The 144179-nt window shown below is 36.8% G+C and overlaps 3 protein-coding genes and 1 long non-coding RNA gene across 4 annotated transcripts; all 4 read right to left on the bottom strand.

The window, feature by feature from the left end:
• Positions 1-340: 340 nt before the first annotated feature.
• Positions 341-48587, bottom strand: LOC140143625 (diacylglycerol kinase beta-like). The gene is made up of 23 exons (XM_072165441.1): positions 48435-48587; positions 47991-48138; positions 47640-47815; positions 47207-47287; positions 44895-45111; positions 43859-43897; positions 40278-40409; positions 33993-34094; positions 33304-33483; positions 31385-31500; positions 29748-29862; positions 28437-28528; positions 22273-22389; positions 17988-18086; positions 14633-14740; positions 13813-13961; positions 12501-12586; positions 10611-10700; positions 9586-9746; positions 4621-4680; positions 3459-3660; positions 2618-2775; positions 341-2433 (listed from the first exon to the last, which is right to left on the bottom strand). Exons 1-23 carry the CDS (start codon positions 48570-48572, stop codon positions 2368-2370), a joined length of 2832 nt encoding a protein of 943 aa, XP_072021542.1. The 5' UTR covers positions 48573-48587; the 3' UTR covers positions 341-2367.
• A 1037-nt stretch (positions 48588-49624) lies between these two features.
• LOC140143594 (probable serine/threonine-protein kinase pats1) lies at positions 49625-58594 on the bottom strand. Its single transcript, XM_072165407.1, has 9 exons — positions 58577-58594; positions 58206-58277; positions 57818-57889; positions 57316-57429; positions 55356-55445; positions 54869-55021; positions 51326-51454; positions 50518-50670; positions 49625-49849 (listed from the first exon to the last, which is right to left on the bottom strand). The coding sequence occupies exons 1-9, from the start codon at positions 58592-58594 to the stop codon at positions 49625-49627; spliced, it is 1026 nt and encodes a 341-aa protein (XP_072021508.1).
• An 862-nt stretch (positions 58595-59456) lies between these two features.
• On the bottom strand, positions 59457-85431 carry LOC140143596 (uncharacterized). Its single transcript, XM_072165408.1, has 12 exons — positions 85413-85431; positions 84607-84797; positions 84023-84037; positions 83254-83383; positions 81733-81901; positions 78115-78221; positions 64441-64526; positions 63401-63464; positions 62325-62401; positions 60376-60466; positions 59989-60038; positions 59457-59555 (listed from the first exon to the last, which is right to left on the bottom strand). Exons 1-12 carry the CDS (start codon positions 85429-85431, stop codon positions 59457-59459), a joined length of 1098 nt encoding a protein of 365 aa, XP_072021509.1.
• A 31904-nt stretch (positions 85432-117335) lies between these two features.
• Positions 117336-132290, bottom strand: LOC140143624 (uncharacterized). Its single transcript, XR_011857779.1, has 4 exons — positions 132054-132290; positions 128585-128743; positions 122531-122624; positions 117336-120291 (listed from the first exon to the last, which is right to left on the bottom strand). It is a non-coding gene; the product is annotated as an uncharacterized lncRNA (long non-coding RNA).
• Between the last annotated feature and the right edge of the window lie 11889 nt (positions 132291-144179).

The raw sequence follows: 144179 nt of genomic DNA on the forward strand, positions 1-144179 counted from the left end.
GTTTTTGACAGGCTGCATCAGAAACCTGGAATTGTCAGAATTCTAGAATTTTGACAATTCCAATATTCTGATGCAGCAACACATAATCATGAAATCCTCACATACAATTCTAAATGTGTTATGTGGTGTCAAAGTAAAATTATGTTATTGTAAAACCATATTGCAGGGCTGTCGACTTTTTGGAATTGCTTGGCGTGAGACACTGTCGAACAGAGGCGTACCGGGATTTGCTGTCCACAATGTTCATTTTGACTCATGATTATTTGAGCCACAGCGCCGAGAATCTGAAAAACGGGGTGGGCATGGTGGGGGGGTAGGGACAACAAATTATTTTGACGATGCGTGAGATTTTACTCATTTGCCAGCTTTATGCGTGAGATGTACTACCTAGGCGTGAGATTATACTACCTTGGCGTGAGACCGTGAGAAAGTGACCCAATCCGTGAGACTCGCTCCCAATGCGTGAGAGTTGACAGCCCTGCATATTGGGGTGCGACAAATACCGGTAAATGAATACCATTTAAAATGATAATTTACGGTGAAATGAACAATATTTTGTGCTTTCTTCTAATTATAAATTTATTAAAACATCAGAAAGAGTAAAAAATCAGACAAATTCACACATAACATTTGTTAAAGATTAAATTATTTCACACATTTTACGAACATCACAAACAATACAAGCATGCCTGCAGTTTATGGCTAGACTATAGGGTCCTGTGGTCATTTTCGTGTACTAGTATATGCAATTTCTTGCGATTTTGTGATTGCTTGTTCTTAAATTCGAGATTTTCCGTTTTTGTACATAGACCTATGTGTAAAAGAAAATATTCACACATTTTTATTATCAGCTGTGTTGAGGGCGAAAAGCGCAAAATTTAAGTAACAGAAACAAATTTGCTGAAAATTTTGATGAAATTGAAGGGTGTAAAAATTGTGTTGAAATTCCCACTATACAGGTATAGAAATTCAAAATTTTATTTCTCAAACGTCCTGGGAGAAATTGGCTTGTTTATGTCACCTTTTAGATCCTCATAAGGGTCTTTGGTCCTGTTTAGGATCAATTGTGGCACCCCATGTACAAACAGAGGAACACAACCAAGATCCAACAACTCTCCTCTGAGAAGACTGTAGTCTGGGAAGGAAAAATCTGTGGAATCCTGTATATTTTTATAGTCCTTACTTTGTAAAACATCATGCTTAAACAACAAATTGTACATTATATTGAAATTGAGCAGCCATAATAATAACATGCATACTTAGCCAAGAGTTGGAACTTGTTGTTCATTACACTGTCAAAAACATTGAGTAGTTTAAACAACTATGGGTATTATGTAAGAACACTCATAAATTGGAACAAAAATCATTTTTTTTCAAACTTTAAAACCAAAAACACACCCTTATTTTGACAGGAAAACACTTTTTCCAGCTGTATATCACATAGCTCAATTATTAACCAAAAATTTTGCAGCAATTTTAATTTCTATTTACAAACTTGATGAAATTGACAAAAATTACATTTGATTTCAGTAAAAATATAAAAATACCAAGTGAGAAATTTTACACAAGTTTAGAAAGAATATGTGTATGCTGGGTGTGTATCTGTTAGTTTGTGATTCATGATACCCACATTAGGTTAAAATTTTAACTATGAGTTTTGTTTGTATTGTGTAGATCCCTGATTTCCTATAAAGGCCCCATGTTCGACTCTTGCATTGGATAATGTAATAATTATGTTTTATTTAGGTGAAGAAATCCAAGCTGACAACATTATACAAAAGTTATCATGTCATGTTATACAAAGTTCAAATTTATGGCTCATATATTGTGATGAATTATTCTGTCGGTCAGAGTGACCTCCCTGTGACAATGGAGTGAAAGATTGCTGTTGTGGTTAATGAAAAAGCAACAGAATTTAAAACAGCAACCTAATCTTTTCATGAAAAGTTTCAACAAGTTTGTAACATATTGTCCAGTTTGACATTCTCTGCTCAAGGAAATAAACTCAACCCAGAAAGTATCGAAACGATTATAGATGGTCAGATATATCGGGAACTGAAATGTTTGTTTATTCCATGGCCTGGCCAAGAAGGCACTTGTATAACATTACATTCCAATAGTTGAAACCAACAACAAAATCGCATCATCAGATGTACACCACTGGATATTACATACAAGCACTTTCAAACCCCCTCTTTTATGTTACTATATTGGTGCTCCCACATCCAGCAGGCTGTTACTATAGTTGCTCTTACACCCTCTTTCCAACCATTACCATGCATCACCACAGATATGTAAACTTGAACTGATGACACAGTATATACTATGACAGATCACTAGGCTCATCATCCAATAAGTCTTTTCTACTCATGAAGAACTTTTGGAGGCTGGACCCATCAACATAGGGGCACTGTTTTTGTGTGTGATGGCAATCTGGGTGTAGATAAAAATGCAAAAAAGATAAGTATGTTAATAACAATTTCCCATTTCCATGACAATAGGATAAAAGTAGTTGGGCTTCAGTTCCCAAATGCCCAATCATATTTATCAAAATGCATCCCAAAAATGCAGTGAAGACTTGATAATAAGTTAAGGTAAAAATATAAAGAATTCTTACTGTGCACGGAGGCTGCACCCATGGTTCACCGTCAATCTGCATTGGAAATCGTTTGTGTGTTCTGATGATCACATTAGAGCATTGTGCTAATCGTTGACCTGATGCTCGGATGCCAGCCTTGACTTGACTGATCACCTCGATCATTTTGTCTCCAATTGCTGAAAAGGCAAGAGTGGTGTCATTTAAATGCTTTGTTTTATTTTGTCTTTCAAGTGAAACTGAAACCTCTTTAAACAAAATTCCCCCTGCTTGGTTATGTCACTCTATGGGACTGAGTGGACTTTCAAATCCTTGAAAGTACTTATTAAAACTTATTAAAAAGAGGTTTATTTAATCAATAATTGACAGTTGAACTATGATAATCCCTATTCAATCTTGTGTAAGGCAGGAAACTAACGAGTACATTTCTCAGACTAACAATTTGGAAAAAACATCAAGGTATCATTTACTAAATTATCCATATCTTGTATTGTATGATGTTAGTATGAAGTATTGATGCTATGTATATCATTTTGGTATCATTTTGAAGCTTATTGTCCCGTGCTTACATTTGTAATTCAAATCATGAAATGTCAAAAATGCAACTTGTTCCTGGTTTTGTCGGAACGGGTCACATATATTAAATTGAATTATTCCAGACATGCACCATCTATGGAAGACATGACCTTAATCTCCACACAGGGAGTGTGAATTTCAAATGGTGTTACTTGATGGGTGACGCCATTTGAAATCCATACCCCCTGTTGGGGAGATTAAGGTTGTATCTTCCATAGTGGGTATATGGATTCAAACTGGAATGGGCCATTGATTAGGCCCATAAGTTCTCTAGTTTTGTACTTACATTGCTTAGCAAATATTAGGTCTATATTGGACTGTGTATTGCCAACAATGTCATGAGGCCCTTCACTTTCTCTTCTTCTCTGTGATTCCTTTAGTAAGGCTCGTAAGGCTGGTGTATCTCCCCACAGACTACTGGGGATGTTGTGTATTGAGATACCTTCTAGTGTGGGACCGTTGGCTAGATCTAAGGACACTCCATCACACTAAAGTAGAAAGAGAATAAATTGATATTGAATATGCAGTAATCTTGGTTACTTATTTGACATGAGCAGGTCCACTTTTTCCATCAGGAGCTTTGTTTTGGAAAAGCTATTAATGACAGTGCTATGAATACGAATATGACTGATTACAATTTCCTATTTTCTTTCCTCTTGGCAAGTAACTGAAGAGTCAGTCACCACATTGAGGAAGCTATTTCTTGCCTGTGTCTTTGCGGCACATTTAAACATGTCCAATGGACAATGGACATTGTCCATACAAACGCCAACACCTTGAGTTGTTAACACTTATGATTTGATGCTGCATCCAAAGAAATGCACACTGACGTCACCGACTCGCCAAGAGGAAAATAATACATGTGACCAGTGGTGCATCTAGGCTTTCATAATTGAAGGGAGCAAATTCTATGGGAAAAAAATCAGGTGGTGGCAGATGCTATATCGCCATTTTTAATGCCGCCATTGGTTTAACACGAAATCATGAAACCTTCACAAACAATTCTAAATGTGTTGGTGTCAAAGCTATGTTATTCTAAAACCGTTGGGTTTTGACAAAGTACCCCACTGTAAGTATGTTGTTTTTCAATTTATAACTGCGAACAGTCTATTTTGAATGGAGCTGTCAGCCTTGTATTTTCGCCATCCTCGTACGTCATGTATCGTGTGACCTATACCACCTGGAAAATCTACACCTTGGGACCCATATAACCAGCCAGTTCCTTTGGGGGTTCATAAGGGGGAACAAGATTCCTGACTACCCCTCCACCCTCACCACCACTATACATTGGTTTGCTTCAAGTTTAGATGTGACATCAATGCTTTTTTACATGTTGCACCATGTGCCAACAAACCACCCTTGTAATTGAGGTGAACCAAATTATAGTTATGATTGAGTCACACAAGAAAAAGGAAATGGATGGAAGCAGACAAGTATTGTATACATACCATGATATCAACATCTTCATGTAGGTTTTTGCATGCAGCTGATGTTCCGAGTGAGGTATTCTAAAAAACAAAAAAGATATAAGAACATGAAATGGTTCTTTCATCTAAAGTTAGAACTTTATTCACACAATTTTAGTTTATTCTACATACCATGGAGGCATGATGGCCATCAATCCTGGGGATGGGGGACATATCCCCACCACTTTTTGGCAAAATGAGCCACTTTGTGGTAATTTAGGCCAAATTCCCCCTCCCCACACTTTTCAAGACAAATTGATCCCACTGTGTATGTAGTATTCAGCACAAACACTTACATATATATTATTCAGCTAGCTGCTGTGGCCACACATTTTTTTCTCCAAAATTATCAGGATCAGTCACACACATAGAATCGTTATTAAATTTAGAACCAGTTCAATATTACTCAAATAAGTATATTAATAAACAACAACTCATTTATCAGCAAAATAGAAAACAAGGAAGTAGCATACTTGTTATGGCCTTTTATATCTTATCAGTTTGTTTCCCAATAATAACTCAATATTCTTACAATCTGTGCATATTTTATGTCATTTTGGTGCTTTGAAACAATCAGTCAATCTATACTGTGCACAAAAAGTATCCAACACTTAAAACAAAAGCCATTTCCTAAAGACACTAAATCTAAATTCATAACCTCATAAATATATGTGAAGCCGCCAATCAAAAGACATTGATAGCCTGACCGCGCACTAATTGCATGGTCAATAAAAACTCATGACTTCCGTGTCTGACAGAGTTCGCACGACATTGACTTTCGCGTCTGACGTAGCAATCAAAACCTAGGTTGATCGGGGCCCCAAACATGGATAACAATCCGGAATTTTCACAGTGTCCAATTCAAAATGGCAACTACCTTCAAATTTCAAAATAAAAAGCAAACAAAAGCATCACTTCCAAGCATGTAAACTAATGTTCACACATTTTAAACAAAACATGGTCCCTGTAATAACACTAGCCACTATAAGTAAGTATATTTCATAAATGAAGTGCACTAGCTGTCCACACTCGCAAGATCTCTCGGTAATCATCTGTACTGACGACACTGCTGCAGTTCATCAAGCTGATGACCTGCATGCTATATACTGTAACAGGTAAAGATTACATTCCTGACGAGGAATTTGATCAAATTCCTCGAATCTCGGTGCATGAATTCAGAATTGTAAGTAACAGCGGCGATCCCCCGACACAGCTAGCTACAGACTATGACAGTATAAAACCCAAGAAACGTAACACCGTTTTGCTTCCGTCTGTGTCTGAGGCAGAATTGAACCAGAGATACATTATGTATATCCTTGATTCTTAAAAACTTGAGAACATTCCTGCAATCTTACCCTGGACCAAATAAAGCACATTAGAAATGTACTTTATCTGTACTTTAAGGGTACTTTAACTGTACTTTAAGGGTACTTTAACTGTACTTTCTGTTAATTAGTACATATAAAGTGTACTTTAAATGTGCTTATTTTTCATATCCTGAAAAACTGTGTACTTTAAAAGGTACTTTAAATGTGCTTTATATGACTTTAATTATACTTTATGAATATTTTGATAAATATGGGAAATTTTTTGTGCTTTAACTATACTTTATTTGGACTTAGTTTTTTCCCAGTGTCAGTGAGTATACTTTAATTGTGCTTATTTTGGACTTAACCAAATTTTGAACATCAGTGTGTACTTTAAATATACTTTATCAGTACTTTATGTATACTTTACCTGGATTGGTTTTCCCTGGTATTGTCAGCAATGTAAGAGTACTTAAAATGTGCTTTTCAGTGTACTTTAAATGTACTTTAATGTGGTCATCATGGTCATGTGATGTTTACATAATTTATACAAGTCACATGTCTACATTCTTCTAGATTTGAAAAATACCAACGGCCATCTTGTGCTAAGGTTGCATATTGCAATGGATGTATAAAACTGTTCATATTTATATAAAATGAAGGACTTAATGGACTTACAAATACAGGCTTGATTACAGGAGATAGTTACTGGTAATGTATGCTTGCATGTGAACATACTTGTGTTACCAATACTTTGATAAGCTCCATATGTGGTAAGCTTAGAATTATAAGCTTACTGGTATATGGTATGGAACCTTGTTAAGCACATACTTTAAATATGCTTTTTTCAGTATGCTTTAAATGTACTTTTCTAGTCATTGTGCTTTATTTGTACTTTAAAGGTACTTTATTGTCGTTCCAAATGTCGCACATCGGAATGTTGTTTAGAAAGCATATTTAAAGCACAGTGCTTTAAATATACTTGTTTTGGTATAAAGTATAATTAAAGCACAGTACTTTAAATATGCTTGTTTGGTATAAAGTACAATTAAAGTACAGTACTTTAAATGTGCTTTTTTTTAGTGTGCTTTAAATGTACTTTTCTAGTCATTGTGCTTTATTTGTACTTTAAAGGTACTTTATACCAAACAAGCATATTTAAAGCACAGTGCTTTAAATATACTTGTTTTGGTATAAAGTATAATTAAAGCACAGTACTTTAAATATGCTTGTTTGGTATAAAGTACAATTAAAGTACAGTACTTTAAATGTGCTTTTTTCAGTATGCTTTAAATGTACTTTTCTGGTCATTGTGCTTTATTTGTACTATAAAGGTACTTTATCGTCGTTCCAAATGTCGCACATTGGAATGTTGTTTAGAAAGCATATTTAAAGCACAGTGCTTTAAATATACTTGTTTTGGTATAAAGTATATTAAAGCACAGTACTTTAAATATGCTTGTTTGGTATAAAGTACAATTAAAGTACAGTACTTTAAATGTGCTTTTTTTCAGTGTGCTTTAAATGTACTTTTCTGGTCATTGTGCTTTATTTGTACTTTTAAAGGTACTTTATCATCGCTCCAAATGTCACACATTGGAATGTTGTTTAGAAAGCATATTTAAAGTACAGTGCTTTAAATATGCTTGTTTTGGTCCAGGGTATTGGTTCTTACCCAGCTTTACCCGTGTAATATGACACGATATCACACGGGTCAGCGCGTGTGCGTTGACGCAATATGCCGCTCGCTATTTGGACCAATCGGAGGCGCACAGCAACAACGGGACTGATCGATTTTAAGCACTAGGTAATTCCTTGCAAAATTTAGGATTTAATTTGATTAAAACTTGTATAATATTTTTATTTGAATTGAAGTGTTTAAGAATGAGAATAAAGGTATTGTTTTTAGCAGCTGTCGTGCATCTATTGTCTCATATAACACGGGCGACATCATTATTTTTGGCGTAAAACAACTCGGCTTCGCCTCGTTGTTTTACTTAAAATAATGATGTCGCCCGTGTTATATGAGACGATAGATGCACTCCATGGGGCTAAAAACAATACCTTTATTCTCTAATTGAACACCGTACCCCTGTAACACATATACATCCACATGACTCGTGTAAACAAATACAATTGGAGAATCCCCATCAGAAATAAACAAAACAAACAAAAAGAAAAGAAGAAAAAAACAACAACAACAACTCCAATTTCACAAAATGACCTCAAAAAAGATGGTGCAGTTATTATTGTCCAATTACAAAATAAAGTGGGCGATTGATGGACAATTTTATTCTGCATATATTTTGATACCTCATTCTGCACTATACATCTTTATTTCCATCCCTTATAGCAATTTAAATAAAACAGGAAGAATCACTTTGAAGGAGGAAATATCAAAATTTATCCCTTTTGATACTCTACCTTTTGTCATTCAAATGCATAAAGCTTTGGAATAAAGTTGCATCGTGCCAAATGAGGTACATGTACCAAAGTACACAGAACAAACTTCTCCATCTATTGACCACTTTATTTTGTAATTCAGTCTTAGTGTCTTTAAGAAATGGCTTTTGTTTTAAGTGTATGGATACTTATTGTGCGCAGTATATATATGTCAATACTCTAACAACAGTTTTTGAATGTAGTTTTTGAATGTCAAATCTTCCAATGTTGGCCACCTAATATAATTACAATTGAATACCATATAGACTTACCACTCCAATTGAGAAATAGTTGTTGATGTGATATGGTACAGGATCTCCTTGTTCCTCTGTGCTAGTGGTACTAAATTATAAAACTACCATATCGACTTACCACTCCAATTGAGAAATAGTATACAAATACTTTTTTATGCTCATGAGGGATCGGGTGGAATCTATTAGTCCCAAGTTACAACTGGAGACCGTGAGCCTACTATACAAATAATTGTTTTATATTCTTTATTAATATATATTCTTTGTTCATTGATTGGTTAAAATATTAGAAACGCAAGGCCTTTATCATAGACGTAGGCCTAGTAGTACACATATAGGCTAGGTCTAGTCAAGGCTAGGCTAGCCTTGCTTTGTTTTGATTGAATGCACATGCACGCAGCCCACACACAGTTGAGTGGATCAAGCTTGCTGTGAAAATGTTGTAAACCTCAGCTATACCGTGGTGAAACGAGTAACCATGTTCTCTGTTATTTCACCGTCAATATTAAGATACTGATCCCGATGAAACTCGGATTATGCCCGATGAAACCGCCATAATTTAGCTGCAGTATGTGCTGCGTGCGTGCTTTGCAAGAACATGACTTGCTACACATTAATACCCCGGAACCGGTACTGAAATCCCGCGTATGTGGCGAGTTGCACCGGCCACTAGGAACTGCGACACGGCAATGAGGTCATAGGGAAATAGTAGTACTATTTCCAGTGGAAATAGTACTTCCAATAGTACCTCATTCCTTCATCAATCGGCTTTTCTGCTTTGCAAAATAGTAAAAACTATTTTTGGTCACATGATACTTGTTTAACCAATTAATGAACGAGAATATGTTAATGAAGGATATAATTGTTGATAATGTTGTATGGTACAGGATCTCCTTGTTCCTATGTGTTAGTGGTACTAAATTCTATTAATTACCATATCGACTTACCACTCCAATTGAGAAATAGTTGTTGATAGTGTTGTATGGTACAGTGTCTCCTTGTTCCTCCATGCTAGTGGCACTAATTTCTATGTGCCACCTGTCCAGTTGTAAGATTTCAGCATGCTCTATGCCGTTGAAGATCTTGGTCAGTACGCCTCCGTCATAGCCTACAGGATACAATCAGTACAGATGTGAGAATGTACATGTATAAATGTATAATGTTGACGTAGATTTATAACATTTATGACTGCACAATATTCCACAATGTTTCATATTTGCAAGACTCTCACTCTCCTTCTTATCTCTTCCAACTTTCTCATTATTATTTCTTTCATATTTTTCAGATCTCTTCCTCTTCTTGTTTCCTTTTTCTATCATCTCTATCACCCCACTCAAATTTCACTTTGCAAAAACTTTGTATTTTACTTCCTAACATCTTTCTACATCACTTCCCAACATCTTTCTCATTTGCCCCCTCTCATCTTCCCCTGCTAATTCTCAGTTTTGTTCTCTCAAGATCCCTGTTTGTCTCTTCATATTCTGCCTATATCTCATTCTCTCTCAACCCCTCACCTCTTTCCCTATGCTGTTAACATCACATCTCTCTTAAGCCTCTCTCTCTACCCTTCTCCCTTTGTTATGTTGTTTTGTTCTCACTCCCTTCTAGTTCTGCCTCTCCATTTGCTGTGTGTTTTACATCTCTCTTTACTCTCCGTTTCCTTCCCCCCATTCCCCTCTCTTTCTCTCTCTCTCACCATGAATCTGTTTAAGGGGGACTTCCCCCGCTATTAATGGGTTTTTTTATGAGACGCCCTATACCCATATGATATTTTGGGGTACAACTTCGATAACAACCCCCTAATTTATTTAATAGAGTATGTTTCAGGCTATTTAATGAAACCCTTAAATTGAGGTCTTCACAATGTTCCCACTTCACATTTTGGTCCCCCACTTATATGATAAAAATCCTGTAATTGACATGAATGTAGTGTTGCTAATCTGCTTCATTACAGAGTAGTTGGTAAGCTTACCTCCTCCCCAGTTAAGACACTTTGCCAGGTCATTGTCTGATCCTAGAGGTAGTATGGCCATTGGTGGTTTGGGATCAAATTGCAGTTTATCTATACAGAGAAAAAAAAAAAAAAAACATATCAAAGTTTTTTTTAAAAATTTGTAGACAGAAAGTTGACGAAACACACATACTTTAACTGGATCTCTAAAGATGCACTCCTGTGAAATATATAACATAAAATAAAACAAACGAAGACGGGAAACAGTTGTACATTAGCAGCAAATTTTCGGTACTAGAGGCGATTTTCAGGCTTTATTACAAAATGACACAAGAAAACAATCTAAAAACAAGCAAGAAAATAGATCCCAAGACTGATAATGGCTGCAAACCTTGTCAGAAACCACGATGCAAAAACTGCGCCTTTATGCAAGTCACCAGCACTTTCAGTAACAAAAATCGGAGCAAATGCTATACTGTAAGACAAGAAGTTACTTGCAGTACCAATAATGTTGTTTATCTCATTGAATGCGCCAAATGCAACATTCAGTATGTGGGTGAAACTGGTAATAATATAAGAGAAAGAATGCGTAACCACAGATGTACCATCAAGCACCACGCCAAACACGTAGACAAGCCAGTTGCCGTGCACTTTTCTCTTCCAGATCATAGCATCGATGATGTCAAAGTCACGGTCATTGAATCACTTGGTCGCCAATCCAAATTTAGACGTCAGCAGCGCGAGAAATTCTGGATCAACAAACTTCATTCCCTTCAACCCAAAGGCCTTAATCTTATTGAATAGGTCCCCCACTTTTTCACGCCAGCGCTTTATAGATGCGCCTTCACACTGCGTTGTTTTTTTTACGCTGCTACGCATTAATTTTCTTGCTTGGTTTTAGATTGTTTTCTTGTGTCATTTTATAATAAAGCCTGAAGAAGGTACGCCTAGTACCGAAAATTTGCTGCTAATGTACAACTGTTTCCCGTCTTCGTTTGTTTTATTTTAAAGTTTTTTTTATTAATGAGTAAACAGAAATGACATAAGTAAATAGAGATGAATAGGTTTGCTTGAAATCATATTTGTTCATCCATGAAGTTAAACGGCTCTTTAAAGCCAAAATATATGGTTTTTGTCAAGTTTTAAACTATCAGGAAGGTTTTCTGGTTATTTTAAAGCCAAAATAATGAGGTAAATTGAAAGAAACCATTTTACTATCTTGGTGCTCTTGAATGTAGATAAATGCCTCAATAAAAACGTTATTTCAAAATTGTTGTTGTCCTGCAAACTTAACAAATTTGGCCAATTCCAATTAAGTGTAAGTTGGGAAATGTGTAAATATCATTGCAAAAATGCCAAAAAAGCAAGTTTGATAAATATAACCAAATTCATTTAAAAAATTGTACATTATGGCTTTAAGTTTACTTCTAAACACACAGTAAGTTTTCAAATGGGTTGCCAAGTTACGGTCTACACTGCACTGTTGCCTGTTTCTGACCACAAATCAACTTGACTCTTAACTTATACATGCAGGACGAATATCCATAATGAGAGACACTTTCTCAACAGAAGAGAAGAATACGTTTGTTGAAGATTAAGACAGGGTGACAGAAAAAAGGGGGAGAATTGTAAAAAATGATGAAAAATTGTGAATTAAATTGAATTATACATTAAAATTTTGTGTTTTTATGTTGGTACCACCTATTATCCTTCTTTTTTTTTGCTCTTCACTTTTTCAAAAAATTCAAAAATTTGTGGGTCAACAAATCACAACTTCCGTCGGCAAAAAATATTTCCGTCGGTACATTTACAATTAAGTTGTGCCCCGGTTCCAAAATCCTGGCTATGCCACTGAAGAGGAGAATATGTTTATTGAAGATTAAGACAGAAGTGTGTTAAAAATATCCTTACCTATACAATCTAAGACCCATCCTACTGTACCGTCTCCTCCACAACACAACACTCGGAAATTTGGCACATCTTTGAAAAATTCCAAACTAGAAGACACCATCAAATTTGCAAAGGAAGAAAAAATGTTCAGTAAAATATAAAAATGTTTATTCTTGATTATTTGTAGAACTATATACATTTGTACAAAAGGATAAACTATTGCCGTACTGAGTCGAGTATAGTCCCACCCCGTTTTTAGGTGAACATTTTTCAAAATTGGGGGTAGGACTATACTCAAATTTCAAAATTTTTTTTTTTTTAAATTTCTGAAATTTTTAGAAAACTTGGGAGTAGGACTTTACTCGAGGGTGGGACTATACTCGCGTCAGTACGGGGGTCCACAACTTATAAGTTCCCCCTAATACTTTTTAAAATAAGTCGAAAAATATTTTACAAAATGTAAAAGTGTAAAAAGATATGTATAGCCCTATTTGTTTCACCCCTGTAGTCCAATTTATAGCATCACACATCATTGTGTTCAGTCACAATGGCTAATTGTTTAGAAAAGAGGCAGTTTTAAAAGTTGTACCTTACTGTATTGTTTGAGAGTTGACTCCTATGGACTCAGATGCAACTTTTTAAAATGGTCTATTTTTTTTTACAAAATGAACCATTGTAACTTAACGCAATGACGTGTGACGCTATAATTTAATTGGTCCATATGTGTAAAACAAATAAAGGCTACACATATTTTTTTACACGTTTGCATTTCGTCAAATATTTTTCGACTTATTTTAAAAAGCATTTGGGGGAAACTTACAAGTTGTGGACCCTATATATGTGACATGAGCTGACCCCCTCAGACCAATGTCAGAAATTTTGAAAATGTTGTTATTACCATTACTAACTTGCTCAGTACCAAAGCGTACTGATGTTGAAATCCCAAAGTTATGAACTTTTAATTACTGTTTCTTGCTCCTTATTTTTGCCTCTACCTCAAGGTCATTATTGCCTCGACTAAACATATGGACATAAATATAATACTTTACATAAAATTTTGTTTCAACAAGTTTTCAAGCCAAAAAAAATTGCACACTTTTTGGATTCAAGCATATCCTAAACAGCTTCAACATGCTTGAAAAAGTAAATGGCCATTTTCCATGAACTGAAATCAGATTACGTCAGCCCCAAAAATACACAATATGTGACCGTTACTTGTCTGGTGCCAAAAAATACTTTTTCATTTGTGTGTATTATGTGTAATGAGTAGGCCCCCTATACTTCTTGAGTAGGTAGGTATGCCTTAATGTCTACATTTGTGAGACTGACTTACCCAGGCATAGGTCCTCCTTTGCTAAGGTCGAACACTTGTATAGGATTGAGAAGGTATTGGAATTTTCTCATGATTTTCTCCCCTTGTTGACTGCCGCTGTTGGGATTTACAAAGACTGCTAAGGGATGGGTACCGGGAAGTGGAGTGATCTAGAATTAGGAAAAAAAAATGGAATGAGAAATGGTTACCATCACTGGGCGGGAAAAACCTCATATGTACTTTTTGCCCTTGAACATGGATGAAGCAAACCATTCAATATAAAGTCTACACCTACAAGGTTTTTTCCATTTTCAAGGGCCAAAAGTAAATATGAGGTGTTTCCTGCATGAACTTTTGGCCCTTGAATATGGATGAAGCAACCTCTTCAATATAAAGTCTACACCTACAAGGCTTTATCCATGTTCAAGGGCCAAAGGTACATATGAGGTTTTCCAGCCCAGTGACGTTATATGTTGTTGCAATTTCTGTTGATTCAATCAGAATCTTATTAAATATGATACATATTTCTGAATTAATTAAATAATTAATTTAAGAGACAGGCCTACCTGTTTTGCAGTATCCATATGACCTGCAATGAATTAAAAGTTGTTGCAAACACTTTTTCATGAACTTTTAATACCGGAAACATGTGTTTCTCTACCAGGCGTCAGTTTGGGCTAAAATTCCTTCCCACAAGGTAATACACACATTGCATATTACACAGCTTGTAGGTTAATTCATCTCATTATTGCAATACCCAATTTGTAGGCATCAATTTTGGTCAAACTGATTTCCGGAGGACAAACCCAGCATTCACCTATTGACAATGCACACCACATACCTGTAGACCTTGGCCCTCGACTGACATGAAATCTGTTCTGGCAACTTGCTTTCTACCAGACTCTTCATCGGATGTATTGCTATCCTTGGGTGTTAATGTACTTCTTTCCTGTGATGAAAGCAGTGCAAACGAGATGGTACAAAATCTGACAGACGAAGATTTAATTTGGTCGTGGTGGATTAGCGAATCAAATTCTGCATCAAAATTTTATTTTACTTACGGATTTTCTTTCTTTTATTTTTCAATTATGATTAATGAGCACAAAATATAGACACATTTTCTTCAAAGTGAATTACTATAAAGCTTCCTCACTTCCAAACATAAAAGTATACTGTTAACAGTGAATATCTACTACCCAATGATTGATAGTGTTGAACTGATGATGATTTGACTATCATCACACCCAGGAGGATGAATTTTTGTTAGATGAATCAAACACTTGTTTTTAAAACTCTGAAATTCACACTATAGTGGATTCATTTTGGTACCAGATGCTTAAATATCTAAAACCATATTGAAAACATGTTTTACGTCTTTGTGCATGAAAACTGTGATTGGATTATCAAAATAATCAAAATATGATGATAATGATGTAACATTCGTGTGGAGGACATAACTGAATTGATTATGAAGGTGGTAACAACAATATAATTGTGACATCTGTAAGTTTAAGCAATTTACATTCTTAAGGTTGGTCTTAACCCTGGAATTATGGAAACTTTTGGGCCTCATAACTGCTAAATTGTTGGTCTAAAGTATTAAAAAGTATGGCAAAGTCTTGATGAATTTATCTATGAGGTCAAATTTGGGTAAAAAGTATATCATGGGAGCATGAACAAAATCAAACCGAGGTCACCCGAGGTCAAAGGTCATATAGGGTCAAATGATAAAGTATGCCCAACTGGGCTCAACTATGGTAAAAAGAACCCTTGATACGACAAGAACAGGTCAAAAAGTCAAGTGGGTCATCAGCTGTCAAACAGTATTGCTATCATTCTGATGGTGCTCTCACAGGTATAGGTGCACTATCTATATTATAATAATAACTTAAAAAAGATGTGTTGAACCCACTTGCCAATAACATAAAGAATCCACACCCTATAATTTGGTTCACCTCAAGTTTGGTAGTGACGTGGATACGAATTTTGCTCACCGTAGTATCGAATCGCGCACGTTAAGTTAAACGCGCTGAGCGTCCACGTACAGGGGCGGCTTTTCGGCATGCTTGTGGCGCAACCACGAAAAAACATTAACGTTACTACCGAACTTGAGGTGAACCTTAGTATACCCACAGTAGTGCACCCACTGGGGTCCCAGGTCCACTACCAGGCATAACTGAATCAACACCTTGAATGTACAGATAGATTAGCATTGAATCAGTTGCATTCTCAAAAACAAAATGTTGATTTTTCAACATTCAGTTATTCATCACCAAGTGATTACTCATAAATATAATCATTTAAATGATTTAAATAGAATATGAATAACTTTACAAAAAATGAGAGTCAAAGCAATAAAGTTTGACTAATTTCAGAAGAAGTAAATTACTTAAATTAAAAGTAAATTTGTCCCAAGCAAATGTAAGTGTTAATAGTAATTCACCAAAAAAATGTTTAAAAGAAGTTTAAAAAGCTTCCACCTCTGCTCACTTTTTGAAACTTGGTCCCATTTGTAACAGGTAAAGATTTAACTGTTTCAGGATGCCTGACCAGAATGCAATTCACGCGTATCAACGTGTTGGCTTTCTAAACATGCTAATTATTCACATTTACGCTGAAAAAGTTCCTGCTTTCTCGCTTAGATGCATAAAGGGGACAATATTTGACATTGTATGTAAGTTTGATGACAATCCATACCTAAACTGATAGGGTTACCCCCCTTTAAATGATTTACCCTTCCAGCTATTGGAAGGATGGGTGGGAATTTTGGTCCATCATGATCGAATGTACAATTACAAGTGCATCACTTGGAGAACTATGGACATAACAATAGGAACAGGAATGAAAATATAAAACAGGAGACCTGGTTGACTGCACACCACTAAAGTGACAGCTGAATGGGCTTGTTACTAGTTTAACAACACAACACTCCCTAAATTAAAAATGAATTAACCTGGAGGCTAAAAACTTTTAAGTAGACATGAGAGGGCTCAAGTGGGAATGAGAGGATAAGCCTTTGCACTTAGATGCACATGATATTTATTTATTTATTTTTATTTATTGGAACATACACTTTTGTATCAGTGGCACACACCTAGCCAGCGGTGCGTTCAAAAACAATAACAAACATAATTATATAGCCTACAATAAATGTTGAATATACATGCACAATTATGGCACAAAACAAAAGCAAAATAAATTGCCTGTGTCAACCCAAGTTGACTTGAAATGGGTCGTTAGCGGGCAAATAAAACGAAATATAGAATAATATAAAAATAATTATATACATTAACATGGCAAAAGACTGGCATTGAATTGTGCATGCCTATGCGCCCCTGATGTTGAGACAATCTGGTTTTTGTTCACGGAGTGAACATTTCCCCGACTTAAACCCACATCTCATATGCACAGTTTAACCCTTACATACACTGTGTCTTGAATAGCTATTGTAGCCCATCAACCCTGTGATTAAGAGGCTAGGAAATAATTCCTAATGTCTCATACCCAGGTTTGTATCCCTTTATCTAATCCTGTCCAACATGACAAGGACTTTTTAGCACATCTTATCTTGTATTGAGAAAATGGCAGCCAGGACTATTTTTTGCCTTTTTTCTAAGCATGTTTACTATTGGATTGAGCCATCACATGATATAATAGGCTTTACTGATTGGTGGGTAAGATTAATACTATTGTTTATTTTGTGATAAGGCTGTGCATATTACTGCATATATGAAAAATACACTGCATATTTTGATACTCAATTACTTCCAACGAAATATAGTTCCTGTTATCTACGCAGTATTGTTTGCTTATCTTAATTGGAACCCTTATAATTATTGGGCCAAGGTTATTATCTGCATGGTATAATTGAATTTCAATTGGCCTATGATAGTGTATTGATTTGAAAGTTTGTATTTCAATGAGTCGTTTCTTGCTGGAGAGTTATGTAAGCCAGAGTCAAGATGTAGGTATCATTATGCCTCAAATCACTAATTTATTGTAAGATCTGTGCAGAGTAGGTTTGATATGAAAATGGAAAGTTGGAACAAATTACTATACACCTGATCCGTGAACTGTGTCTTTTTGAAAGACTCTTCTTGTTAAAAGATTTACAACTTTAAAAAACAGAATTGTTTGATAAATATATGAATGACATCTAAATATGGATCTAAAGTATAGAATTGTGAATAACTTACCAGCACAGCTGGGCAGATAGCGGTAGGTGGAAGGATGTGATCTCGGAATTCTCCAAAATTGCACTCTGGTTTAACATGGGATGCGCACTTGTTGTGAAGCTGTATAGAAACAGAGAGAGAGAGAGAGAGAGAGAGAGGGTCAAAATGGTTCAATAAAATCAAAAAGGTATTCTTGACAAAGCTATCTACTGACACCTGTCAATGATGTGCGGACATCCGTATGTAGTCCCTGTGTCTCTACTATTACTAAGAGAATTCTCATGAAGGTCCAAGATTGATGCTGTTCACAAAAGCCCACATAAATGCACACATATAGGAAGCAAACATATCAAAAGCAAATAATCATTGTTACCGAATGGTTCTTCTCCATAAGCAATATTTGTTGGTTCAACAGTACATAACATCTTGTGGCACATATAACATCTTCATCTTCTCTTCATAAATGAGACAATTTGTACATAACATTTCAATATGAGTCACAGATGTGATGATCTGTTATCCCTGATGGTAAAGGTTTAAAGATGACAAAGCAGAACCCCATACACTAACACAACTTGCTCTGATGCCAATAACACAAGTATATCTTTTGCTTATACAGGCCTTGCCGCTTGAGGCGAGCGATCGCTCTCGCCGCCACCGCCGCCTAAACTCAATTTCTAGCGAGCGATTTTCCACTCCCTATTGACACTAAATATCGCTCGCTGCAAATCCAATTTACAATCAAGTTTCAACACTTTCAATGTATTTAATTTGTTGTAATGAAGGGCGAAATATAAGTTGTGATAAAAAGTGTTTATTTCAACAAATTTCAGAGAATAAAATCTTGAGATTAGGTTGAGTGATGAGTTTAAAAAAATGACGGTTGTGAGTTCGGTTAATAACTTTGAATCAGTTATTATCGATATTGTGAAAATCTAAACATTTTACTTTGGACCTCGGAATGTTCCAAAGGCAAAATGTTTAGATTTTTCACAAAGCCGTCCAAATAACTGATGCGCAGTTATTAACATAATTATAAACGGTGCGAAAAGTGTTTCATATTGTTATGAATGATCTTTCATTCCTAGAGAGTGATTCGACCACTAGATTCAACCGCTCGCCCAGCACTCATGCTAGCGAGCGATTGACCACTCGCCTTTAAAATATAGACGGCAAGGCCTGCTTATATCGATTGGTCTGATAAGCTAATCAGTACACAGGTTTATAAATACTTCAGTTTTAAGTCTTAACAACATGTTGCAAGCTTTGTAATATGGCGCATAACTTCATTGTGCTGTTAATACAAGTTAAGACCAAACATAATTGGAAAAGAACTTCTCTTTTTTGTCACTCACTCACTCCCTCATCAGGCTGTTTCACCCACTGCTGTGTGAAGCCCTCCTCCAGCATTTTCCATCTACTTCTGTTCCTAGGCGCTGATGCCCAAGCTGTTGTACTCATAAAGGTGGTGATGTCATCTCTCCAACATCTTTTTTGTCTTCCTCTTCTCTTTCCAGTCCTTGGCTGCCATTCTGTCATCCTCAGTTCTTGATAAGTGACCTGCCCATCTCCATTTTATTTCTTTAATCTTCTGCAAGATATCTTTGACTTAATTGGGTTACTTTTCTGATTTCTGTATGTCTGACACTATCACGCAATGAGAGGTGGAGCATTTTCCTTTCCATAGCTCTCTGTACTGTTACCAATTTTTGTTCTATTTCTTTTGTTGTTGACCAAGTCTCTGAACCACAGGTCATAGTTGTTAGCACACACTGGTCATAAACGTTTCGCCTCAGTGACAGTTGCATGTTTTTATCTGTCAGTTATTTATGCATACGAAAGCATCTCCATCCTGCCTTTACACAGATAATCTGAAGGATCTCTTCAGCTGTGTTCGTATCCATTTTCAAGGTCTGTCCTAGGTACTTATAGTTGTCAACTTTCTTGATCTGGTGATCGGCTATTGCAATAATTTCTTTAATTAATTTCTTCAATTAATTGTCTCAAAGTTTGTCATAAACTGTGTTTTTCCTTTGTGCATCCTTTATTTGCACAAGCTGTTCAGTTGATCTTCCATATCCTTCATAGATGTTGTTGTTAGGGCAACGTCATCTGCAAATCTGTTAACATCTCCTGTTAATGTTCATTCCTTTTCTCTCTATGTTGGACTTTTTGAAAACCTCTTCCAGTGCTGCTGTGAAAATCTTTGGTGATAATGTATCTCCCTGTCTCATCCTCTCTCTATATACACCACATTATCAATGTGTATTTCGGAAATGGCATTTGTGTATATATCTTCTAGGATGCAGATGTAACTTTCATTTATTCCGATCTTTTGCATGATTGTAATGCCCAGTGGTGTACTAAAATTTCATGTGAAAGACTAAGCCTGAAGTGCTTTAATTACAGTAAAATTTAAAGTTTTATATTAAAACCCGAGTTCACCTGGCTAGCCCGTCCTGTGAATGTCAGCTCATGTGTAAACAAGTATCACTGAATCAGTGACGTATGATTTGTATGCATATCGCTGTTCGTAGTACGAAGACGTCTTTCTTCTTGTTTGTAAATTCCAGCTGCGGGATGCTTTGTGCAATACATGTAATATAATCGACAAGCTAACACACGCATTGTAGCCACTGGAATGAAATCGCAATTTTCTTCTTTTTACCTCATTTGTTTGGTTCGAAATCAAAAGGAGGCAATGTGATCAGTGAAAACTAACATTTAAAAAGAAATCTATTCTTTATGCCATAGCGATCAACAAGAAATGCCAATGCCATTTGAATTTAACGTCAATGTGTACGGCATGAAAACGTTCTGAGTTGCTTGGTTTACTTCATACACCACTTAAAAAGATCTACTTACAATAAAACATCACTTCAGGTGGTATGTTAAATCAGTTTAAGTGGTAAATGTGTTCGTCATTTATATGGAAATATGCACAACATCCACATCAAATTTCTGTTTTTTTACACAATTATATTGTACTTTATTAAACCAACATATCCTGCAAAAATCAAGACCCTAGGTGCTGTAGTTTTGTCAAAATCTAAGATTTTGAATAAAACATAGGGACCGTCATTTTATTATTATGATGGAAATATTAGTCGAGCGCATACGCGATGTTCATACACAGTACATACATGGAGTGTGGGATGGTGATCTACACAACAAAGGATCATACCATAACATGACCAAAGGAGTGATACATATATTGGCGACATCGGCACTGGTATTAAATTCCAATTTTCTTTGCTTTCAATTAGTTGTTCGGCTCAAAATTAAAGCCTTAAGGTTAGCAACTATTATAGACTGTTGCGATTTGGTAGTTCACAGCATCTTGCGAATGGTAGTGAGCTTTGGCAAAAATTGCATTGATCATTTCATAGCGAGTGTGTAGAAGAATCCAAATATCACAGATATACTTTTGTCGGTCCTGTGGTTCTTGAGTTATGTTGTAAAGAGGGCTGAAACAACAACACTTTTGTAAAACGTGCATAACTCATTAACAACAATAAATCAAGCAAGTTTTCAAAGTATATAATTTGTAGAATGAACTTTTGCAAAACACGAAAGTGTTATTTTTCAATAATATATTAATTTAGATAATGAAAATCGATTTTATTGGCTGCTTCGACCAACAATACCTCGTCTACCCTTAATGTACGATTTCCATCAAATTTTGATTTTGTTATTCTTTATTCAAAATGTTGAAATAATATTAGTAATAACTGATGGGAAGAGTTGCTGTTCATTTTAGGTTGAAATAACAAGGTAAAGTGAAAGAAACCGCACTGGTTATTTTGGCCATTTAACACACGGTTCTATGGGAGGACATATTATCATAATTTTTATATTATGATATATGTCGAACTTTGCTCTGTTGACCTACAAAGACAACAAATTTGGCTGATTCCATTTAGGTGTAAGTTGGGACATGTGTAAACATTACAAATATGGAAAAAAAATCAGGTTTGAAAAAAATTACCCAATTTCATATTATAAGATCGTACATTATGGCTTTAACAGGGGATACTACTGAGAGTAAAACCTAACATTTTATGGCAAAGAAATACTAATCTATTTTGTATGAAAATTTTATAATATGGCTTTAAACACTTACAGCATAATTATATGCCAGGTAATGCACACAAATCCAACATTAAATTTGTCAAGCACCTTCCATGTGGTGGACATCTCAAAGTGCTGCTTCTAGTGGATATCAGAATCAACTATACAACTTCCTCTATCATAGGGCAATTATACAGATCTGTTCAAACATCCCATACACTCCTGCAATACTTACTGTTAGCTTACACCATCTACAGTGTAGCCCGGTAATTCCGTTGTAACTACTGATAGACTTTCTGCAGCGGTCACATTTGCCAGGGCAGTTGCCTTCTACCCAATGGTGGTTCATGACCTAAAACAATGAACAAAGACAGCTGAATATCAAACCAAAAATTCTGTAATACAATGCATATAAACCAACAAAGGTCACGTCTACTCACTGATTGGTTCTATATAAATAATAAACTGTGCTATTCTTTCATTCACCTCAAGTTCTGTAGTGACGTAGGTGCATATTTTGCTGGCCACAGTATCGCAACATGTTAAGTTAAATGCGCATAGTGTACATGCAAGTGTACCAAGGTGGTTTGTTGGCACCCTTGTGTGGCGTAACCACAAAAACGCATTGATGTTATTACCAAACTTGGGCTACATGTATGTGTACTTATGTACTACTCATACAGCATTCAGTACTTGGTTTTACAACTATGAAGATTCCTATTTGTTGTAAAAAAAAAAAGTGCAGTGATTTATAGTGCGCTACACACAGGCACAATGCCTAGACGTTAATCCACAAGCCTCAGCACACTTTACAGGTTGTCGCTGACCACTACGGCCCACATCAATCCATAAACCATTTAACAACAAATCAGGGACTTTGCTGCTACAAGAGTGCACACCCTAGACATTCCACAATTAACCATAGCAACCAGGATCAGCTCCCCAAGTTTCATACGGGTTACAACGAGACAAAATTAGCAGCAAGTTCCTCGTCCATAGGGAATTTCAAGCTAACTCAATATTTTCCACGAGAGCATATTGGCACTGCCAGGGTTTGAACCTGCAACCTCTCGCACAATAGTCGAACGCCTTAACGATTGAGCTAACTTGACTGACTTGTAAGCTCGTAGCTGACAGGTTCCCATCAATAACTACTTCATTATGAATTTCAAACAGTAACAGCCACAGATTTAATGTACACTATATGTCAACTCAACAATGTATTTAGGGATTGAATCATGTTTCACCATTGTTCATCACCGATTAACAACGATGCGTCTGTATCGGCTGCGTGGTTTACTTCGCGAGGGTAGCTTTAGCTGCCCGAGCGAAGTACACCACGCAGACGCACCGGACGCGAGTTGTTAATCGGTGAATGACGGTGAAACATGATTGAATCCCTTTCAACAACGAAAAGAAGCTAAAGATCGTATAATTCACAATTATTTTACAAGGAATGTCAGTTAATAATTGCCACTCAGCCTTACAAAAACTTCAATGATTTCTCTGTTGATATCAGCAATAAAACTACAGAATAAAACGGCAATGTTTAGCCGCTACCTGAAATATACTGAATTCAGCTTGTAAGCTTGCATACGTACAAAGGTTCCAGGCATGACGAATTTTACGCGCTCTCGCGTAACGCGTAGTCTCGCGCGCGTTCGCGTATATGCTACAATAAAAGTGTGGATTCATCACGTATTAACAACGGTTGGCTCCTGTACAAAGGTATAGGAAGAGTTGTTGAATTGCATATTGCTTACTTTTGGTCCAATTGATTAATTAACCAATGAAACCTTGATCAATCATCAATCAATCAGTTTAAGTTACATGCATGTTTTGAGCTGTCTTTCTATTCATTTGGCATAAACCTACAGGTTGTATACAATTTAGAAAATAGTATGAATATGTCACTTATTGATTGTACTGTGTTAAGCAGACTTTATGTCTTAATGTAGCAAAAGTGACTGAATTGAATCATGAACCATCTGGACGGAGATCTTAAGTTTGGTCATTTTAAACAATGGGGCATTTGAAGTGGTGTTTAAAGGAGTATTTTGTGATCTAGCATCCTCTTTTTATGACATTTTTCAATAGATATCCATGAAAAAAGCTTATTCCCGAAATTTCAGATTCCAATTTTGCGTTCGCAAGTTATGCATGATTATGTGTATTACACTGCTCCATATACCATTTAATTGTTGAAATTTCGTTCTGGTGTACCAGAACGTAATTCAAATTTAGCAATATTTTTGCTAAACCAATTAATCTGCAAGAAATTTTTTGTACATAAACATTATGTAGCCAGCGGTTTCCAGTGGTATAAAAATCTCAACTTTTTAAAGAAAAATGGGGGGATTAGGCCATGGATCACGAAATGCCCTTTTAATTTATAAATTTGAAATAAATATCATATCATTTATTTACTAATATCAAAAATGTTAAAGAAAAACATAAAAAACCTATGTTTTTGTTCTGAGATCCTTGACGATAAGCATGCAAGTTCATTTTACGCAGTACAAACTTGATATGTGCGTACATAGTAAAAACTGGCCCAACTCGGGCAATTAATTAAAATCAGGCATAGCCTTTGAACCTGAACTAGGAAGGAAACAAATTTGATGTCTGATGTGCTCTCATGTCTCGCAAAAAATACTGTCCAAACGCTCATACCGAAGCCCTTAAGCTATCATATCAGTACTGAAATCACCAAAGGTCTTGCACAATTGGTTCTAAAGTTATGAAGTTTTGTGGTGACTGTTTTCTTATGTATCTAATTGTTTGTTAATCCCATATTTTTGCATTTATCTCCATTTTGTTTAAAAAGAACAAAAAGGATTTCACAAAACAAAATATAAAATAAAGCCCATTGACATGTTAACCACTAATGCGCATTGCGTTGAATGATCTTTCTTTCAAATTTGGAATGAAGTGAATTGACGCATGCATTATGTAATCGCTCATTTCTTTGAAATCAGTCAACCGATTCAGATAAAATTAGCATATAGACCACTTGACATCATTGTTTATCAACAAAGGCGAGGGACTTGTCTATCGATATGCAGTACGACGGCAACTTCGTGACCTCTTTTGTTCGACAGAAAATTTATACGGGTTGGTGAAATTTTAGCCGGCAAACACGTTTTATCAAAATAGCTCCAGAAATGGAAGACACGGGTCGTATATTGCTCCATTTATGTACCCTGACCACAGATAAGATATCAAACATTTGTGTAAAGCAACAAATAACTTTTAAATGGAAAATTAAGAAGCTTGAACCATGTCCAAAGTAGCTCGGAAAATGAGAAAAATTGCATGTCACAAACACAAAAATGTTCATATCATCAAGCAAGAAAAAGCGCCTGAATCAAAAATGGGTGTCATGTTATAGAATAACTAAAGTTAGCTTGCCTGAAAATTTCATGAATTTTGGTTGGGGTATATTCTTAGTCGTATATTGAACATGTTGAAATGTTCATATAGGGTATAATCTTCTTCCACGGTAAACCAAACAGCTTCCGTGGTAAACCTTATAGCGCCATCACTTGATGAAAGTACGTTATTAGTAGGCGTGAGTTAAAAGCTATCTGGGCTAGAACTATTGCGACTGTAGGGGTGAGCTTGCCTACAGGTAAAAAAAAAATACTCTTGGCGGTTATATTACACGCCTAGTTTAGGGCAACGGGTGGAAAGGAGGGTAGGCCTACTTGGGTGTGTGACAGATTCGGGTGCATTTTGGTTTATTGATGGCCCTCAATTTCATGAAAATTTGGTTTAAGAAAGATTGTTTTTATTTATTTATTTTTAATTAATTTGTTTCCCAAATTTTTATCGGAAAGTGTGCCATTTTTTTATTGTTACCATGGCGTGCGATAATAAATAGGCCTATTATTATATGATTTTATTATTTTGTTATTAATTGAAAATCTAAAATAGTATAAAATCGTATATGATGCCTTAAATTAAAGTTTAAAACGTTCTTCCAATATTAATAACTATTATTAAATAATTCCTAACATCTCGTACAACACACCCCCCTCCCCAACACACACACCCCTACACCATCAACCACATGCGAAGTCTTGGCGAAAGTCTACCCTACACATCGTGCACGCGCGAGTGTACCATCCAGCATTGTCCCGCTAAAATACACTACCCTATTACGAGCAATGGAATAGCCCGTCAATCATGCACAGTGGTTGCTCCTGGAAGGAGGATTATACCTGATGTGACGCGGTTGCTCATGGAAGACAAGAAGGATTATACCCCTTTTCGAAATGTTTATCTTTGACTACTGTCACGCGATATATTGTACGGCCGATGTTTTTCCTGCAAAGATACTTTCATTGTCAATTGTCCATTGTTGGTTATTTACCTTGAAAATAATACTCCCAACGTTCAAACAATTTTAAAGGCAGCATAAAGGTTTGTGTTACATTATTTGGACGGTGTTAATTCATTCCAGAAATAGAATACACGAGTGAGCCATGAGTGGGAATAACATTGCTATTATTACTGTATCTATCAAATCACTGGTATGGCTTAGTGGTAAATATTTGGAAGTTTGATCTTGGTTCGAACCCCGCTAGCACCTCTCTTTGATTTTTGATTTTATTTTAACTCATTTTTTTAAATCCTAGTTTTCATATTTTTATTAAAGCCATAATATACGATTTCGGTGAAGTTTTGTTATTCCAAAAATTATAACAATATTTATAATATTAAATAATAACTGTCAGGAAGGTTTTCACATTACATTTGAAGCAGAAGTAGCGAGATAAAATGAAAGAAAACACCTAATATCTTGACCGCTTAACTGTGGTGTTCTATGGGGGTTAGTCTTAATAAGACATCAAAGTTAGTTGCTCTATCTAGAAAACGAACTTGGCTGATTCCAATTAGGTGTAATCCGACAATTGGACATTGTGTAAAAATTACAAATATGCCAAAATATTAGGTTTGAAATTCGTGCATCTTGTGATTTAATATGTATGCATAAAAGCTCATAAAATATATTGTCGATAGGGGAGGGGTCTAGTCCAATTAAAAAATCGTGAAAATCTGTGTTGACGTTCCTTTATTTGATACGCCTATATATAATCTTGAACTTTTAAAAATTACTTTTAAAAAAAGATATCAAATCGAATGTAGGATTAGGCCTAAATATGAAATAATTAGCAACAAGAAATAAATCATGAAAAAAGTGGGCCTTCAAGCTGACATTCATTAGGCCTATATTATTAAAGACAAAAGGGAGAGGAAAAAGAAAGAAAAACGGACTGAAAAATTCTAAGAATAACATGGGAATCGAACTCTCAACCTTTCGCACTACAGACCTTCACTCTGTCCACTAAGCCATCGCATCTTGTTCTTGCAAAGAGTATTATTTTGCTATCTTATTTCTCGTTAACATGCATGTTCAAGTATCTCACTCAACAACAATCTTTTCAAAACTGCTTGTACTTCAGTTAAATGAGATGATACTACCTCCTTTGATGACTACAATATTTTGTTACACAATAGAGTATTTTGCATTAATAAAATATATAACAATAGACGTTTTATGTATTATAGACAGCGCTGGCTGGGATCCATTTCGTGAAGCATCGTGACACTTGCAACGTGCGCTTACGACACGAGGACTCAAAGAATGCAATTTTTCAACCTACGACTAGGTTGGTCCACCGCTCATTTTCGCTGAAAATTTAATATAAGCTCTGGTTAATTAATGTTTATCATAACAGAAAAGCATTAGACCGGCGTTTCCTCAAAGCTGTAGATATAACCATTTTAGTGATCGTAACATGCATTTTCTCTCATTTTTTAGGCTACTTGGCAAGCACCAAAAGCATTAATTTTTTCCACAATAATTCAACTTTTACACGTTATTCTTTGCCTTATACTCATGTTTCATATCTTATCTATGGGCTCAATATGGAAATGAAGGGAGAAACGACTCATGTATTCCATTTTTTTGATGTTTTCTGAAAAACCGTATTTGTCACCTGATTTTCAACATTGCGATACGTAACAGCAGAGGTCACGCCGGTAAAAATTACCGGAAGTGAGCTAAGTTGCTGTCGTACTGATGCTTGAACAAACCGCTACACTGTTCAATGGCTTTCTTGTACTATATGAAATGTGGTAAACAATTTAAAATACACGTGCCCTGAGCAAACTACGATGCGTATGCACACTGCAGGGCAATGAACAATGGAAATTGCCATAATTCGAGCGCATACTGCCGGGCAATGACGTCACATGTCAAGTGGTCTATAAGATGCAAAATAAGATCTCAACTTATACCCAAATTCAATGACTCTGTAATTTTTTCTGGGACACCCTGTACATCTTATGCAGCCAAAACAGCTTACATGTATATGACAGTTATCTACTTACATTGGCTGCTGTCTGTTTTGACTTGACATAGGTACTAATACAGCTGGCCGGTGCTCTATGTACACATCTTTCATGAACCGTATATTTACAAACTGTAGAATGGGGAAAAACAGAAAACAGATCAAGTCAAGTAAAATGTTAATAACGATATACTGTGTACCACTCCCTATTAAGAAATTGGATGGAGAGATATTGTTACAGTGAATATACAGGCCGTATCAAAATGTTTGGTTAGTACCCATAAGTTTCCTGTGATTATAGACAATTCTGATGCCACATCAAAATGCAACATAAGAGCCATATCATCTGCTGAAAGGTGTTATAAAAATGCTATAAAAAACTATTAATTCTGGTCAAAGATCAATTTTGCACTTGATGGGTACCAATCATTTTAATTCATTCATTCATTCATTCTATCTTTATTCTGGTAAGCTCTTTCAATACATAAGTACTGATCTCCCAATAGTTCCAGATCAGACAATAATTACAAAACAAAAATGCAAAGAATACTATAATACAAAAATGAGGATATAAAAATAATACAGCAATAGCCAAAAATGCAATTTACCTAGCGAGATACAAGAGCATTTGCCCAACAACAAGTTTCATTGAGGTGAAAAACAGCAGGACAAATTAGGGCTATTGCATCTCTGTATGAGTGCAAAATATTTTCTTAAATTAAACTATACATACATTATACAGGCATGAAAATAAGATTAAAATAAGATATATCAATACCATTAGAATAAATTGATACAACCTGTAAAGTATATATCACATATATGTAATCGTCCGAAGTACATCTCTTGCTTCATTTTCATTCAACTTCTGATCAGAAAACTCATGTCTAAAAATGCTGTGGTAAATTTGCCATATTGGGTTTATCACCCACGGAGAACAAAATAGTGCACCTAAATGTATGTTAGTTATTGGAAGGTTTATGATTGCTTAATTGGTTTTGAACTATAATGTGTGTATGCACTGTGGATCATCTTTTTTTTCTCATTTTTGTTTCTCTTTTTTTCCCATTGCCACTCTTTTGGGATGGCCATGAGAAGCCACTATAGTCTTTCTTGTTTGAAAGCTTTTAAAGTTGAAAGTTATGCTAATCTAATCCTGCAGGGCATGGGCAATTTATCCGTATGCTGGCAATGCAACTACCTGAACACACTAATTCAAATCTGCCACTGTGAAATCCAACATGGCGTTGTTCTCAACTTGAGATGAGACACGCTATTACTTGTCATCTTTCCGATACAGTTGTCGGAATTGTTACAAATTGACATTATTATGACTAATAAATGTACTTACATGTGCATTGAAGTTTGCCAAAGCCTACTAGTATATTGAGGCATAAATTACAGAATGCAGGTTTGCCGTCGAACTGCTTCAATCTCCAGATATGGTGACCATCATCGTTTATATTCTGTGTTGAAAAGAACAAAGAAAAAAATACAAACATGAATAGGACCTGAGAGTACTAAATTAAGAGAGGCGCTATACTTTGATCGCAAAAGGACAGTGTGAGCTCGGTACCTGTGTAAGAGTTTGTTCGACATGCCGAAAGGTGATTGTGAATATGTAATGATATGAATGATATGAATGTGACGTAGCTATGAAAAGGCGGTGTTATTGGATGTACGTGGTTCATTGGGCGGAGCTATTATGCCCATATTAGGTTGTTGTTATGCAGACGTACAAAAAGATGACTGTTAGATCTATTACAGGATGGCAGCAGACAGATTGCAACTGTCCTCTGACCCTGACTGTTTGTCACGTACACAGACCGTGACCTGGGTCGACGCGTACAAAGCAGGGGATGCGATTGTGCCACAGGTCTTGTCCTCGGAATCGGTATAGGCAATTTGTACAGAGTACCGCTAACCTGATAGGACTGAACCTCTCACCCATTGCCTTCATCATACCGAACCACATACATGTAAGGCTATAAAAAATGGAGTCTCAATAAATTGCAATCATTCTAACACAAGTTGTAAATGAGTCATGTCCATAGCAGGACTACAAAAGTTATAGAAAATGTCCGAGTTGTTGTTGGGAGGAATGTAAACAATATGAAGTCATACTGAAGAGGACTGTTCACATTTATTTGCAGCCTTGCAGTGGGGCTAGTACATTAATCATACCTTATATCATATATATTAATGGGGAACAAATAAACATTATCTAATTTGTCTATAATTTACAATCTTGTGTTCTTTTCATGTTAACTATTCTTTTTTTAAACTTTTTTATACTAACCCACAATATATAATTATTTCATCTTTTTTGTGATGTTAATTTCTGGTATGTTTTTCTTCTTTAATTGCCTGATTATTCCTCACAGCAACAAAGCATGTCCAAAAAAGATGCAGAACTTTGGGGTGAAGTACATGTAAGGTTAATGCCTCATTCATTAGGTTTCACTGCCTGAACAGAATTGATCATGTCTCACCTCCTTTTCAACCAAATCAACGGCAATAACTCTTGTAGTGAGAGATCAACATTTGACCACAAATTTCCTCACGCAAAACTCACTTCCTGGGAACTAGATACCACACAAGGTCATTTTTATGTAACTCATTGACCCATTTGTGTCATATACTGCCTCTAGCTATAATGACAGCCTGGTGATCTGGTCAACTCATTGACAGTTATCACAACCTCAGGAGGGAATTCAATTTTTGATCAGGTAGTGAAACCTAATCTTCAATCCATGGCTTGACCATCTGACAAATAGAACTTTTGGAACTTTTCCAAGGTACAACCTGAATTTCAAAATTGTCTGCTCTCAATTACAAGGAGAGTCAAAATGATCTGTACATTCAACTTAACAAATATCATATAGTAAGTGGAAAGTGGGAGTCTCTGATTGTGCCTGTATTTGTGATCTAGCTACCAATGAATAGTAAGTTCTACTCTTCTGGAGTTCTCTGTAACAAGCCAAATACCTGATTTGGGCACAGGAGTGCTGCTGGTTGAGGCTCATCATATGTTGTTGGAGCTGGCAGGCACAGGAGTGCTGCTGATTGAGGCTCAGTATAGGTTGTTGTAGCTGGTGCATCATCTAAACAACAATACATTTAATATAAAAAAAATCATGAAAGTAGGCTTTGTAGGTGACAGTGATGTTCTACCAATGAACTATTCCTCAAGGACACTTTTCACAGCTATACACTAGTCCTGTCTGCTGCCTTCCATCACCCCATGTCGACTGTTGCAGCAGTATGGCACTTGCTAGTGCAGTTTAAGGTTTGTCATTCATAGGCTTAAGTATAAGCTAATTTTGTTTGTAATAATCAAAGAGAACTAGACATAGCTGTGGTCTAAGACCACCATACCGCGGAAACATGGCATGTTGCCTCAGGGGATCGACGCTAAGTCAGATACCGAATGAGCAAACTCAAAAATAGCGCAAACATCGCGAGAGTACACAAAAGAAACTTCGCGAGTAAGATAAGCGATGTCGCCAGGTCTGTACGCTGTACCAGCGTCAGCTGAATACGAGTACGCTTAGAGGGCACAGGCATGGAAAATTCCAATCTGTGTATTAATAATCTAAGAAGACCACAAACACAGCCATGTTGCATGTTGTGACCCCTTATAATGACCTTTGACCCAAAAATCTATGAAAACCCCATAGACATTGGCTATAAGGTCAATGCATGTGTGCACATGGCATCACCCTGCCATGTTATTTGTGACAGAAGGGGCATTTTGAAGGTTTTGTTTTATTTTTTTTGTTTTATGCTGGAAGTGACCCCTTTATATGAGCTTAGACGCCAAATAAAAAAATATCACATATACATTGGGTATCCGCAACTCGTGTGTGAACATACCGTTACTGTGCTATACATATGTTTTTCTTTGCTAAATAAATTTTGACACTGAAAATCACACTGAAAACCATTTTCTGCGTTACTCTAGCCATTTCCATCGTTACTCTTGGTATTTGCAGTGTGACTATTGTCTAGGGATTATTTATTATAACAACAGCATGGCCCGATACATTTCAGTGTGATTAGGACCATTCCAGTGGGATTCATGAATGGCTACTCATTTTCAGAAGTGTTGCGGTCAATTAGTCGGAAAATCTCCTCAGACGGTGCAGAACGTCATTTATTATTAAAATCATTAAAAATTTGCAATTTATTTATTTTTGACATGGAAGTCTAGAAATTAGAGGACATTTAGACTAGGAAATCGGGACTCTCCCGGGAAAATCAGGACTGTTGGCAGGTATGCTTTTGGTTCCCGGGCTTTGGCTTTATACACTGAACGACTCACAAGGAGAACACAGACCCATCTAGACAAATCCATTTAATTTTATAGTGGACCATCTCCCAAGAATACCTGCTGTTAGATGCTGCTATTGTTAACTAATACATGCTCCGAATATGTGCCTAGTTCTTGTAAAGTTTTCTATATCTTTGTATGGTGTAATCATGGTAATATTGAACATAAGAGCCAAGAACAAATCTGTGAACATGATACAAAATTATATCACAATATCATAATAAAGTAGTTGCATATATACAAAGACTGTTGAAACATATTTGAAGTATCTCAATCTGAGGTTATAGTTCTCATTGTAATTATCCTGATCCACAACATTGTTTACCACAACTGTAAAAATGTACTGACGGTAATTAACTCTAAATTGTCACCAGCAACTTTAACTTGTAACTCTAACTCTAAATACAACTCTAACTCTTAATCAAACTCAAAGTACAACTCTAACTCTAAAATGCAACTCTAAATTGTAATTCTAACCCTAAATCGAACTCTGAAATGTAACCCTAACTCCAACTTGAACTCATAAAAGTAAACACTCATTTAAAAATATTAAATACTTGCTCTTGGTGCCTACCTTCAGGATAGCCCCGGATGTCTCTTATGATGCCAGGCAAGTTTGCCGATATGGCGTTGTCAGACTGTACATCATGATAGAGTAAGCTGCAGATTAGAAGTCCTAACCAGCCGTCAGGTCTGTGCTCGTCAAATTTCAAGGGGATGATTGGTTTACTTTTGTACTTTGCATACTGGGCCTCTGTAAATAATAACAATAGGAATAAATGTTTATGTTTGGTTCTAAAGTTTAATCCTCAATCAACAATTGATTTGTTTAATGATGTTTACTTGTGTGCTCCCACACACACCCCAGATGCCTGTCGGTATCCATGGACATTGTGTATTGCCGGACAACCGAGTATGTCTAAATTGACGCCAATCCAAGGACCAAAATCTAGGATTTATAGTGCATTTTTTTATGTGCAATTGGGACCTACTGCAGATCCCTGCAAACCAAGGATGGTGCTCATTTACAGCTGGGTCCTCGGTTTGAATGCAACAAGTCTTGTTTGTGTTGTTGGTTGCAAGTAAACATGTATGCACACACCCTGACAAACAAAATACCCCAACAAACATACTGCAGGTATAAAACATGAAATTGGCTTTACTTGAAAAAAATGATGTAGTACAGAAAAAATCTACCCAATAAAAGGGTTAAAAGACCTTATGTTTAAACAAAAACCAATCACATACATGTACTAGGCATACCTTTTTTGCAGTTTTCGCTCCTTTGGTAGTCCTTCGAATAGCAGAGAAGAATGACAAAAGCGCCATCAACAGCTTCTGCCATATGATCATCCATGTTCCCCCCTGTGGAACAAAAGTAAAATTTTTTATAATAAACATATTTTAGCCCATAGTAGCTAGGGCCGTATATACGAGAAATAAATTGCCATCCTCCCTGTAGGGGAGACAAATTTAAGCGACTGCTTATAATTAGGTCTGAAGTGCAATCAGCCTAATTACAAAGCTCCCGTAGCCAAGTGGTTAAGGCACAGGTCTTGTAAGGCACAGGTCCTGTGGGTTCGATTCCCAGGCGGGATCACTTTTTCTACTTGTCTTCTTAATTATTTGCAGTGGCGAACATGGTGGAAAATTAATTACCATTGATCATGCCACTGTTTTTATACCCGCATGCGAAGCATGGACGGGTATATTTATACCCGCATGCAGCGCATGCAGGGTATCTTCCCATTCTGTGGTTTCTTCTCCATCTCCTTCTCCTTATACCCGCATGCAATAGCATGCAGGGTATCTTCCCATCCTGTGGTTTCTTCTCCTCCTCCTCCTCCTCCTCCTCCTTCTCCTTTTCCTTCCATCAAACACATCATTCTGTCAAGGCTAGCGCTAAAACTACAAGGGCCCCAGGGCCCATATGTGGTACACTTATGGGCCCTACCCGTCAGATGTGCCTTTGCCCATCTCGCCCCAGAGGTCAAAGGTCACTGGCCCCAGGGGTCGAAAGGTAAAAACACAAATCATGCCGTTTCTTATCAGATGAAGCAGCCTCAGGGCTCTGAGTTGGTACACTGATAACCCCATGGGTACTCTATACATACAAGTATACATGAGCCCCATATGTTATATATTATGGGCCCCAGGGCCCCAAATGTTAAAAATAAGGAGCAACATATTGACAAGGCTAGCTCTAAAGCTACAAGGGCACTAGGGCTCATATGTGGCACATGTATGAGCCCTAAATTGTAGATGTGCCTTTTGCCTATTTTGGCCCCAGATGTACAAGGCTAGGGGCCCCAGGAGCCCAAATGTTAAAACAAAGGGCCGGCCGTTTCTCAGCAAATAAGGTAGCTACGGGGTTCAGATTTGGTACACAGATAGGTCTTTAGTATTATATTGTCATATGTATATATAACTCCAATATGTCACATAATATGGGTCCCAGGGCCCAAATGCTAAAACATAGGGCCGGCCGTTACTCAGTAAATAAAGCAGCTACAATGCCCCGCTTGAGTGTACTGATAACACTTGAGAATTATACTTCACCATATGTAAATGAGCTCCATAAGTCAAATATTATGGGCCCCAGGGCCCCAAATGTTAAAACAAAGGGCCGGCCGTTTCTCTTCAAATAAAGCACCTTCAGGGCTCAGAGTTTGTACACAGATTGCACCTGGGAATTACATTGTTATATGTACATATGAGCCCCATATGTCACATATGGGCCCCAGGGCCCCAAACGCTAAAACATAGGGCCGGCCGTTACTCAGTAAATAAAGCAGCTACAGTACCCAGCTTGAGTCTACTGAGAGCACCAGAGAATTATACTTCAATATATGTTCATGAGCCTCATAAGTCAAATACTATGGGCCCCAGGGCCCCAAATGTTTAAACAAAGGGCCGGTTGTTTCTCATCAAATTAAGCAGCTTCAGGGCTCAGAGTTTGTACACAGATTGCACCTGAGAATTATATTGTTACTAACACCCACCCCATACACGTAGGACTAAACAGATCCACAGAGAATAGCGTAATTATAATATAGATGACATCAACGCTGAGGCTGTTCCAGTTAAATTACATACCCATTGGCTGTTCCATTTAATTTACACACTCCTCTGAAATGACCACAAAAAGGCTGTTCCGTTTAATTTACATACTCCCTCTGAAATGGCTGTTCCATTTAATTTACATACTCCCTCTGGAATAGTTTCCCCAATCATATTGCATAGCCATACTGTGAGTAAGAGAGACTGACAGCAGCAACCTATGGAGAGTAATTAGAGAGACGACTCCCCTGGGAGGGGACTTTTTACAATTTCTTTATTTTAAGTGCTACGACAGTGCAACCTACATTCAATTAAAGCTTGTGACTTGGACTTTCACTTTTTCACATTTTCTGCCCAATTGGGCGACTTTTTACAATTTGTTTATTTTAAGTTCTCAGCAAATAAGGACTGTAAGTTTGGGTACACCGATAACATGCGGGTATAGCCGTATTTGTGTACAAATATATAGCCTTCTAGTTCTCCTTCTCCTCCTATCAAACACATCATTCTGTCAAGGCTAGCGCTAAAACTACAAGGGCCCCAGGGCCCATATGTGGTATACTTATGGGCCCTACCCCGTAGCTGTGCCTTTTGCCCATCCCGCCCCCAGAGGGCAAAGGTCCCGGGCCCCAGGGGCCCAAATGTAAAAACACAAACCATGCCGTTTCTCATCAGATGGAGCAACCTCAGGGCCATGAGTTGGTACACTGATAGCCCCAGGGGTACTATATAAATACAAGTATACATGAGCCCCATATGTTATATATTATGGGCCCCAAAAAATATGGGCCAACAGATTGACAAGCCTAGCTCTAAAGCTACAAGGGCACTAGGGCTCATATGTTGCACATGTATAAGCCCTAAATTGTAGATGTGCCTTTTGCCCATTTTGGCCCCAGATGTACAAGGCTAGAGGCCCCAGGGGCCCAAAGGTTAAAACAAAGGGCCGGCCGTTTCTCAGCAAATAAAGTAGCTACAGGGCTCAGATTTGGTACACAGATAGGTCTTCAGTATTATATTTTCATATGTATATATGAACCCCATATGTCACATAATATGGGCCCTGGGCCCCAAACGCTAAAACATAGGGCCGGCCGTTACTCTGTAAATAAAGCAGCTTTAGGTCTCAGAGTTAGTACACATATTGCATCTTAAAATCACATTGTTATATGTACATGTGAGCCCCATATATCACATTATATGGGCCCCAGGGCCCCAAATCGCTAAAACATAGGGCCGGCCGTTACTCAGTAAATAAAGCAGCTACAGTGCCCAGCTTGAGTCTACTGATAGCACTAGAGAATTAAACTTCAACATAAATGTCCATGGACCTCATAAGTCAAATATTATGGGCCCCAGGGCCCCAAATGTTAAAACAAAGGGCCGGCAGTTTCTCATCAAATAAAGCAGCTTCCGGGCTCAGAATTTGTACACAGTAGCACCTGAGAATTATATTGTTACTAACACCCCAATACCCTCTCCCCCACACACGTAGGGACTAAACAGACATATCCGTATTATAATTATTAATATAATAATTGGAAATACCAGCGTGAAGCCTTAAGGCTGTTCCACTTAAATTACATACCCATTGGCTGTTCCATTTAATTTACATACTCCCTCTGAAATGGTCCCAAAATAGGCTGTTCTGTTTAATTTACATACTCCCTCTGAAATGGCTGTTCCATTTAATTTACATACTCCCTCTGGAATAGTTTTCCCCTAATCATATTGTATAGCCTCACTGTGAATAAGAGAGACTGACAACGGCAATCTATGGAGAGACAACTCCCATGGGAGGGGACTTTTTACAAGTTCTTTATTTGCACGAGAGTGCAGCAAATAAGGACTGTAAGTTTGGGTACACCGATAACATGCGGGTATAGCCGTATTTGTGTACAAATATATAGCCTTCTAGTCTTATTCTGTGGTTTCTTCTCCTCCTCCTTCTCCATCAAACACATCATTCTGTCAAGGCTAGCGCTAAAACTACAAAGGCCCTTGGGCCCATATTTGGTACACTTATGGGCCCTACACCGTAGAAGTGCCTTTTACCCATCTTGGCCCCAGAGGTCAAAGGTCACGGGCCCCAGGGGCCCAAATGTGAAAATACAAAGCACGCCATTTCTCATCAAATGAAGGAGCCTCAGAGCCCTGAGTTGGTACACTGATAGCCATAGGGGTACTCTATATTTACAAATATACAAGAGCCCCATATGTTATATATTATGGGCCCCAGGGGCCCAAATGTTAAAATATGGTGCAACAGATTGACAAGCCTAGTTCTAAAAGTACAAGATCACTAGGGCTCATATGTGGCATATGTATGGGCCCTAAGTTGTAGATGTGCCTTTTGCCCATTGTGGCCCCAGATGTACAAGGCTAGGGGCCCCAGGAGCCCAAATGTTAAAACAAAGGGCCGGCCATTTCTCAGCAAATAAAGTAGCTACAGGGTTCAGATTTGGTACACAGATATGTCTTTAGTATTATATTGTCATAGGTATAACCCCATATGACACATAATATGGGCCCCAGGGCCCCAAACGCTAAAATATAGGGCCGGCCGTTACTCAGTAAATAAAGCAGCTACAATGCCCAGCTTGAGTCTACTGATAGCACTTGAGAATCATACTTCAACATATGTACATGAGCTCCATAAGTCATATATATTGGGCCCAGGGCCCCAAATGTTAAAACAAAGGGCCGGCCGGCTTTATGGCTCAGAGTTTGTACACAGATTGCACCTGAGAATTACATTGTTATATGTACATATGAGCCCCATATATCACATAATATTGGCCCCAGGGCCCCAAACGCTAAAAGTAAATACTCAGTAAATAGAGTAGCTACAGTGGCCAGCTTGAGTCTACTGATAGCACTAGAGAATTATACTTCAACATAATTATGTACATGGGCCTCATATAAGTCATATGTCAAATATTATGGGCCCAAGGGCCCCAAATTTTAAAACAAAGGGTGGGCCGTTTCTCATCAAAGAATTTGTAACACCTGAGTATATTGTTACTAACACCCACACACCCATCCACCCCACACACGTAGGACTAAACAGACAGATCGTATTATATCATAATTGGAAATACCAGCGTGAAGCGTTGAGGCTGTTCCAGTTAAATTACATACCCATTGGCTGTTCCATTTAATTAACATACTCCCTCTGAAATGGCCTCAAAAAAGGCTGTTCCGTTTAATTTACATACTCCCTCTGAAATGGCTGTTCCATTTAATTTACATGCTCCCTCTGGAATAGTTTCCCCCTAATCATATTGCATAGCCTCACTGTGAGTAAGAGAGACTGACAACAGCCTCCCCTGGGAGGGGACTTTTTACAATTTCTTTATTTTAAGTGCTACGAGAGTGCAACCTACAATAAATTAAAGCTTGTGACTTGGACTTTCACTTTCTACCCAATTGGGCGACTTTTTACAATTTCTTTATTTTAAGTCCTCAGCAAATAAGGCCTGTAAGTTTGGGTACACCGATAACATGCGGGTATAGCCGTATTTGTGTACAAATATATAGCCTTCTAGTTCCATGTTATATTTCCTATACAGGGAGGATGGCAATTTATTTCTCGTATTTACGGCCCTAGCTACTACCTATGGGCTACTTGTGGGGAGGAGATAGTGACTGCTTATAGATCCAATTAAATTGCAGCTCCCGTGGCTAAGTGGTTAAGGCACATGTCTTGTAAACCTGAGGTCCTGCTACTGTTTTTCCATGTTAAAAATTTTATGGTTTATGGAAGATCATATCTCAATTCCTGGATATCAAATATACTGTAGTTACCCTTTGTAACTCAAACTGATTCACTTAGTAACTATGGAACAAACAAAGCATAAAATCATATACAGGGTTGTAGAGTCGATCAAGAACAACAGGGTCCTGACTGACCCCTGGCATGCATGACAAAGAGTAAAGAGCAACACTTGTTACCAAAACATGCACAATTATTTAATTCAAAAATATATACTACCAAAAGTTTAAACAAACATTTTAAAACCATCAATATGTAAATTAATAACTTCATTTATGTACTTGGTCAATTCTAACTAATATGAAACCAAACTTTAAGTTTTTGAAACAATTTGAAATGTATTCATCTTTGGTTTCAGTTGGCTTGGAAATGTCCATCATTCTTTGATATTGCTTTGAATAGTGGTGGCGCCAGGAATTCTAAGCCGGGGGGGGGGGGCATTGAGGGGGCAAAGTAAATTTCAGGAGGGGGGGGGGCAAAATCAACAAATTTTTCGCAAAATTACAGCAAAAAGGTGAAATAAAGCTCCTGAAGTGTCAAGATATTCTGATAGATCATAGCATGCTTTCTGCTTTTGGCATTTGGTGCCTTGAATCAAGAACCAAATCAATCAGATGGTAGGAATGCTTATATTCTATGTTCTGAATGACTAATCCATATAATTAGAGAAAGTAGATCTGTATTGTTATGTAGCAATCTAAGTTTTAACTCACGCATCTCATCTACATCAAGCCAAACTTGAAAACCAGCTGTCTGCAATTCATCTCTCAGTGTTACCATGCGCTTTTGACATGGGAAACCTTCTTTTCTTGAACCCCAGCTGTATGATATCATGACGTGGCGACCTGTAATCAAATATAATAAAAAGGAAAGATATCAATTGATCAGACACATCGATGAGTGCCATACAGATGACAAGTTATCTTTTACTGTGCACAAAAAGTATTCAAACACTTCAAACAAAAGCAATGTCTTAAAGACACTAAAACTAAATTCAAAAATACAGTAGTCGATAAATGGAGAATATTGTTCTGCATACTTTGATACCTTATTCGGCATGATACAATTTTATTCCACTAAGCTAAATGCATTTGAATGACAACTGGTCAAAATTTAGACATTTCCTCCTTCAAGGTGATTTCTGCTACCATTTGGACAAACGCTCACTTCGTTGTGCTTCAAGGGAAAAGTGAATGCAAATTTTGTTCACTTTTGAAAAGCTCTCTTTTATTTAAATTGCTATGAGTTAGGAAAATAAAGTCAATATATCATACCAAATGAGGTATCAAACTACGCAGAACAAAATCCATCTATCAACTACTTTATTTTGTAATTTAGTCAATATCTTCAAGAAATGGCTTTTGTTTTAAAGGTCTATCATCATTGGCCTGGTCAACTGGCAGGTTTATGCAGGAACTAAATACCAACAATTACTAAATGTTCATACTAGGATTTGGGCAGGTAACCATGTCCTTACATATATCACAATGTTCTTTTAGATGGTCAGCTAGACCTTGGCGAGTTGGACACTTTAAATATCATGGATTATGCATGTCATGGCATAAAATGCTGAGCTTGTGTAACACTTTATGAATAAATCCTGCTGTGCTGTTAACTCTTTAAGTGTTCGGATACCTTTTGTGCTCAGTATATGTAGAAAGGTGTAAAACTTATTTGGCACTAGCCTGTTCAGCAAGTACTAATAAAAATACATTTTTACCTGCCTAACATACCTGGGTCTTACTGAGCAGGCTATTATTGCAATACATGTACTACCAACCCAACAGCCACATGGCTGCAGCCCAACAGCCACATGGCTGTCAGTTATATAGCAACCTAAAAGGTCCAGAAGTTCCAAGTCACCCACCAAGACTTTAGTAAAGAAATTGTTTTCTAACAATATTAAAAAATAATGAGGCGGCCTATATGCTTCACCCTAGCAGGGCGTAAGACAATGCGAAACACAAATTAATATATGCGAGGATAAACGATGCAAGCCCGAGAAATAGATTTTATTAATTTGTGTTTCGCATTGTCTTACGCCCTGCTAGGGTGAAGCATATAGGCCGCCTCTTTCTTCATTATTTAATATATATTTGGCCGCTGAGACACAATTGGGAGGGCGGGTTAGTGTAGTGGTCTTCTCACTCGCTTCTCACCACTGTGGCTGGGGTTCAATTCCCCGCGGCGCCACATGTGAGTTTGGTTGCCGATCCATGCTCGTCCCTCGCAGGTTTTTCTCCGGGTGCTCGGTTTTCCTCCTGCATCTAAAATCGGACCTCTTCCCATATCCCTGTCCCATCATATCCGGATGGCGTCCCTTAAATTTAGTAGCCTCTGAGCACTATTGGGATTAGCCTGGCTTCGGCCGAATGTTATAAATAAATAAAATAAATAAATGAGAGAGTTATCATGGGGACTTTAAGTTGAGATTGCCCGAGTACCGACTGTGAACTCAGGTACTACAGTGGTAAAGCTCTGGACCGGTAATCCAGCGACCGGGGTTCAATCCCGCTGAGTCCTGATTTTTTCTCTCTCAATATTTTCGAGCCCCTATCACGCCAATATTAAAAAATAATAAAAATCATTACGATATTAGAAAAGTTATTGTAGCTTATTTTGTTCCACACACCTGGTCCAATTTTGTTACACATTGTTTCAGACAATTACTTATTATTTGATGCCACTCAGTCAGCGATCTTGCTCCATCCTCCTGCCCCTTTGACCCCAATAAAAATTTTGCCACAATTTTGTATAAATGTCACAATTTTTTACTCCCCCCCTTTAATTCACTTTGCTTTGCCACATAATTCCCCCGAACAAAATTTCTGGTGTCCACCCTTCTCCATCTTTCAATGTTGCAGGGTCTTACGGATCTGTGGACAATATGGCTTTGTCCAACATTGAGTGGGAGCAGAGGCAGAGTTTAACCAAAAGACAAAGTATGCAAACATTTCGGTAGTTATACCATTTGAAGCCTTTCAGAAGATATGCCATTATACTACCAAAATCTAAATTTAATAACTCTTGAGGGAAGTGACCATGAGTGGGTTTAAACAAAATAGCCTGGTCTGCAATCCAGGGATCTCAAGAGTCAGCCAAATAAAGTACAACTAAGTTGCCTTCAAAGAGAAATACAGCATGAATGCACATCATATTGGTGGCTGGTAGAGCTCTGAAGGTTATCTATGCTAGAGGTATTCACCAATGATCCATGAATGCACATCATATTGATGTCTGGTAGAGCTCTGAAGGTTATCTATGCTGGAGGTATTCACCAATGATCCATGAATGCACATCATATTGATGTCTGGTAGAGCTCTGAAGGTTATCTATGCTGGAGGTATTCACCAATGATCCATGAATGCACATCATATTGATGTCTGGTAGAGCTCTGAAGGTTATCTATGCTGGAGGTATTCACCAATGATCCATGAATGCACATCATATTGATGTCTGGTAGAGCTCTGAAGGTTATCTATGCTGGAGGTATTCACCAATGATCCATGAATGCACATCATATTGATGTCTGGTAGAGCTCTGAAGGTTATCTATTCACCAATGATCCATGAATGCACATCATATTGATGTCTGGTAGAGCTCTGAAGGTTATCTATGCTGGAGGTATTCACCAATGATCCATGAATGCACATCATATTGATGTCTGGTAGAGCTCTGAAGGTTATCTATGCTGGAGGTATTCACCAATGATCCATGAATGCACATCATATTGATGTCTGGTAGAGCTCTGAAGGTTATCTATGCTGGAGGTATTCACCAATGATCCATGAATGCACATCATATTGATGTCTGGTAGAGCTCTGAAGGTTATCTATGCTGGAGGTATTCACCAATGATCCATGAATGCACATCATATTGATGTCTGGTAGAGCTCTGAAGGTTATCTATGCTGGAGGTATTCACCAATGATCCATGAATGCACATCATATTGATGTCTGGTAGAGCTCTGAAGGTTATCTATGCTGGAGGTATTCACCAATGATCCATGAATGCACATCATATTGATGTCTGGTAGAGCTCTGAAGGTTATCTATGCTGGAGGTATTCACCAATGATCCATGAATGCACATCATATTGATGTCTGGTAGAGCTCTGAAGGTTATCTATGCTGGAGGTATTCACCAATGATCTACTTCTCTCTCTCTTTAATGCAACATGTAACACATTCCATTGAAATAAGTAAATCATATTAATTTGCTTCACATTTTATTGCCTTTGTAAAAAAAAACAGGACAAGGAACAAATTAACGTACATCCACTATCATAATCTCACCTTGCTTTGGTGTTGGGTTTTCAGTTGAGGATGATACACCTGTATATTAGTTACCAAACAAAAAATGAACAGAATAATATCAGTACAACAGATTCATGTTTCACAAATGAAATATTTTGGCAAGATGGAACAGACATTACTGTGAATATAAAGGCAATGCCAATTATGTCCAGCAGGCCATATTGCATCAAGGCAATACTAAACCTTTCTGGTGAACATCCCATGCTTTTTGTTGGTAAACTGAAGCCTATCTGCCTATTTTGCCAAAAATGTTGTTTGCTTATTGAGTCAACAATGAACAAGTAATATCATATCACAATTATATTACCTATTCACTGCAGTTGTTTTTCCATAATTCTCAAGTTGAATTAATAAATTACATACTATGCATGGGTTCCCAACCTTTCTCTTTCAATGTGACCCATTCTGTGCAAGTCAGAGCAATACTCCTTGTCAAAATTGTGTCATATGTCCCTAATATAATTCCTGTGTAGTATGGTGACCTTGTGAATCCAGTCACTGTAACACCACTAAATAAAGTAACCTAGCAGGTGAATTGGCAGCAGTTGCCCTGGCCAAATTGAGACAAATAACATTCTATGAATATATGTATTTTGCTGCAAATTCGAAATCAAATCATAAAATAAGGGCCTATTCCAGGACTAATTGAGTTGACATTACTTTCTTAATTCTTTGTGTTATATTAAGTTGAGCAAATTTTGTGGCATTTGAGAGATACAAATTTACTATAGTAAGGTGGATTCAGGTCAAAGCACTTACAAAACACTGATCCCATTTGACAGGTTTATCTCAACATTTTAGCCTTTACTATATACTTTTTTCATCTTTTGTCACTACTTATAAATATCTTTGACTTTTGAAGCAACCAGTCGATTTATAGCTGAGAAAATTACATTTCAATAGCTGACTTTTACAGCAACATAATTATAGGGGAATGCATTAGTGGTGTAGACCCTTGTGGTACAATGGTTGGGAACCGTTGCATTTAGACATTTTGAATTTAGTGAGAACTCACCAGTGTCTGCTTTCCAGTACAGTCGTGTTGCAGGAATCTCTGTATCTGTATTTCTACAGAGATATGAGCCACTGCCACACTCTTCCATCGGTATTAGGTGAAGTCTTTGTTTCCCTTCTTCCCTGCAAGCCACACAGCCCACAGTCATTGTGTACTTGATGCCTTTGGCCCACTTGTCTCTTAGCTCATGTAATGTCTTACTCATGAATTCAAACACCTGAATGATATACAATTAGTATTTATAGACTTTTGTTATTTTAATTATTCATATGAATTGTTTATACAGAATTTCTTCCTGTCATATATTTGAAACAAATCATGTCAAATTGGTACCAACATATATAACCTAAATACAAATGGTTTGAGAATTCTTACAGCTGGTTTATATTACCCTATTCAAATTAAGTGTCTCAACACTCTTTTCTTGCCATACTTAGTTTATACAAATATATCTTTGTTGCAAACAAATTAATTTTATGTTTTATGATACATATATCTCATTACTTTCTAATTAATCCAGTGTTCCCTCTATGGATTTGAAGCTGGGCGTATCTAGCTATAGCCTGAATGTTGGTATGGTCATTTGACTGATGCAATGCAGTCTACATGTAAAGAATATGTGGCGTAATTGTAGAATCTAGTCTGCCCCCTCCCAACAAAATCAGGTTAGGCTATCGGGTTAGGATTAATTAGGGTTATTGGTAGGGTAGGTTAAGGGTAACTAGGGTTAGGGTAGGGAGAAATAGATTATGCAACTACCCTGAATATTCTTCATGCTGCTCCAAAATTACAACTGTCTTATTAAGATGGTGCTTTGCAGGCTACTGACTAATGCAACTGTCCATTGCAACCCCGGCCCCTGGGTACCCAGGATGGTCCGGACTTGACATCATGTGACCCGGGATTTGACTCAAAATTTGTCCTGGGGGAGCTGGGTGTTGGCCCGGACTGGTATAAGACATAACGTCGGCCAAAACCCTGGGAATTTGATCTGTGACTTTACCCGGTGAGAGCTGGGATTGGGTCGTAACTTACTCGGGGTTTCCAACCAGTAAAATGGTCCATGAACATTGCCGTGGTTTGCTGAAGGGATGCCTGCATTTATGGGCCGGGGAATGCTATGCATTTGGCCATACTTGAGCCAGGGTTTGCCATGGATATATATTAATAATCCATTGAGTTATAGGTGTATGATATAAAAATTTATTTCAATGTCTTGTGTTAATATGTCAGATTTTCCAAGCTATATATATTTTCTTGTTGGAGCGTGTAACAAAATCATTAATCACAAACCGTTGAAAGGATGTTAAATAATATCCAAAATGGCAACACCAAGAAACAAAATTAATAACTTGTGTGCCAAAAGTTTGACCAATTTTGTCACACAATAGATGGCCATTTGATTTTAAAAACAAGTTAAAAGGTAAGTTGGATGGGAGAATAGCCTCGTAATTGGAAGTTGCATTTTGGATTGACATCAAAAAATCTTATATAGGCCTATGATATTATGTGCTTAAAATGTTAAGGCTTACATGCAAAGATCGAAAATTCGCCACTCCCGTATCCTGGACAGATGTAATGCAGTTGATTTGTGTATTTTAACATATTAACTATGGTTTTTAATCATATTGGCTTACATGAAGGCCCTATCAATATACGATATTCCCGGTTTATTCCCAGCATTTTTCGACCATTCATGCTTTGTAAAAATATTTAAAACAAAGACACAAGCCTTCATAATAGTAGTGGTGGCACAACAAAATTAGAGGGACACCCTCTTGTCTCGTCCCCCTTGCCACTGTAATGCATGAAAAGTGCATAATAAAAGTGAAGTGTTGGATGCATGCTGTTAGACCATGGCATTAGGCCTATATAATAAACACCATGTCAGACAACAGTCTTTAAACATGGCAATAGTTCCAAGTCAACAAAAACAGCTAAATCCAGCGATGCTGAGGTCTTTATCAGTGTCTGGGGCCCACATCATATAGTTTAACAACCGGATGATCTACAGTATAATAGCTACAAGATCTGCCCTATGCGAAGAAACCTCACTCCATTGAAGACATACATTGTACCTGCCAAATTTTGGACCCGCATGACTATATCCAATGCCCAGGGCCGGGAACTTGGGCCATCAAATACCCGGGGTTTGCATCGGTTTGTATCGGATATTTGCCCCTGATGGGGGCCAGATAGTGGCTCAAGATTTTGCCCAGGAGGATCTAGGACTGGCCAGGTGTTTACCCGGGTATCCAGGGGCCAGGGTTGCATTTGATATGTGCATATCAATAGATGTATTAATTACGTACCGTTGTGCATACTTCTGGATCTGGTTCACCTGTACTACTTCCTGACTTGTTCCCATGTTTAGCTACTTTCTTGAGCATAATCTATAATGACAGAAATATGATTTTACCCAATCATACCAATGTTTCTTTAAAGAGACATCTAAAAGAATATAAATACTTAACCAGCAAATGAGGGCTGTTTGAAAGAAAGAACCATTCAGCAAAATAACTTGATGCCAACTCACAGCTTATAAAACAACTATAAAAATTTACAACTATAAAAAATGATTAGCACCAATGAGTTAGCAATGCTTACTGCTTGTTAAAAATGTATATTTGGTATTTCTTTGTATCAAACATTTTGATACTTTTTCTATTACACAAATTGTGATTAATTAGCTAAATATCTCATAGTTTTCAGTTTTAAAGTGATGTAGGATTAATTAAATCATACCTTAATGCATGCACTGTTCTTTTTACTACTTTGAATCATCTGCAGAGAGCACATATGTCTATTGTTCTCAGGGCCTACAAAGGATTTACAAAATCGGTAATACAGCTCGGGGGCTTTATCTGTGTGCTGAGATGACCAACGTGCGAAGTGTACAAGTACCCGATGAAAGAAACCATCTAAGAAAACAAGACCAATTAACAGTTCATAAATTATATAGTATTATATCAGAAATTACAAAGTTAATGATGATAAATTGTGATGTTTCTAGAACATACGATATAAGATTTAAGATTAAAAAGCAAATTTATCACTGCAATTACAACAAACAAGTATGCCAACATCAGTGCTTACCTGGTAGGAAGGTATCAAAGTCCACATAGAATATGCCATCAGTTATATCCACATCCCCTTCCGTTGGATGCAGACATGCAGGCACGCAATATTCCTGTTGTCCTTTCTCTTCTATTTGTCCATCTCTTTCTTTCTCTATATTCTTATCCTGTGTACTCACACAAACAAACAAACAAACAAACAAAACAAACAATCTATGTCATTTTCCCTGCTAGAAATCTTTAATACTACAGCTTGCCACAAGAAGATCTTCATTAAACCGAGTGAATTCATATTTGAATGGGATCTTATTCAACACAACATTATCACACCAATCTTCACATTACTCTTGGTTAACTATCACAAATGCCTATAAAATAAACACAGTTTTGTTGTGTGTATCTCCCAGGTACTTATTTACTCTTTTTATTGCTTGTTTTTAAACATAGAAAGAACTGTGCCTACCTTGGCAGGTTGTCTAAACAGCAAGTCAAACCTTTCCATTAACTCTAGTAGTTCCTGCTTAATATCAATCCATTCCTTCCACATATGTTCTATAAGTTTGTTTCTTAGGATACCATAGTCTCGAAGTTCCTGCCACATTTGGACAAACTCCGGATCCTGAAAAATAATTAGCTTTTGGTTAGCATTAAAGTGTTCACTTCTTCTTACCTAATTATAATTTAATATGTGGAAGAACCAAAAAGAGATGAAGTCCAAGACACAGACACCCTTCACTAAGATATATGACCAACAAACACATACATGCATACACTCACATCACTTACATTGATTACAATGTATTATATTTATATTCAAAATTTATGTATTCATGTTGTTACACTACAGACAAGAGACCATTGAAAGGAATATGTGGCTCCTGAGTTTCTCGACTGGAAGTCAATTTGTACTGAAATTCCTTCCCACAAGGTAATAAGCATATTGTATAACAATAGATACAGTTTACCTGCTCGAAACGTCGGTTGTATTTGTGTTAACTTTTGTCTATCTTTGTTTTTGTCTTGTTTTTATATATTCTAAGTATCATTTTTTATCCTGCAGTTGATAAGAATTCTGCAATCTCATTGGTCAAACACCACTTGGATAAAAATCTGTATTACCTGCTTACTCCTCATTAATATACAGACAGGTAATATTTCTCGTATTACCTGTGTAGTCATAACATGTGTGCATCACATGACTCTTGGGCATACTTCATGTGCAGCACTGTTAAAAAAGCAAGGAAGAAACTGGCCTACAATTTACTAAGCCCATTTAAGATTATCAAGCTATATTCTTTCAGCAAAGCTTATGAACAAGTTGGAAGATAATAAAATGCATGTTCACTAAAGGATACAATTGTTACCCCCTGTTTGTTCTCATGAAATACGGTAGGGGAAAATATCTACGGTCTGGTGCCATATTCCATTCAGCCTTCGTTTATTCAGCCTTCGGCTTCATGGAATACGGCACCAGACCTTAGATATTTTCCCGTATTTTGTGAACAAACAGGGGGTAACTGATAGTATCATCTTTTTGATCCTTGTGTTTTGCACCATTACCTACTCTTATGCATATTGCATTGTGAAGAGGAATTTCGGTATAAATTGACTTCTGAAGGACTAACCCAAAATCCTTGTATAGAAGGTCTAAAATTAACGAAAGTGACTTGATGCATGACTTGCCTGCTGTTCATTAGGTAACACTGTAATAACTGCCTTGAACACATCAATGAGCCACTGCGGGTCCAAGATGATAGTATTCTTCAAGATCTTGTCTTCTCCAAACCAGATGATGGTTCCCAAATCATGATACAGTCCCAGCATTGTGATAAACTGTGACTCATCTGTAATATTACATTCAGCTGCTAACTCTCGTGTCTGCATAAAATTAACAATTGAATAAAAATGACCCAATAATCATCTGTACTAATGAACTCAATTACTTGTTTTTTGGTAATTTTGAAGGTGTCTGTATTAAAACCATTTGAACCTAATACCTATAGATTAAAATTATCCGCTCTTCTCCAGTGTGCCTCTGTGGCTCAATTGGCTAAGCGTTGTACTAGAAATACAAAGGTCGCCGGTTTGAATCGGGCCAGATGCACTGGTCGTTTTTTTAACGTTTATGTGCGCTGGCTGCTCTGGGTAAAGATTTGTTCATCCTATCAACCCAGAGAACTAAGTAAATAATTTTCAGCTATTGTATTTGCATGATATTGTAATGCAAATTGGCATGTTTGATGTGGATTAGGCTGCAAATGAGTGTGTTGGATAATAACCTACATAGACATTGTCACTGCTGCACATGCCAATATTGCATTGCATCCCTCTTCTTATTCCCTAAACTGGAAAACCTGTTTTTAAAATAAAGCCTCATTAATAATTATGCATTTTGATTATATAACATTATATTTTTATGCGAATTCAAGCTCAAATATTGTTTAATTGATATTTTGTCTCGCATATCAAACAAACCTGGGAAGTATATAGCAGAGAAATAATGTCAAGTCATTTTATGCATTAAACTCATTTTGATGTAGGCCTACCTCTTCTAACGTTATGTAGGGTTTGTTGTCACCGGTGCCTAGGGTTTCAATCACAGCTTTATGAAATTGTAACCACTTGATGGGGTATTGTTCTTTCATGTGCGGCGCATTTATTGCTGCTTTTGCGACAGCATCTTTCATGGATTTTAATGCCTGAGAATACAAAATCCATTAAAACATTTCAGTGTTATGTATAGGTCAATAGTTAAATTCACTACAAAACTCGCCAAGTTTTATTTGCATGTATATTGCATGATTTGTCCAACTAATGTGAGCATTTATGTTGTCACAGTAACACAATTATAAAAAGCCCACTCAGTTCCATATAGCTAAATGTGATCCACGAAGTATTTCAAGAAATACCTGTAAATGTGAATGTTATCCAAGCATTGTCTGTTTGTCTTAATTCTGATGCTAATTTAAGTGATTGATGCCGCATCAGTAAGTTATTTTGCGGAAATAATTCATTACTTCACAATTTTATTGAAAACTACTTTCAATAGTCTGTCATTTTCTTGCCTTCAACGTTTAGTACTTCACAGTAGTCTGCAGATACTTCCTGGAGGCTTAATTTCTTTGTACAACAATATTAGAGTTTCAGGTTAGGGTTAGCATATTGCAGCCCACTATGGTTGCAAACAATAAACACACTTCCTGGAGCAACTAAGCCCCTCCCATGCAATTTTATAAATCTAACAATGATAAATTAAAACTGTAACCTTTGTTGATTGTTGACAGTCACATCCACACCAGGGTTGGTTTATTACCAAATATCAAAATAAAATAAGCTGCATGTGTTCATATTTACCTCTTCATCACATGGCTGCTGCTGCTTTGTTGGGTCATTCTCAAGGAAATGAAATTGTCTTCTAACATACTTCTCATATTGCTTCCCCTCTAATATGGCAAAGAGTTGATCCTTCACAACTTCTTCCTCCTTAAACAAATATAGACGGGAAGCAAAATAAGTAAAACTTGCCACTGAATGGCTGGTAATAGAGGTACACAAAATCATAAATATTATATAGTTCATCTTGCTGTAAGCATTCAAAATTAAAATTGTACAATGCAAAGGTGTGTGCTCATTATAACATACATGATAACACAGCTCCATGGGACTGGACATCATATGATACACACAATGCAAAGGTGTGTGCTCATATGATGCCCAGTCCCATGGAGCTGTTTTATCATGTATGTTATAATGAGCACACACCTTTGCATTGTGTGTATCATATGATGCCCAGCCCCATGGAGCTGTGTTATCATGTATGTTATAATGAGCACATTATTTGTAATACTAGTATATTGTAAATACATAATACTGTATATGCTATTTTTGTAAATATTGTGTATCGTAATATATTTTGTTGCTATAACATGTATACAATGAGGGCCTGCTTGAAAAGCAGTGCTTGTCACTGAAGCAGTATTACCCTCAATAAAGAAAGAATAAATAATAATAATAATAATAATTATTATAACATACATGATGACACAGCTCCATGGGGCTGGGCATCATGATACACACAATGCAGACTCATGAAGTTTTAAAATTTAGCCAAATTCTGTTCTGTTAATCCGACAACATAAGTCTGATCTACATGATAAATTTTGCTAAACAAGTGTCTAACAAACTTCAGAAAAAGAAGTCCAAAACAGTTGGTGAAACAGACTAAATTACCGTAGTGGATAATGTACTCAAGTGCCATTTTGGCGAAAATGAGTTATTGACTGTTTTGAAGTCTTTGGGGTTTAGCAATTTTTTTCTCAAAATTTTGGCCGATATGACCCCTCAGAAATAGGGGTCACGTGAGGGGTCAACTGGGGTCAAATTTTCAAATTGGTCTGATCACTATCAAATTAGTGTCAAATTACTTGTTGGGTCACAAGGATTACAAAAATATATGGTTTGTCATATCTACAACATTTAGTTAAGGAGTTATAAGCTCAAGGTCAACCAAAGGTCAAACGAGGTCAAATTTTAAGCAACATCCGATTTACACAAATGATACATCAAATTGTTCCTCTCTATATGGGCATTCCAAAAATATATACATAAGCGCTCCACAGACTCCGAGTATTGTACGTACAATATTGTATACAACATATCTACATTATTTAATCTATTGCCATTCTATTTCCAGTAATGTTTAAGTTCTAACGAATGTTTGATGACGAAAAATCGATAATATGTTACATGTAATATCTAGTAGAAATATATTATCGATTTTACGTCAGCAAACATTCGTTAGAACTTAAACATTACTGGAAATAGAATGGCAATAGATTAAATAACGTAGATATGTTGCATACAATATTGTACATACAATAAAAAGTCTGAATACTGCTTTATAACTTATATTGCCATTCAATTTTGAGAAAAATCCATTTGTTTCCAGCTGACTAATGATTGTAGTGGAAAAAAGACTCAAGTGCAAGATATCGATTATTGATTATAGAAAATCAATAAGTGACAATGTATTAATTTATAGCTGTAAAAGAATAATAGTGAATATAAAATTGCTCCTGCAAGTTTTAGTACAAAATAATACAGTTTGTGATCAGCAGATAAATTTCAAAACTTTAGACCCCATTTTCTCAGAACTAGTATTTTGGCACTTGAGCACTTCTTCCACTACAGTCTTCCTCTACTTATAACAATGAAACTCTACTTATAACTTTTCATGCTGACATAGTCACCTCTATTTCATATGTACCTCTAAATTTATAATCTGAAGCAGAATGACTCTCAAATGCAACAGATTTAGAGATTATAAATTCTCAAGCAGGTGAAGACAATTTAGGTGTGAAGACATAACCAGTGCAATAGGCCTATATTTTTAACAGCCTTATTGTGGTAAACCTCTTTAATAGTAAACCTACTAATCAGACCATGAAGACCCAATTAATCCAGATAATTTCACAGTGTCTCCAAATCAGACCATGGTCAATGAAGACTAGGTAATAGCTTAAATTAATCAAGGGCCTTAAGGGGGTACTACACCCATTGATTTTTTTTTTTTTTTTTTTTGCATTTTGTGAAGAAATTACAAAAAAAAATTGGACAAAGTGGTATGCAAAATGAAGGGGCACATCGTCTCGTTTTATTGGTGGCATCGGTATCAATGTAGCTTACATGCTTTTAAAGATAGAAGCCAAAAGGAGGTACATCACTGATGATTTAAATTCACTTCATTTTGGAAAGCTTACTATCAACGGATTTCGTTAAAATTTTGGATATGTGTTGCATTAGGGAAATAAAGTTGATATGTAAAATGGGAACAAGTGGTCCCTGATTTCTTTTATGACTTCATGAACTTGGTGCTCCACAACTATCAAAAAGGAACTGGTTAAAATGCTTCTATTTTCAATGTTGAGCTATATTTTGTATTTTTAACTTGCGACATTATTTCACTGAAACTTAATTAAGCCATAGGTAACAGGTTACCACAACCATACTACAGCAATGTTGAAAAAGATTGTATTTCTTGTCACCTACACCACCATATTGGGTAGTTTTCCGTAAGCTTAACTTTTGTGATTTTGGTAACTATTTTATATTTATTTGTGAAATCCATCTCAACTAGGCATTCTACATTGTACTCACCATTTACATCCCAAGGTATATTAGTATATCCACCTTGCACTTCTCGATATATATCCAGTTAAAGACAGGATATCAAAATTATGCCTCATTATGATATCACAGACACTCACATGTAACCTGACATACGGTGACCTAATAGCCTTTTCTTCTCCTAACAACACATTATAGTATTAAATTGACTAATGACTATGCATCCATTGTATAAGTGTTTATTTAATTTATTCAGTGTTATATATATTTTGCATGCACTACTAGATTTTCTATAGAGAGTATAACAAAGGATTTAATGTATTCTATTCATGTAATCTACTTGAACATGTTGAATGGAATAAATTATGGTTTGTTATGAAACACAGATCTGAGTTACTAGGATACAGTAAACAAAAAAATATATAGGGCTAAAATGACTTACTAAAATTGTTTAAAAGCACTTTGTGTGTAGATATATTTTATAAGTTCAGGACATGAGGTGATGAACATATATATGTACTTTATAAATTTGCAAGAAAAAAAAGAAGAGGGGTACTGATGAAAATCAGGGTATTATTCCCCCTTAAGAACAACGTAAATCTAAAGTTGAAGATGTATAGAAAAAATAGGAAAGCTAAATAACCAATGAAAAAAATAAAAAGGAGTCAGGACAGCAGCTAGAGAAAAAAATCAGATATGACCTGCTCAGCTATTTTATGCAGAATTGTTGGGGCATTTTCTAAAACATCATAAAAATAAAGTATATCTTACAACTGCTGAATCTCGTTTGTGTGTCCCAATGATGAAGATTGGTGGATATCCTTTATCATCGGCAGAATCTTGTGCAGCATAAGTATAAATAGACTGCAACCAAAACTTGATGAAGTCCTCCCCATTGAAATCATGGAATCTAGACTGTCTCTTCTAAACAAAAAAGAAAAGAAAAACAAAAGCAAGTGAACAATTTTGCTTTGTGCAAAGAACATATTAAAAGACATTATATAGCAAAAGTGTTGTTAGTATATGTGATGCTCAAGTTAAACAAACAGGCAATGCACTTTTATGAAGCATGAAGCATGGTCATCACCTATCAATAATTGTCCTAAGCAAATACACAATCAACAATAACAGCTTTGTCATTTGGACTGTTCTTGTATAACGGCTTGCAAAGGTATGATGACTTTACACAATGGTTGATCCTAAAACATCCAAATATATTTTTTAAATTTTCCAACAAAAACCTGTAAATAATATTTACCTTTGAGAAATCTTGAACTTCACATCGCTCTTCTAGTTTCTTGCTCATATCAAACACAAGTGCAAAGACGGCTCTTCGATTAAAGAACACCTGCAACAAATAATTATATAAAAAATGTCAAAATGATAATGGAGACAGGTGCTTATTTATGTGAAGTTCTGTTTTCTTTGTTGACGTCACTTTAGCACATCACAACAACGATGATGCCTTGTGGGAACTCAAATCATCATACTTTTGAAGTGGTTTTGTATAGAAAATGCAAATACAGAAACAATATGCTGATCATACTAAGACCTTATTGCTTGAGAGAGGTGCCATATGGGGCAGTCCATCTCAAATCACCTAATGGGTTGGCTGGTCACCCTCTCAGATTTTGTTTAAAATCACTTATATCATAGCCCTATGTGCCAAATGAACACATTTCAAACGGTAGGTCTCTACTCCTTGTCGTTTCTGAGAACCGGCCTATTGAAAATTGGGTCAGACCCCCCCTTTTTGGGCACACGTGTCGCGACATTAATTTTCTTCCGAGTTTAGACATCCATATCTTACCCTAGGGGTAAGCTACAGGGCTACAAATTGGAATCCAGGGTGTCTTTGACCCAAATAACCAGATTCTGGACTCATAAACAATGTATCTCGCCTCCATCTGCTGATATAGACATATAAAAATGCATGTTCATGTTGACGCACATGACATATTCCTGTTTTTGACCCCCCTCCTCTTCATACCAGATGTGAGACATCATCTATTTTGCCTTTAGTAGGCAATATAGGTTCAGGTGTGACCCCCTATAGCAGGGTAGACCACTCATTGGCTTAATAAAAATTTCACAGGGGCTCAAAGATGACTCCTCAGCCAAAAGACCCCGTTAAGGACCCCATTTGACCTTGTGGAAATAATTCACCATAATTCAAACTCACACAAATTCAAAATACTTGCATGATGTTCCTCTGTACCAAAAATCTTAGTGGTGTCAAGCCATCTTCATGGTTAAAATAGTGTTTGAATTTCTCATTGAAATACACAGTAAATTGATGAACTTTGCATTCTGGGAATTAGAACATTACTGTGTATTTCAATGCGATCTCAAACAGTCATTTAACCATGAAGATGGCTTGACACCACTTTGATTTCTGGTACAGAGGAACATCATAGAAGTATTTTGAATATGTGTGAGTTTGATTATGGTGGCTCATTTCCCACATAATAAAATTTGGGTTGGTATTTAGGACAATTTTGTGTGTATTTCACTGAGAAGTGGACAAATTAAGTCAAAAACATCAAATATTCAACGAGCCATAACTCAGAAACGACAAGGAGTTGAGACCTAATATTTGAAATGTGTTCATTTGACCCATAGGGCTATGATATAAGTGATTTTAAAGAAAATCTGAGAGGGTGACCAGCCAACATTTTCTGAAAATTAGGTGATTTGATATGGAATGACTCATATACCCATCTGTTTAGTAACCTATATCCTATTAAGATGACTGAAGAGGTTCATCAGGTCTGTTGATTAATCACCCATTTAAAGTTCTTTGTCAAGTTTCGCCAGAATCCTTTTTCAAAGCATTGATGATGTTATTGATCCATTTACTTGGAGCAGGAATCTTGACTGGTTGTTATTGTTTTTATACCGGAAGTACTCCTGTCTCCAACATTGGTCCTTGCCACACCTACATCTTCTTTTTGCCCCTTGCAACCCATCCTCTTAACTAACCCTACCAAAACTAAACCATACAAAACCCTACAGTACTAATCTAAGTTCCTCCCCTTCAATTGAGTGGGGTGAACAATTTATAGGCCACCTCCGACCAAACCACTCTCAATACCTTACAGTTACGATTAAGGTTCCGAGCTTGGCTGCTGGCACCCAAACTTAAGGAAGAAATAAAGTGGAAAGCTGGGGTGGTATACTTACATAAACAAGGAATTGGTCCAGTCGGGATAACTCACCTGGTGTGTTGAATAATATAACTCTTGACCTGCGAAGTCCCAAAATGTAACTTCAAGATCATCTGCTTGCTCCGTAGCCTTTCGGATATTTTCTGGAATTTCATCTGGTTGTTCCTTAGCATTTATATAAAAAACAAAATACACCTTCATTATATATATATATATAAAACTACTTATCCCACTATACAAAGATTAACATACCAAATATTTGAGACATACTTTGACTGGCCACTTTTGTTCAGATCTCAGGAAGTTTATTTGAAGATATTACCCGTCTGTTAACATGTTTCTATGTGTTACTTTTATTTTTTTCATTATAATTTCCTTCTTTATAAACTTGCAAACAGTTTCAGTTGTTGTGTATGTACGTATTACCTGTTCAAAACAGCACCTGTCAATTTGCTGGACAGTCGTTGTCTTGAAGATTCTATCACCCCACAGATAAAACATATACATGTATTTAGGGCTTCATTTATTAACATCTTCTATGAAATGCACATACCTTGTTTGGATCTGCGTCTTTAAAATCTTCAATTGGTGTTTCCTCATCCTTTGCAGAGTTAGAGACACTTGCCTGTTGCAAAATAAAGTCACATAATGAAATAGATGCCTTATTTCTATTTTTATAAGTTTTCAAACTCATTAATTCTGTCTGGAAATATTTCATTCAGGTGGTAACCATCTTTACACAATTATTCACAGTGTCTTAAATCTCATAATTCCGTACTATTGCTCAATTATATTCTAAAATATGACGAATGATTCTTCCCATTTATACAATTTCATGAAATTACCAATTTGCTGGACAGTTGTTGTCTTGAATATTCTATCACAGATAAAACATATATTTAGGGCTTCCTTTATTAACACCCTCTATGTAATGCACATACCTTGTTTGGATCTGCATCTTTAAAATCTTCAATTGGGGTTTCCTCATCCTTTGCAGAGTTAGAGACACTTGCCTGTTGCAAAATAAAGTCAAATAATGAAATATATGCCTTATTTCTATTTTTATAAGTTTTCAAACTCATTAATTCTGTCTGGAAATATTTCATTCAGGTGGTAACCATCTTTACACAATTATTCACAGTGTCTTAAATCTCATAATTCCGTACTATTGCTCAATTATATTATAAAAATGATGAATGATTCTTCTCATGTATACAATTTCATGAAATTACCTTCTATGAAAATTGCATATATCCTATTTGAGTTCACTTTACTGCGATCCAGCAAATTCATATGCACTTCAAATTCTCACTTGATCATTTCTATACATGTCTACTGTCTGTCAAAGTGTCAGTTGGCAGGGCACATTTCTCAGGCTTTGATTGACCCATTTTGTGGACAAAGGGGCAATTCCTGGATTTTGACATCACGGGGTCAGTATATGGGGACCTGCATCCTTATTAGATCTCCAAGTGACACTTTGATGCTACATGCCAATGTTAAATCTCCACAAATGTCCCTCTTCCAAAAGAGTGAAGATATTACCTGTCTGTTGACATGTTTCTCTGTGTTACTTTTTTTTCACTCTAATTTCCTTCTATAAAATTTCATCTTGCAAACAGTTTCAGTTGTTGTGTATGTAATGTATTACCTGTTCAAAACAGCACCTGGCAATTTGCTGTACAGTTGTTTGTTTTAAAGATTCTATCACCCCACAGATAAAATATGTATGTGACCCATTCTGACAAAACAAGGAGCAAGTGGCATTTTTGACATTTCATGACTTGAATAAAAATGTAAGCATGGAACAATAAGCTTTTAAATGATACCAAAATTATATACATAGCATAGCATCAACACTTTTCAAGATATGGATAATTTTGCAAATGATCCCTTAATATTTTTGTCAAATTGCAATTCTGAGTATGGGCTAATTAGTTTCCTGCTTTACACAGAATTGAATAGGAATTATCATAGTTCAACTGTCAATTATTGATTAAATAAACCCCCTTTTAATAAGTAATTTCAAGAATTTGAAAGTCCACTTAGTCCCAAGGTCAAATACCATGAATTTAAGAATTCCAAAATTTCATTTTTTATGGGTCATCTTTAAAGGCCTATAACTCAAAAACATGCCTGGCGACTTGTTCCGGGTTTTGTTGGAGCTTGTCACATATTTAGGGCTTCCTTTATTAACATCTTCTATGTAATGCATATACCTCGTTTGGATCTGCATCCTTAAAATCTTCAATTGGGGTTTCTTCATCCTTTGCAGAGGTAGAAGCACTTGCCTGTTGCAAAATAAAGCCAAATAAGGAAATATATGCCTTATTTCTATTTTTTAGATGCAATAATTTTCAAAAACTTTAATTCTACCTGGAATTTTTTTATTCAGGTGGTAACAATTTGACAGCCTTGTTCTGGTGATGAGCATTTATCTACTGATCATAACCAATCTTGATCTGTCTTAAAGTAGGTTGCTCCAAGATATGTAGCATGAGTCATTCAGTTGGCAGGGCACAATTCTTAGGCTTTGATTGACCTACTTTTTTTAACAAAGGGGCTGTTCCCGGATTTTGACATCAAGGGGTTTGTATGGGCTGGAGCACTGCATCCGTATCAGCTCTCCCAGTGACTCTTTGAGCTTCTTTGATGCCAAAATTAAATAAATAGCTACAAACTGTCACTCTATCTTCCAAAAATGAAGCATTGCTTCTTACTTACCGTCTTCGTCTCAGACATTTCTTTGTCCTCGTTCTTCTCCACTTCCGATCCTGTATACAAAATAATAATAGTAAATTATATATCTCATCACTAACAACATTTGTAACAGTTTTTGTTTCTTTCTTTTTTGGTAGTTCAATGCTACGGAAATGGGGATCTTATTGCTCTACTGATAATCAATAGTTGTAATAATAATTGAACATTGAACTATCCAAATAAATCTACTCCAGAAAGTTACAAAAGGGGTCTCTTGAATTGGCTCACATCTGAAAATGGATTACCTGGTGGTACTTAAGCATGGTTCCCAGAAGATTGAAAATTGGGAAGGGTTATTAGTTTAATAGGCCAAAAAGTTTTGTCACATCAAATATGTTTGTGGCTGCATACCTTGTTCTGAATCTGTGTCTTTGTCCAATGGTTCACTTATTGGTGCAGTTGACTGCACTGGAGGTTTTGCAACATTTGATGAATCAGCTGTCTGCTAGCAATAAAAACAAACATAAAATTACATTGATATCACTAAAGCTCAGATTTTTGGGGATTAAAAAGTAATGTGATTTAACATGCGACACATGTGACACATACCAGGTGATATGATGTAAGAAAGTGATATATATTGTCCACAAATAATTACACACGTAATACATCAATCTTGAGTTAGGTTAGAATACATTGTTTAGCTTATGTGTGAAAGACCCCTTGACCATTATTTTAAAGGTATAACACATTCAAATAGGATTATAAAGTTCCAATAGTAAAACCCTGCTCTTTTCAAAACTGACTACAAAGGAAATAATACTCTCATGGTTCATTTAGCAAAGTCTAAATACAACGGTCATTCAAAAAGTTCTACCTCAATCATCACATCTCTGTTATCTTACGTGCCAGGATATTGAAATTGCCCATGCTTATACTCTTAAATCTTGGCAACAAAATAAAAGTTATTTGATTAAAATGTGATTTATGGTTGTTAAGATGTGTTGGTTAAAAGTGAATACAGATTTGGTACGACGGAAACAGTCTGAAAAGAAAGGCTAATTTTGATTAAAAAGATCGCCAGCATCTATCTGGAAATCATTACAGATTTATTTCTGAAAATGATTAAATTGCTATATTTTTGTTAAAGTAATTTAAACATTATCTAATGCTTGCAGATAGTACAGTTTTATGGAATATTGTGAATTTTGCACAACAAAACCGATAAATGTTCAGAATAGCCCTTGTATTTACCAGGTTCTTGACTTCGATCAGGTCAGTACTTGCTGGTTCAAATCATATTAATTGGTTTATAAATTAAAATCAAATGAGTCTTATGCACAGATTTTGTATTTCGTAATTATATACAAGGTTATTAACAAACTGTTCATCTTATTTTCACATTAAGATGCATCCATTGCTTAAAATAAGACATAATTACGAAGTACCCTTCAACGTGGTCTAGTCGAAATCTGGCAAATTTTACTAACATTTGTGTGTCTGTTGATACCTTCCATATTTTCCACTCATATAAAACATGTTTCATTTTATTGAAGAGATTCATCAGGAATACAGTTATCAGATTTCAAAGTTTTCATAGTAAAAATTCCAATAAAAAACTCACGTTTTCCATACAGTTTCGACAATCCTGTATGTTGCCTTTCTCAATGGTATATGCCATTTGATCCCTTGTTGGATGGTATGACGTCATCGGAAGATGATGACGCCCTCAAAATGTTTCATTTTGTTTTGAAGTCCCAAAGCATGCCAGGGAGCTCAAATAGGACCAAAATTTTTATCCTGAGTAAGCAGTTGGACAGCCACATCTTGAAAACATTTTTATGGACATTATCCAAAGCTACGATATGATGCTTACTCAATATTTGGCTTTAGTTTTTAACCGTTTCCGATGTACCATATCTTTATTCGCTTAAACCAATATATCTTAACAACCAAAAATCACATTTTCATCAAATAATTTCAAGTAGCTGGCACGTAAGATAACAGAGATGTAATGATGGAGGTAGAACTTTTTGAATGACCCTCGTACATCATACGGTGAGCATATGTCTGATAAATTAACACTTCTTTCAAAGCCAATATACCCCAGCTACTGGCCATTGATGAGAATTGAACCCGTACCAATGTATATGTTACATAATGAATTTGAAACAAAATCTGAAAAGTCAATAGCAGTTTGAATTTGTCAGTCATTGATTTCTTAATAATCTCATCACACTCACTCACTCAAATCCTACATGTACCATATCACTTATATATTCAAAGGAATACATTTCTCCTGAACTTGACTAAAAAGAGTTAAATGACTACAAATCATTATCTATTAAACTTTGACTCACCATGATTTCCTTTTCTTTATGACTCTCTTGTTTTGATTCCTGTGGAGGTTGTCTGCCATCTGTATCCGAAGGTGGGCCTGTATGATGTATATTTAAAATCAAACCAACAACTTTTAATAATCTGCAAGATTCCTATTTGATAGCGGTATGTCAGCCTCAATAATACATTTTATTCCATGCAACAGAGATTTGGCTATCATATAGCCTACAAGTCCAAATTTTACTAAGAATTTTATGATTGCAAAATGTATATGTAAACAAACTGGATATATGTACTAGATATTATACAGAGTTAAGAGTATAGAGATATATTTCCATTGCCATCAACATAATTTACTTTCCATTTGAGTTGTTGAATCACCCATATTAGATCAGGTAAGATTATAATGTAATCCATATTGATGCCATGATTCAGTAAAATGTGCATATATATTATATATATATATAGCCTGCAGCAGAGCATCCTGCTCATTGTACTATTGGATATTACATATTACATTGTCTATTTATAGCCTGCACTATTGCATATTATACAAATATTGACTGCTATGAGGGGCATGGTTAAAATTATAGGCCCAAGGTGATCTCAAAACCATGACTATGCCCCGAGGCGTGGCAGGGGCATAGTCATGGTTTTGAGATCACCGCTGGCCTATAATTTTAACCATGCCCTAATAAAAAGCAGTCAATATTTGTTTTATATCTCCAAATCTTAAGATTCTTGTCATCTGATTGGTTAAGCATCGATTTTGGGAAGAGAAATTAATAGTTTCAAAGCGAACGGCACACAGATTACAATCTGCGATTTATGCGTAATTATAGCGCGTGAAAACATTAACGCTGGGAAAAAGCGGCGCGGTTTGATCGGAATACGCCGCGACCGGTCCATAGTTCATTTCCATGGACCGGTCCATAGTTCATTTTGCGGGCATAGTTAATTCAATGACTGCACTTTCAACCAATCAGATGACAGGAATCTATATATGAGGTATATAATACATATTACATATTACATTGTCTTACTAAGAGCATCTTGCTCATTGAACTATTGGCTATTACATATTACGTTGTCTTACTTGGCGGTGTTCCTGCAAACTTTGGTGGTAAGTGTTCTTGTTCTTCCTCGGGGACAGGAGTTGACTGTGTGGTCAAATAAAACAAAAGGAAAATGCTGATAAACTCTCTTTGCAAGAGATTTAAAAATCAAAGGCTCTCAAAACCCTGCATATATTGTTTTAAGGGGTGGTGCAATAATTATGTGTATCCCAGGGTGAATTGGGAGGTGGAGCAAGCAGTGTTTGGAAATTTAAAAAAAGGGGGAGGCAAAGATTTTTGGCACATCGTAATTGGTGCCAAGCAATTTTTAGCACAGATTTTTGTGTGTGGCACCTTTTCGATACTCTGCCCCCGAGAACAAGTGTACCCTGGAGGTATGCTTAATAAAGGGTATTTCTTGATCCACAGCCTCATTCCCCCTTACTACAAAAAAGTTGAGATTTTCATACCATCACACACAGGACTGTAAAATGTTTGTGTGCATAAACTTTTCTTGCAGATTCTATCATTTTGACAAAGATATTGTCCAATTTGTATTTCCGAATCAATTAACATTTTGGTAAGAGGGTGCTAAAATAACAAAATGCCCCTTTAATGCACAGCCCCTAAGAATTTCAAAAACATTTGGAAGTTGGCAACTTATCCAGAAAACTTAATATATAACACTACTGTACAATTAAAGTTGTCTTACAAATTAATAGATTATCCCCATGTCATATCCTTAGTCACTGACTAATGTAAGAGCACTTCACAAAGAATGACTAACCCCAACTCCTTCTCTGGTTTTTGCCTTAGTGTAATGAAAGAAGGGAGGAAAGAAGATGAAGAGGAAAGTTGTTTTCCCCACCTGAGAATTGACCCATCAACCCCTCAGGTGCCAACCAGGAGAACAAGTATAGCCACACATGTGACCGTCACCCGGCCAACGATTTCGGGCATATATGCAATTTGGCATGATCACACGCTTCGTGCTGTATGGTTTTGTATGGTCTAGTAACGTTAGATAAATACTTAGATGTAGATTATTACTCATTGGATTCAATTCTGTTTTTTCTCCTACCTTATCATCCAAAGTCGGATCAAGTTTCCTTGCAGCAGCATGCGCAACACCCCAGTCATGCTTTTTATCAAGTTGTTTGATATGTTCTAAAGTAAAATGAAAATTCAAAATAAATAACACCTAATTACATATATGCATGCAACAAGATGATATCTGTTGTTGTTTGGTTTTTCTGCATAAACAAGGAAATCTATCATTAAATAATTATATTTTGAAAGTTCAATAACTATGAATATCAAAATGAACAATTACAAAAACCATGAAAAGTAGTTTAAGGAACTGTTTCTGTCTATTAGGTTGTAATCTTACAAAGCCTATCATATACCTTATTTGTAGCTAGCTGGGTATGGGAAAACCTTCTTTGGGTCCTTTAATTTAAACGCTGGACATGAATCAAATTTTTGGTACATAGTACCGGCTCAGTAAAGTATTAAGCAACATTGTTGTAGCAAAATATATGTCCTTGGTGAGTATTTTAATAAATGTCCATTGCAATATGGTGTTCCCCAGGGGTCTGATGCAGGTCCACCCATTTTCACGGCATATGCTCAGCCAGTTTCTGAAATCATCAGGCTCCATCATTTTGCATTTCATATCTACGCTGATGATACTCAGCTTTATGTTAGTTTTAATCCCAAGTCACAGGAGGATATGGCGGCTGAGTTACGATCATGGATGCTTGAAAATAAGTTGAAGCTAAACAACTCAAAAACCAAGCTTTTCTTGATTTCTTCTCCTAGATGTGCAGCTGCTATATCCCACCTTGACTTGAAAATCGGTGGATCTGTAATCACACCCTCTGCTTCAATCAAGAATGTGGATATTATTTTTGATAGTGGTCTCACCATGAATGATCAAGTCAGTGCCCTGTGTCACAGTGTTAAATTCCACCTGCGTAATCTTACAAGAATATGCTGTTATATTGATCAAACCACTTGTGCACATGCAGTGAGATCTTTGATCCTTATTTCTCGGTTGAATTATGGTAACTCTCTGTTAGGTGGCCTTTTAAACTGTGGTATGCAATGTCTCCAAAAGCTTCAAAATCATGCAGCGTGGCCCATTTTCAAAGCAAGCACAGTACTGCGCCTTTGTTGCGAGAGTTGCATTGGTTGCCTGTCAAGCAGAGAATCGATTTCAAGATTTTGGTGCACGTGAACAATTGTCTTCATGGTTCATCGCCAAAATATTTGCAGGACCTTCTTCACAAGTACAGCTGTAGCCATGGTGTGCTTAGGTCTATGCAAGATGTCACCCCAAACAAAATGATCTTATCTATATAATAATACTGGTAGTCTGTGACTCTGTGACTATCTGTGCCTCTGTCTGTGACTCTGTCTGTCTGTCTGTCCACCTATTTTCTCGGAGACTAGGGGTCGCACGTTCCTCAAGCTTGGTGGGTGGGTGCATCTTGTTTATTTTGGTTAGTGGGTCAAGGTCATCAGAGGTCATCCAGGGGTCATCTGAGGTCAAATTACTAAAAACTGTCGTATGGGCATGAAACTTGGTGGATACAGTCAAGATTTAGAGCCAAATTTTTGGAAGGTCATCCGGGGTCACCCAGGGGTCATCTGAGGTCAAATTAGTAAAAATTGTTGTATAGGCATGAAACTTGGTGGGTACAGTGAACATTTAGAGCTAAATTTTTGGAAGGTAATTTTGGGGTCATCCGGGGTCACCCAGGGGTCATATGAGGTCAAATTACTAAAAAATGTCGTATGGGCATGAAACTTGGTGGGTACATTAAACGTTTTGAGTCAAATTTTTGAAAGGTAATTTTGGGGTCATCCAAGGTCACCCAGGGGTCATCTGAGGTCAAATTACTAAAAACTGTTGTATGGGCATGATACTTGGTGGGTACGATCAACATTTAAAGTCAATTTTTTAGAAGGTCATTTTGGGGTTATCCAAGGTCATCCAGGGGTCAGCTGATGTCAAATTAGTAAAAACTGTTGTATGGACATGACACTTGGTGGGTACAGTAAACATTTAGAGCCAAATTTTTTGGAAGGTCATTTTGGGGTCACCAGGGGTCATATGAGGTCAAATTAGTAAAAACCGTCGGATGGGCATGAAACTTAGTGGGTACATTCACCATTTAGAGCCAGATTTTGGGAAGGTCATTTAGGGGTCACCAGGGGTCATCTGAGGTCAAATTAGTAAAAACTGTCAGATGGGTATGATACTTGGTGGGTACAGTCACCATCAGCCAGGTAATCGCACCCAGCCGAGAACAGCCAAATACGGGTAACCGCCTAGTTATTATTTATTTGTAACATTCGGCCGCAGCCAGGCTAATCCCAATAGTGCTCAGAGGCTACTAAATTTAAGGGACGCCATCCGGATATGACGGGACAGGGATATGGGAAGAGGTCCGATTTTAGATGCAGGAGGAAAACCGAGCACCGGAGAAAAACCAGCGAGGACGAGCATGGATCGGCAACCAAACTCACATGTGGCGCCGCGGGGAAGTGAACCCGGGCCACAGTGGTGAGAAGCGAGTGAGAAGACCACTACACTAACCCGCCCTCCTGCATTATTCATACATTTGTGTTTAGTAAAGCAGATCTTGGATTGCTGAAACCAAAAGAATGAAACAAATGGTACTTAAAAGCTAGGACTGCTCCCTTGACATGTAAGCATCATATCACAACAGTATTTTCTAATTGCCAAAGATGGTGCTTTCCACTTGCACAATTTTGAGACAGGCTGTACTTATGCCATGCTGTGTATTTTTTATGTATTTTATATTTTTGTTTCTTTGTACAGCGCATTGGTCCATGGGAAATGCGCTTTATAAGTTTTCTGAAATAATAAATAACAATAATAATAATTATAGGTTAATAAATGCGTATCACTTGTTGGGAGTGAAATTGTACAAAATAATGCATGCGTACTGAGATGTTGATGCGTCTCATGCAGGAGCCCCGAAGGTGGGAGTGCATATATGCATCAACATCTCAGTACAAGTGCATTATTTTGTAAAATTTCTCGAGCAACAAGTGATAAGCATTAATTAATCTATTTCATACACTACTAAAATATCCCGTAATTTTTGCTATTTTTATAACAAAATTGTCACCAAAAATGTTGGAAAATGCAAACAAATATAACTGCATCCACCCGCAAGAAAAATGAACGCGTCCGAAAGCACTGCGCATATTAAGCGGATTGTGCGCCCGTGCAATTATACAATATTCATGCACGGCTAATAATTTATTAATGTTTGCTCTGACTGGTTCTCACTATCTAGGAGTGTATGAATAAATAATAATAACATGCCAAGTATGTTGAAGTATTTAAAAACTTTTTATTTGAAACAAAATTACAGACAATTTTCTGGTATCATGTGTAGGTGCACAACATGATGGCACCTGCGGGAATTGAAGCTAAGTCTGCACAACCTTTCAACAAACCTATCTAATTTCCGAATTTCTTTCAGTAATTCAGCATTATTTGGTATACTAAATACAATTTGACCATCTCTATCAAAGTTAACATCAAAGTACATGTATACATATACGAGGGACGGTCAATAATTTCCAGCAACTATTATGTATCTCCACTCAGGAGTGACCCAAGTAATATTTATTTACAATAGTAACAGCTATAATACCTTCATTTTTCAAAACACATAACAATAACTATCATAGTACTTCTAATTACATAATCTCAGTAGTATAAATTCATTGCTATATGTACACTGAAAATGGTCATCATTAGAGGATATTGATCACCTCTTTTATGTATTTTGTTTTACAGACCGTGATCATTGTTGGTCGCCATTAAAGTTCAACAAATAGACAGCGTTCTTATTTATGATCACGGTCCAATATTAGATAATGTTTGTGCTCATGTAAGTATAAAACACACGATGGAGCTAAAATATGAATTGTTTTTCATAAAATTGATTTAAAGATACAATTCTGACAATTTTCAAGAACATGTCACTGAGGGTTTCTAGAGGGCTAAAGATACTCGCCGTACGTGAGGAGAACACAATGGTCGCAAGGGCACATCTCCATAACATGCGACAGGATCGTGATGAAGCAGTCCGCAGCTTGGGGCTCGACTCCAGGGACAAGCAGGCATTTGTAAATTTATTATTAAGTGCCCAGGCTGCAACACTGACGTCAACTACACAGATGCAATTCTCAGAGATGTTCTGACACGAGGCATTGCTGATCCTGACATTCAACTCGACCTCCTAGGTAGTGAGAATCAAGACATGACATTGGAAGAGGTGTTTCAATTTGTTGGCGCCAAGGAGTCCGGAAAACGATCAGCTTCCACGTTACTCGACTCACATGCAGTTGGCGCAGCAGCCACCAGCACGTATAGGAAGGCCACAAAGCAAACTTTAAGGATAAATATGACCCCTGCTCATACTGCGGCAAAAAGGGTCATGGCAAAAGTTCCCCTGCCACAGCGTCACGCAAGAATGAATGCCCAGCATTTGGACACACATGTGAACTTTGTCATCGTGAAAACCACATGGAGGGTGTCTGCCGAAGCAAAGACAATCCAAAACTTTCAAGACGAACACCCCTAGGTCCTTCGCAGGACAAAGAAAGTGCTGTATTTGATGCTTTATGCACTGTCACTGACTCAGGGCGCCCTGTGACCAGACACAAAACGGTCCCCCTTGACCACCACGTTTACGACAACCTGTCTGACACTTGGCACAAGAAGAGGTACTCACCCCAACCCTATATAGATGTGACCATCAAAGTCGTTCCCAAAGATTACACAGACCTTGGCTTTGACCTATCCACTCCCAGCATGACCTGCCAGATCCCTGCCATGGCTGATACAGGTTGCCAGAGCTGCCTTGCTGGAATAAAGGTCATTCACCGCCTTGGGTTACGTGAATGTGACCTCCTCCCTGTATCCATGCAGATGCACACCGCCAACTATGGAGGTATCAAGATCCTTGGGGCCACTGTACTCCGAATATCAGGCAAGGATGATCAAGGCGTAGTATTTGAAACACGACAGATGACTTATGTCACAGACACCTCTGACAAGTTCTTCCTTAGCAAGGAAGCCTGCATTGCCCTAGCGATTATCCCCGAAACCTTTCCCAAGATGGGGGCGACTCACACTGCACAACAGCCAGATGCCACTGCAGCACTGCAGGAGGACCCCACCATAGCCTGTGACTGCCCAGCGCGCCAAAAGCCGCCTCCTCCCCCACAAGTCTGCCATTCCCGGCCACTGATGATAACCGTATGCAGCTGCAACAGTATCTCCTTGACTACTACAAGTCAAGTGCATTCAACATCTGTGAGCACCAGACACTGCCCCTTATGGACACCCCTCCCATCAAACTCATGGTAGATCCCCAGGCTGAACCAGCCGCACACCACACACCAGTTCCTGTCCCCCTCCACTGGAGAGATGCTGTCAAAGCTGGCATAGACCATGATGTGCAGTTGGGTGTGCTTGAACCTGTCCCTATTGGTGAGCCTGTCACCTGGTGCCATAGAATGGTTGTGTGTGCCAAGAAAATGGCAAACCTCGACGCACAGTCGACTTCCAGGCCCTTAATGCCCATGCCACACGTGAAACACACCACACCCAATCACCTTTTCACCAGGCTAGGTCAGTCCCAAATGACAAGAAGAAAACTATCTTTGATGCATGGAACGGCTATCATAGCGTACCCATCTGCAAAGAGGATCGACACCTGACCACCTTTATTACACCCTGGGGCAGGTACCGTTACAAAACAGCCCCCCAAGGTTACATCGCCTCAGGTGATGGATACACCAGGCGCTATGATGCTATTGTGTCAGACATCCCTAACAAGACCAAATGTGTCGACGATGTCCTGCTTTGGGCTGACACATTAGCTGACAGCTTCTTCCAAGCTGTTGAGTGGCTTGACACCTGTGGGCGGAATGGAATCACCCTTAACCCTGACAAATTTGTTCTAGGTGCTGACACCGTGGACTTCGCTGGTTTTGAGATAACCCCCACAAATGTCCGCCCCTGCAAGAGGTTCCTTCACGCCATACTTGACTTCCCAACACCCACAAACATAACTGACATACGCTCGTGGTTTGGACTTGTCAATCAGGTATCATATGCCTTTAGCATGGCTGATAAGATGCTCCCGTTTCGTCAACTAATGCAATCCAATGCAACATTCAAATGGGATGAGCCCCTCCAGAGTGCTTTCGAGGAATCCAAAGCTGTCATTATTAGTGAGATAGAAGAAGGTGTTCGAATCTTTGATACCAGCAAGCCCACCTGCTTGGCCACAGACTGGTCGAAGAATGGCATTGGTTTTTGGCTGCTCCAAAAACACTGCAGTTGCCCTAACACTGAACCATTCTGTTGTAAGACAGGGTGGAAGATCACCCTTGTTGGCAGCAGATTCACACACCCCATGAATCCCGTTACGCTCCAATAGAGGGTGAGGCCCTTGCAGTCGTTGATGCCCTAGACAAAGCCAGATACTTTGTACTGGGATGTGAGGACCTTATACTTGCTGTTGATCACAAACCCCTCCTGAAGATATTCAATGACCGTTCCCTGGAGGACATACCCAACCCTCGCCTGAAGAATCTCAAAGAGAAGACCCTGGGTTACCGCTTCCGAATGGTCCACATACCAGGCATTCGCCATCGTGCCACAGATTGCCTTTCCCGTCACCCAACTGGAGACCCTGTGAAGCTAAATCTTCCTGATGACATAGCAACCATTGATTCCATGCCCACCTTCTTAGCAGACTCGCAAACCCTCTTGCTTGGCCTACGCACCTCTGCAACACATATCAATGCCATTGAAGAACAGATCTTATCTTCTTCTGTGTACTCCCTGCACACCCTCAACCTCAAATCTGTCACATGGGACAGAGTGCGTACTGCCACAGCTAGTGATGCCAACATGCAAACCCTTGTTGACCTCATAGAATCTGGCATACCGGAATTCCGACATGCACTCCCTGAACCCCTGCGTGAATACTTCAAATTCCGAGACGGTTTATACACAGTTGACGGTGTTGTGCTCTACAAGGATCGGGTGGTTATCCCACCACCCCTCAGAGATGAAGTGCTAGCCAATCTGCATGCCGCACACCAAGGAGTCACCTCCATGACTTCACGAGCGGAGGCATCAATCTTTTGGCCAGGCATTACCCCTGCAATTGCCGCAATTAAGTGCCAGGTGCAATCATTGCAATCGCATCACTCCCTCGAACCCAAGTGCACCACCTACCCCACTAGTACCCCTGATTACCCATTTCAATGTGTTTGCGCCGATTTCTTCCACTACAAAGGTTGCAACTACTTAGTAGTGGTAGACCGTTATTCCAACTGGCCGGTTGTTGAGAGGTCTTCTAATGGTGCAGAAGGACTCATCACTTGCCTCAGACGCACTTTTTGTCACTTTTGGTATCCCGATGAGCTGGCATCTGATGGGGCCCCGAATTCACAGCGGTAGCTACACGTCAATTTCTTCAAGACTGGGGCGTACATCATCGCCTTTCCTCAGTAGCTTTCCCCCATAGCAACTGCCGTGCTGAGGTCGGGGTCAAGACTGTGAAACGTCTTCTTATGAACAACACCAGCCACAATGGTGATCTTGATACTGATGCATTACAACGTGCCATTCTCCAGTATCGCAATACCCCAGACAGAGATACTAAACTCTCCCCAGCCATGTGTATTTTTGGCCGTCCCATTCGAGACTTCATACCCATACCACCTGGTAAATACAAACCCCATGATACATGGCGGGAAACACTAGCAGCTCGTGAAGAAGCTCTCCGCAACCGTCACATGAGAGGGGCTGAGCGCTGGAGTGAGCACACCAAACGACTCCTGCCCCTTGCTGTTGGTGACCGTGTTCGCGTTCAAAACCAGACAGGTCCACACCCCCTGAAATGGGACAAAACAGGTATGATTGTCGAGGTCCGCCAGTTTGACCAGTATGTAGTACGTGTTGATGGCTCCGGAAGGGTTACCCTCACGAATAGGAAGTTCCTCCGCAAATACCTCCCTGTCCAGATACCCTCTCCCCGATTGACAGTTGATACCGACATTGGAGTAAGCCGTCCGATAGTTCCACAACCTGTAACCCCACAACTATGCAACGCATCCCAGCCAACTGCTGCCACCAACAAAAATCCCAGAGGTTCAACCATGACAACTGTTAATCCACCATCACACCCTCCACTCCTATCACCCCCATTAATAGTGGATACAGCCCTGGTCAACCATCCACCATGGCCCAGGACCCTCTTGTCATCGTCACCAACTGCCCGTCCTTGATGACAACCCTGAACCCATGGCTCATCCGCAAGATGCAGGACATTCTCGTCCCCCAGACGCTGACCCTTCGCCAGCAGTCGTCCCAGCTGCTTCCCCCAGGCGTTCTGGTCGGAGTATCCACAAACCTGCCTGGCACTCTGACTATGACATGTGATCCTGCTCCACCAACATCCTTTGACCAGTTGACCATGTTCTTTGTTGTTTAGACAGTGTTGTTCTTCGTAGTTTCAAAACAACAAAAATTTGACAGTGTTGTTCTTCGTAGTTTTCAAAAACAAAACTTTCATAACAAATGTTATTGTTTCATTATTAGTCTTTGCCACACTTTAATGTATGAACATTATGTGCCACAGGATGTGCCACAGAACACTTATGAATAATATGTGCCACAGAACATTTTACACACTATACCAATGTTCAGGACACTTTAATGAACATTAGGTGCCAAAGACTTGGGGGGAGATAGAGGATATTGATCACCTCTTTTATGTATTTTGTTTTACAGACCATGATCATTGTTGGTCGCCATTAAAGTTCAACAAATAGACAGCGTTCTTATTTAATCATTAGCGGGCAATTTGAATTGCCGTAAAGGCAAATGTAAAAACATAAGCAGAAGTACCAATGCAGTTTAAAAGCCTTATTTTTAGTTTTAGTTCACTTGATAATAAAAGAGGAAAATATGTATCCATCAACAGATGAGGTAAAGGACTGTCTTTGAATTTGATCTCCAAAATTATCTCCAAAATGAAACAAAAACAAACATGATGATTGGGATGGTATGATAGATCATAGTCAGTACAATAGAAATTGTTGCAATAAAAATAGAAATGTGCACATGCATCGATGGCATGCATGATTAAAAGTACAAAAAATGTAAGAAAAAAGAAAATTTCATCAAAACAGTGCTAAAATATGATTAAATACAATGTTTGCGGAACAGTAACAGTCTGAGTGATTTGCCTACATCTCATGCTAAAATTAAATAAACCTGTTGATATTTAAATTTCTTATTCAACCCAAAGCCCCTCTATGGGGTGCTAATCTGAGTACATAAAGAGAATTTAAAAACAAAGGGTTCAATAAGAAAGAAACATTTGTGAATTCACCACTGGGACCTCCCTTTTTAATAATCAGTAGTTACTTAATCAAACCAGGTAGTCCCGTAAACAGATGCATCGGTAGGATTGTAGATCAAATTATTTAGATTTTGTGTGACAAATCCAATAAAATATACTCACTGACTTGAGCTTTAGCCATCCAGGCTGATGGCTTGATCACAAGTGATCTGGTCCACTGCATTTCCCGCGGTGTTTGGATGCACTCTCACTCCTCGGGATCAAAGTTTGTTTCCAAACATCGCTGGAAATGCAGTGGATCATATCAAGTGACTCAGAGAAAAAAAGGTAAATAATTTGATCTACAATCCTACCGATGCATCTGTTTACGGAAGTCAGAAATCGTTATGGACAACCGGCAGTAAAACATATACGTGACCTAGAGAATACAGAGAAAAAATTGGCCTGGCACCGTCAACATTTAACATTCACCCACCGCTGTAAGGATAATGGCATCACGCCGTCAAGCCTCAAAATTAAGCTGCCCGATCAACACGGAAAAAGCGAGGAATATCATCAAGAAAGCGGAGAAAGGTCTAATCGGTGAGCGAATTCGTGTAGTAAACAATAAAATTAGAGGTTTACAACGAAAGCGAGAATCACAGAAAAACGATCTAGAAACACTCAACATCGACCCGAGGTCATCGGCCATGTTGAATCTCACTTGGATACTGAAACGAAAATCAGTCGAAAACAAAACCAAAGAGAGACATAAGGAAAAGCTAAACCATCTCAAAACTAGAAATGAAGCCAGTAGTAAGAAAGCAGGCGTTTCAGAACCCGACCTAAGCGGGTCCCAGTTGAAGAAATGGAGAGAAAAGTGGGTCAAAAACATTTCCGATAAACCCTTATCGGATCCACAGCAAAAAGTTGCTCATGCGTGGTTTGAATTTTGCTGTGTCAGTAAACAAGATCCCACCACGAAGAATACATCGTCAATCGGCGTGTGAATCGGCGTGTAAGAAATTGCCATGGGAAGAAGCACAGAGTCTTAGAGCAGAGGTAGTTGGTACCTTGAAGTCGGCAAAACTCCCGAAATCCAACATTACAAAGGAGGAGAGAGTGGCGTTAGGTGAGCTTAAGAAATCAAATGATTTGTTAATAATGGGTGCTGACAAAGGGAAGTGCACTGTAGTTCAGACCAAAGATAATTATGAACAGAAGGTTAATGAGATGCTCAGTGATCAAAACACCTATGAAAAACTGAGCAAAGATCCCACGCCTTGGTACAAAAGAAAGTTGGTAGACATCATGAAAAGGCTCAAATCGGAGGATAAGATCGACGAAGGTCAATACAGATTGTTATACCCCACAGCTGAAAACACCCCCCGGCTCTACTGCACCACCAAAATTCATAAAAGCGGGGAACCCGATCCGCCCCATAGTTGGCTATACAGGTTCAATTGGCTATCAAACCTCTAAAGCATTAGCTGAAATTCTCGCTCCATTAGTCGGCACCTCGGAACACCATGTGGTTAATTCGAAGTCCCTAAGCGGAGGAGATGATGGGGATATGCATCGACGATGGTGATATTTTTAATTCACATGATGTCGTTTCCTATTCACCAACACTCCCATAGAAAAATGTCTTGACATCATCAAGGAACGGCTAGAGAATGACAAAACACTCAAAGACAGAACAAAACTAAATACGGAAGACATCATCGAGCTCTTACAATTTATCCTCACAACCACATATTTCAGCTTTCAGCGGACAAATCTTTAAGCCAGATTTTCGGTGCAGCCATGGGAAGTCCGGTCAAGCGCAATCGTGGCTAATCTTTTCATGGAGTGGTTAGAGAAAGAGGCCATAATGACAGCACCACTAGATTGTAAGCCAAAGTACTGGAGGAGATCGTTGACGATGTTTTAGAGATCATTCAGAAAGATACCACACTCAAGCTTACAGAACATCTCAACACCATCGACCCTACGGGCAGCATAAAGTTTACCCACGAGGAAGAAGACCAGGGGAAAATCCCCTTCCTGGATACTCTAATAGTTCGCAGGGAAGACGGTTCTGTAAAAATGCTCGTGTACCGTAAAAAGACCCATACGGATCAGTATCTTAATTTCAAGTCTCAACACCCACTCCACCAGAAGCTCGGTGTAATTAGAACGCTCATGGACAGAAAGGATAATATAGTGACGGAAGAAGTAGACAAAAGGGAAGCAGAAAGAAAGATCAAGAACGCATTAATGGAATGTGGTTACCCCAAGTGGGCGTTTGACAGAGTCAAACACCAGATGGAAGCGAAAACCAAAGAGCCAAAAAAGCCTAAGAAATCCGACGAAACACCATCAAAAGGTATGGTCATGATCCCCTATGTCGAAGGTCTTTCGGAACAACTCCAAAGGATTTTTCAAAAACACAAAATTTCAACAGCCATGCGACCTACAAACACACTCAAAAGCATTCTTGTGCATCCCAAAGACAAGAAAGACATCTCAGAAACCAGTGACGCAGTTCACGAAATCCCCTGCAAAGGTTGTGATAAGTCGTATGTGGGAGAAACAGGAAGGCAATTAGGCGTCCGTCTAAAAGAACACCAAAAAGACTCTGAAACGGTCAAAGACACAAAGTTCACCAGAGCAAATAGAAAAGCGTCAACATCGAACAACATAAGTCAGCGATCACAGATCACGTCGCCCAAGAAAATCATGTTATCAATTGAGAGGGGGCCAGCATACTAGACAAAGACTCAAATGCTGTTTCAAGAAGAATCCGAGAATCAATTCAGATCCGCAAGAAGGGGGCTAATGCAATCAACCGCGATGACGGCTCTTTTTCTCTGAGTCACGATATGATCCACTGCTAAAACAAACTTTGATCCCGAGGAGTGAGAGTGCATCCAAACACCGCGGAAATGCAGTGGACCAGATCACTTGTGATCAAGCCATCAGCCTGGATGGCGAAAGCTCAAGTCAGTGAGTATATTTTATTGGATTTGTCACACAAAAATCTAAATAATAAAATAATAAAAATCAAACCAGGTAGTATTTGTTAAATTTTGTTGTTGATTAATCTTGCTATCTCTTATTATGTAAAGAACAATGGGTGAAAAAGCCAACTCAAAATTGGAGATATTCAACACAATCCCATATCTTTAATAACTAGAGCGATAACCGCACCATAGCTGAACCATGTGGCTTTGGCAGTATATTGTGGTAGGCCTATACCTACAATTGAAGCATTTTGAAAACTTGACCTTTGACTCCTTTATTGCCCCTTAATGACCTTAAATGAATTTTAAAATATTTGCAACAAGTTAAGAATGTCATAAGAATCATTTCGTTTAAATTTCAGCCCAATCGGAGCATTTTGAAAAACTTGACCTTTGACCCCTTAATGACCTTAAATGAATCTTAAAATGTTTTTGAAATGTTTAGCATGTCATAAGGATCATTGCATATAAATTTCAGCTCAATTGGAGCATTTTGAAAAACTTGACCTTTGACCCCTTTATGACCTTAAACGAATTTTAAAATATTTGCAACATGTTTAGAATGTCATAAGGATCATTGCGTTTAAATTTCAGCTCAATTGGAGCATTTTGAACAACTTGACCTTTGACCCTTTAGGACCCCTTAATGACCTGAAATAAATTCAAAAATGTTTTAAACATGTTTAGAATGTCATAAGGATCATTGCATTTAAATTTAAGCTCAATCGGAGCATTTTTGGTTGAAATGACCTTTTTTGACCCCTGTGACCCCTGCATGACCTCTGACGTTTGGAAATATTTTTATTATATTCTTTATGTTTTTCTCTTTCATATGACACCACTCATGGGGTCATACCTTCGTGGCATTTAGAGATATGTCCATTTCAGACCAAATGGTTAGTTAGGGACCTAGTAACCTAGTAACATATGCAGTTATAGGCTGATCCATTTCATGGTTCAGCAAAAATGGTAGGTCTAAAATGAGTATAGCATTAACCTTGTGATATCGGCCTACCAAATTGCAAAACACTGCCAGATTCCATACTTTTATTCTCCAGATATTTGGAATTATGTGACATTATACCTCAATCTGGTTCTTTATTTCTCCACTACTCTTCACCTTAAATCAGACAGTGTCCATATGCTATTGTGTTTATGCTAATATCATTACGTAATCAAGTATTCAACATCGCTAATACACATTTTGAAAGACAAGGTACATAATTAAATGTCATCAAAGTCATGCTTGAGTGGAGATAAATAATGATTGCGGGAACTTATTGACCATCACCCGTACTTTCAATATCACCAGGGTGTATTCTATATTCTAACCTTTTCGATCACGCTGAAGTGGCTTCCACATGCTGGGGTTTGCAAAGGCTACAGAACAACATTTAGAGGCATCAACACCATCTGTGATTTCTTCTCCCGATTCAAATCTGCAATGATTTGTAAGTTTTGTGTAAATTACTCAGGTTATATTAAACATCTACACACATCACTTCATGTTACTTTCAGTTCCAATGAGTAAAAAATATTCTGCACCCCTTCCTCGTTAATTAGCACCTTGTGAACTTCTTAAACTTGAATCTGTTTAAATGCCCCTTGCAAATGTACTTTTAGTAAAATAATGGTAAAAATGCTAGATATTCTATGGGAATTATTTCTTTTTATTTTGCATCTAAAAATTTAAGTTTAACTCTCAAAATATGGCAATTATTAAGCACCCCTTCAGATGACTTAAGGATGGTCTTATCCCTGGAATATTTTAGTGGAAACTTTTGGGCCTCATAACTTCTAAATTGTTGGTCTAAAGTATATAAAAGTATACATATTTAGAATGGAAATGACTTGATGAATCCATCTGTGAGGGCAAATTTCAGCAAAAATGATCAGTTTTGGAAAAAATAATCCCCAAAATGGGGTTTTTGGTCCAAATATTTTTGGTCACCATAACAAAAAAATGTATGAGTAAAAAAAATCTTTACTTTTTAAAAACTACATAAATATCTACCACCTTTTTTTTACTTTTTTTAAAATTGTGACCAACTCTGACAATTTTCACCAAAAATGTTGAGAAATGCTTAATTTTGAAAAAATATGCAAGTAACATGACACAAAACTATACAGCACACCAGGCCACCATATCCAATCACCAAACCAAGTTTGAAGTTGAGCGCTTATTGCATTTCAGCTGCAGAGTGGATTAATGACAATTTAGGCAAAATATGCAAATAAGCTCAATAATATTCATAAATATGCAAATAACATGACACAAAACTATACAGCACATCAGGCTACCACATCTTATTCCCATACCAAGTTTGATATAATATTGGATGGCTGAGCATGATACCATAACATATCGGACGAGTCATAAAAATATCGGACGAGCCAACGGCGAGTTCGATATTTGTATGACAAATCCGATATGTTATGGTATCATGCGAAATAAGCCATCCAATATTATCATTATTAGGTTTTCTTAATTCTTAATAACCCTGAAAACATAATAATGTTCGTGATCGGTTACTGTGTTGGAGCTGCAGAGTGGATTAATGAATTTGCTTCTGCCTGGACAACTAGGCAGCCAAACAAAAAACAAACAACCACGGCAACCATCTGGATGATAACATAATCCCCACATATGTGTTGGGGCCAATGATTATAATAATAACATCAGAGCAAAGATGGGACAACAGTAAGGCAATTGGACAGTGAAGTGTTCAAGTTCAATTTTATTAAATACATTTAGGCCTTTGGCCCATAGTATTACAACATATTTTGCATTATAAAAAAACAGTGAAGTGGTTATCATGCTGTTCAGTTAAGTACTGGCATATCAACAGACCAACTGCTAATCTTTACTTGTAAATGCTGTGGTCAACTCATCTATAGATCCGAATGACTCAAGTTGTAGCAAACCTACTTTTACAATTGAAGGGGTGGGTGCCCTGGACCAAAACAAGTATATTTAAAGCACTGTACTTTAAATATGCTTTCTAAACTCTTTTACTCAATGTGCGACATTTGGAGCACGATAAAAAGTACCTTTAAAGTACAAATAAAGCACATGACCAGAAAAGTACATTTAAAGTATACTGATAAAAGCACATTTAAAGTACTGTACTTTAATTGTACTTTATACCAAACAAGTATATTTAAAGTACTGTGCTTTAATGATACTTTATACCAAAACAAGTATATTTAAAGCACTGTACTTTAAATATGCTTTCTAAACAACACTCCATGTGCGACATTTGGAACGATGATAAAGTACCTTTAAAGTACAAATAAAGCACAATGACCAGAAAAGTACATTTAAAGCATACTGAAAAAGCACATTTAAAGTACTGTACTTTAATTGTACTTTATACCAAACAAGCATATTTAAAGTACTGTGCTTTAATTATACTTTATACCAAAACAAGTATATTCAGTATACATCATGCACCAGTAAGGTTATAATTGTAAGCTTTATAAGCTTACCACATTTATGGAGCTAATTCTCAAAGCGTTCAGTGGTAACACAATTGTGTTCACAAGCATACGTTACCAGTAACTATCTCCTGTAATCAAGCCTGTATTTGTAAGTCCATTAAGTCCTTCATTTTATATAAATATGAATAGTTTTATACATCCATTGCAATATACAACCTTAGCACAACTGCCACAAGATGGCCGTTGGTATTTTTCAAATCTAGAAGAATGTAGCCATGTGACTTGTACATGTAAACATCACATGACCACATTAAAGCACATTTAAAAGTACACTGAAAAGCACATTTTAAGTACACTTACACTGCTGACAATACCACCAGGAAAATCAGTCCAGGTAAAGTATACATAAAGTACTGATAAAGTATATTTAAAGTACACACTGATGTTCAAAATTTGGTTAAGTCAAAAATAAGTACAATTAAAGTATACTCACTGACACTGGGAAAAAACTAAGTCCAAATAAAGTATAGTTAAAGCATACAAAATTTCACATATTTATCAAAATATTCATAAAGCATAATTAAAGTCATATAAAGCACATTTAAAGTACCTTTAAAGTACAATGTTTTTCCAGGATATGAAAAATAAGCACATTTAAAGTACACTTTATACGTTCTTATTACCTAAAGTATAGTTAAAGTACCCATAAAGTACAGATAAAGTACCTTTCTAATGTGCTTTATTTGGTCCAGGGCATGTAATATAGTCCTAACCCTCACCTTTTTTCGGTGCACTTGTTACTGGTTTCAAATCAATTGCAGTTAAAACATATAGATTGGACAACTACTTAATCCATTTTTATAAAAAGTAATCATTATATTGTACTTAAAATAATGTGAAATTTTTGCACCAATATGAACTTATTGGCATGATTACAGCTGTGTCATGTTCCCTGTTTTTCTTCAAAAAAGAAATGTGGGTTAGCACTATATCGCCACCAACTTTAAACCTGGGGTCTTATCTATTAACAACAATTTTGATCTGAAATCATTGAGAACGTGTTTCTTACATCAACAATGAAATAGATTCGGTATTTTTTTCAAAGAAATATTCATCTCATAAGTAGTTCTAGAAACTATAGTGTGGAATTCTTGGGGCAAAAAGTCCTAACGCCACAAATTTAAAAGTGACCGGTTTGTGTGTACTAAAGTATAGGAGTTCTTCAACAAAACAATTGTCTGTTGAAGAACTCCTATACTTTATGCTTATATACTTTACTTATGGAAATTCTCATGTACTTGGTCAAAAAACAACTTATCGTGAAACCAGTAACATGTGTTTTAGGTGGGTTAAGACTTTATTACACCCACCCCTTCAATTGTTAGATTGCTATTAATATATGTCAGTTGCAACTTGCAGAGGGCCGTGCGTTCATTTTTTATCACGAACCTTTAGCTAATGCAATCAATATTTCCTTCCTCTTAAAATAAGAGTTTTATATGTTCTTACTTATCTCTCATAAATGCTTTCACCAAACTTGTCTTTCCAACCCTCTCTTGGCCAACAAGCATCAGTCTTATGCTTCGTATTTCTCTCTTTCCTTCTTTAGATGCTTCCAGATATGCAGCTAATGCACCTTCTCCTCTTAGTCTGATTTCTAGTGGTGTTTCATTATCATCTAGCAAAGAAAATGATGAAAAGGTTATTATTTCACAGATGCAGAAAAAAATAGTGCTGCAATGGGTAGGCTATGTACATTTTGTGTAATGCAGAACATTTACCTACTCTGTTGTACACCTGTCAAGTCTTTCCAATGTCGTAACTTGCATTTTATTTAATTTCATGGAATTTAACTTAATTATTTTATAATATAACTTATTCTTTATATTACACCAATTGCAACTTAATCACCCATTTGACACATATTCTTGGCCGGAGCAGACAATAAGGTAGTATAATTATGTACTATATAAGTGCACAAGGCTTACAATATGGTAGGAGTTATTGAATAAGCCTTTTGCTCAATTTTCCTCATCCTCAGAACTTTGATATCTGCTACCATACCGTGGAATCATGGCATGTTGCCTATGGGGATCGACGCTAAGTCAGGTACCGCGTGAGCAAACTAAAAAATAGCGCAAATAGCGCGAGCATACACAAAAGAAACTTTGCACGTATGATGAGCGATGTTGCCAGGTCTGAACGCTGTGCCAGCGTCAGCTGAATTCGAGTACGCTTAGAGGGCACAGGCATGGAAAATTCCAATCTGTGTGTTTATTAATCTAAGTCTACTACATTGACAAGAAATAAAAGATCATCTCCTCCATTGACACCACTGGCAGTTCTAATATATCATTTATTATTATATGGTCATGGATGTATAAGTGCGTTTGTGTCATAGACCAGACGGGGAAGTCCTCTTTAGGTCTACATGTATACACTAGCGCGCTTGCCTTTTAATCCCAAGATTGTGGGTTTGAGGCCCGGCAGGACCAGAAGTGTCTCGAAGAAGGTGCAGGATACTTCTGTGAGCGGTTTGTGACAGAAATGGTGGCAGTGGTGGACCCATCCATTGGAAAGGGTTAGGCGTTCAGAGGTGGAGCTTTGACACAGAGGTATAAGTGCGTTAGTGTCATAGACCAGACGGTGAAATCCTCTTTTGAACAATACACTAGCGCACTCGCCTTTTAATCCCATGATCATGGGTTCGAGGCCTGGCAGGACCGGAAGTGACTGAGCGGTTTGTTACAATATCATTAATTGGTAGCTCTAATATAGCTCAACCAATTTTGGCCTAAATGCTTATGCAAGAACATCAAGACCAAATAATATGCAAACACCAGCTGGCTCCCATGCATATTACCCAAAATGCACTGTTCTGAGGTTGCAAAAAGATTTATATATATCACTCCTTGTAGAAAACTTGTAGTCTAGCTTTTACAGCTCAATCTTAGTGCTGCTGGCAGTGCATTGTCGTGAAAATGTGAAGGGAACATGTAGAATGTTATGAAAGCAATTAAAAAACCTTACCTTCTGGAGTAATGCTGTCCGATGGGTCACTTGGGTCACTGCACCCTCGCAAGTTCACAGCACACACATGGAACTGATAATCTTTGTCTGCCTCCAGATCTTCCAGGGTATAACTATAAAGCTCAGTATCCTAGTGAACACACGTCAAATAAACTACTATAACATTCACAATAGGTCTATTACGTAACAACAGCACCATCATTTCGTAACACATTAATCTTTTATATGACTCTTGCAATTTGCTGACAATCACATAGCTTTGACTGCATTTGCCAACAATCATATGGTTTTGACGACAACAGTCAATTTTTTGCCGACAAAATTGTGTATTGGGGGTGTCACACCCCTGCTTTTGGGCTATAGCGACACACAGGGATTCACCAATTGCAGAAGATAACTGGGGTTTTTACTATGTCAGTTTGCTAGTTACATAGTTTGATGAACAGAGGTTGAGTCGTATCTCCCAATATATGTCTAGCCCTAATTATCCATTATATTTCTTTTGTTCAAAGTCTGATGAATTGTTGATTATATCAAGTAATGTCATCATTATCTAGGTAATTTGGACAGGTCAAGATAATTGAATCAGTTCAACATACTTTGAACAACGAAATATATGTTTGTATTTATAAACACATCATCTAGCTTGTTGGACATTTCAACAAACTTAAAATGCATCAAAGTTCAGCATCATATTCTAATTATGTGACTGAAATGATAAAACAAGAGGGCTTAAATTAAACATTAATTTTGAATTTATATATCTTACATCATCACTGCAAACCTGAAAATAATATTAGAAAATTTATGCAAATTACATTACCAATGTATAAGGGTACCAAAAAACCCTCTATTGAATAATGCACATTAGTTTGTATTGTGTCGCTTAAAAATACACAATTAGGCATATAACAAGGGAATCTGACTTTGTTTCAAATAAAAGGCAAAGATATTCCAAGGCAAAGGTTCTGGCAAATGATTCTGACAAAACAAGAGCCACAAAGTTTCAACCAGTGATGTTTGCATCTAGGAGATCTATAGCCTACTAGCTACATGTAGCCTAAAAGGGACATATATAGGCCCTCAAAGTAAATGCAAAATGCAGAGTAGAATCGCCTCAAATGGCTCCAAATCAGGGACACTGTTGAGCAACTCCAAAGCAACTAAAGTGCTATTCTTGATACTTACGTCATGCATCTGAAGTGGATGCCTCTGTTCATCAAGCCCTTTGACACAAGGTTTGAAGGAGTTGGGTGGATGACAATAAAGTAAACAAACTCTAGTCTACAAGTTTGTGTTGAGCAAAGCCCATGGACATCCAGGATGCAACATTTGTGTGATCTGTTTACATACCTTTTCACTCACTGACATGATTGGCTCCCACATGCACTGATCCAACTGGATGTCTTTAGGGTTTTTTCTGCACTCAATAGTATAGCCTATAACAGGTGACCCACCATCACTCTGAGGAGCTTTCCAGCTGATTTCAATCTTCTTGATGCCAACATTCTTTACATCAGCTTTGCCTGGTGCATCAGGTTTATCTATAATAATAATAAACAAAGATTTAATATAGCGCCCTATGCAGAAAAGCCTCAAGGCGCTTTACAGAGAAAACAATGCAAAACCTTAAAAACTACCAAAAATAACTTAAACTTACACAGGATACAACATGATAATATACACAAAATACAATAATATTACAATAACAATCTATGAATATTGGTTGAACAGTGCATAGTTTTATTTACAGAAGTACATAATGGTTTTATGCAATAAATGGAGGTTAATAACTGTGCATCGGTTATTTGGAGGGCATTGTGAAAAATCTAAATATTTTGCCTTTGGAACCGAGGGATATTCCGAGGTCCACAGCAAAATGTTTAGATTTTTCACAATGCCCGACATATTACCGATGCAAAGTTATTAACCTCATTCATAACCGTCACATGGTCTCTTCACTGTACAAAAGTTTGCTTAAAAGTTTGTAAAAATAGATGATTTTCACATCTTCCCTTTCCAAAAATCGATCAGGCTAAAACAGGACGACCAATAACAATCTGTGCAAATATGGTAGCGGCATAATCCAAACACGGCAGCCAGCGCCAGTACCAGTTTGCTTTCGGCGCTGTCTGGCGCTGGAGGTTACTAATACTTACTTTTCGAACAATTACGCATTTTGCGGTCAATTGTGAGATATTAAGGACCTCCATTTGCGTTCACGTTTTCACAAATAACTAAATGTAATTGGATCACACGCATCGCATTTATTAATGAGGTTATGAATACATATTACACATACTGTCACATTTGTCAAAGCAGGTGAGGGATCAGGCCAAGTATCTGATCTAAAGGGCCGCTTTTCTGTTTTAATTGTTTTTTATTTGCAAATGACTGAATCTTGAACAATTTGTTTGACAAATTATTTTCTAATAATTATTATTTTTTCATTATTTATATCAATTTTACTGTGTTTGCTCTTTGGATCACATTATGACACACTGCTAAAACCATAATCACTTCAAGGAAACAAGGATACATCACCCATCAAGTTTTGTAGGAGGAGCAGTGGACAGTACCATCTGTGATCAAGCCATATCAGACAAGATGGCATGGCAAAAGGTAAGATATTGTGAGTTAATTTTATAAATTTGATTAGTGTAACATAAAGGATTATGTCTAACATAAAGCATTCAATGAGGATAAAGCATTCAAGGAGTCACTGATGACTTTGGACTTTGTGCGGTTAATACTTATTTTGTTCACAAAGAGTTGCTCAAGCCGAATCCTAATAAGATAATATACCATCAAAAGGACAGTGCAGTGGTAGTTAAAGAGCTATTATCACTTTCATTATTAATTTGTCAGTTTCCAGTAATACTGTTCCAACAGCTCTGAAACTTGCAACCTACTATTTCAGAAAAAAAATAGGTAATTACTGACGAATTCACAGACCATACCTCAACTTCAATTGATAATGTACCTGGAATTTCTGTACAATGGTATGAGAGCAATAAAAAAGAAACCTTGCCTTCTGGGGTAATGCCTTCAGATGGTTGACTTGGTTCACTAAGCCCTAGCTTGTTCCTAGCACACACACGGAATTGGTATTGTGTGTCTCTCTCTACATCTTCAGTGGTACTGTAACTAAATGCAGTAACCTAGTGAAAACACATCAAATAAAAGAATAAATATTATTAGACTTATCTTAGTAGATAATTAAATCTGGTCAACCAGAAAAACTCACTTTTGGTCAGATGGAATCACCGACGTTTCGGCCAAAACCTTTGGCCTTCAGATGGGTGGATGATTTAGGGTCATCCGAGGGTTCGCTGGCTGGTTTAGCGTCTTTCTCACCATGATTTAGGGCCTTGTCAATTGCCCAGTCTTTGTAGCCACACGTTTTCAAGGCGTGGCGCAAGTGTTGGTGCTCAGTGATCTTATCAAGGCCCTAAATCGTGGTGAGAAGACGCCAAACCAGCCAGCGAACCCACCGCGTCTTCTGGTACCAAGACTTTTGTCACCATTCCTTACCATGGGGATGTTTCAGAGAAATTAAAGAGGATCTACCGCGATCACGGCATCACTGCACGCTTCAAGCCAACCAATACCCTGCGACAGTCGCTAGTACACCCAAAGGATAAGCAGCCCAAGGGCTGTATAAGTGGTGTTGTGTATGGTGTCCAGTGCGCTGAAGATCAGGTGTGCCAAGAACATTAAATTGGTGAAACCGGCCAACCACTGCAGAGTCGCATGTCCCAACATAGACGCGCCAGTTCAAGTGGCAACGATTCAGCTGTCTACACACCTCGAGGGCAGTGGTCAGTTTTGACATTGACGACATTGTCATTTTGGACCGTGAACCCTGTTGGTTTGAACGGAGAGTCAAAGAAGCAGCGTGGGTACGAGCCGAACAACCGTCCCTCAACAGGAGCGGGGGCGTTAGAGTTAATCTGTCACATGGTTGGGATCTGGTCATCAAGCAACTTCCTCATCGATTGACCTCGGATGACCCTAAATCATCCACCCAGCTGAAGGCCAAAGGTTTTGGCCGAAACGTTGGTGATTCCGTCTGACCAAAAAGGAGTTTTTCTGGTTGACTACTAATTGATCAAATCCTAGATGACTGAAAGTATACACAGTGTTAGTCTTTAGTTAAACAGGGTTCCCTGTATTTAATTCACAAAACCAAAATTCCCTGAATTTCCCCTAATATTTCCCTGACAAAGGGGGGGGGATGGCAAAGATGAAGATTAGGACAAAATGTACATAAAGAAGGGTTTATGTGTCCTAAACTGCAAATAAAAGCCCATGAATAAGAATATAACAGCAGAATACAAATTAAAAAGTAGATTAGTAAATTACGTAGAGTGTAAAATGTGTACCTGCAAAATGACCTCAAGTGACACTAGATGACCAAAGGTTATTGTGTCCAAGTCCCATTGAAATCCATTAAAGCATGTGTATGAAATCAGCAAAGGAAGCAGAGTGTTAACATTTGTTGGCAAAAAGTTAACATTTTCTATTCTACACAGACAGCCACACAGACATTAGTGCTCCTTTCATAGTCCCCTTTCCAAACTTCATTTGGTGGGAACAATGATCAATGTTCTGTGTCATTCCATACCAGGATTACTTTGTTAACATCACAAACTATTCATAGATATCAACATTCTTAGGGCTTGTGGCAGTCAGAAAAAACCACACAATGTCACAATGAAAATACTGCATAATATTTTGTGTAGAACATGGTCAGATTTTCAAAACAGAGATTGTTTTGGTGAAAGTGGGAAAACATTAATTTTGCAAGATATTCAAAAAGGAAGATCCTATTCTTAAATACACAATTCCTGAGAAAGCTGAAAATATATTGGAGACAGATATAAAAACAATATGGCCAATAGTATTGACCGCTCTTTTTCATCATGGCAACACTTTTGGACCATTAAGGTATATCAAAAATTGCAAAACGGCTTTGCTATTTAAGTTTGAAAATTGCAATTTAATGCATAGATTGATCTCTTAATAAAAGGACATTTGTTTGTGATGTGTTTACATACCTTTTTTCTCACTGACATGACTGGCACCCACATGCACTGATCCAACTGACTGTCTTTAGGTTTTCTTAGGTGTTCAATAGTATAGCCTATAACAGGTGATCCACCATTACTCTGAGGAGCTTTCCAGCTGATTTCAATCTTCTTGATGCCAACATTCTTTACATCAGCTTTGCCTGGTGCATCAGGTTTATCTATAGATAGATGTACATAGTTCTATTTAAGTACAGAATTGTTTTATTCATGCAATATATAATTTGTATTACCGTCCAAGTTGATGTACTGACATAATTAATACTTGAGTAGCTGGGGATCAGGCCTATACATGTATCATCTGACCTTATTTTGTTACCAATTTTTTTTTGGAGGGGGGCAAATATCCGACTCTTCAAACCATTTATTTCAAGGCAAAACAAAATATCTGTCTGTGTGCTGGTAAGTATCAAATTAAATCCGTGAAACCTACTGGATTTTGCTACTTATATGTATGTGTATTTTTAGCTAACCTTTTGGTAATACGAAATGCAAATTTTGTATATAACCCATAGTATCTACAATAAAAATAAAATTGAGCTTGAAACCAATATTTGACATAGAGTCTATGTGATATTTTTTGTTCCTCTTGTATTTAAAGGACCTACCCAACCTGAAGCATGATTTCTGACCTGAGATCACATGCAATGATGGACAATAGCGCATGGTCGAACCTACCACATGCAACGCAGCTGAAAGCCGTAAAAAGTGTTATATTATTTTCAGCAATTTTCAGACCCCTCTCTACATGAAATACATTTATGTTTTCATTTACAATGAAGTTTTTTATTTTGTTTGGTTCAAACAGGAGATTTTCCACTGGATACTCATCTAAAGATACTAAAATTCAGATCCTTGGTTGTACAGAGATATTGGAATAGATTTGAAAATACTGCATGTACATGTTCACGTAACCTCCTTCAACTCATTTACATACATGTAATTTTGGATACCAGGATCATATTCTGATTTTGAGGGAGAGAGAGCAGGAATAGGGAAGAGGGATTGAGAGAGCAGTGGCATAGCCAGGGCTAGGGAGCATAGAGTGGCCCCTGAAAAAAAATCTAAAGGGGAGGAAAAAGGAAAACAAGAGCACCAATGGCGCTGTGGCTCTATGCTTTTTGGGGACAATGAAAGTAATTTTTGAAAAAATTTGAACTCAGATGACCCCTGGGTGACCTCGGATGACTCCGAAATGCCCTTCCACAAATTTGACTCCAAAAGTTGACAGTACTTACCAAGTTTCATGCCCATACAAGTTTTTAGTAATTTGACCTCAGATGACCCCTGGGTGACCTTAAATGACCCCGAAATGACCTTCCAAAACCTGACTCTAAATGTTGACTGTACCCACCTATCATAGTCCTATACGCTCGCTACAATCCGCTCTTAAAGATACATTAGGCCTATAAGAAGCATAACATGCTCAATCTGAGGGGCACATCCCCTCAAACACTCCTTGCATCAAAACAAAAAAAGGCTAAATTTAGTCTTTTTTTGTCTGATGACTTTGGGCTTTGTACGGTTACTATCATTGTTTACATAGGGTAAGCTGAATCCTATATAGTAATGGTCCGGATAATAATTATACCATAACTTTGAAGAACAGTGCAGTGGTAGTATTAGGATTCAATCATGTTTCACCGTTGTTCATCTGCATCGTCTGCAGGACACAAGTTGTGATGAACAATGGTGAAACATGATTAAATCCCTTTTAACAATGAAAACAAGCTAAAGATCATCTAATTCACAGGATTATTTCATGAGGAATGTCCAGTTTAATCATTGTGATTCAACATAAGATCAAAGATTAGTTTGCCAATTTCCAGTAATACTGTTTCCACAGATCTGAAATTTACAATTTAAGAAAAAAATAGTAGGTCCCTTGTTGATAATTATCTATGATTTCATCTACCATACCTCAACTTCAATTGATAATGTACCTGAAATTCTATACATTAAAGTTTCTGTACAATGGTATGAGAGCAATAAAAAAAGAAACCTTGCCTTCTGGGGTAATGCCTTCAGATGGTTGACTTGGTTCACTAAGCCCTAGGCTGTTCCTAGCACACACACGGAATTGGTATTGTGTGTCTCTCTCTAGATCTTCAGTGGTACTGTAACTAAATGCAGTAACCTAGTAAATCACATCACATAAAAGAAAAAAATATTATTAGTCTGGAGCAAATCCAAGAGATATCAGACAAAATAGGAGGTTGACATGATACATGACATTCTGTATACCATGTTTACTATGACTGATTACCGGATTTCCTATTGGTATATATATACCTAGCACTATAATGGATAGTATGTTCCTTTATGATACGGGCATGCACCCACAGGTTGCCAAAGATAGAACAAAACAACTTCATAAAATGGATAATAAAATTGAATTAATAAAATACGCCAGAATAGTGTAACTGTGATCTGAGATATAGACCCCAAGATATATATGTTAAGAAAACCATTAAAAATTCCATACTTTATCCTTGTAAACCAATTTAGCAACAACTAAAACATTAGACTTATCATAGTTAAACAGAATTCCCAGCATTTAATTCACAGAAACAAAATCTGCAAAGGTTTCCTTGATATTTCCTTTATACAAAGGGAAAATATTAGGGGAAAATGCCCCCTGGTACACACAAAGAAGTGTTTATGTAAGAGGTCCCAAAATCATGGTCCATATTATATGATTAGTATAAATATGATATTGATAATAATAATTTATTGCATTGTACAAATGGTAAAGATAAACACAACTGATATTTCTCTCTCTTCTCTCTACCCCATCAGTCTCTGTATATTGGCAAGTTGATCTTACCTAATTGACCATAACTAAATGGTGATGGTAATGACATTGGTATCAGTGTCATATCAACTTGTCATAACACTGGTGTTATTGGAGTCTGGTACATAGGTGGTGGTAATGGCTACTGAGGAGTAGGCCTAAGGGTTTTATCTGGATGGTGAGGAGGACAAAGAGAGACCTGCCTGGGATGACATAAACACAGATGGCCCCTCATGTGTAGGTCTATCTTTGTTCTCCAAGACCACCAGAAGATCCACCATGCCCAGTCTTGCCAACAAGCCTGGTTCTCTGATTGGACAATTGCCGCCACCTGACCAGATTCCCGAAATGCCAGTTTTAAGCTTATAAGATGGGCACAAGAGGAGAGAGTGGTCAGTTGTGTGTATGCCACCATTGAGTGAACATCCAAGTCATCGATATATCTACTCTGTAACACTTATACCAGAAAAGAAGGATATCCGAGATCCAGTACCAAATGCAGCTATTTCGACTCTGTGTGTTTTAGTTTATACCTGGGACTGTGACGACCGGAACCCTATGTGGTAACCATTATACCTCATTGGGGGCCGGCGTACATTTATGTGTCCTCAACTGCAATAAGATCCCAGGAATAAGAATATAACAGCAGAATACAAATTAAATGAAACAGATTAGAGAGGTTGCGATTACCAAACGCTGTGATCATACGCCCATCTATAGATTTAAAATCACACTCCTGTATCGAAGCGAGGTCACATATTTAGCCAGTTTTTAAGATTTTGCATGTACATGTATGAAACAAACATGGAGACAACATTGAAAATGCACCAAATTTGTCCATATAACAATATATATTAAAGCCAGTCAAGGATAATGAACATACAAAGGCAGTATAACTATTAATATGATCCTTTTTGTTTATAAAAAATCGTTTTAATAAAGCATCAGTGAGGTGTGAAAATTTGACTTCATTCATACGTGCTGTTTATACGTACAGATTGTCGATTGAAATGTGTGTGAGATCGGACGTATAAAAAAAGAGATTGCGATTTGCCTTTTGGATACAAACACACAGTCTATACGTATGGTCCACATTGAAATTGACATTTTTTACGGCGTTATGACACTTCATGCAACACGACTAATGTTCACCACGAAAAAGTATCATTTTGAAAATAAAGTCATGATATATGCATGTAGTGGTTCTTAATCTACCGAAATACTGTGATGACAAACTCCACATAATTCCCAATTGGCCTATTAGACTGGCTCTACTTTGGAAAAAAATCCTGTTCCAACCAGCAAGTTTGTGTAAAGGTTGACAACCAGCTTATTTTTGTGAAATTCAGTATGTTGAACTCGAATCTGTTGTCAGTATTTTGTGACTGTGATCCTCAAAAAGACCCCATAGGATCGTATAGGGGCAAAAAATTAATTTTATTCCAATAACACTTTCAAACATGTCAAATTATTTGTCTGGTCTAACGGATCCCAGAAATGTAACGTTAAGAAGTTATGGGGTACAAAAGTCTAATGTCAATTTGCTTGTTGTGTCTGTGTCCAAAGTCTAAGTCGCTCCAATTTTTGTAAACAGAATAGCTTGCACCTCCTCTATCAAAAATATACGTACAGATTGTCGATTGAAATGTGTGTGAGATCGGACGTATAAAAAAAGAGATTGCGATTTGCCTTTTGGATACAAACACACAGTCTATACGTATGGTCCACATTGAAATTGACATTTTTTACGGCGTTATGACACTTCATGCAACACGACTAATGTTCACCATGAAAAAGTATCATTTTGAAAATAAAGTCATGATATATGCATGTAGTGGTTCTTAATCTACCGAAATACTGTGATGACGGCTCATTCTCTCTCATTCACATATATGTTCCACTGCTAAAACAAATTTTGATCCCAAGGAGTGAGATTGCATCCAAACTCCACAGGAAACGCAGTGGACCAGATCACTTGTGATCAATTCATCAATTAGCCTGGATGGCAAAAGCTCAAGTCATGTGAGTATTCAGTAAATAATTTTTGGATTTGTCAAGCAAAAATTAAATTAACAATTACCGAAGTATTCGGTTTTTTTGCAATAATAATATTTGGGAAGCACTGAAAAACAATTAATTTTAAGCAGCATGTTAGGCCTGTTTTAAAATCAAATGAGGCTGAATCAAGAGACCGCTTAATATCTATTTACAAAACCTGTTTGTCGCCGGCCAGATTTGACCAGATTTTTGGTCACAAGCATTTTGGTCAAATGAGGCAGAATCAATGTTATTATAGAGACCGCTTAATATAAACGTCCATATTAAAGGGACATTCCGCATAAACAGCTCAATGTCACAATGAAAATACTGGATAATATTTTGTGTTGAACTTTGTCAGTGTTTTTACAGACTTGGGGGGCATGGGGCAGCAAATGCCCCCCAGTCAGAACTCTTGCCCCCATCCCCCCAGTTTCCCCCAGTAAAAACCCAAAATTACAAAAATTTGCACTTTGTGCTGCAATTTTGTGCAAAATTGGTTGATTCCCCCACCAAATGCTCCCCGAGGAAGAGAATTCCTTAATTGGTCTGTAGATGGTAAAAATGATCTTTCATGGCTGACATGGTTTGATCTTAGGACTTCCACTGCTAGGTCATGGGATCTCACAGACCGTCGCAGCCTGGGGTCATGGACATGTCTGGCATCAACTAGTATAACAACTCAGGGGCCTCCTTGTAGAACATACAATAGAAGAGGGTGGCTGCTCCAACTGCCCTGCGGTGGCTCAATGGCTGAATACTATGATCTTCATACTCATTCATTGGCAGACCAATGACACACTTAGCTCTAATTTTGGATGGAGTCAAGCTGAGCTAGTGAGGTAGGGGTTGCACCAATCCAAGCACTACTAGCATATTCCATTTTTTATCGTATCATGGCCTTGTAGATGATGGCTCTATAAGGTGAAGCTCTTCCGAGGAGTCCCAGTCGCTGACTGGCTGTCTTAGACATGGTGAAAACTTGGTTCCAGGACAAGTTGTTATTCAATGTAAAACCTAGAAGGTCCACGCTGTCAGCTTTTTCAAGAGTAACACCGAAAAAGTGAAGTGGTGGATGGTTGCCATCAGCATCTCTCCAGTTGGAGATGGTAGTGGTTTTACATTTGGCAGCACCAAACAGGACATTCCATGTCTTACCCCATGTCTCTACCTTGGCTAAATCCCGATTGAGAGATGCAGCAGCAGGAAGACTATATCCTCACTGGATTTGACGAAGGACATAATGGTGGCATCATCTACATACAAGATGTTTGTGATGTGTTTACATACCTTTTTTCTCACTGACATTACTGGCTCCCACTTCCACTGATCCAACTGACTGTCTTTAGGTTTTCTTAGATGTTCAATAGTATAGCCTATAACAGGTGACCCACCATCATTCTGAGGAGCTTTCCAGCTGATTTCAATCTTCTTGATGCCAACATTCTTTACATCAGCCTTGCCTGGTGCATCAGGTTTATCTACATGTATGTACATATAAAGGTTGAACAGTACATAGTTCTATTTAAGTACAGAATGGTTTATACATGCAATACAGGGATCAGGCCTACATGTATGATTGGATCTAAAGCGCAGATTTTTTACCGTTTTTGTGTGTGTAAATATCTCCAAACCAGTTATTTCAAGGCAAAACAAAATATCTGGTAGTGTGTTACAGATGAGTGTCAAATTGACTGGTGAGTGTCAAATTAAATTAATGAAAACTACTGGATTTCCTGTATATGTGGATTGTCATGACTAGTAAACTGTTGACAACTATTTACAGGTCAAACTCGAAGCAACTGTCATACCCAAAATGAAACTAGAATTACGCGGTTCGTAATTAAGGTGGCCCCCACAAAACTATACACCACATGAGGCCACCATATACTATCACAATACCAAGTTTGATATAAAATTGGACGGATTGAGTCATGAGTGTGATACCTGAATTTATCGGTCGAGCTAGAGTTTTCAAATATCATGCGAGACGAAGTCGAGCGTGATATTTGAAAACTCTAGCGAGACTGATAAATTCAGGTATCATCTAAATTATCCGTCAATTTTATCATTATTATGTCTTCAGAATCTTTTTGGTCAAAAACATGATTTTTGGTCAAAATGCGACTCTTAGTCAAAAATGATTTTTGACATGATTTTTAGCCAAAAATGTATTTTTTGGTCAAAAATGTGATTTTTGGTCAAAATGTGTTTTTGATCAAAAATATGATTTTTGGTCAAAAATGTGATTTTTGGACAAAAATGTGATTTTTGGTCAAAAATTTATTTTGGGGTCAAAATGTGATTTTTGGTAACAAATGTGATTTTTGGTCAAAAATGTATTTTTTGGTCAAAAATGTGATTTTTGGTCAAAATGTGATTTTTGGTCAAAAATGTGATTTTTGGTCAAAAATGTCACACCAACAGAGACTTTTACACATAAAGTATATGAACTATGCACTCTATGAAGAGGCTACAGATATGAAAAAACCCTGTAGCTCCAGGTGACCGATACACAAATTTATCAGACAGCCAGGTTATGTACAAAGGTATAGGAGGCAAGATTCTGAAGACATAATAATGAAGTTGATCGGTAATTGCGTTAAAGCTGCAGAGTGGATTAATGACAATGTAGGCCAAATATGCAAATAAGCTCATTAATATTCATAAATATGCAAATAACATGACACAAAAGTATACAGCACGTGGGGCCAACATAGACTATCACCGTAGCAAGTTTGATATAATATTGGATGGCTGAGCATGATACCATAACATATCGGATGAGTCATAAAAATATCGGACGAGCCAGCGGCGAGTTCGATATTTGTATACGAATCCGATATGTTATGGTATCATGCAATAAGCTATCAATATTATCATTATTAGGTTTTCTTAACTCCTAATAACCCTGAAAACATAATAATGAAGTTAATCGGTGGTTGCATTTAAGCTGCAGAGTGGATTAACGACAATGTAGGCAAAATATGCTAATAAGCTCATTAATATTCATAAATATGCAAATAATGCGACACAAAAGTATACAGCACATGAGGCAACCATATACTATCACTGTACCAAGTTTGATATAATATTGGATGGCTGAGCATGATACCATAACATATCGGATGAGTCATAAAAATATCGGACGAGCCAACGGCGAGTTCGATATTTGTATGACGAATCCGATATGTTATGGTATCATGCGAAATATGCCATCCAATATTATCATTATTAGGTTTTCTTAACTCCTAATAACCCTGAAAACATAATAATGAAATTGATCTGTGATTGCGTTTGTGCTGCAGAGTGGATTAAGGACAGTGTAGGCAAAATATGCTAATGAGCTCATTAATATTCATAAATATGCAAATAATGCAACACAAAACTATACAGCACATGAGGCCACCATACCCTACCTCCGTACCAAGTTTGATATAATATTGGATGGCTGAGCATGATACCATAACATATCGGATGAGTCATAAAAATATCAGACGAGCCAACGGCGAGTTCGATATTTGTATGACGAATCCGATATGTTATGGTATCATGCTCAGCCATCCAATATTATCATTATTAGGCTTTCTTAACTCCTAATAACCCTGAAAACATAATAATGAAGTTGATCGGTGGTAGCGTTTAAGCTGGAGAGTGGATTAATGAATTTGCTTCTGCCCGGACAAACAAACAAACAAACAAAGAAACAAAGAAAGAAACAAACAAGGGAACAAACAAACAACCATCTGGATGATAACATAAGCCCCACATATATGTGGGGGCCAAAAATCAAAATGTGTCAGGCATGTTTAACTGAATGACGCAGGCAACATACTTCACAAAGACCTCACAAGGCATTGAAACACATTAAAAACTTTCTTTTACAAATGGCTCACTGATTGGGCATTAATCTTGATGGACTAAAGGATACAACTGGTCCACTTAATGGATAAAAAACTAATTTCAGCAACATTTGTATATGGATGTCAAATGATCACTTTGTCAAATTTTATGCATTTCAGTTGCCTTATTTTTCGCTATATATCTTTAATGAAATATAGTGAATAAAATATGATTTGGTACTTGTTTTTAAGCTACTTGAAAATGTACCATTGTTGAGATCAGTTACAAATAGTTTGAAAAAAAAATTCCTTGACATGAACCAATGACTGTTGGTAGTTTGACAATAATTTACTCACCTGGTGTTCTGCCTCTGTTATACTGATATTTATCTTCAATATCCTTCACCTTCTGCCAGAGGTTCTTTTCCGTATCTTGCAGTACCTGCAAAAATTTCTCGTAAGCTGAAACAGGTTTTGTCTTCAGTTTGCGAAGCAGCATTTCAATTTGATCATCCGCATTTCCTGCATTCTTGATGGTATCACATTCTTCATCAGTTAGAGCTCGCTTGCATATCATTGCCCGAAGTATGGGCTTAGGATTCTTTAATTCATTACAAAGGATCTCCAAGGAGTCCAACAGAATTTCCTTGATGATTTCCTGCTTGTCTTGTGCCATAATGCCTGCAGAAATGGATAATAAAAACACACACCAAAATTCATTAGAGAGTGCTAAATTGACGCTGCTATATATACCGACCTTCAACCCATGCTTTATTTCAAATCCAAGGCTTCCTTAAAACAAGGTTTGCTATAAAGTTGCAAACTCCACATAATTCCCAATTGGCCTATTAGACTGGCTCTATTTTGGAAAAAAATCCTGTTCCAACCAGCAAGTTTGTGTAAAGGTTGACAACCAGCTTATTTTTGTGAAATTCAGTATGTTGAACTCGAATCTGTTGTCTGCTAAACAGTATTTTGTGACTGTGATCCTCAAAAAGACCCCATAGGATCGTATAGGGGCAAAAAATTAATTTTATTCCAATAACACTTTCAAACATGTCAAATTATTTGTCTGGTCTAACGGATCCCAGAAATGTAACGTTAAGAAGTTATGGGGTACAAAAGTCTAAGGTCAATTTGCTTGTTGTGTCTGTGTCCAAAGTCTAAGTCGCTCCAATTTTTGTAAACAGAATAGCTTGCACCTCCTCTATCAAAAATAAATGAACGGGCAAAAAGTAGTGAATTAATTGTTAGCCGTATGTTGTAAAACTAATCATGACTTTATAGCATATAAGGTATACCACAATTGCTTTCATTTCTTGTAAGATTCTTGAGATAACTAAGGATAGATGGAAATCATACATGCAATTCAATCTTTCTACTGTGTGGCGCATAGGCGCGACCTTTGTCCCACAAACGTCTATTAATTTGGGTTAACCGCGACCTTCCATGATATACCAGGTTCAACAGCAACTTAACCGAAGGACGACCTTGCTACCATTTACCATATCCGTTCAGACTGTAGCATTATTCACACGAGTAGGTGGTTCATTACAAAGAGTGGAACAATATAATAGTTTTTATGCGCTGAAACGTAAAGTATACTAACTGATATGTTTTCTGTAGTTCATCCAAAGACAAATATAAGTAACAGTAATCACTATTTGTTAAAATAAACAAAAAAGCAGCATATATAATCATGCCAATAGTAAAAATTTTATAAAATCATACCCGCTGAAAACTGGAATCAACCAAAATATCCTATGTGGAGAACAGCGTTCAATAACCTTGAGTTTACGTGAGCTGACAAGCAGAGAAATTTTGACCTGAAAACTTACTGAAATATCTTACCGTTATCAAATTGAAACTGATGGGCGGAGCTTATAGTTTAATTATTGAAGTAAACTAGGGTAAATTTAGTTAATATAAAACGTTAACTAGGTTCAGACACCTCTGCATATTTGCTGCGACACTGCAATCCTTTTCCAGGGCAGTTTTTCTGCAGAGAGCTGCTGGTGCACTGCGAGACTAGCTCAGTCCTATGCAAGGTCGCGTGTTTTGTGGTAGTGGTGATTTTGTAGTATTTTTAGTACAAAAAAAATCGGTCGGTGTGTATAACAGCCATCAAAATTCACGAAAAAAATACACAAAGTGTACAAATATATATGAAATCCATATCCACCCCTGCATAAATTGTGACTATTACAATTTTCCTGATTTTAACACTAAACCACCGACGGCTGTTGCTGGTCCTATAGCGTAGCATGCAGGGGTTTGTAGAGGTCATCTGGTTTAATACGGAGTGGAATAGGAAAAATGGACCGATAGTTTGTATTGGTATTGCATAAGTCCATTAAACCAGGGATCATTTTTGCTGAACCATGGAATGGTATCAGCCTATATTAGTGAATAGCTTACTGACTAACCATTTGGTCTGAAATGGACATATCTCAAAATGCCACGAAGGTGTAATCCCCCGAGTGGTGTCAAATAAAAGAGGAAGGAGTAAAGAATATAATAAAAATATTTCCTAACGTCAGAGGTCATCCAAGGGGTTCATATTTTAAAATTCATTTAAGATCAAAATGCTCCAATTGAGCTGAAATTTAAATGCAAAGATTCTTATGACATTCTAAACATGTTTAGAATATTTTAATATTCATTTAAGGTCATTAAGGGGTCATAAAGGGGTCAAAGGTCAAGTTTTTACAAATGCTCCAACTGAGCTGATATTTAAATGCAATGATCTTTATGACATTCTAAACATGTTTAAAATATTTTAAAATTCATTTAAGATCATTAAGTGGTCAATAAAGGGGTCAAAGATCAAGTTTACCAAATGGTCCAATATTGAGCTGAAATTTAAATGCAATAACCCTTAAGATATTCTAAACATGTTTAAAATATTTTAAAATTAATTTAAGGTCATTAAAGGGTCATAGGTCAAGTTTTCAAAATGCTCCAATTGAGCTGAATTTTAAATGCAATGATCCTTATGACATTCTAAACATGTTTAAAATATTTTACAATTCATTTAAGGTAATGACGGGGTCATAAAGGGGTAAAGGTCAAGTTTCCAAAATGCTCCAATTGCGCTGAAATTTAAAATTGGGCTATTCCAGATAAAACATGCACCCCCCCTATAGAGGGCAAAATTGTTTTTTTCTAAAATGTCTGGAATTCCAAAGCATACTTGAGGAAAAAACCTGGATTTCCGGCCCTGTTTAGTGCATGTAAAATCTGGAAATCCATGGAGGGTATAGAGGGTTTTTAAAAATTGTCAAAAAAAAGTTGGAATTTTCAATTGACTTACCAAAAAAAATCTGGAATTCCATCGCCCTCTATAGAGGGTTTCTAAAAATATTCAAATAAAAAGTTGGAATTTTTCAATTGACTAGCAAAAAAGTCTGGAATTCCATGGAGGGGTACAGAGGGTTTTTTAAAAATTATCAAAAAAAAGTTGGAATTTTCAATTGACTTGACAAAAAAAATCTGGAATTCCATCGCCCTCTATAGAGGGTATCTAAAATTACACAAATAAGTTGGAATTTTTCAATTGACTACCAAAAAGTCTGGAATTCCATGTTAGGGTTGTGTTAGGCTTGTATAGGTGTTTATTGTTCTAAAGGTTTCATTATATTTGCTTTATCTGCATTTATTCCAAGTCATCTATGATGTTTTACATGTACAATGTATAATATAGGCCCACCACCAAGGCGTGTGTTTGGCAGTAACATACGCAGGTTTTCAAAGTCTGGTTCAGGGGTCTCGATTCTCTGACTGTTTTAAAATTTAATAACTAATTCCCCAGTTTCCCCGATTGGGTGCATTATTTCCCGAACTTTTGACAAAAAAAGGGGAAGGGCACATCCCCTGTCCCTTTGCGCATGTCACTGGTGTTGGTATCCTAGGTAACCACTAAAATTAAGCATCTCTTTTGTGAAGGGTTGCTGTTCTCCTTACGGGTTTCAATAACAATATGTGGTATGTAGGCCTACTAGTTTCTATATTAGGCCTAAAAATGTTTGATTAGCGTAACATAATTTTAACATTCTTGTTAAATCGGTCTTTAAGTCCATGAACTGAACCACACAAAGGGACGATACTCTGTCGGCAGCACACATTTCGAACTATAAAAGATTGTATTGTGAAACTCAGTTTCTTGCTTCAGCTCTTTCTAAAAATTCATTAGGGCAAAATTCTTTCTTTATGTCCTTAATTATTCTTTATTTATTCCTGTTCTTTCTTTCTTGAGGCCTAGATCTTTTTTCCCTACTTTACAACTCGAATATTGTTGTATTGTCAATGGATATACCGTAGAACGTTCGCCTAATGGCGCTATGGGCCCCAATGATATAACTGGTATTTTAGACACAAACTTAAAGTGCCCTCCTACAAAAATCTCACCAGCAAATAAGGACATGCGCATACCCTTAATTCTTGTTGTGATTAGAGGAGGTAGCTCTCTCTTTGTACATGAAATTTACCCCAAGGCAAAGGAGCCCATAATGCGCCATTAGGCTTAACGCTCTGTACATAAGAATTCAAACTTTCTTACTTTGGTTTGAGCTGAGACTAAAATACCTAAAGCCTCAAATGTTGTTTTTATATTAAATACATACCTGTATTTGAATGAACTAGATATATTTATAATAGGCTACATGATAAATACATGAAGCCACAGCAAGTAGAACGAGTGCGACCTTGTCGCGCTATGGTGCCTAATTGCTGCAGTACCTTGTACTACGTGGGTGCTCCTTTGTTAAAAGGGAATTCCCTGATTGGGGAGTGGACATTAAAGAGCTCATATCTAAATTCGTTGGGGACTGTTACTTTTTAAAGTTTCAACGTCCGTATACATACGACATGTATGAATAAAATACGACATGAATAAAGTAATAATAAAGTGCACATCTTCCAAATCTAGGTAAACATGTTGCATGGATCGAATGGTGCAATTAATAATACCTTGTCTGTGTCATGTGCTCATTTCTTCGATAAAACAAAACAAATAACCACTCGTATCATACTGATGTCTGAGTGAGGGATTATTATTTGAAAGGAAAATAAGTTCACGACTGCACTTTCAGACCACAAATTGACCCCAGGGGGGCCACTCAAATATGACAGTGTACGCATGCGTGACCAAATTTTTTTCAAACACCCCCCTAAACGAGTTTTACCCTACCAGCAAATTTAGCCCCTTAATAAGGTAATTTAGTGTAGAATTTACCCCTAATGAGTTTTTGGCTGGTGAAAATGCAACAAATGTACCCTTTTGGACTCATAATTTACCAAAATTTGAAAAGGTACCCTAAACAAGTTGTCTAGTTTCAGAAAACTACCCTTATTCTTGAAAATCACTGTTTTTTAGACCCTAAACGCGTCACGCGCGTAACTTGCCTTGCCTAAAAAACACCCCTTTTACTTGTTTTTTTGGTCACGCATGCGTACAGACCATTTATGTGAGTGATCCCCCCGGGAAATTGACCCCACTAACCCTAGTAAAAATCAAAATGCAAGTTTAAGAACTTGCAAGTTTTGGATTGGGAAACTTGCATGTTTTTACTGCACTTGACTCACAAATGCTAGTGTTTCAACGCAATGCAACTTCTTTTCTAAAATTGGCAAGTTTCTTGAGTTTTCTTGAGTAAACACGACCAAGCGGAGTTGTCCACACTTGCGTTTTACTTGACTTTGTTTATGTAAATATATTCAAGGTTTTTATAATTGACACCTGTCTATTTCTTTCCTTGCCCTGTTACATGTATAGCTATTATTATATGTTTTTTTCAAAGTGTATATTTCTACATTTTGAGCTCAAAATATTTAATCAATGATATAGGGATATCATATGTCTATACTATTGTGTGGGGGTGTGGGCTGTGGGAGTGAGTGTGATGCTGTTTTAAACAAATAGGCCTATAAAAACAAAATCTTCGCACAAGCTAGAATGAAGAGTGAAGAGCCAAGTCGGGCTGGGGATCACCATTGCAGGGGATGAACCTATAGACCCACACCACTCTTCGTCATACATAAATTCTCCCAGGCGCATTTCATAATATGAAATTTAAAAAAAAAAAAAAAAAAGGAAATTTAGTTCGGCAGAGGTGGGGCTCGAACCCAAGCTGCACCGCTATCATGTATACAGTATCGTATCGGCATATTACCAGCGCCTTTACCATGTTTACCGCTCGGCCAACTGAACTGACTTGTTGGAGCCATCTTGAAAATTTGAACATATAATCACAACTTCAATTACGGTACTTCATTACTTCAACATACCACGTGACAAGCAAAGCAGAAAACGTACCATATTTTGGAATTTTATCTGCTTAAAAACATTAATGTGTAGAGCTACCATTATTAATATTGTTGAATTCTCAGGCGCATACAAAAAATACGAGGGGCCTATGATACATACACAATTGATTTCGTGCATGCACATGCTCTGCAAGGCAGGGAGCCTAGTCAGCCTACCATTTTTCTTGTAAGACAGTCTGGATTCAGTATTCCACATAGGTCCCCAAAGTTCTTTCAGATATTAAAAGATTAAATTCCCATAAAGACGAAACAGTAATCTTTAGTGGGGACCTACGTAAATTTTACATAAAATTTCCGCCATCAATTCCGTGTTAATTTTTATTATTCAGAAAATATTTTGGCGTATATAAAATTGAAATAAAATTCTCTGCTTCCTAAACCACTGAAGCATGATTGGGTATCACGAATCGTTATATATGATGTACAGTTAATATTCAAATATTCTTTTACACATATGATGCTTCAGTTTTTACACAAACAAGAATTTGCACTTATTCGACAATAAATAAGTGATATGAGGCTTAATAATGATACATGTGTCTTGACTCTGAAAAACAATATTTTTTAAATTTTAAATTTTTTTTTTTTTTTTAGTTTTTTAAGCCACCTCGGAAGCCACCTACAGGATCTCATTTTGCATTTAGGGTTTTTATTGCGTTGCAAAGTAGCAAAACTTTCTTTATATATGGCCAATTCGTGCCTGGAAAAGGCTATCCCTCTTACAACCTATCAACAGGTCTGATTTCTATAATGAGGTGTCACCGGGTTTCATGAGATAATAATACCAAATTTAAACACCATGAAATTCAATACATCACGACCAAGCTCACATTGGGCGCCCCATTCCTTTTTTAAAGGAATTTTTATTAAGCCACCTACAAGAAACAAATTTGGCTATAAACTACGAGTCTAATAAATAAATAAAATAAATAAAATAAAATGAAAATTGTACATGTATGCAAGATGCCTTATCACTGAAGTAAACAATTTACCCAGCCATTTGCTCTTGCTATAGCTTTTGTCAGGGTCAGGGATATTTGTCTCATAGTCCTGCTTTTATGAACACCAATATTATACAGGTTTATAGGCCTACACATGGGTTATTACAAGAGTCAATGAACATTTGACCAATTAACTATAGATAATGGACTTAGTTTTATGCAATGTAGTTATATTGAACTTTTTCTGAAGTAAGTCGCCTGCTGCATAATTTTCTATGCAGATGATATGTTTGGCCTGACCATGACCTGCTAGTTTGATTAACCAATCAGTTATGTGTATTGTCAGCATGTGATGGCTATAAGCCAATTGCAAACATATTTATAAAAAAAGGATAAAAAATTCCTACACTGAGCAGACTCTTTGCTGGGTTTAAGGGCTAAATAGTAAGTTGTCATGTTGGGCAAGATTAGATAAAGGCATACAAACTAGGGTATGAGATATTAGGAATTATTTCCTAGCCTCTTAACCACAGGGTTGGGCTATATAGCTATTCAAGACACAGGACATGTAAGGGATAAACTGTGCATATGAGATGTGGGGCAAATGGCATCATTTCACTGACGTGAAAAAATATTTCATTGAAAACCCTCCCACTCAGCTATTTTAAAAGGTAATCAGGCTTCCTCAGCATATCACATGTGTTATGGTATTATTTTGCAATTGCCCCTTGGTACTTTATGGAGGGAGACTTTTATTTAAATATAAAGGATGAGTGGCCAGTATTCGGTAGGGTCTATTTACAAATTCAGAGTCTTGCAATTATGATTTTAGAGCCAAAGGGGTAACTATATATTATAAAATTATAAAAGGTTAGAAAGTCAGTATTAAAAGCAAGTCAGTAAAATACACCTCTACACTACAGGCTGCACTCCATAGTAGGCCCACAGCTAAAAACTACACTGACAGAAAAAAACTTTAAAAAGAGGAGAACTTTTTTATTTTTATTTTTTTCTACAATGCAAAATATTGATCATTAAGAGGAGGAAGCAAATTATATTGCCAATATCATATGTTAACTTTAATTTTCCACTTTTATGCAAGAAATAAAAGAAGAAGATAAAATTCCCTTTAAAAGGGGAAGCCAGCTTCAATGCAGAAGAGGTCTTGTAATTATTTTGGGTGGAAGGCATTTTTAGGATCTCTCTTTTTTATGATCCATCATGTTCCATATGACAGCCCACCAATAATGGGATTATTTTGAAAATTTAAAACGCTTGAAATTTCACAAACAAATAGGCCTATATGTTAATAAATAATATAAATACAAGCTAAAACCATGGGGGTTCGATAATGACCGAGTATTTGGAAAATGCCATACGGCCGGGCGTTTTCACAAGCTGCCGGCTCTATCATGCCATTCGCCGCCTGCACCAAACCATAAATGTCCGCATCAATGATAAGAACATGCACACAGAAAAACCAAACACTAACTCCTATAACTTCCTGTCAACTCTTTAATTAATTACTCCAAATTGTTCTGTCTTTTTGTCTTTTCTGCCTTGTCTTTTCTGTCTTTTAGGCTACCCTTAGCTCATTATTAGTATAAAGAAATACACTGCAGTTTTTAGTTAATTGGCTAAAAACTGCCATCTTACTTGCCTTATACATGCACATTAGTTTTATATCAATTTATATATTAATTCGCAATTTATACATAGCACATTATAAAATGTACAAAGACTGATATTGTTCAATAGGCCTACATGTATATGAATTGTACCCATATCAAAAATAGGCCCTGAAATTACATCGAATTTTTCCTGTTGAAAAGACAAAACTGATGTTTAAGATATCAATTATTTCAAAATTACATTTTAATTCATTTTTATCCATAAAACGATACAGGATATAGGATATAAATTTGAGTAAGTCAAATTTTTTCTTAAGTTGTGTGACCAGTTTAAACTTACCTCAACAGGATATAGGATAGTTTTACTTTGACTTTTACGTCCATAAAGGTTTTAATCATGTTATTAATACACTCACATCTCATGCTGTGCTGATCTCCAGGAGGTCTGCAAATGTAAATCTAAGAACGCTTGATAACAAGGATACTATCATTTTCTTTCGTTGATATGCTGTGGAAACTATTATAGGCCTGGCATATAACTTTTAATGTTATATTTCCTTCAAACCATAACTTTTGAAATTCTCACTCGCTTTCATTCGTTGAAACGGCAAAACATACTTTCTTTTTCTTACAAATCGAATAACAGGTCTTACATTATATTTTCACCATAAAAAGTTCCGCTAAGTAATTCAAATCAATGCTAGTACCCCGTAATCTCTTTAGCAAACAAAGACGATCTCTGAATTAGATAGCCAGCTCTTAGCTGGCGAAAATCAGAATCCCTCAAAGGGGCAGGGACAATCAAGTGTTTGTTTGTTGTTGTTGGCCAAATAATTATTTTATTGTTTTGATTATGTTCGATAAATTTGGTTTTACCATAGACCACTTAAATCTTTCCTATTTTGGAGATTGATGATAAAAGAATAATGTATGATTTTGGTAAAATTTTAATTTTGTTCTTCTTTTTTGTCAAAAATTACTATGATTACATAATATTACTACTACTACATGTAGTAACACTTTATCTGTCAAGGGGGTCTTCTGATCATTTTAACCTGAGACTAGTAAACCAATAGTCTCAGTTTTAACTAAGCGAAAATAATGTGGTAAAAAGTAAAAAACCGACTTAGCCGCTTAAATGTGGAGTTTTGGGGGATCCCAGTTTTATTATAAAAACTCTAAATTTTACTTTGGCATTTTATTTCAGATAGCATTGGGCAATTACAATCCCCGGGTAACAATCATGTAAGAAGTGCAAATTTGAGCAAAATATGCAGCAAATGATAGCTTTACTGTAATACCAGAAGATGGGAGAAATATCTCTTCTGCTGATCAAGCAGACCCCCCGATCCAAAACAGCCTGGAGTGACTGTGAAGACTGCATGTATTATAAACTCAAGTGTGTATAACTTTGTTTGCCAAGTCATGGAACCTTTAATGTGTTTGAAGAGCATAATTATCTTTATCCATGGTTAAACAAACAACCATGAACAAGATCTTGTTCTGTTACACGTTGTACTGCTCTGTGGTTAAAGTTGTGCAAATTACCAGTTTAGTTTGATTTTGTTTACTTACGTTTTTTTAATCTCCATGTGTTATTCAACCTTTTTATGTTCACTCAGCATGCAGGAGAATTTTAGATGCGCTATAAAGAACATTGTAGGCTTTACAAAAGCAAAACTTTAAATTTTAATGAGTTAAATTAAATAAAGCCTAGTAGAAACGAGATGCAAGGTATCTTAATATTTTAATGACATTATCAATCAAAGTTTGTTTCCTCCATCCCCTACACAAAACCCAATGGCATATAAATATTTAAATTCCTCATCAAATTTATAATATGCTAATTAATCAGGGTCGGTACAATTTGTGACCCTACTTCTCATACCCTATTTCATTATTCATACCCCACCTGAACCGACTTATTTTTTAAGTTTTGTGAAATATTCGCAATGAATTCAGTAGGTAATTTTAATTAAAAAATATTAAATAGTAGGGTCACAAATTGTACCAACCTCTACGCCACTGCTAGTACATGTTTTGAAATATCTGAAATAGAAGATGTGAGTGACTTGTAGCATTACCATTACTACAATGCAACCCACAGGTATTACTATAGGATGACCATCAAAATTTCATATTGTTTTCTGGATAGAACTCATCAACAGAAGTATGAAAATCGGACAAAAACTTTTCGAATTATGAATTTTCAAAGTGTCCCATTCTGACGGTCATTGGAACTGAATAAAATAACAAAGTCCAAAATTACCAATTTAGGAGCAAAATTAACACAAGTACATAGTTACCTTTTTATACATGCATTGTGAAAGTGTCAAATAAAAGGGATTTCTTATGAAATGGCACTTTACAGTGGCGTAACTAGACATTTTCATTTGGGGGGGGGCAAGCGGGGCAAACATAATAAATGAGGGGGCCTGCAGGAATCTAGCACCTTTTGGCGACAAAAGAAGTGTATGGTACAAATGCTGGCGTGAAGCCTTGAAAATTTTTGCATATTGAAGCTAAACTGGTGACATATGGTAAAAAAGTGGAATAAATGCATAAAATTTAGTGTTTTTAAGGTTAAAATGACCAGATATGAGGTTAATTAATAACTCTCAGAAGTAGGCCTACTTTAACTTTTTCATTTGGGGGGGGCAAACAGGGGCAAGGGTTCAAAATGGGTCAAAAACTTAGTTTTTGGTCTAAAATGTGATTTTTGGTCAATAATTTGATTTTGGTCAAGAATGTGATGTTTGGTATGGAAAGGGTTTTGGTCAAAAAGGTGATTTTTGGTCAAAATGTGATTTGTTTATTCTTGTAGGCCTATGTATGTTTTGTTTTCCTTCTAAAATATAACTTGTTTTGAAATTGGGAAACAGATGATGTGATATTTATTTATTTCATATACATTGCCCACCTAAAAAATCCGGACAAGCCTATTTTACATAACATCAGAGAAGATGAGCTCATCTTCACATGTATTTTGATTGCATTTTGTTCCATTCAAAGAATTAGCTAGTTAACTCAGAGTCAGACAATCCATAGAGATGAATTCGTCTGACATTTGGTTTGTAATGGAACATTTTCCAAATGCAAAACATGTAAAAAAAACTCAATGTCCGGATTTTTTAGGCGAGGACCATCATTTAAATATAAATTATTTTTAATAATAATAATAATATGCACTTCTTGATTTATGCTTTTGGATTTTTAAATGTATATTTAGAGTCCCTCTTTCAAATTTTATATTTATGTGTAATCTCGCTATATCATATGCTGATACTTTGGTCAAAATTTACATGATCAGAAAAAAACTATTATTGTCAAAATTTCTGTTTTTGGTGTCATGTTATTTATTAATCTAAAAGTATTTTGGCGACAAAAAGACTAAAACCCACCCTATTATACTGGGCGGACCTTTCAACTTCAAGTAGGGTTGGGTGTTTCTTGTACTTGTTTTTCCAGAGAGAGGCTATCTTGAAATTACACTAAAATATCACTGGTGAATTTTTCACAAACATATTTTCTATGATTTAAGCAAAATAAACGGGTTTTTTTTAATTCTCAAAAACACAAATTCCAGGTCGGTTGGGCCCATAGAGAAGGGTTTTTTCGTAGCCTTTGATACTATTAGTTATTTTTTTAATTTATTAATTTTGCAACATTTTATAAAACTTAACTAAATATTAACAAAAACTGATGCTAAACTTAAAATTTGTATCCATCATTGAAAATCAATCAATCCCTGAAATTAAACCTGTTATTAAAACCCCAAGCCACGATTGATGGGTTGATTTGTCTTTAATACACAGAATAATATTTTCCCTCAGCTACGGTAGCACCCAAATCTGCTATCCTAAAATATTCTAAAAGCACAGAGTAACACAGGGCTACATTTTGTATACTGCATGGATGGAAGCGAGGTTTATGACCAATTCGTGTGTGCAAAGTGTGTGTGTGCACTATCTATGGTGTGCATGTACCATGAACAAACAATTACGTAATAGTATTGACTTTTGTTGAACCTCATCACTCCAACCAGAGAGTTTCTCTGCTCCTGGTAATTACTGTTTATAAGTGGTAATTTTCGCGTACAGTTATTTTCGCGATTTGGAGTTACAGAGACATTTTTGCAATTGTTATTTTTATGATGCTATGTCTTGCCCTATACTTGCAATACATTATTATATATATTCATGAGGTGTTAATTTCGTGGATGGAACTCCATTTGCGAAATCAGCGAAAATAAAACCCTCGCGAAGTGCGCTTGCTTTCTGTGAACTTGTTTTCATTTAAGGTAGTGCACTTGCTAGCTGTTTAAACTTTCATTGAGTAAAGAAACAGCTTATTTTCAGGGCAACCGGTTTTTTTTTTTGGGGGGGGTTGACTTCATTTGAAATCTACACCCCCTGTGTGAGAGACTAAAGTAATGTATTCCATACAGGGTGTATATGTCTTTCAACTGACAAGACAAATTTTAAGGGGGCACCTTTTGGCGACAAAATCAGTTAATGTTACAAATGCGCGTGAAGCGCGCCAAAACTTTTGGCATATTGAAGCTAAACTGGTGAAATATGGTACAAAAATGGAATAAAGTCACGCTAAGCGCCTTAAAAAATTGGCACTTTTTTTAGGTTAAAATGGCAAAATATTAATGTCAATTTGGTCAGAAACACAAAAAGTCTTAAATGTCGGGTGGCCCCCATCCCACAGGTGGGGGGTAAGACTTTTCAAAGGGGGGAAGCTGTCCCCCCTGCCCCTGGCTACGCCACTGAATGGCTTTATCGAGTTGCTGCTGCTTAAGCAGCAAATTTGGCATTTAATACTAAATGGGCCAAACTAGGGTTAATTTTGGTCTAAAATAGACCAAAAGGGAGATGCAAATTGTAAATTTTGTCACAACATATCTGTCAACTGAGCAGGGGAGGGGTCTGATTCGCCACCCTGCGACTTGTTCCCGTCAAGTTGATGTACCTAGCTCTTTTTCTTTCCTATTAATAATTAGGGCTTACTCAACAAGAAAGTTGGTTGTCATGGTCATCACTTGGGCTGTCAATCATGATGATTATAACTAGTACCCACCACCAACTTGTGGGTGATGGGAGAACCCCCACCAACATACATATGCGTATACATAATGACAAATTGCATTGAACTGGAAGAGAATGGAATTCCTGATTGCACAAAAGGCTGGAAATCCCGACAAATTATTAATAAAACAATCTGGAATTCCAGCACCTCAATGGACAAAAATGTGGATTATTTTGTTGAAAAAAAAAAAAAAAGTCTGGAAATCCAACCAAGGATAAACACAATAAACCTGGAATTCCAAAACCCTCTATGCCTTCAGACTAACAAAATGGTGGAAAAATCTGGAAATTTTGTTGACCAGAGGCAAAAAAGTCTGGAAATCCAACCAAGGATAAACACAATAAACCTGGAATTCCAAAACCCTCTATGCCTTCAGACTAACAAAACGGTGGAAAAATCTGGAACTTTTGCGCCAGCATAGGCAAAATAGGCTGGAATTTGGAACAGCATAAGTAGAATAGGCTGGAATTCCGAGCCCCAAAGACCACCAAAAAATCTGGATTTCCGTTGCCCTCTATAGGGGGGGTGCATGTTTTATCTGGAATAGCCCAATGCAATGATCCTTATGACATCAGCCCACAGAAGTTTCAGGAAAACAATTTGTGTACAAAAGTACAAAATCAGCAGACAAACAACGCAAAACAGACAAAAAAAATCAATATTTCAAGCAGACACATGTACAACTGCTCTTCCAGTCTTCAGGGACAGCAGGTAGCTAACGAGGTAGAATTCCACGATCTGAGAGTAAAGAGGAGAGCACACAAATAGGCCAAATCATTGATTTGAGAGTCTCTCAGATGCGCTAAAACATCGATCTGAGAGTCTCTCAAATCGGCTAAATCATCGATTTGAGAGTCTCTCAAATCGGTTAAATCACCGATATGAGAGTATTGCAGATTCAATGGGTTATTGATTTTAGAGGAGGAAGTGCACGACTACGGATCGTTGCTCCCGGATATGCCCCCCATCAATGGTCTGTATTAAATAAAGCATATCGCGACTCGCGAGTAAACATTAAATTTCAAAATAATTAGGTGCAAAGTTTTCATGGTTTTCAGAGCATTTTTCAGTTCAACTTTAAGATACTTTAATTTGAATTTTTGTTCAATGTGGCTTCTGTTGTAGTCGTTTATTATTTCGCCCGTGTGATTTGACCAAGCTTTCTTTGGTGTTTACGATATCGGCCTATCATAAAAATGAATACTGGTATCATTGCGGCGTGTATTTATTAGAAAATAATGATATTATTAGGGAGAGGCTTATAGTATAAATAATACCGGTAGGCATTAAGAAAATTTATTGCATCTAATTTCAAACATTGAATGTTAGAAGCATTGTATAAGCTACACATGCAAAAATAACATTAAAAACAAAAACAAACAAAAAACCGATCATTTTTATCATAATTATTTTTTTTCATAGACTTCCGTTGCAGTCGTTTTGGAATTCGCATGTGGTTTTTCGGTCTTTTGTCATTCCACCCTTGATGAAATATTTGATTTCCGAATTTGAGAAATTTAAGAAAGGAGTTTATACAAACAAAATAATGCATTGTTAACCAGAATTGAGGCGTCAGATCGTGCCTATGTCCTTAATCCCGAGTTGCCTAATTTGTTCATAGACTTCCGTTGCAGTCGTTTTGGAATTCGCATGTAGATTTTCGGACTTTCACTCTTTCAAGTTTCATTCTTCTGCATAATATAACTCTAAATATTTGATTTCTGAATTTGAGTGCATTGTTAACACTGAAGCGTCATCAGATCGCGCCTCTGTCCTTTGCAGACCGAAGTTGGTATGCTGGCGGGTATGCTGGTCACTTTTGAGAAAACAAAATGACATGATGGACGAGCAAACAATCTTTGTCAAATGAGCTAGATATTTGTTCTCTTTGCACTTAAATAGACACAAGAAATAGATCGGATCTCTTTCTTTGTTCTGTATTTGTTTCTTTCTTTTTTCAGAATGTCATTGTAATGACAAATTGATAATTTTAGCCCATTATTGTACCACAATAAATAGGCCTACATGCGCACCCCTAAAACCCCCCTGTTTTTGTTTTGTTTTTGTTTTTGTTTTGTGTATGTAGGCCTATGTTTTTTGTTTTTGGCCCGTTTACCCCACCGTATGAGACCTCATATTTTACTAGTGCCTTCCCAAGATTCCCCAGCACCATATTTTTCTTGTTCTCCTCCAAACAGGCAATTAATGCTCTAATATTATGAGATTCATGCAATCCCCGACCCCATAATGCCTTGTCATTCCTCCCAAAAATGCATATTTTTGCACCCAATACCCTACTGTTACAACACTCTGCTCCAAAAGACCGTCCCAATATTTAGCATCTGACCCTATACTGAACCCATTTTAGGATCTTGACCATCTTTAACGGTCATAGGGTGAGCTGAAACAAATTGACTCTGATCGACTCATAGTCATAATTCAGCTGAACATTGGAGTGGAAGAATCCTGGGGATTCACTTCAATTTGAAATGGATATAGGTGTAGGCACTTCCGTGAGAGCAAAATGTAAAAAATATGGGGTCATTGGGTGAGAGCATGGTTTTAAGCATTCGGTGAGAGCAAAATGTAAAAAATATCATCGGTGTCATTGGGTGAGAACATAACCTTTTTTTAAATGGAATCTTTGGGTGAGAACCGAAACAGCGCCACACAACCCTCGAAAATCGAATTTCTAGTTCTAAATGGCTTCAAATGTCTTCATTTTTCAAAATAAGCAGCAAAATCAGTGATAAACCAAGTTGCTGTTCAAATTGAACTGGCAAGGGTCTTTGGGTGACAGATCAAATGGAATAAAAATTCCTTTAAAAGGAATAGGGTGGGCAACTGAAAAATTGTCAAGAGAAATGAAAGAATGAGTAAGTCAAGTTCACAATTAAAAACGGAAAATATGACACAACATCGATTTCCAATAGGGGAATAACACAAAACGTATAAACAATGTTAAAAGAGTTTTTAGCTTGATACGTTTATACGTTTGTTATTCCCCCATTGGAGGTTGTGTCATATTTTCCCTGATTTTAATCTGATCTATTGCTTATTCTTTGTTCTCTGCTGGTCAGTTGGAACAGATTTTCCCTGTTTTTATATTAACCCTTCACATCATAACACAAGACGCTTTTATGTTAACATTTTATATAAAACATGGTTATAAAACTTTTGTAGATAATAGTTATTTAAAACATTTTCGTAATCATACCTAGAGTTTTTTTATCATCAGATAGAAAGACTTCTGCTCATCTTCTCTGGTGAGACAACAGGGCTGGGGTATCTTTCCATATCAAAGTTTAAAAATCTGTCATATCAATTTCCTCAATATGTTGTATTGCAACTTATGAGGGGAAATGTTTGATTTTACAATATTTCGATATTATTTTTTAACTTTGTAACTTTATTATGATTAACATAACTGTCCTATAATACCTTATACAAGCATCACCAAGCATTATTTGTCACAAGATTTGAAAAGTAAATAGCCTATGTACACACTGAACACAATGCACATACAAGCTGTAAAAGTACATGCCGAAGCTATCAGTATAAAATGATATATATGACCTTCACGAAGGCTATTAATTTAGCCCAAAGATTAGGAAAACTAGCAAAACTGGTGAACTGGTACTGTTCAAATAAAAACATCTGCAAATCTTGCTGCAATTTCCAAATAGTATTTCTATTACTTAAATAATTATTTTTTTTTTTTTTTTTAATACAAGCACATTACTGCCTATGACGACTTTATCGTATTACTTACATATCAAAATCAAGTAATAATTACAAAACTCGCCGTAAACTATCACCTCTGTGGGTGTTTGGGATATAACCGGCACGAATATTTTCTCAACACTGCGGCATGTGAAAAAGTAGGTCACGCCGCACCCACCCAAAAATAAGGGGTCTTCGGGTGAAAGAGCATCATCCGTCCATATCTAGGTATATCAAACACCCAGATTTGGAAGCATTAATAGTGGATCGGTTTTATGCCGTGTGCATGGTCAGGCTGTCGACACAAATAATAGCACCTATTTCTTAAATAAAGTAAGATGACTTTCTTTTTCAAATTAAAAAATATAATATATTTCTTTCTCTCTTTCAGTAACTTTCTTTTAATTTTAACAAAACATTGCTTTGTCTTTTTAGCATGTTTTTGTCTATAAACACTATCCCTCAATATACTCAAACATGTTCAGCATTCAAACATGTCATCCGTCCATATCTAGGTATATCAAACATCATCCGTCCATATCTAGGTATATCAAACACCCAGATTAGGAAGCATTAATAGTGGATCGGTTTTATGCCGTGTGCATGGTCAGGCTGTCGACACAAATAATAGCAGCACCTATTTCTTACATAAACTAAGATGACTTTCTTTTTCAAATTAAAAAATAATATATTTATATTTGGTTATAATAGTTAAAGAACATTCAAGGCTACTATATATTAGACATCAAAAATCATTTTCCTAAAATTTTATATTCATTTTAAGGGATCCAAAATGAGCGTTTATTATGCTTTCGACAGTATTTTTTGTGGGACATGAGAGCACCTCAGACCTATCGAATTGCATTCTGAATACTGAAGCATGTCTTTCTGATATCAAATAATTTTCATTTTTTAAAAATCACAATATAATATAAAAGTTATCACAACTTATAAAAAGCTAATATTTTTCAAATATTTTATATATAACATTCCTTTAAGTAAATTATTTAAATCTAATGATATATTCTTAAAGTGTATGTAGCAGGGAGGAAAAGCCGACGGTCAATTGAAACTTTTGACCTTTCATATTGAAGATATGGATTTTTTTCCCAAAAAGACCTAATTTGTTTTGGTGTTTTGGGGAAAAAAATCCATATCTTCAATACGAAAGGTCAAAATTTTCAATTGATCGTCGGCTTTTCATCCCACCTACATACACTTTAAGTATAAATCATCAGATTTATAAAGTTTACTTCAAGTACTGTTAAATATCAAAAATATCAATTTTAATGATTTGCCATAAAATGTGTATTAAATTGCGAATTTCAAAAAATCAAAATTATTTGATATCAGAATGACATTCTTCATATTCAGAATGCAATTCGATATGTCTGATGTGCTCTATTGTCCCAAAATAAATACTGTCCAAACGTTCATACCCCAGCCCTTAAGTTCAGATTTCCGGAAATTCCTTAAGGGATCCAAAATGAGCGTTTATTGAGTTTCGACAGTATTTTTGTGGGACATGAGAGCACCTCAGACCTATCGAATTGCATTCTGAATACTGAAGCATGTCTTTCTGATATCAAATAATTTTCATTTTTAAAAATCACAATATAATACAAATTTTATGACAAATTATAAAAATTTGATATTTTTCAAATTTTGATATATAATAGTCCTCGAAGTAAATTATATAAATCGAATGATATATTCTTAAAGTGTATGTAGCAGGGAGGAAAAGCCGACGGTCAATTGAAAATTTTGACCTTTCATATTGAAGATATGGATTTTTTTCCCAAAAAGACCTAATTTGTTTTGGTGTTTTGGGAAAAAATCCATATCTTCAATACTGAAAGGTCAAAATTTTCAATTGATCGTCGGCTTTTCATCCCACCTACATACACTTTAAGTATAAATCATCAGATTTATAAAGTTTACTTCAAGTACTGTTAAATATCAAAATATCAATTTTAATGATTTGCCATAAAATGTGTATTAAATTGCGAATTTCAAAAATCAAAATTATTTGATATCAGAATGACATTCTTCGCATTCAGAATGCAATTCGATATGTCTGATGTGCTATAATGTCCCAAAATAAATACTGTCCAAACGTTTTGAACTGATTTTCTTTCTTTCATTTGTTTTTTCTTCCTTTCTTTTCATATAAAATCGGGCTAATTATCTGTTTGAAGGCAGAATGAATAGGAAAACCATGTTTGTTTGTTTCTTCATTCATTCGAAGGTCTATAAACATTAACCCTCAAACTCAAACATGTTTCACATTTAAACATGTTTACAAAGTGATGACAAGAGTGCGATAATATAGGGGCATTGATTTAATTTTAAACTATAGCTTTTAGCCTTTTATACATGCACATCATATACTTCTAGCAAACACCTACAATGTAAATCCAAACGTTTAGGTTTTAAGCACTTATTTAATCACCCCAGATATGAAGGTGTAACACTTTTAAAACACAAATGTGTTTATTTCGTCCATGGTGTGTTTACAACCTACACACTCTGCGTAATGGATAAACACATTTAGTGTTGCAGTGTTAAACATGTTTAATATCACGAACACTGCACTCAGACACAAATAGACACTAAACCAAACATTCTGTTTAAGTTATCAACACTTTGTTTATTAAAATAAACACACATTGCATTTATTAATTAAACACATGTACATGTAAGTGTTTATCAGGCTGTAACAATTTTTAAACACAGCAAGGTATTTACTTTACCAATACTAAACACAATGTTGAAAATACAGTTGAAATTAAACACATGTACAAAGTACACACATTGGTGTATATACTCTAAACACTTTAAATATTTAGCTATTTCAGTATCAACGTTCATTGAAAAAAATGTTTGACTTATTTAAACACATTTTTTCTTTCTATATGACTTATTAAACATTTTAATACAAATACATAAAATTGATGGATGATATAAACACAAATGTTTAGCAATTTACACATTGTTTACCTAATAAACATGTTACAGAGTGATAAATGAATGTGTTTAATTGCTAAACAGTTTTTATAATGTTTTGGCAAGTCTACCTCTCAGAAATACTGTAATTGTGAGTTGCCAAAACTTCTTAATTATTCATGCAAGCTATAGTAAATATATAAATATCTCACAAAAGTAACTACCCCCTCCCCTTAAATAACAGCCATTACTCAAAAATGGGCAATTGTATTACAAATCTGTAAAATTTGTTTATTTCTGCACATTTTAACACCTCATTTGTAGCAATTATCTAAATATTGACGTCATGGCATACATTTAAATCAATGTAACCCAAGATTTGAAAGTTGCAGTAAATTCTATTGATTTGTATTCAATATAATGGATGGAAATCTCTGTAAAGATATCCCAGAGTGTTTTTGCATTGTTGTTTTTACAAGTGCAATTTTCAAATCTGGACCTCACTACATTAAATTGACCTGTGTTTAATTGAATACCTGAGTGGAAGAAGGACTCAACTCCATTTTACCAAAATGAGTTTATCATATCTTAGAAGACCTGTACCGTTGTCATTGCAACATATATCATTTTGAAGGTATGTTATAATGTAAACTGGCCTCAAAAAGAAACTTATAATTTTTCACATGGTCATATCTTAAAATCCTCTCCATAAAAATGAACAAAAATTGCACACAGGATTACTTCAATACTCTACTCTAAACACATGTCAGTAACCAAGCAGTTGTTCAACTGACACAACAGCAAAATGCACTGACATGGAATACCTTTCTGGACCAAAATTCACATCCCAACAGATTTCCTTTGTTGGGTTCCAATTATTCGCCTGTGAATGTGATCCCGGAAGCTGTTCCGGATGTGTCAGTTGGACAACTGCTTGGTTACTGAAGTGTGTTTAGAGTAGAGTATTTAAGTTATCCTGTGTGTAATTTATGTGCATGTACAGGCGAATAATTGGAACCCAACAAAAGAAATCTGTTGGGATGTGAATTTTGGTCCAGGAAGGTGTTCCATGTCAGTGCATTTTGCTGTTGTGTCAGTTGGACAACTGCTTGGTTACTGACATGTGTTTAGAGTAGACTATTGAAGTAATCCTGTGTGCAATTTTTGTTCATTTTTATGCAGAGGATTTTAAGATATGACCTTGTAAAAAATTATAAGTTTCTTTTTGAGGCCAGTTTATGTTCATGTACCAGTACTCAAAAACAGTCTATCTCTTAAAACTTTTCCAAATAGTGTGTTTTTTGTTAGTATCTCAAAGAAAGTGTTGATGGAGTTGGGCTCTTCTTCCACTCAGGTATTCAGTTGTTTTCTGGGCTATCGTATCAAATGAGGTGTTAAAATGCACAGAAATAAATTCTGCTTCCAACGTATTTTACAGATTTGTAATTCAATAGCCTGTTTTTTAATAATGGCCATTATTTAAGGGGGGTTAGTTGTTTTCTTTAAGATGTTTACAATTGAAATGTAAATGGAGAAGCAATCCAAAAATACTGGGGGGGGGGTAAAAACATTGATTTTGAGACCATAAAAACATCAGACTTTTTATAGTTTATATACCGGTATAGGCTCAATTATATAGTTTTCAAAAACACTGGAAACTCAAAATTTGTTTTTGATACACTTTTTGAAATCTAGAAACTTCTAAAAATACATCTTGCATGAACAGTTAAGTTACAAAAAAAACCCCAGTATATCTTAAGGTTAACACAGCCTAAATGTCTGACATAAAATTTTGAATCCATTTCGAAAACTGTTCTGTAATTATTGGTAATTGTCACTTAAATCAACCATTGGTGGGATGAATGTTAGACAGTCGGGTACATGCAGGGACACAATCACCCCATTAAAAAAGTATGACATTGTTCATGATGTTCAATTTGTTCTTCCATAGCCCAGTGCAATTTTTGCCAGCAATACTGTTAAATACCACATGCTTTGTGTGCAATTGACTAATAAAAGTAGAAAATTGTATCTTGATTTAGGACTATAAATAATGAGAACCCATTTTTTTTTTTTTTTGTTGAGGAATTTATCATCATGCAAAGTTTTGGTTTCTCAATATTATAACCCTAAATTATAGGTAATTTTCAGTGACGCTTTCTTAGTCAGGTGACACAAAGCATGCAAAATTTGTATATTTTACACTACACATATTTCAGGCAAAAATGCACACAAGGCTATTCAAGTTCAATGTTGATTTTTTTCAGAGGGTTATCACTCCCCTGTCCCCAGCAGTACACAACAGGTTACAGGTACTCAAATTGAAACACATAAAACAAGATATCAAGTTGACAATTTAAATATAGTCAACTGGACTTACTATTTTTGTCTAGATTTCCAGTTGACTAGATTTAAATTATTTGATATTTTTTATACCTGGGTAACTGAGAATATACACAAATACATTTACAAGGCAATCAGTTGGAGAAAGGCACCTGCAGAGCTATCCATACACTGTATGTTCACACCATCTCCTACAATGTAGTTGGTTTCGTTGAATATTACAAGATGAGGCAGCTCACCACTCTTCAATGCAGCGTTGATATTTGACACATCCTGTCATAAAAACACAAAAGGAATCATTATAATTCATGTGTAGCCTAAATATTTAAAACCAGGTTATAGGAATTAAATCAGCGCTTTCAAATAAAAGCCCGCCCTTGCGCCAAATACCCATGAAAGTAGGCGCGGACCAAAATTTCCTACAGTACGGGTCCGCGTGACCCGTAAAAATTGAACCAAGCAAAGATCAGAAAATCCTAGTTTTTTTGTTCCACAGGAAAATCTGGTTCACGTGATACATCCCGCTCCCTGGGGTACACTTCATTTTTCTTTCCCTTCAAGTTTTCAACCCGGGTTTTCAATTTTCTACAATGTACACTGCAAATGTTCCCGAACACATGACGCTTCTCAGACGCGTCCGAGGTGTTCATAATTGTCTCTTTAGAACACTAGTGTATTTGAAAATATGATAAGCCTTGCACATTAGTGTTCTTTTAGTATAATGTAGAACACATAATATTGATCAGACGTGTCACAAGTGTTCTGAATGATTATATTGAATACTGGTGTTCAAAAATGGAACGCATGAGCAGATAGAGGCGTTGGAGAGCTGCGACGTGTCAGCGAGAAATACACGGTGCGCCTTTGAAGGAGGGATATAAGTAACAACAACAACAACAATGGCGATGCAACGTGGAAACGCTCCCGGGAAACGCTATTCCAAACTGTCTTTTTCAAGACAAATGGGATGATATTGAGAGTAAATTCGAAGGATTTAGAGAAGAATGAAATTCAGGGCAACTTTGGGAGCGACTCGGAGCCCGTATTAGAGTCACGCGGTAGCATATCTGTTGACAGCGATGAACAAGCATCGGAGAGACACAGGAGGGTGACTACATGGCCGAGCGATTAATGCGTTGCGCTGTCAGCCGGGAGATACGATCGGCGAGGGTTCGAGCCTTGGGCTTGCCTTTAGGTGAAAACTCTCTGATTTCATCGAATTCTTCGAACACCGCCATTATCTTGTTTATACTACAACAAATGTACCATGCATTTGTTTATTGTCGAGTAATGAGATTTTGAAAATGTATAAATAAAGGTTGAACACCAGCATTCTGAAAATCAATGTTTGAACACGTGTCATGTGTTAAAAACCGTTACATTTCTTTCATGTGTCCGAGGTGTTCATAGATAGTAATTTTGAACACCAGAGTTTAAAGGATTAGAACATGTTACACTAGTGTTCTGAGGTAATAACACCTGTGTTCTCTACATTAACACTAGTGTTCTCTAAATAAGTTGAACACGTGTCATGTGTTAAAAAACCGTTACATTAATGAACGCGTTCCATGTGTTCTGGCCAATTTACAGTGTACATACTGTGATCGCCGTAGCTAATTCTCTCTCTTGAAATTTCAAAGGCAAGGGTCCGGGGTCGGACCCTTGAAAATTGGTGAGAACCCTTGAAATTTCAAAGGCAAGGGTCCAGAGGACCCTTGGATGTTTCTTATTTCGAGGCCTGAATTAAATAAATCTCGTTTTTTATTATCTTGCAACATTATATTTTAAATATTAATTGATTAACTTTTAAGTCTTAAAAGACTTCAGAGCAAAAGATATTAACTTGTACAGTGGGAGGATAGAGTGGGCAAAGAAAAGGAAGGAGAGAAGAGAGGAGAGCAAAGGACACCTGATTCACAGTTTGGTCCATGTCTAAGTTATCAAAAAGCTCGAAGTCACTTTCTGATTTGACATGTGCATCTAGATAGTTTTTGTTTTGTTTGTTTTCTTTCTTCTTTTGCCTGGATTACTCATTCAGTGGATGTTTTAAGGTATCATATGTTCTTCCATGAGGCCCAGGGGTCACATTTAAATAGTAACACTTTATTGGAGAATTTTATAGTAACACTTTAGTGAAGAAATATTGCATAGCAAATAACTAGCTAAAAAAACCTCAATATGGTATTAATTTTAGGGATTTTGCCCAGTTTATACTAAATATATTATATATTGTTATACAAAAAATTCTCGGACAAGCAGCAGTTAGCATCTTGCATGATTGTCGGAAGTTTGTGGTGCTCTGCGTGGATTCAACTTGTATGATGCGACGATACATGCGCATTTATCGTGCATATTTTACAGTGTATTTTGTGTGTATCACACAAAATTGCATTTAACTGTACATGCACTGTTTGAGATTTTTTTGTTTCAGTCAGCAGTACAAAAATGCACACAATTCACAGAAGTTCACTTGAAACAAGGGAATATGGTATGTGATACCAGGTGTACTAACCTCTTTGATGATGATAATAGACTTTGTCTTGTCTCCCTTTCCCGATCCAATATAATGCGGAACACTTCTCCATAGCTTGTATGGCACATATCATCTGTCAATCAAAAAAAAAAAAAATTTAGAATGTTTACCTTTACCTTAAGTCTTCTTAAATTTAATAACTATATGAATACAATCATCAACCAATTCAAGACATTGGTGCAAATGCTCAATTTTGTTGCTAAATTGAGTTAGGCATGGTTTTGTATAAGGTTGGTGAGCTATAATACACGCATTGTTGGCACTCATAGAATGAAATAGCAATTTTCTTTGTTTTACCTCATTTGTTTGGCATAATAATTAATTCATCATAAATGTGACTTGTTTTCTGGTATTTTCAGTGACAAAGCCAGCTCAAGCAGTACCGGTACTTGTGTCCTTCAGTTTGTTCATTCGTTTGTACATTCACACTTGCACTGGAAGGTAACCCTTTAGCGTTTGTGCAGTGTCTCCTTAAAATGTCTTGCGAATTTGGAATTTACACACATTACCGGTAGTGAATTAAATCCAAATATTTGTGGATTAATTGAAAAATTAAATAACATCATGTTTAGTTCTGTATTACTTATTGACAGTGTAAAAGGTTTTTTCAAAATATTGTACAATTACGAAAATATGACTTTAAGGGCAGAGTAATGGAAGAGAACATGCCCTTTTCCAGCTTCATTATTTCCCAAGTTTAAGTCCAAAGTATATAAAACATTTTGGAATGGAAACAAAAGTCAGGGAAGCATTATAGTAAGATCAGATTTAAACAATTTAAATGTTTAGTTTTTGAAGTTCACAACATTGATTTTGAAAATGACCAGACATACAAAATTACAATTTTATATTTTCAGCAAAATTAATACAGAAATAGATCAGCTGAGAAACAATGAAAAGGTCAAACTAAAAAGCCACTAAAAAACTGAATATGACAAAATGTATTTTAGAAATCATTAACATGTATTATATACACATTTAAGTGTTTATTACATTATCAGTTCAGAATATTTTAGATTATAAATTTGATGTCAGTTCTGATAATATAATATCCCTTACCTAAATACATACCCTTCAAATAACCTTCACATAGTCTTTCATATTATAGCCTTCGATTGCTGTTTGAATATTATAAATATAATAGCCTTCAAATCATTACAATGGAGTTGAATACAGCAAATAGTATTCGAATATTATATAATAGTCTTCAAATACTATTTAGTCTTCGCATAGTCTTCTATAGAGCCGAAATATGCAAATGAGTTGAAGACTATTTGAAGGCTATACTGAATAGTATTGGAAGGCTATATCGATGAATAGTATCCGAAGGCTATAATAATAGTATTCGGAAGGATTTTGATTGAAGATTGTTGCAGGCAGTTGAATGTGTAGATCTGAAGATTAACAAAGGCTACCACATCAGCCAGGGCATTCCCAACATCAACAATCAACTGATTGTGATGCAATTGCGTCATCATGCGAGCACACATATGGACACGGCCCTGGGCACAGAAAACTTGGCCGGCCAAGGTAAACTCCTCTGGCAATTAGTGATCCATCATCCCTGTCGCGTGCTTGTCTGCAGCACCCAAGAGGTCCGTGATTCCGCACCTGATAAAAAGTTTTCTCCTTTCTTACTACATTTCCTTTCCCTCGCCAAAAAGCCCCTGCTTATAATTCGGTTAGGGTTAATGCAGGCTCTGTTATTTGCAGTCCCTGCCTCCCGGGCTACTAGCGAGGGCGTAATTTTGGAAACCGTCCCAGCTAAGTTCTGGCGGGGCAGTCAATATTTTACATCCCCAGGCAAGTCGGACGGCCGGCCTGCCCCATGCATGATCCCGGAGCAACCACCGGAATAGATCACAAAACGTGAATGAATCTGAGACTCAAATAATAATATCAAAGAACCTAGATTCCCCCTGGTAAAATGCCCAGGTAAATGGGTATACAGATCAGCTGCTTCCCCACTTACGACCCTGCACCGTCGAGTACTCTTTAATAACATCCTGGGTAGATCCCGACCCTTTCTATGCATATTACATCGATCCCCATATAAGTCCCGGCTATGTCCCGGTAGTGTGGTGACCAAAATAAATATAAAGTGGTTACATTCCCGCGGCTAAGTCCCTGCTATTGCCTGCATCCCGGGGTATGGGGATTGCAATTGACAGGTGCCACACACTGCATCATGCATGTAAGTGTCATCCCTTAATTGAATAATCATGGATTATATTTATGTTGAATCAGATCACATTCTTTAACATTTGATCTAGCAATTAAACACTAAACTTAAATTATCAATCAAATGAATGACTGCATGCAAGTCCTCATATTACCTAAATACATACCCTTCAAATAACCTTCACATAGTCTTTCATATTATAGCCTTCGATTGCTGTTTGAATATTATAAATATAATAGCCTTCAAATCATTACAATGGAGTTGAATACAGCAAATAGTATTCGAATATTATATAATAGTCTTCAAATACTATTTAGTCTTCGCATAGTCTTCTATAGAGCCGAAATATGCAAATGAGTTGAAGACTATTTGAAGGCTATACTGAATAGTATTGGAAGGCTATACGATGAATAGTATCCGAAGGCTATATGAATAGTATTCGGAAGGATTTTGATTGAAGATTGTTGCAGGCAGTTGAATGTGTAGATCTGAAGATTAACAAAGGCTACCACATCAGCCAGGGCATTCCCAACATCAACAATCAACTGATTGTGATGCAATTGCGTCATCATGCGAGCACACATATGGACACGGCCCTGGGCACAGAAAACTTGGCCGGCCAAGGTAAACTCCTCTGGCAATTAGTGATCCATCATCCCTGTCGCGTGCTTGTCTGCAGCACCCAAGAGGTCCGTGATTCCGCACCTGATAAAAAAGTTTTCTCTCCTTTCTTACTACATTTCCTTTCCCCTCGCCAAAAAGCCCCTGCTTATAATTCGGTTAGGGTTAATGCAGGCTCTGTTATTTGCAGTCCCTGCCTCCCGGGGCTACTAGCGAGGACGTAATTTTGGAAACCGTCCCAGCTAAGTCCTGGCGGGGCAGCCAATATTTTCTTGTACATCCAGGCAAGTCGGACGGCCGGCCTGCCCCATGATCCCGGAGCAACCACCGGAATAGATCACAAAACGTGAATGAATCTGAGACTCAAATAATAATATCAAAGAACCTAGATTCCCCTGGTAAAATGCCCAGGTAAATGGGTATACAGATCAGCGTTTCCCCCACTTACGACCCTGCACCGTCGAGTACTCTTTAATAACATCCTGGGTAGATCCCGACCCTTTCTATGCATATTACATCGATCCCCATATAAGTCCCGGCTATGTCCCGGTAGTGTGGTGACCAAAATAAATATAAAGTGGTTACATTCCAGGCTAAGTCCCTGCTATTGCCTGCATCCCGGGTATGGGGATTGCAATTGACAGGTGCCACACACTGCATCATGCATGTAAGTGTCATCCCTTAATTGAATAATCATGGATTATATTTATGTTGAATCAGATCACATTCTTTAACATTTGATCTAGCAATTAAACACTAAACTTAAATTATCAATCAAATGAATGACTGCATGCAAGTCCTCATATATGCATGCTTGCATGATTGTATGAAAACAATAACAAGGACCATGGTTTTGTATGTGCAAACTGCAAAATTGGAAATGTATGTGGAATACATAGGTACCGTACTATAAGTTTACATTTTTACTCCTTTTTTTGTGCACAGCTGAAGGTCCAAATGACTTACCTGATGATTACAGCACATTATAAGTTCACACAAACCATTTAAACATGTACATACAATGTACAATACCCAAAATGATGATGAAAAATCCCAATATTTCCTCTAAGCATGCAGCCAGTGCACTTCCACTCATAACTGCCATTTTAGATTTGAAATAGTTTGACCTGGCCATGACCTATAATTATTTCTACTTCCTGAATAGTATTTGAAGAGTATTTGAAGACTGTAATTGCATTCATGTTGGGTAAGGGTATATTGAATACTATAATACCCTTCAACTAGTACATGATACTATTCAACACTATTCGAGATAACTGAATCGAATAGTATTTCAGCTTGAATGGTGTTGAATGGTATAACACCAGTATAATACTCTTCGAATATTATTTGAAGAGTATTTGAAGACTATAATAGTATTCATGTTGGGTAAGTATGCATGCTTGCATGATTGTATGAAAACAATAACAAGGACCATGGTTTTGTATGTGCAAACTGCAAAATTGGAAATGTATGTGGAATACATAGGTACCGTACTATAAGTTTACATTTTTACTCCTTTTTTTGTGCACAGCTGAAGGTCCAAATGACTTACCTGATGATTACAGCACATTATAAGTTCACACAAACCATTTAAACATGTACATACAATGTACAATACCCAAAATGATGAAAAAATCCCAATATTTCCTCTAAGCATGCAGCCAGTGCACTTCCACTCATAACTGCCATTTTAGATTTGAAATAGTTTGACCTGGCCATGACCTATAATTATTTCTACTTCCTGAATAGTATTTGAAGAGTATTTGAAGACTGTAATTGCATTCATGTTGGGTAAGGGTATATTGAATACTATAATACCCTTCAACTAGTACATGATACTATTCAACACTATTCGAGATAACTGAATCGAATAGTATTTCAGCTTGAATGGTGTTGAATGGTATAACACCAGTATAATACTCTTCGAATATTATTTGAAGAGTATTTGAAGACTATAATAGTATTCATGTTGGGTAAGGGATATATATGCATGTAAATTTGATGCCTACATTATACAGTATAACTGTATTTTTGAGGTATATCGCATTTGTGATTTGTCTTGAAATTTATTGGGGCAACATAACATTGTTAAAAATACAAGTGTTTCCTGCTACATAATCGGTTGTCTGTGATTTTCAAACCTTTTTGAATATGTGAAAAATTACACTTGTATTTCCACTTCTTTTATTATCCTGTCGGAATGACTTGTATCTTACTATAATTCACCAGACTCTGTCTGTTTGTTTGTGTGTTTGTCTGTCCGCCTCTTTTCTCGGCGACTGGGGGTCGCGCGTTCCTCAAACTTGGTGGGTGGGTGCAGCTTGGTATGAGGAAGAACAAGTTTATATTGGTTAGTGGGTCAAGGTCACCCAAGGTCATCCAGGGGTCAAATTAGTAAAAACTGTTTTTCTCAGAAACTGGGGGTCGCACGTTCCTCAAACTTGACGGGTGGGTGCGTCTTGACCCGGTACAGAATAAGTTTGTATTGGTTAGTGGGTCAAGGTCACCAGAGGTCATCTAGGGGTCAATTTTGTAAAAACTGTCATATGGGCATGAAACTTGGTGGGTAGGTGCATCTTGACCTAGGACAGAACAAGTTTGTATTGATTAGTGGGTCAAGGTCACCCAGGGGTCATCTGAGGTCAAATTAGTAAAAACTGTTTTCCGCCTATTTTCTCAGAGACTAGGGGTCGCACGTTCCCATCAAACTTGGTGGTTGGGTGCATCTGGACCCCAGACAGAACATGTTTGTTTCAGTTAATGGGCCAAGATCACCCGAGGTCATCCAGGGGTCATATGAGGTCAAATTCGTAAAAACTATCGTATGGGCATGAAACTTGGTGGGTACAGTCAACTTTTATAGTCAAATTTTTGGAAGGTCATTTTGGGGTCATCCGGGGTCATCTGAGGTCAAATTAGTAAAAAAATGTTGTATGCGCATGAAACTTGGTGCGTACAGTCACCTTTTAGAGTCAAATTTTTGGAAGGTCATTTTGGGGTCATCCAAGGTCAAATTACTAAAAACTGTCAAATGGGCATGAAACGTGGTGGGTACAGTTACCAGCCAGGTAATCGCGACAGCCGAGAACCGCCAAATACGGGTAACCACCTAGTACAACATAATATGGGAAGGTGATTTACATCTGACAATGTCATTCAGGCAGGATAATAAATGAAGAAACTGAAAAAAAAACACCGAAATACTGGTACCGATAATATGTATTTACCATGGCCACACAAACATGTAAATATAGCTCCTTGGTTGCCTCATGTTGGACTCTTGAAGAGAAGCTTCTTCACAATAACATCTAGGTGCTGAGAAGGTGTCCAGTAGAAGAATCACAGTCTGCGACAACACATGTAGATGCATCATATAACCGGCAAGTCTGCAAAAGACAACATAACAAGAATAAATTAGTAAAACTGCTGTGTAAAATCACCACTGAACAATAAATAATAATATTATTAGTTATTAGGTGAAGCGGAGGTATGGTACGGGAAATTATCGTGCGCGATGTGTCATACTGGGTGAAGCTGAAGGCTGAACCCAGTATGACACTGAGCGCACAATAATTTCCCGTACCAAACCGACGCTGAACCTAATAATGAATTTATCATACCACTAAGTCATTCTAAATATTGAAATAATTACGTTTTTAAACATTTTAATTCCTGCTAAATAGGAAAAATATTACAAAAATAGATGACTGTTCCGCGTATTACAGGTTGCGTGCATTTTACGCGCCGGTTTACGCTGATTCGCCTTTATACGCTTACCTCGCCCAGTACACGCATATCGGCCTTGTAAATACGCTCTCACTGTAGATATAAAGCGTAAAATACGCACTCACTGACAAGATACGAAAATATATTAGGTTAGCGGTGTTCTTTGATGTTTACCTTAGTGGTATGATAAAAACAAACACCCACTTGTTGTGTCGCGATCGGCTGCGGTGTGAGTGGTGTCATGCTTCAGTGAATCTGACTCGATTTTGAATGCAATGATCTCTACTCTCTAGCCTCAAATGTGAACCTAATTGGTGAGCAAATTTGTGACTAGACTTCTCGAGCAAGTTCAGAATGGCAAATTTCAGAAGCATCATTTGATTCATTTGAATAATTACATTTTTTTGTACACAGAAATATCATTTTATTTATATTGAAGATTTAAGCTTGCACTGATCATGACTATAAAACCGGGAGCCTGTAAAAAGGAAGTAAAGCTCACACATTTTCTTTGTCAGGGTTCTTTGTGTACAATGTAGTGTGATACTGATACCGTACTTCAATGTAAATGACAAATTATTACAGGCACGACACACTTTTCTTGTTTTAAGCTGTCTGCAAAAGTAACGAGCTTTGGGGCGAGTTTACAAATTACAATAATTATTTAATTTCTTGGTCGGCATGACGTCACGATCATAGATCGCTTCATCTCATTGGTTGTTTTTGCCAGGGTTTAGCTGTTCCATCTTAGCCCTCGGACACAACAAAATTGCTAAATTTATATTTAATTATATTATTTTAATTTTTGAAAAAAAAAAAAAAAAAATAACTTTTAATGACTTTTACTTGCTACTTTCTAACATGAATCATATATCAACAATAATGATGAATAAACAAACAGCATAACTGCACTTAATATACTATGTGTAAAAGTAAGCATATTAATAAAATAATTAAATGCTGACTCCCGTCAAAACGGGTTGATAATTAGTTGTGATAGGCCTACTAAATAAAGAAAATAATAGATAATTAATAATTAAAAGTCACCTTGTCCTATTTTTAAAATCATGAACAGTAAACTCAGAATCAATTGTGAAGGGCCTAAGCATTAAAGGAGTATTTCCGATTTCGTGATCCTAGCATCCTCTTTTTACGACATTTTCCAGTAGATATCCATGAAAAAAGCTTATTATTCCCAAAATTTCAGTTGATTCCGATTATGCATGATTACGTGTATATACTGCTCCATAGACAATGTGTTGTAATTTTGTTCTGGAATACCAGAACGAAATTCAAATTTCAAGATATCTTTGCTAAACGAATTAATCTGCAAGAAATATTTTGTACATACCCGGTAATAAACATAAATGTAACCAGAGGTTTCCAGTGATATATAAATCTCAACTTTTTTTTTTTTTTTTTGGGGGATGATGCTGTGCTGGGGGATCACACATCCTCATTTTGTGATCCACGCACAGCCTCATCCCCACTTCTCTCAAAAAAGTTGAGATTTTTATACCACTGGATACCTCTAACTACATAATGTTTATGTACCGAATATTTCTTGCAGATTAATTAGCTTAATTATAGCCAAAATATTAAATTCTCGATCATGAGAGCCAACTTGGTACGCACCTAGTTATTTCCGCTTGGCGTATTACATAAATACCGGGCGCTTACGGGCGCAAACACAGCTTTTGAGAATTGACCAATCACACGATCGTTGCTAGGCAAGGTCAAGATTCGGTCATGCAGGTCGCGCGATTGTGTTATTCTATGAAAAGTACGCTGACACAGAAGGTACATCCTCTCATGATCGAGAAATTGTTATTTTGGCTATAGCAAATTTGAATTTCGTTCTGGTATACCAGAACGAAATTACAACAGTGGCCTATGCCATGAGCAGTGTAATACACATAAGGCCCTTCGCACTTGATTATTAGTTTCCTGTTTACCGCCCGCGTCCAAAATTGAAAATCTCAAAAAAATTAATTATTTTATCTTTATTTCTAATTTTCTCCTTTAAAATAACTTTCAACAACTTTTACTTGCCATTTTCTAACTTTAATAATATCAACAATAATGATGAATGAACAAAGAGTACAACTCCACCTTCACTTATTTATAAAATCAAATATAGTTGTGAAATAATTAAATGCCCGCCCTAGTCAAAACGAGTCAATAGTTGCTTGTAATAGTTCAAACTAAATAAAGAAAATAAAAGATAATTAATAATTAATAATTAAAAGTCACCTCGTCCCTTTTTCAAAATCTTTAACAGGAAACTATAAATAATCAAGTGCGAAGGGCCTAATCATGTTTAACTCGCAAACGCAAAATCGGAATCAACAAAACTTTTGGGAATAAGCTTTTTTCATGGATATCTACTGAAAAATATCATAACTTAGCTTAGAAGATGCTAGGCTAGCACTCAGGATCACGAAATGAAGTGTTATTGTAAAAATTAAAGAAAGATATTAGGCCAAGTAAAATAAAAAACATGTTTCACGTCCGGGTTTTTGAAAAAAAGGAGGAAGAGGGGGCTTTTTATTTTTTATCGCAAAATAGGTGTAAATACCCATAATTAGAGCTGTTTTAGCATATACAATAATGCCTGGAAAAAGGAGGAGGCCTCTTTTTATTTGTTATTCTGAGAGATAGGCCCCCTCTAACTCTCACAAAACCTTATAAAAGTGTTTCTTGTATATTAGCAAGGCTATAGAAAGCATCTCTACTTCCTAGACATATTTTTTGAAAAGTTATAACTGAATTTCAAAAATAAAAATAAAATTGAAGAAACCTCAAAAAAGGAAGCGGGAGGGGACGTGAAACATGTTTTATTTTTTATTTGGCCTTAAAAGTTGATATTTAATTGTTCGATATGGGATAACATTTTTACTGTTTGGGTTCACTTTGCATAATTATTTATGAATTAGTACTCAATTAGATCATAAAAATATTGGAACTTACGTCGTCGTTGGGTTCTCATCGGCAGAGCATTGGCCATTGGCATTGCAGAGTGAGTCAGTCATTCAGTAAGCTTACAACATGTACAAGTTACATGCTAACGCCTTGGGCTTGGCTTTGGTTGTTGAAACACGGAACTTGCGATAAAGAAACCGCATTCTTTTTCTTCCTTTTTGACAATAGTACTACACCGTCCGTGATCATGATACAATTTAATTTTACCTGGTAACTTCGGCTTGAGGAGTAATTATAAATTGATATGATATTTTTTTATTTGAACTTTAAATAAAAAATACGGAAATCGTCTCGTTGTTTTTCATAAATGCAGCTCGTATGAATTGTCGCCAGATATGGTGAGGGCGCTATCACTCTCATTTGGCAGAATTCCTCGATTTGAGAGTAACTCTCAAACGAGCTATTTTATGGATTTGAGAGACTCTCATATTGGACAATTCTTCGATCTGTGAGTACTCTCAAATGAGGGTTTTCCTGGATTTGAGAGACTCTCAAACTGGACATTTCATCGATTTGAGTGCTCTCAAAGCAACTCTCAGATCGAGGAATTCCTTTGCTCACATAACTCGGGACAGACAACAAAATATAAAATCAAACAGTAAAAACTACATGCTGTAGCTTAAAAACAAATTCAAGTCAAAAACTGGAGGCAAATTCAAATAAAACTCAGTAGCTAAGATAACAAGCTCAGAGCAAAATAAGCTGTGTCTTTACTCAATGAAAACAAGTTCACTACAATATGTTCATACACTATGTAACAGCGTGTGTGAATTAGAATTTCAGATTAAAGGGTCAGGCATTGGGTTATAATTTACCTGATTTAGATTTCTGAAGCTAGTGAAGTAGCATCACAGGGCATAGGATGGGTAATGTGCCCCAATGAAAGTGACAATTTTGACAATTCCATTGAAAATTGCTTTAAAAAATGTCTAGTGCACCTCAATCAGCCTCAGTGTCCCCTAGCTCCCCACCCCTAATCAAATGCCTCATGCTACACCACTTTGACAGAGTTGCATGGCCATTTGATTCTTTAAAATATCACAACTTCTCTGCAGTGGCGTAACCAGTGGGGTGGCTGGGGCAAGCTGCCCCCCACCCCCCGCACACAAAAAAACTGGGAAGAAGAGCAAAAAATTGGGAAGGGGAAAAGGGGAGAAGGAGAGAAAAAGAGGGAAGAGAAAGGGGAAAGAAGAGAAAAAAGAGGGAAGAAGAAAAAGGGGAAAGAAGAAAAGAAAAAAGAGGGAAGAAAAAAGGGAAGGGAGAAGAGAAAGGGGGAAGAGAAAAGGGAAAGAAAGAGGGAAGAAGATCTATAGGGCCTACTACTTTCTTTGTGAAATTTGTACTCTGAAACACTGACTTTTTAACTTCTAATATGCCAAAAACCAGGAGCTTTGCCACTGGGGCTTTGCCACTGGACCCCACCAGGGGCCCTAAGCCGGGCCCCTGGACCCCACCCGTTAAACGCTTCGCGGCAAGCCGCTCGCACATAAATACTAAAAAAAACTTCAGATCAGAAATTGGGAAATTTTTCAATCTTGCCCCCGGAAGGTCAGGTCTGGGTACGCCCCTGCTTCTCTGGTCTAAAAGTTGTCTTCAACAGCTTCATTCATCAGAAAGAGGAAACAGGAAAAGTGATTCCGCCTGCTAAATCAAACCCAGGACCCCACTTTTTTCTTGTTTTCTCCTCTAATTTGTAGGCCTACATAATATCAACAGATAAACTGCAATTTATGTTGAAGTCTTAATTGGTTAATTTTGTTGTTAAAGCTGTATTTCTCATTCATGACAGATGATGATGATGATGATGATGTCTCCAAAAGTGTCCCGTTTTTTTTTTTTTTTTAAATCGCTCTCATGACCAAATAAAGCACTTCAATAATCAATAATCAGTCCCAGGACGGCCTCCACTATAACTAGCTACTAACTTGGGTTATGGGCGCTGATTTTCATGTTCACTGTCACTTATATTACTCATCGAAGTACGACCCTTTATCAATCACCTACAGTACCCAATTTCGGCATACTATATAAGAAACTCATCATGATGATCGAACAGAGAATACTTTAAATGTAGCTTGTACCGTTTTTGTGTGGCATTCTTCAGAAGTGAGCGTTCCGTTTACCAAAATTTTCGGTCAAATCTCCATTAAATTAACACGGGAGTTGGCTAGCTATGCCTTGCCCTCACTCATCACTATTTTACCAAAGTACGAATATTTCTGAACATCTAACCTAGCTGTAATTTTAGGTCATGTTAGAGAAATATATTTGCTAGAAGTTTTGAGAGTACTTTTAATATTGGCCGGTTATTTTTCAGAACTAATAATTGTTTTCACAATATTTCAACATAAAAAGAAGGATGATTTATTTACGCGCATTTTGATATCCAATTTGTCCAATTTTGTTCAATATTGACAATACAGCAGTGTTTTGAAAGAAAAATACCCCAATTTAAAAGTTGCAGTTATTTGCATTGATTTGAAGTAAGCGCGAAGATAATGGCGGGCTTTACATGTTTACAGTGCTGGCATTCTGAATCTATAGGCGTATTTATAACAGCTGAGTTACTTTTGTGCAGATCGACTTTATGTGAACACCATAGACCTACATTTATTACTTACTTGATATATCCTGTAGATTACATGTACTGTTAATCTTTTACTACACATCAACCTGAGTATATGCTGTCCCATAGCCATGCACATCCACTATTATCTATTCCAGCTCCAGTGACACATCATTAATTTCACAGGACCGTTGGATGTATTGTAGGTGGTAGCATTTAACTCTAAAATCAATATAATGGGGCTGTAGCATTAGTTATCATGCCCCTCCAGTGAACAGAGAGGACTAATTCCACCAAGGACAATATGCATGAAGTACAGATAATAACACATACAACACAAAATTCACAAGTACGTTCTATGATGCAATGAACCATGAAATTCATAACCTCTGGCCTTAATGCACCCTACAAATAAATTCAGGTGAATAGCTTCCATGACAATGGACTTGGATTCATTCCAGCAAAGTAAACTAACTTTTCATGGTAGTGATATTTACTAAGCACTGAACAAGCATTAAATAAAATTAAGCATTTTGATAAAACCTTGCTTTTAGTTAAAATGAATTCAGCTACTAATACTATTCCAACTTCTTGCAAAAACCTCAAAATGCATAGTGTATCCTGTACCTTTTTTGATATTTTCTTTTGTTTATATTGTACTGTATAAAATTTTGTTTAATTTAAAAAAAAATTGTATTTGTTAGGCCCTTAAATTTTCTTTGTTTGTAGGTTAAGATATTTTAATCTGTTTCTGGTTGTGTAAAGCGCCTACAGGCATTTGCATTAGGCGCTATATTAAATCTGTGTCTTTATTATTATTATTATTACCTGGTGTTGTCACTGCCTATTCAAAGGCGTAACGCATGATCGTTCCCAAAGTCAAACCCCCCCCCCATTTTGCGCGGTTTCAAGAACATTTTCAGCATATGGGTACAGCCTTAAAAATTACCCCTATTTTTTACATTTCAAGTACACTTTTACAAAAACACCCTTTTTTTAACATTTCAAGAACACACACCAAAGAACACAGGGACCAAACTGGGAAGTCCCTAGTGATGTAATCGGTGTAAACAAACCCTAGAAACAAACTGAGTGAGTTGCTGAATATTAGGAAGGCACTATAATGTTTCACAAAAGCGAATTCTGGGAGTAAATTAAGCAAGAAATGGTAAGATTTCTTGGGATTTCAATATTCTCAGGATTCACAAAAATATATACCCTATTTTTTAATTTTGAGTACACCGTCGTCAAAAACAACCCTATTTTTTAAATATAGTTTAAAAATAACCCCTTTTTTCACGAAATTGGGAATGATCATGCACAGGCCCGTACGCAGGATTTTTTTTGGGGGGGTGCTGATTTTGAAAAAGTGGCCTTTTTTCCAAAGGGGGTGGGCGATTTTGTGAAAAGTGGACTTTTCCCCCAAATTTGGACCTTTTTGACCAAAAACCTGATTTTTTTATTTTTCATAAATTTTGGGACTTTTTGTATACTTTTTGCAAATTTGGGGAGGTGCGGTCGCACCCCCCCTGCGTACGGGCCTGATCATGCATACACATATTCAATGTTACGTGATAACACCGGGATCCTGTACTGTCGGTGATAAAAGAAAATGTCCCCAGTTGTTAGGTTAAATGTCATAAAAATTTTTGTATAATTTGTAATCCCCCCCTCCCGTTTGGATAGTCATTCATTCATTCATATTTATTCGGCAAAAACGACAAGAACAATAAATATAATCAATCACAAATTAACACAAATTTAGCATATATGAAATACATGTACATGGATACAAGCAAAGACACCAAAAAGCCGAAATGCCAGGATAACCCATAAAGTCTAGCTGCAAATGTGTAAACTTATTTCCAGTGGGGTCCAACATAAAGACAAGACGGTGCCTGGGACGTACGGAGGACAAAACAAGCAAAAGGACAGAAAGGAACAGGTTACACAAATGCAGCTGACTCTTGGGTTAACACACTTCTGGCAAGGTGTTTTTTTATGGCATATTTAAAAGTATTTTTGTCAATAATAGCTCTGATTTGGGATGGTAAATTATTCCAATCAAGTGTGGATTGATAGAAAAAAGACTTTTTGGTGTAAGATCCTACTCTCGGGACATGGAAATTTGAAGCACTAGACCTAGTGGTATAATTATGAACATGGGATATTTTTGTAAAGAATTGATCAAGATAAGACGGGGCCAGTAAGTGAAAAATATTAAACATGTGATTTAGCCTTAATTGTCTAGCCCTGTTTTGGGTATCAAGCAGTCTGACAGTGTCCAAATTGATTTGACCAACATGATCTCTCGAGGATAAGTTCAAAATAAAACGAACCATTTTGTTTTGAGTGATATGAAGCTTACGTTGACTTTCCTTTGATAAATCAGTAAACCAGGAGGTGCTACAATAATCTAAATGACACTGCAATAATGCAGAGCAGAGATTTTTTCGAAGGTTTTGGTTGAAATATTGTGTGTGTCTATATAAAAATTTGAGCCTGCCAATAGCTTTCTTAACAAGAGAATCAACCATAACTTCCCCAGATAGATGTTGGTCTAGTGTGACACCAAGGTATTTTATGGATGGGACAGGATTAATTGTATGACCATTGTATGAGATGTGGAAATCAGAAACTTTTTTAAGTTTTCTGTGCGAACCAAATAAAATGAGCTCGGTTTTACCAACATGTAATGATAATTTATTGTTGTTAATAAGCCAGTTGTTACAGGAACTCAAATCCATGCTTAGTTCATGTGCAACCACATCTGGGTTCTTATTGGAAGAAATGATCACACTATCATCAGCATACAGGAGCAACTTATTTTTCACGGATGTAACCATGTCATTGCTATAACATAAATATAGCAGGGGACCAAGCAAGCTCCCCTGCGGAACTCCGCAGGAGAGTTGCATAAGATCGGATTGTATGCCATCGATACTGACAAGTTGCTGCCTGTTAGATAGATAAGATCTGAACCAAGCAGATTCGATTCCCATAGCCTCTAGCTTATAACACAAAACATCATGGTTGACACTGTCAAAAGCTTTTCTGACATAAAAGAAGCATGCCAACATAATTGCCAAGATCGAGTTGGGTCCTAATGTAGTCTGTTAAAAAAATTAAACATGTTTCAGTTGAAAAGCCATGGCGAAAGCCAGATTGATATTGGTAAATTAAATTATTAGAGCTCAAATAGTGCCTAAACAGTGTTCCTGTTTGGAGCCATTTGCCCAGGGCATTGTAAGTAGGGGGTGTATGATGTCCATAGCAAAAGAAACTAGAATTATGTGGTTCGTAATTAAGGGGTGGGGTATGAACGTTTGGACAGTATTTATTGTGGGACATAAGAGCACATCAGACATATCGAATTGCATTCTGAATACGAAGAATGTCCTTCTGATATCAAATAATTTTGATTTTTTGAAATTCGCAATGTAATACACATTTTATGGCAAATCATTAAAATTGATATTTTTGATATTTAACAGTACTTGAAGTAAACTTTATAAATCTGATGATTTATACTTAAAGTGTATGTAGGTGGGATGAAAAGCCGACGAACAATTGAAAATTTTGACCTTTCATATTGAAGATATGGATTTTTTTCCGAAAACACCAAAAAAAAAAAAAAAATCCATATCTTCAATACAAAAGGTCAAAATGTTCAATTGATCGTCGGCTTTTCCTCCCAGCTACATACACTTTAAGAATATATCATTAGATTTATAAAATTTATTTCGAGGACTGTTATATATCAAAATTTGAAAAATATCAAATTTTAATAATTTGTCATAAAATTTGTATTATATCGTGAATTTCAAAAATAAAAAATTATTTGATATCAGAAAGACATGCTTCAGTATTCAGAACGCAATTGATACGTCTGAGGTGCTCTCATGTCCCACAAAAAATACTGTCGAAACGCCATAAACGCCATTCTAGATCCCTTAAGATGGGACGGCCGCGCACACTGTACTTACATACTGAAGGGGTGCTGCTGCAGCCAAACAAAATTGTTTCGCTTGCCCAAGATGATGATGATGATGATGATGAATTAAGGTGGCCCCCACATAAAGGTGTATAAATAACAAAGATTTATAAATACAAATATGCAAATTTTCTCTTATTCATAAATATTCAAATAACATGTCACAAAACTAAACAGCGCACATCAGGCCACCATATATATACTATCACAATACCAAGTTTGAAGTTGATCAGTTATTGCATTTAAGCTGCAGAGTAGATTAATGAAAATGTTTTTCGGAACTAGAGATAGATGCCGTTGGTGGCGTCTGGCCAGATGAAGGGAGCTATACCTGGCTAGACCCGTGACGTCGCACAGATGTCACAGGTCCAGTAGAGCTGTTGATTAAATGCACTTTTTTGGCCCAGATCTATGCTGTTTCGTATATTTATCAGCATTTCCAACCCTTCTGAAACCATCCTAAGCCATTCCATGCGCTACAATGTCAAAATTGTGGCTACATCATAGATATCTGGGCTATCTCAGAGCATTACCAGGTCTTCGCATATGAAAGTAATTACGGTGTTCCAATAGCGGTGGGTCCTGGGAACGACGCATCCAGAAAAATCACAGCCCTGTATAATAAATAGTCTTTTTGTAAAAAGCATGTATTGGAAATAAAAAGCTTGGGTTCAAATAATGGACATAAAATGTGATTTTGCTTTGTTAATTACACAACCGTGGCGTAAGTTTTTGGTTTTGTAGTGTCCCTGGACCTAGACCTAAATGCTAGGATCATTCATGGTTGACCTAAAAAAAAAAAATTCAAGATGTTTTGTATTTTTAATATGAAAATTGATACTTTGTATTCATGTCATACTCTATTAATGATATCAAAATGCATTCAAATTCAATGCATTTTGAAATCATTAAGGGGTACTACACTCCTGTGGTAAATTTGTGACTATTTTTGCATTTTTCTCAAAAACTAATAACACACTGGTAACAAAAGTTAATGTATATTATTGGGGCAAGGAATCCAATTACTACACTGGAATTTCAGTGATTCAAGACAAGTGGTTCAGTATATATGATCGGAAATGAGGTACATTCTTTCTTGTGGTACCTCTTTTCTTATCATTAATAACGAACCGCTTGTCTTGGGTCACTGAAATTCCAGTGTAGTATTTGGATTCCTTGCCCCTATAATATACATAACTTTTGTTACCACTGTGTTATTATTTTTGAGAAAAATGCAAAATAGACACAAATTTATCGAGGGTGTAGTACCCCTTTAATATAGACTATGACATGAATACAAAGTATCAATTTTCATATTAAAATACAAACATCTTGAAATTTTTTTTTTTTAGGTCAACCATAATGATCATAGCATTTAGGTCTAGGTCCAGAGACACTACAAAACCGAAAAAAAAAGAACTTACGTCACAGCTGTGTAATTAACAAAGCAAAATCACATTTTATGTCCATTATTTGAACCCAAGCTTTTTATTTCCAATTCATGCTTTTTACAAAAAGACTATTTATTATACAGGTTATTCGGGTACCCGGGTACCCGCCCGAAAAATAAACGGGTACCCGGGCACAAAATTACCCGAAAATCCCAACCCTAGTGATAACAAATCAATGCAAGCCGTCCTCCTCAGCAAATGTTACTGTATAATATAATTGCTCTCAAAAAATCTTTTAATTACTATTAATCCTCACTATGAGAGACCATTGGTTTTTTCAAATAAAGACAAATAGTATTTCATAAACTGCCTTTATAAAATGATTATGTTCTCTCCTCTCTCCCACCCCTCCATTTTGGAGTGGATACAGGGGTGTTAGTGGCCTGAGAGAAAAATCAAGAGCTTGATGAAAATCAGTATAATGATAAAACCCCAGGGATAAAACATGTCAACATGGTCAATGCTATAACAGAAGCTGAAATTGTTCATTTAGTACAGAACTTTATGCGAATGCATTGAAGTGGAGAAATGGGAATTTGGAACAAAATCCCTATTAAAATGACAATGGCAATGACTCCTTCAACATGATTGAATAAAATTCACAGTAAAATAGTGACCTTAATATAAGCATGTTATATGTATATCAGTTTTTCCAATTTTGTACAGCTCCTACCTTGATGCAGTCAGAGCCACACCTCACAAAAGTGTGACAACTTTTTCAATCTGATGGGGGGGAAATCTCTAAAGTCGCCATTTAAATGAAATATATTACAATATTTAAAAATAGGATTTGGAACTTATACACAACTTTAACTGAAGACCAACAAACCTTGAGTTTGACATTTGACTAAAATTGACAGAGTACATGTAAACTATACATATAATGTAGCTGTTTCTCTCGAATACTAATATTATCAAAAGAGCTAGTTTAACCTACAACATGTATTAAGTAAGCCCTTTACTGGTTACATATTTGGAGTATATTTATCATTCAAATCTAAGGACCAAATTTATTCAACTGTAGAAAAAATAGGATGAAATCCAAGTCCACCCTTCTTCATTGGCAGATGCTATTCAGTTTGACTAAACATGCATTTTTACCTATGACTTCACAACATGTATTAAAGGATATGTGCAGTATATTATGTTGATTCAATAATTAAATGTACTAGTGGAATGCCCGCGCTCCAACCTGGGCACTCGCTAGCTGAGTAAATGGGAGCGATCACCAAAATGGGAAGTATTATTGAACATTTGACATAATTATAGCATAAGCCTATCATAGTGATTGATACCATATATATATAACTTATATGACTGATCTGCTCTCTCTGTATTGTCCAGCCAGATCTGGCCTCAGATCCGCCTCTGATACAACACGTCTTTCTGAGATCAACAGCGTCAAATTGCTGAAAACTGCTACAAACAGGTCTTTTGTTCATTCAGCACCACATATTTGGAACAATCTGCCCACTACCATCAGGGAATCAAATACATTGTCTGGTTTCAAAACGGGTCTAAAAACTTACTTATTTCCTGCTTATGAATAGTTTGTTCCACAGTGGTCATAATTTTTATGTTCTTTGTATTGAATTAATCTGGTTTCATCTTTTGCCATGTTATTTTGTCATATGTGCTGTGCTCTTTATGTATGCAGCGCTATATAAATGCCTCAAATGTATGTATGTATGTAGTACCGATTGTAATCCACTTGTGCTTTATGACAAACCGAAAGTCTTTCTATGTTGCTTTGTTTACTTCTTTGTTCCCGTATTTGTTTTTTACTGCTATTTTGTTTTTTTATTTCCTGTGGATATATATGCGTGACGATGTGTTATTTACGTGCGCGATGGCGTACTGTGCATATTGCTGCATTACGCCCGCGGCATTAGCAACATATTCATTGCAGCTCATTAACTGCCAAAAAGAGGTGTTTTTTACACTTTTTGAATACAATTCTTGACCGATTTCAACCAAATAATTAGGTTATGTTACTATCTAAGCTTATTCTTGTGTATGCTTCATTATGTTTACATCAAAATAGAAAAAGCCTTTTGATGGACAAACAAACACACAGCATTTCCCTATTTATAGTAAGATTCTTAAATTTCCAATGAATGCAATTTGATGGCATGCATGATCACTCAAAGTAGGGAATTTTAGACATTGTTTTGTATTGTTATTGTATCTTATTAATGTTCGCAAAACTACGAGGGGCGGTCAGTAATTAATTAATAAGTGTTGACTTGTAACCCCATATATGTATGCAAAGCCTCTAGGTGCTGAACGTAAGTACAGAAAAAAAGCAGAAATAAAATGTACAATCAAGGAATTTAACATCATATCATCATTGTCATTACTGGTATATTTATTAGCAGGGGCGTAGCCAGCTTTCTTGATCAGGTATGTGGGGAGAAATAAAAAATTTGGGGGGCAAAGACGAAAAATACTTTCCGGTTACACCAATGTGACCCGGTATTGGTGGGATAATGATACGTACAGCAGTTTTTCAGAAAGACAGTACATGTAAAAGTCTTCGTGCTCCCAAATAAGACATTATTGGGGCATGTGCGTGCTACAAAAATTTGGTATTTTACACCATTTTGGCTTATGATCGGGGTGAACTTTGGTGGGAAACAAGTCCTTCCCTCTTTTTGTTTCCTTTGCCTTCCCGATTTTTTCTTTCACTTTTTGTCAGAGGGGCACTTTTCTCTTTCATACCTGCCCTCCTGCTGGCTATGCTGCTGCACTGTACCCCATACGGATCTCCAAATAAGCTGTTCACAAGGTGTATTAATTGACTTGCATAAATTATGCAAATTAGGTCTTAATTACCATATTTTGCACTGAAAATCTGATCAGGTCGAGACCCTCTGGTCATGCTAGCCCATATCAAGTTTCATCATCATATATTCACTCGGTCGGACATCCGGGAACATTGCCCCATTCATCCCCTTTGCACAAGCCCTCGAATAACCAGCTCGAGAAAGGGGAGCTGCACATCGCACACTGGTTTTACAAGGCTATTCCCCCTTTGTGACGTTAGCCCGACCAAGAGAATCTTTTACGGTTCTCAAGATAATGTGTTCACAAGCTTTTCACAAGGCATTTAGCTTGATATGCATAAATCATGCAAATTAGGTACTTGATTACCATATTTTGTACTGAATATCTAATCAGGTCGAGAACCTCTGGCCGCGCTACTCCCCGCCAAGTTACATCACTGGAACCCATACGGATCTCCAGATAATCTGTTCATGTGGTTTTTTGCTTGATACGCATAAATTATGCAAATTAGGTACTTAATTACCATATATTGTGCTGTACATCTAATCACCCTCTGGTCATGCAACTACCAAGTTTTATCATCATAGCAGTAACAGTTCTCAAGATAACATGTTCACAAAGTTTTTTGCTTGAAATGCATAAATTATGCAAAGTAGGTTCTTAATTAATATATTTTGCGCCAAAAATCTAATCAGGTCGGTGGTCAAGAACCTATGGCCGTGCTACATGTACTCTCCAAGTTACATCACTGTACCCCATACGGATAAGCTGTTCACAAGGTATAATTATGCAAATTAGGTACTTAATTACCATACTTTGCGCTGAAAATCTAATCAGGTCGAGACCCTCTGGTCATGCTAACCCCTACCAAGTTTCATCATCATAGCACTTACGGTTCTCAAGATAACGTGTTCACAACCTTTTCCGAACACACACACACCCACCTGTTTGTAAATACCTCCAAACGAGGACCTCGACTTAATAACGAGGATCTAACCGAGGACTCAAACACCCGTTTTTAATTGACACACCGTGGACCTCACACAAACACACCAGCCAACTTACTATCCAACTGTGACCCGTCCTATACTCCCTATTTTTGCATCATTTACATCATCCTGGTCATAGTAACAAACCGAGGACGTCCTCGTTTGGAGGTGTGTCCTCATTTTATGGTGTGTATCCATATGTAGGTCCTCGTCTGGAGGCATTCACAAATGCACCCTCCTCCCGAGCTGTGTATCAAACGGGGACACACACATACCTTATGTGTTTTTAATTGCCAAACCGGGGACAAAATGGTCAATTCCAAAAAC

This window comes from Amphiura filiformis, unplaced genomic scaffold (assembly GCF_039555335.1).
Source record: "Amphiura filiformis unplaced genomic scaffold, Afil_fr2py scaffold_24, whole genome shotgun sequence".
In the NCBI taxonomy this organism is placed as follows: domain Eukaryota; kingdom Metazoa; phylum Echinodermata; class Ophiuroidea; order Amphilepidida; family Amphiuridae; genus Amphiura; species Amphiura filiformis.

Coding starts and splice junctions, on each gene's coding strand:
- LOC140143625 (XM_072165441.1), bottom strand. CDS start 48,572: ATGTGGCAGGAACTTCGAGACTATGGTATCCTAAGAAACAAACTTATA. Junction 31,501..33,303: donor CATCCGGGGCTATCCTGAAG/GTAGGCACCAAG, acceptor ATTGTTGTTTAG/ATGATGCACCAGCTACAACA. Junction 13,962..14,632: donor TCGAGGGCCAAGGTCTACAG/GTATGTGGTGTG, acceptor TCCTAATTCTAG/ATCACTCCACTTCCCGGTAC.
- LOC140143594 (XM_072165407.1), bottom strand. Junction 55,446..57,315: donor TATATTATTCAACACACCAG/GTGAGTTATCCC, acceptor TATTTGTTGCAG/GTGTTCTTTAATCGAAGAGC. Junction 50,671..51,325: donor AGCAGCCATGTGATGAAGAG/GTAAATATGAAC, acceptor TTGTATTCTCAG/GCATTAAAATCCATGAAAGA.
- LOC140143596 (XM_072165408.1), bottom strand. Junction 78,222..81,732: donor AAAGCATTTATGAGAGATAA/GTAAGAACATAT, acceptor AAATCATTGCAG/ATTTGAATCGGGAGAAGAAA. Junction 59,556..59,988: donor AAATGTCTGAGACGAAGACG/GTAAGTAAGAAG, acceptor ATTTTGCAACAG/GCAAGTGCTTCTACCTCTGC.